Source organism: Mus caroli, unplaced genomic scaffold (genome assembly GCF_978045245.1).
Source record: "Mus caroli unplaced genomic scaffold, Mus_caroli_1 scaffold_6, whole genome shotgun sequence".
Classification (NCBI taxonomy): domain Eukaryota; kingdom Metazoa; phylum Chordata; class Mammalia; order Rodentia; family Muridae; genus Mus; species Mus caroli.
This window is the reverse complement of record NW_028227261.1, coordinates 27,981,846-28,090,000: the sequence shown is the minus strand read 5'-3', so window position 1 is coordinate 28,090,000 and position 108,155 is coordinate 27,981,846. Positions and strand designations below refer to the sequence as shown.

Sequence of the window (108,155 nt, the reverse complement as noted above, 5' to 3'; positions counted from 1 at the left end):
GCCAGGCAAGAGCTTTGTTATTGTGTCTTTATAAACAGACTGAAATTTGGGGTGGACAAACCACTCACCCAGACAGTGAATTCTTCCTGGGCCTTTCTCTGATGCTGAAAGTGTGTGTGTGTGTGTGTGTGTTTACACTATACCACACCTGGGCTCTTGCACCTTTGACTTTATTCTGAGGTCTCTGCCTCTGTGGTCCCGGAGAGCAGCACAGGGGGTGGGGAACCTTAGTTTTCTGTCCTAAGCACCTTCTAGAATGAACCTTGTTTAGGAAGCTTCTAGATTCCCTTGAAGGAAACTTCTCCCTCGTCTGGTCTCAACCCATTCTCTGACTTTGTCCTCTGGGCTCTTTTGAGAAGAGCCACCATCCTGAGCTCCAAGAACAAACAACCCTGTTGGATTCCTCTCCCAGTCAGCACAGGGCCAGCCTAGGGGACTGCAGTTCAAGGACAGATGAAACACCGGAAGAGCCAGTGTGTTTCCTGCCCCTGTAAGGAGGCCAGGTCTTGGAAGAGGCCGGCATATGCTGACAAGATGGAAAATCTGTGACATAAACATCTTCGGCGACGCAAGGGAAACCTGGACAGTCAGCGGAGGAAGAGAGACCGTCCTCCAGAGTTTAGAGTTAGACTGTGAACGAATAGCTAGTGACAAGATTCTGGGCCTCTACCCTTTAGGGTCTGAAGCAAGAATCATGAAGGCCAACATGGATACACAAATACAGCTGAGTTAAGACAGGATGGGGACAAGGGCAAAGGCAAGGACATCCTGTCCTGACACTTGGCAGGATAGGAGCCGTGACTTTCCAGAGGGAAGTTCAGAAGTTCTTGCCCTGCTCCAGCTGTACCCAGCCCGGGATAAAAATAGTCTTTTCTCTTCCCTTCTCCCATCTCGTTCACTACCAACTTCCCCAGGGAACACACATTCATTCTGGATAAATGCCCTACATATATCTATCTGCTTCCTTAGTGACTCTTTGTGGTTCAGGATGCTGGTTGCTAAGGCTGCCGTCGATTCTCATATGTCCACCTGGATCCCATGGGTTACTCTTCCATCTGTTTCTGCCACTCAGGTCTGCCTTAGGGACCAGGGGACTGATTCCTGGGGCCCTGCCCTCAGGACGGTCCATCTCATCACCCTGTATGCCACAGGCATAGGAGGAGCCCAGGTCAAGCCTACACCTCCTGCAAGGTCCTGCTTTGCCACGGACCATCGTGAGGAGGTATGGGTTAATGCAGGGTCATAGCCACCTTTGGACCTCAGAAACCTCATCCTCTGAGCTCAAGGAACTGGACGGGTGACTGCTGGTGGCCTTCTTAACACTTGACATCATGTGTTGGCTCTCCCAGGAGTGTGCTCCTCCTGAGGTGGGGAATGATGGACAGCGGATGGCAGAGGCAAGAGCCACCAGCTCAGACAACCTCCAGGAAGGCATTTCTGAAAGGTTTCTGTACACCTAGGGAGCCTAGCCCTCCACAGACGCAGTCTTCTGCTGTCTGGTTCCCATCATTGCCCCCCTCTACACTGTTGTTCCCAGTACCCCTTACCTGCCCAGCCTGGGAGCCTTCTGGCCTATTCACATGATGCTCCTAGCCTGGCTTGGCTGCCTGGACCCGGTGTCAGCTCCCCTCGCCGTCGTAGTCACCACCTGTCTCCTCGCGCCCACGTTCCACCCTGACTTCCTGTCTCCTGAGGGCTCTGCAGCCAACCCAGCCCCAGCAACCCAACCACAAGCCTCTAGCACCTCAGGCTTCCTGCTGCCATAGACCTAGACCCCCTCAGCCTCTTGGGTCCCATACATCTCTAGGCCAGCTTCTACTCATACTGAGGGAGGCACTTAGGGAGGATGGCTGTGTGTGATGGCATAGGTCCATATTCCCAGCGTTCTGGAGGTGAAGACAGGAGTGGCTACATACAGAGTTCCAGACCAGCCTAGACCCCTCAAGTCCAATCATCATCATCATCACCATCATCATCATCACCGTCATCGTCATCGTCGTGGTCGTCATCATCAACCAATGAGAGGATTTTTTTTTTTAAGGCAAGGACTAACCGTGTTGCCCTGACTGTTATGGAATTTGCTATGTTGCCTTGAACTCACAGAGATTCACTTGCCTCTTCCTCCCTGTACTGGAATTAAAGAAGCAGGTCACTAAACGTGGTAGGGAAGGCTGTTTGATGGAGCACTCCTCCTACCCTCCAAGATACTCCTGGGTAAGAGATCCAAAGAGAGCCTTTGCCCCTGTGAGCAGAAGACAACAGCTACAGTTCAGCTCACAGGGAAGGAAATGGCGCTGCAGTCAACTCCAGCCATACTGTGTAAGAACTGGGTGGCCTTTAATTTAGCCAGACAGCCAAAGGCATCTCTTGTTCAGAGTTGAAACCTGGACAGCCTCTATCTCTGTTAGATAGTTGGTGACAAGGTTATATGTACTATAGTCAAAACAGCAGCCACATTCACTGGCAGAGCCATATCCATGTCATCTTGTGCCTAAGGATCGACTGTTGACAGTCTGTTTCAGGAAGAAGACAAGAAAACCTCATGTCTTAAGGCTCTAGTGACAGGCTGGGGAATGGTGGCATAAAGGCTTTAATCCCAGCATTCCGGAGGCAGAGGCTGGCAGATCTCTGCAAGTTTCAGGCCAGACTAACTTATGCAGTGAGTTCCAGGACAGCCAGAGCTACATAAAGAGACCCTGTTTCGATAGATACATAGATAGATAGATAGATAGATAGATAGATAGATAGATAGATAGATAGATAGATGATAGATAGGTAGATAGAAAGGTAGATACATATATACATACACACATACATACAGAGATACATAGATACATAGATGATAGATAGAGATAGATAGTTAGATAAATAGATACATAGATACATAGGTAGATAAATACATACAAACATAGATACATACAGAGATAGATAGATACATACAGAGATACATAGATACATAGATGAGATAGATAGATAGATAGATAGATAGATAGATAGATAGATAGATAGAAAGAATAACAGGCAGGGGACAGGACAGCACAGCAGAATGGTAATTCAAGTAGAGGCAAGGCCACACCCCTAATGGAGCGCATAGCCATAACCACGAGTTGCCTCCGGTAGAGGACCAAGCAAGCATACTGCACAGGTATCTGTGGCAGGCAGAGACATTCTGACATCAGCAGGAGTTTAAGAACTCCACAACAAGCTGCCAGCAGGCAAAAATGAGGATTGTGTCCCTCACAGGCAGAGGGCCAGGCTACCAGTGATGTGAGGAACCCCAAATGGCCCCTACCAGGGCCAAGAATGGGTCCTGACCTCACTGGAAAGAAAGTGTAAATGTGTCACCTCCTGAGCTACGTTGAGTGAGCAGGCAGGGGGAGGGGAGCCCACAGAGCATTGTTGGGGTTTGTGAGGTAGGAGCTGAAGCTGTGTGCACCTCAGCTGCAGAGAGAAGGGGGAACAGGAAATGGGGGGGAGGAAGTCTGAGTTGGAAAGTCAGACAAAGAGAGAAACACAGAAACAAAGGCTGAGAGTCACACAGAAGGAAAAAAAAAAAAACAACAACCCAACCCTGAGAGTGACAGAGCCGACAGATGTGTCTCCAGACCTGATGTACGGTCCTGCTGTCCTCACTTAGAAACCTTAGCATTTTACAGCTCACCTCAGCTTCAGCACACGCCTGGGGGGCACGGTGCTAAGAAGCAGTGCATGAATTTATTGGGTGTGTTCTAAAGTAATGCATATCTAGCTGCCTGTGGAGCAAGAATTAGCAACTGGCTGGGTTTTTTTTTTTTTCCTTAATTTGTTTGTTTGCTTATTTTTGGATTTTTGGAGACAGGGTCCCTTTCTATGTAGTCCTGACTGACCTGGAACTTGCTCTGTAGAGCAGACTGGCGTCAAGCTCATAGAGATCTGCCTCATAGTGGCCTGATTTTCCCACTATGTGTCTAATAGAGATAAATAGGGGACGCCGGGCAGAGTGGTGCACACCTTTAACCCCAGCGCTCCGGAGGCAGAAGCAGGTGAATCTCTGTGAGTTCAAGGCCCGGCTGCACAGGTATGGGCTTCAAGACAGTCGGAGCTACCTAGTGAGACCCTGCATCAGGGAAAAAGAGAAAAAGAAAAGAAAAGAAAAAAAAAACAGAAAAAGACAGAAAAATAAAAATAAATAAATAGTGGAGATGACACAGAACTACCACTTTCTGTTTTCTCCAAGTCTTTGATTTACCTAAACCCCCTGTCATGAGAATGGCAGAAGATTTTAAGTGCAGGGGCTGGAGAAAAAAGCCCTTGCTGCTCACAGAGGACCTGAGTTCCGGCTGCAGCATCCACAGCGGGCAGCTTACAACAGCTTGTGCCTCCAGCTCCAGCTAATCCTTTTCTGGCCTCTCTGGTCACACACACAATCAAAAAACACAATGAGTCATCATTTAAAAAATTTTTTTTTTGTTGTTTCTCCTCACTTTTGATTTTGATAAAGTTAGAGAAATAGATCGGGAGCTGTTGGGGACATCTGGTGCCATCTTTTCTCCTGTTGTGGAATCAATCCCTAAAGTCCCAGTGACACAGGATGAACATACAACAACATTTAGGCTCCGTGACAGTCTACAGAAACCTTGATGGGATTCAATGCTTTTTTTATTAAGACATTTGGGGCCCAAGTTCCCCCACCCCCACCCCATCCTGTGCTTTTTAAATTCAGCTTTCGGAAACCTAAATGTGCCCACCTTCCCCAGCAGGTAGCCAGAGCCTCCGGGGTCCCTCTTCCTTCCTTCTTTCTCCCCAGATACTGCAAGAGACACACAAGTGCTGTCAGCAGAGGGTGAAGCGTCTGGCACTGATGTTCATGCGCGTGAGTCCCAGATGCCGCAGCGGTGGGGCCAGAGGCAAGCCAGTCCCAGACTCTAACTCCATCTCCAGCTCAGCCTCATCCAGAAGCTCCTGGTGCAGGTGACAGACTTGGTCCACTTTCAGTCTGTGCAGCCGGGCCCGCAGCCTCAGCAGTTGCCCTGCCAGCTGCCGGTCCTGAGCCCGCATCTCCTGCTGTGACCAAAAGGGGGCGTGAGTTTGCTAGATTAGCCTCCGGGCTCACCAGCCCAGCCGCCGGTCCATTTCTGGGAATACTCTTTGCATAGTCCAGCTCGCAAGCCCCTTCTCACCTACTTCATCCGCCTCGGTCTCGCAGATCTTTTTCCGGATGGGTGATTCTCAAACCAAGCCAAGGAACCATTAGTATGCAAATATAGACGTCTGGTACGCCATCACAAGTTAACTGTGATGACCCATTGAGCTGAACTGGACATCCTTATGTTTGCACATGGTGGGCTGACAGCTAATATTCAGCTCTCCCCTCCTCAGATTATAACTGACAGCAGGGTTGGTTTCTGTTTTTCACTTGACTGTCTCTTCTCTTTAGGGCAGTGGTTCTCAGCCTTCCTAATGCTGGGACCTGTTAATACAGCTCCTCTCCTCATGCTGTGATGACTCCCAAGCATAAAATTATTTTCGTTGCTACTTTGTAACCGTAATCTGGCCACTGCTATGATTTTAAATATAAATATCTGATATACCTGATATCTGATATGCAACCTGTCTAAAAAATGCCTTTGGATACCCAGAGGGATCGCGACCCACAGATTGAGAACCTGTGCTCTACGGTCTACTTCTCCAGATTTGGCTCTGCAAATAAGATAGCAGGCAACTGAATTCCTGGTTCCGTTGTCCTAGGGCACAGCACTGAGGAACTACTGTGGACATTGGTTCGTTCTCATCTCCTCCCAACCTCACAGATTTGGGCATTTAAAGGGACTGGCTCAAAGACCCCATGCAAGTCCATCTAACCCACCAGACTCACCAGCTCCCGTCTGAGCCACTCAAGCGCAGAATCCATGGAGTCAAAGCCACAGATGGCCCCAGGTCCGACTGGCTCAGGTCTAGCTTGGGCTCTGTACCAGGCCCGGCTCTGGACTCTGGCAGTCCACTCGAGGTATGAGGGCCGTCGGGTCTGCAGTTGAAGCTTGGCAGTCAGGGCCTTCAGAGAATCTAAGCTCTCTTCCTCACCCTCCTCATCCTCCTCTCCCACTGCCTGGAATTTCAGTGGCCCTAGGGACATGGTAGGTCTGTGGTGACCAATGGGTCGGTAAGGGAAAGACTGGCTATTTGGCCGTGTGAGAGGTGAAAGAAGATGAGGTTGAAAAGAATGTGCCAAGAGTGTGTGCTGAATTGAGAAGGTGGGTGAGGGACGCTAAGTGTGCCAGGCTGAGTGAGCAGACGGGTATGTGAGGCTAAGTGTGCAAGAGATGGAATTTTCCTGGTTTGCTAACTAGGGGCCACGTGATGCCCCATCCGGGTGGGGGCAGGAGGAGCCCTTCAGATGAATTTTATTGTCTTTGCCCAGATTCAGGTTCCTGGTTCCCAGAAAGGAAGTTGCAGCAGGATAAGGAAAGCATCGTCCACAGCCGGCTTGGCCCTCCTCCCAAGACCCAAGTCAGAGGAGTCAAGGGGAAGAGACGGCTGACCGACTGGTGCTCTTTCCTCTTTACAGAGCTAGCCCTTCTGCAAGGCAATTGGGTCCAGCTGCCTAGCCTGGGAGTCAGGAGCCCTGGGCCCTGGTGCTACTTTGAGGGGACTTTGGGTAGCTCAGTCACTTCTTTTTTGTTGTTGTTGTTGTTGTTTTTTGTTTTTTGGGGGGGGGTTTTGTTTTGTTTTGTTTTGTTTTGTTTTGAGACAGGGTTTCTCTGTGTAGTCCTGGCTATCCTGGAACTCACTTTGTAGACCAGGCTGTCCTTGAACTCAGAAATCTCAGAAATCTGCCTGCCTCTGCCTCCCAAGTGCTAGGATTAAAGGCGTGCGCCACCATGCTGGCACTGCTCAGTCACTTCTTGAGCCTCTGTTGTGACAGGTCGGTGACACCAAGCCCTATTCTAACGACCCTTAGATTCTGTTGGCAATCACTGAAAAAGCTCTAACTGAAGTTCATCTCATCTCTAATGATGGCTGGCCTAGAACAATATGCAGGCTTACTGTGTAGACCTATGTAGACCAGGATAACCTTCAACAGAAATTTGCCTCTGCTTCTTTCTCTCCCTCTCTCCTCTTTTCTTTTCTATTTTCTTTTTTTGAGAGAAGGTTTCTCTTTGTAGCTTTGGCTGGCTTGGAACTTGCTCTGTGGGCCAAGCTGGCTTCGAACTCACAGAGATCTGCCTGCCTCTGCTTCCCGAGTGCTGAGATTAAAGGTGTGTGCCACCACCACCCAGATGTTTCTCAGGTGTCTCTAAACCTCTGTATTGCTCTCAGCAACAAGAGCAGGGCTGGGATTCCGCTCAGTAGTAAAACCTTTCCTAGTATGCTCAAGGGTTAGGGTTTGCACCAGCAATTAGGAAGAGAGTGGAGGGGTTGGGAAAGAGAGACAGAGAGAGAGAGAGAGAGAGAGAGAGAGAGAGGGAGAAGGAGAGGGAGAGGGAGAGGGAGAGAGGGAGGAAGAAGAAGGAGAAGAGGGGGGAGGGTATAGGGGACTTTCAGGATAGCATTTGAAATGTAAATGAGGAAAATATCTAATAAAAAATTGAAAAAAAAGAAAGAAGGAGAAGAGGAGGAGGAGAAGGGGAAGGAGGGGGAGGAGAAGGAGGGGGAGGAGAAGGAGGGGGAGGGGGAGGGGGAGGAGGAGAGAAATAGAGCCAGCAGAGGAGCAGTGGCAGCCCAAGTGGAGTTTGCATTCTCTCCAGTGCTCCTTTGTACATTGCTCACAGGGGAGACAAAAAGCAACCAACCCAAAACCTAACGGGACACAAGTGTGGTGACACAGCTGAAGTTTCTTCCAGGCAAACTTGAAGTCAGCCTGGAATACAGGAGACCATGACTCAAAAACAAAACAAGCCAAGAAGGAGGAGGAGGGGGAGAAAGAGGAAAGGAAAGGGAAGAAGAGGAGGAAGGGGAGGAAGCAAAGGAGGAGACAAAAACAGAAACGTACACATCTAAATATGTAGTTTGGTAAATTCTCCTGAATAGCCAATGAAACAGCACTAAGGTCAAATGGTGCTTCTCCATAAGGGGTCGCGGCCTGGATTGCCTCCTCTGCGGGATAGCAGTCTTTTGTTTCCAAGTGTGTGTGTGCTTGAGATCACAATTCTTTTCTCTTTTTAGGCAGGGTCTCACCCTGAGCTGACCCGGAACTTATCCTGTAGCACAAACTGGCTTCAACTTCACCCGCCCCGCCTAGCACCACTTTCTACTTCCTGTCTTCCTCCCACCTAGGACATTGCAGGGGCAAACCCAGGGCAGAGCATGCTCAGAAGGGTCTTACTGACTGGCTCCCCCAGCCCTACTCTCTGTTCTGGCAGCATAAGCGAACTTTGCCATTTTGTCTATTTTCCAGTGCTCCTCCATCTCTGGCATATGTTCAGAGTCACCTGGAAAGCCTGCTAAAACAGATGGCTTCCCCTGCCACCAGTTTCAGATTCGGTATGAGTCTATGAGGAGGCGGAGGCTAATCTGCATGTCTGTCAAATCCCCATCTTGAAGGTTTCCCTAGTCTGGAATTTCATAGCCTGTTCTCTTTTCGGGTTTGCTTTTAGACAGGGTCTCCCTGTGCAGCCAAGGCTGGCCTCAAGCCCTCCAAGCCTCCTCAGGGTCGGACATGCAGGCGTGAGGCCCAAAACCCAGCTACAGAGTGTTCGGTTTCATGCTTGGCTGCTCTCAGAGAGCAGCTTCAGATTTATACCCGCCGGGCTGAGCCATCTTCCCGGCCCCCCATCACTCTTTCTTACCCTCTTCCCACCCTCCATTGAGTCCTCTCCCACCCTGACATGTCCTATATAGGTGTAGGACTTAATTCTGCAACATGAGACCCTATTGCGTATATTTACCACATTTCCTTCATCTGTTTGTCTCTTGAGGAACCTCTAGGATGGATCCATACCTTGACCAAGTGCAGCAATCAACATTAGCATAGACAGTGTGGATGTGACCGCTCCAGGGTGTGGTTGAGGGAAGGTTCTTATTGAGATACAAGGGAGAGGACAGCCAGGGACATCTGAAAAAGTCCAGAGCAGGGAAGGAAACACGGCCAGCAGAGTGGACCAGGCCATGGGGTGGTGGTGGGGGAGACAGGAGGTCCAAGAGAGGAAGACCAAAGACAACAAGACAGCATACAGCTGGAGAAATCTAAGATGCGGTGGGTGGGTGTGAGGAGAGCCAGGATGCCAGCGTGGACTCTGTAAGAGGCATTTTCTGTGCTGAGGGAGCCTAGAGGCTAGCATGCATTTTGGTGTGCTAATAGGCACTGAAGTTAGCCATCTCTTTAGGACCTGACAATTGTGCATCAGGAGGGATGGAAGTTCAGCTGTCTGTGTGGTCTGCTGACTTAGAATCTCAAGATAGCATAACTAGCTAACAATGGTGGTTGTTTTTAGGTTTTGTTTTGTTTTGTTGGTTTTTCGAGACAGGGTTTCTCTGTGCAGCCCTGGCTGTCCTGGAACTCACTTTGTAGACCAGGCTGGCCTCGAACTCAGAAATCCGCCTGCCTCTGCCTCCCTAGTGCTGGGATCAAAGGCGTGCGCCACCACGCCCAGCTTTAGTTTAAAAAAAAAAAGATTTATTTATTTATTTTATTTTATGTATATGAGTACATTGTAGCTGTACAGATGGTTGTGAGCCTTCCTGTGGTTGTTAGGAATTGACCCTTTAGGACCTCTGTTTGCTCTGGTCAACCCCGCTTGCTCAGTCCCTGCATGCTTCCTCAATAATTAAGCACACTGTAGCTGTCTTCAGACACACCAGAAGAGGGCGTCAGATCTCATTACAGATGGCAGTGAGCCTTAGATTCCTGGAAGCTGGAGTTACAGAAGGTAACTAAGTAGGCCCCATGTGATGATGGGAATCCAACCCAGGTAAGCTGCAATACATGCCCTTAACTGCTGAGCAGTCTCTTCAGCCCCCACTGCTATCTTCTTGATCTCCATTCTAGGAGAGATAGAATCTCAGTGGTGTACTGTGTGTGCATGTCTTCCTCAATGACTTGCCACCATTTTATGTAGACCACAGACCTCCCAGGAGTAGGAGACTATAATGTTCAAGCCAGAGACAGGAGGCATCCTGCCTTTCTTTTTGAGGCAGAATCTCAGTGAACTTGAAGATCAGTAACTGGCTGACTGCAGGGTTTGGCCTGTCTCTCCAGGCCCTTTAGTGCCTTATCTGGGGATCTGAACTCAAGTGGCCATGCTGCGTAGCAAGTGTCTTTACACATGGGGCCTCCTCTCTGAGTACACTCTCTGCATGTACACCTGCATACCAGGAGAGGACACCAAATCTCATTATGATGGTAATGAGCCACCATGTGGTTGCTGGGAATCGAACTCAGGACCTCTGGAAGAATAGACAGTGCTTTTAACCTCTGAGCCATGGCCCCAGTCCCTCTCAGTGTCTTTTTAATTTGCATTTCTCTAATGGTCAAAGATTTTGTACTGGCTGGTTTTGTGTGTCAACTTGACACAGGCTGAAGTTATCACAGAGAAAGGAGCTTCAGTTGGGGAAATGCCTCCATGAGATCTAACTGTAAGGCATTTCCTCAATTAGTGATCAAGGGTGGGAAGGCCCCTTGTAGGTGGGACCATCCCTGGGCTGGTGGTCTTGGGTTCTATAAGAAAGCAAGCTGAGCAAGCCAGGGGAGGCAAGCCAGTAAAGAACATCCCTCCATGGCCTCTGCATCAGCTCCTGATTTCTGACCTGCTTGAGTTCCAATCCTAACCCTGAACAGCAACATGGAAGTGTAAGCTGAATAAACCCTTTCCTCCCCAATTTGCTTCTTGATCATGATGTTTTGTGCATGGATAGAAACTCTGACTAAGGCCAGGCGTGGTGGCGCACGCCTTTAATCCCAGCATTCAGGAGGCAGAGGCAGGCGGATTTCTGAGTTCAAGGCCAGCCTGGTCTACAAAGTGAGTTCCAGGACAGCCAGGGATATACAAAGAAACCCTGTCTCGAAAAACCAAAACCAAAACAAAACCAAGAAACTCTGACTAAGACAGATGTTGAACGCCTTCTCAAACATTTAGGGGCCATTTGTACTTCTTCCTCTGAGAACTGTCTAAGGGATGCCTCAGCACGTCCAGTCATTCACTGGGTGACTTTGTGTGTTCTGTTATGATCCCTGTCATCTAGACTCAGCATCACAAAGATAACAGTAAGAATTTTAGGGCTGGAGAGATGGCTCAGCGGTTAAGAGCACTGACTGCTCTTCCAGAGGTCCGGAGTTCAATTCTCAGCAACCACATGGTGGCTCACAACCATCTGCAATGGGTTCTGATGCCCTCTTCTGGTGTGTCTGAAGATAGCTACGGTATACTCATATACATAAAATAAATAAATAAATCCTTAAAAATTTTTTTTGTTTTGTTTTTGGTTTTTTGAGACCGGGTTTCTCTGTGTAGTCCTGGATGTCCTGGAACTCACTCTGTAGACCAGGCTGGCCTCGAACTCAGAAATCTGCCTGCCTCTGCCTCCGGAGTGCTGGGATTAAAGGCGTGAGCCACCACGCCCGGCAAAAAAAAAAATAAATAAATAATAAATAAATAAAAAATATTAAAAGGAGCCCGGAGAGATGGCTCAATGGTTAGGAACAGTTGTCACCCTTGCACGGGACCCACTTGGTGGATCACAATCCCTCCTAACTCCAGTCCCAGCAGATGCAAGGACCCTCTATGGACACCAGGCACACATGTGGTGCATAGACACACATTTAGGCAAAACACTCATACACATTAAATCTAAAAATATATGTATATATATTAAAAGTAGGTGCATGGGTGAATGGTTGAATGAGCCCTCTAGCAAATCAGTTGAGTTTCCTATGGTTTGTCCTTGCCAACTGAAGCATATCTCTCGCTAGACTGAAACTCTGTGAGCATGGTGTCCTTTTGGGTCCCTCTACAAAAACCGTGGCCCAGTTTCATTGTGTAGGCAACTAACATTTAATGATAAAGATGGAGTTAAAGGGCTGGAGCCTTCAAGTCTGGACACTGCCTGAATAGGCCTGTGGATGTTGCCCAAGGGCAGGACTTATGGCTGTGGAGTGGGGGAGGGCCACTAGCTACACTTTTGCTTTTTAAGGTGGACCAAGGGATTTCCCCACCCCAAGCTTCAGATGTGTGGGGGAGAAAGAAGGCAGTTAACCCACCCACACTTTCCAGCCTACCCACTAGGGTACAGGGGAACAAATGGTTATTTTTCTTTCTTTTTATATCATTAAGGGGTGCCAGGACCCCAGAACTTTTTAAAAAAATTCCAGAACCTCCAGAGACCCAGCACAGAGGTAAGCTTTAGGCAAGATTGTTTAGGCACCATTGCACTGATCATGAAACTTAGACTTTGTGAATGCACTCTTGGCAGAGGTTCTAAGAAAACCTGAAAACCTGGGACTAGGAGAAAATGCGTATGGAACTGTGTGGCTCCTTCCGGAATGGCTTCGGTCAGTCAGTGTCTCCAGCTTCCCAGCCTATCCCTACCAGAGTTTGTAGGGCTGGGTCCCAGGGTTACACTAACAAAATGAAGTTCCGGGAGCTGATCTGCCCAAGGCTGAGCCCAAGCCAAACTCTGAGCTCTGTGGCACCACCTGCTGCTGTCGCCAGGGCCCCAGTCGATTTCGAATCTGTGGCTGCCACTGTTGCTGGTGTTGACTCTTTCCATGGAGAAACGGTGGCACACCCCAAGCTGAGATCCGAGAGAAGACGGCGAAAGGATGGCGCAGTCGGAGATCGTGCCCCCTCCTACACAGCCGGATCTGTGCAGCTGGATCGGTCCATCCGCAGCGTTCCGGTATCTCAAGTGACTCGGACACCACCACTCCATGCTGTAAGAAGCCCAGGATGCAGAGGCTGAACACCACAAGTGGAAGACATGCTGGATCTCTGGTTCTATCCCGGCGTCCAGGGGGCGCCCTTGAGCCGCGGATGCTAGCCCATGTGTATTTAAGTGAGTTTTTAAAAGGGGTACTGTGGAAAGTGTTCTCTCTGCAGGTAGTGTCATTCTGGGTCATAACCAAGTAGAGCGGCTGGCCGGGAAGGGGGAGGGGAGAGTGTCGGGGAAAGGGTGGCTTGAGATTCACGGAGTACCAGGAGCTTAGAAGAGGATGACAGAGAGACCATAGCGACTTTCCACAGCCCTATCCTCAGGCTCTGTCCTTTGATGAATCAGCCACCATTTCTGTTCTTATAAGGTCCTAAAAGCCTGAGACCCGCCGGGCAGTGGTGGCGCATGCCTTTAATCCCAGCACTTGGGAAGCAGAGGCCAGCCAGGGCTACACAGAGAAACCCTGTCTTGAAAAACCAAAAAACAACAAAACAAAACAAAACAAAAAAAACCAACAAAAAAACCAAACCAAAACAAAAAAACAACCCTGAGACCCAGCACTTCCACAAGCCTGAACCTTGTGACAAGTGATAGTAGCTCGCTAGGTGGGTGTGGTGGGGACCTCAGGAGAATAGGGGTATGAGGTCAGATTGCTCCATAGGGTGCCCTAGACCTAGCTTTTGCCTCTCAGGATGTGTTTCGGAGACAGCCGGTTAAATATATCTGTGTGGCTCATGTTACAGATATCGGAGCTCTGTCCTTAGCCACCACCAAACTCCCAGCACACCGTTCACCAGTCTCGGGGCCCTAGACATTTTTTTTTTTAAAGATTTATTTATTTATTATATGTAAGGACACTGTGGCTGTCTTCAGACACTCCAGAAGAGGGCATCGGATCTCATTACGGATGGTTGTGAGGGATTTGAACTCAGGACCTTTGGAAGAGAGGTCAGTGCTCTTAACTGATGAGCCATCTCTCTAGCCTCCTCTCGCCCCCAGAGATTTATCTATTTATCTATTTAGGTTTTTCAAGACTGGGTTTCTCTGTGTAGCCCTGGCTGTCCTGGAACTCACTCTGTAGACCAGGCTGGCCTTGAACTCAGAGATATGCCTGCCTCTGCCTCCCAAGTGCTGGGACTAAAGGCATGTGCCACCACTGCCTGGCCCTCCTAGACATTTATTATTGGCCTTTTTAAAAACATTACCTGGCCAATTCCTGCCTGATCTTGGTTCTGCCCCCCTTCACTTTGACCCCCTTCATTCCCTCCACACCCCTACTTGAAATGTTGTCCCACTGTCAAACCAGGGCGGATACTCTACTCACTTCGTCTTGTCCCAACCCCACCATAACCCTCCCATACATATACACCCTTTCTGACTGTGCCTGCTGGGTTTTGTCAGTTCCTGTGTGTAGACTAACCTAAGGCCTCTCTTGAGTCCTTGAAAACTAGATGAGGCCCTGTCCTCAGTTCTGCTAGACTCTAGTCAGCCAGCTTAGAGCTGTGCTGGTAGGAACACCTTGGAGCCTAGGGTTTCATCTGGGATACACGACCAGTCTAGGCACTCATTATTCATGCCTGAATAAACCAGTGTGGGTGCAGGCCAAGACTGCCTAGCCTGCCTGGAAGAAGCTGGACTGGTTTTTTTTTTTTGTTTTGTTTTTTTAGATTTATTTATTTATTATATGTAAGTACACTGTAACTGTCTTCAGACACTCCAAAAGAGGGAGTCAGATCTTGATAGAGATGGTTGTGAGCCACCATGTGGTTGCTGGGATTTGAACTCCGGACCTTCAGAAGAGCAGTCGGGTGCTCTTACCCACTGAGCCATCTCACCAGCCCTGGACTGGTTTTTTTATTGCAAGATCCTCTGGATTAATGAGGAGCAGGGATGAAGGTCTGCCAGGGAGTGCTTGTTCACTTCCAAACCCTGTGTTCCCCCACCTCAGCCTGAAGAGAAAAGGCAAGCACCTCTTTTTTCTTTCCTTTTTTTTCCTTTTCTTTTTCTTTTCTTTTTTTCCTTCTTTGTGACAGGGTTTCTCTGTATAGCCCTGGTTGTCCTGGAACTCACTCTGTAGACCAGGCTGGCCTTGAACTCAGAAATCCACCTGCCTCTGCCTTCCGAGTGCTGGCACTTTGGCTCTTTACACGCGACTGAAACTCCTCTATCACACGCCCTCTCTAGCTGCCAGGCCTGCCCAGATGTGTGCTTGTTCCCTGCCTCAGGCCATGTTAGTGCCAAGAAAAGGCCTGAGGGAGTTTTTGTACTTGGAAGAGAGTAGACTGCTTCCCCATAAACACACAGAACTCTCATCATTTCCTTATTGATCTGTCATTGAGCACAGAAGCTGCCCCGGTGGACAGCCCAGTATGGCAGAGGCTGAGGAGACAAAGCACACGCATGAGGCACCTTCTTGTAGTCAGCTGAGGGTTACCAGGGAGTGGGTGATTTCTCTTTTCTTTTTCCTTTGTAGGGGGTGGTTGTGAGGAAGAGGAGGGTAGTTTCCACACAGTTTCTCATTGTGGTAGGAGTACTAGCCCAGGCTGGAACTCACTCTGTAGACCAGACTGGCCACCCACCTGGCCTGCCTCTGCCTCCTGATTGCTGGGGTTAAAGGCTTGCACCACCACACCCTTCCTCAGGATGGGGTGATTTGCAAGGGCCAGTCCTAAAGGAAAAGGAGGTAGCTAGAAGGAGGATGAAGGATGCCATCAGGAGGAACAGCGGGGATCCTGGTCTTTTGTCCTGTTTGTAGATCTGTATATGGTTCTGGGTGGTGGATGCCGGTGAGGTTAAAGGGAGGAGGAGGAGGACAGAGCAAAGGTGTTGGAAGGTCTTCACTGTGAACTTAAGTTTTTTCCTAGACAGACTGAGGTCACCGGGGTGTCAAACAGGTTTGAAACATCTCTTAAAGGCCTTGGGAGGAAGTCACTGGTGACCTTGAATGGAGCAGTTCCTGGAAGGTAGGAAGAGATGAAGATCCCAAGAATACTGTTCCTCTTATCAGATTGGGTTTTTTTTAGGGCATTCCACGTCCTGTGAGAGCAATGTACCCCCCTCCAACAAAGCAGATCACTCCAAGGGTTGTGGGTGTTCCTCATTAGAATAAGAGGAATCCTCAAGGAAATAGAGTAATTTCCATCTGATTTGGTGGTTTGAATAGATATGGCCCCTACACACTAATGTGTTTAAATGCTTGGCCCATAGGGAGTTGCACTGTTAGGAGATGTTGCCTGGCTGGAGTAGGTGTGGCCTTTTTGGAGGTTGTGTGTCATTGTGGAGTCGGCCTTTGAATTCTCCTATGCTCAAGCTATGCCCAGTGTGGCTCACATTCTCTGTCTGCTACCTGCAGATCAGAATGTAGAACTCTCAGCTCCTCCAGCACCATGTCTGCCTGGACACTGCCATGCTTCCTGCCATGATGATAATGGACTGAACCTCTGAAACTGTAAGCCAGCCCCAATTAATTGTTGTCCTTCATAAGAGTTGCCTTGGTCATGGTGTCTCTTCATGGTATTGAAACCCTAAATAAGAGAAGTGGGCTCCATGTTCAATAGACTGGACTCCCCAAAGGGTGTGGGTTTTTTTTTTTTTTTTGGTTTTTTCGAGACAGGGTTTCTCTGTATAGCCCTGGCTGTCCTGGAACTCACTTTGTAGACCAGGCTGGCCTCGAACTCAGAAATCCGCCTGCCTCTGCCTCCCGAGTGCTGGGATTAAAGGCGTGCGCCACCATGCCCGGCTGGGTGTGGGGTTTTTGTTGTTGTTGTTTTATTTATCACATGGGATTCTAGGAGGGCTGTGTCTCTCTCCTTAGGATATATCACTTGCTCTGTCTGCTCCCAGGCTGGGCTCACCAAGAACCCGAGCCAGGTAAAAGGATAACCAGTTAGCTCTCATTTGACTAGGATGTATGGGATCTGACCCCTCCAGGAGAGCTTTGTATGCCGTGGAGACCAAAGAATAGCACATAGACACACAGAGAGACACCTTATTTGGCTAGAATGTGTGTAGGAGGTACAACGTACCATCTCCCTGGTAGCCCAGAGCATAGAGATTAAGGTCCTACCTTATGAGACTGAGGTTGGGTATAGCTTTCAACCTTGGCACAAAACCATGATGTGGAACATACACACACACACAGACACACACACACACACACACACACAGAACCTTGGCACAAAACCAACACACACACAGAACCTTGGCACAAAACCATGATGTGGAACTAATACACACATACACAACCCTGGCACAAAGCCATGATGTGGAACTAACACACACACACATATACAACCCTGGCACAAAACCATGATGTGGAACTAACACACACACACACACACACATACACACACACACACACACAGAGAGAGAGAGAGAGAGAGAGAGAGAGAGAGAGAGAGAGAGAGAGAGAGAGAGAATTTATTTATAAATACATAATCTAGAACCTGGCATATTTTATTTTTGACCTGGTCACCAGGACAGAGAAGACTCCAGCTGCCACTGTTGATAAGCCCTGGACCCACAGGGGAGGATCCTGTATCCTAGAAAACAGAGGTGAAGGCACAGACGGCATCCTGCTTGTGACTGGGCCCTTTGAGCCAGATTGTGACTAAGTTCTAAGAGTTGGGAGGGTGGAGAGAATCCAGGTCAGCGGTCAACCCATTCCTTCTACCCAGATACCCTGTTTCCTGGTGCCTACTTCTTCCCCCTGGCCCTAGACTGGCCACCTCTTCACAACAGCTGTGTTATGCCTACTTGGCTTCTCCTATGCCTGTGCCAACATGAGGCAATCAGCTTTCTCCTCTTCGTGCACTGCAAGGGGGCCATTAAGTTACTACTTCCTGCGGTTGGTACAATTGAGGGAGGTGCTGCTGATGCCACTGCTGGGACACACACACCTATTCCTCCTTCCTTGGCACTTTCCTCTGCAACAGTGAAGAGAGGTCAGCCTGTGGAAGGGGACCAGGGGCAAGCAGAAAAGGCAGATGCCCCTTGTATCAGGGACTCACGTGTCCTTTAAATTCCTCTTTTAGGAAAAATGAGTGTTCTTCCCTCAAGAATCACATTTGTCTTCAACTTCTGCGAACCTGGAAAGATGGTTCACAAGATACTGTACTCACGGCCAAGAGCAAATACAGTCCAGCCTCAGCAGTGATTAGAGATGGGGAGGTACCCCGGGGGCGTGGTGGTTTAAATCAGAACGGCCCCATAGGCTCAGAGATTTCAATACTTGCTCACAAGCACTTTGCGTTATTTAAAAGGACTAGGAGGTATAGCCTTGTTAGAGAAAGTGTATTGCAGGATATTTGATCACACTGTTAACCCCAAGATTGTGTGGTTACTGAAAAAAAACTGTTTCTAGTTATGGTGTGGCTCAGCCTTAACACACACCTTTTTATCTGTCTGTCTGGAATACAGTCACTTCCTTCCATCTCAAACAGTGAAGGTAAAGTTAAGTTTGTAGAAGGAAGCACCCATGTTTGAAAATGATGTCTAATTGAATGAATGGCAGGCAAAGTGGCAAATCAGAGGAAGGTTTGACAGAATACGATACAGCCTCAAGAGAAGAGAGAGGAAAAGAAGCTACCTAGGCGAGAGGAGAGACAGAGACAAGCTGCAGAGAGAACAAGGTGAAGACAGACTGAGCCAGAGAATAAGGAGCCAGATTAGAACAGATGGCCCACGTTAGTTTGAAGCCACGTAGAGCAATCCAGCCAGAAGCCAGGCTGAGTCCACTTGGGAGAGGAGTCTGAGCCAGAATAGCTGAGTTGAACCAGCCAGCCAAACTTCAGTCACAGTAAGAAAGGGTGAGCTTATTCAGCATTAAGTCTCAGAGGGCAAAAACATAGAAGGCCTAGATCTGATTGTACAGAGGCTAGAAGCTTCCAAGACTAGGCCTAGCTTAGCGGACAGAGGCAATATGCCTTGGAGATGACAATACAGGAGAATGTGTCAACTGTAGGTGGGCTTTGAACTTTCAAAACGTTATTCCAAGCCCAGTAGCTCTTTTCCTGCTGCCTGCTTCAAGTGCTTCTCCAGCATTGTGTCTCTGTGCCACCTCCATGCTCCCTGCCACTCTGAAAATGGACTCAATCTCTGAAACTGTAAGCCAGCCCCAATTAGATGCTTTGTAAGAATTGCTGTGTTCAGTCGGGTGTGGTGGCGCACGCCTTTAATCTTGGGAGGCAAAGGCAGGCAGATTTCTGAGTTCAAGGTCAGCCTGGTCTACAGAGTGAGTTCCAGGACAACAGCCAGGGCTATACAGAGAAACCCTGTCTCGAAAAACCAAAAAAAAAAAAAAAAAAAAAAAAAGAATTGCTGTGTTCATGGCATCTCTTCACAGCACAACACTAAGAGAGGTAGAGGGCTTGTTTAGCACACACAAGGCTCAGGCTCAATCCCCAATACCACAATAAAATAATTTTTAGTCACGTCGCAATGCACACTCCTCCTACTTGGGATGCAGAGGCAGGCAGATCTTTGTGAGTTTGAAGCTAGCCTGGTCTACAGTGAGTTCTAGGACAGCAGGAGCTACATAGAAAGACTGTCTCAAAACAAACACCCACCACCCAAAGAAACACTTAGGGGCTGTAAAGAGTCCAGTGGTTGAAGTCGGGCGGTGGTGGTGCACGCCTTTAATCCCAGGACTTGGGAGGCAGAGGTAGGCGGATTTCTGAGTTCAAGGCCAGCCTGGTCTACAGAGTGAGTTCCAGGACAGCCAGGGCTACACAGAGAAACCCTGTCTCTGAACAGAGAGTCCAGTGCCTAAGTACTTACTGTTCTTGCAGAAGACCTGGGCTTGGTTTCTAGCACCGGCATGGAACCCACAACTGTGCATAACTCCAGTTCCAGCGGATCTGATATCCTCTTCTGGCCTTCACAGGCACCAGGCAAAACCACAACACATAGGACAGTGTGTTGTATGTGCATGTGTACATGTTCTGGTACACAGGAGGGGCAGCAGACAGCCTTCAAATGCTGGGTTTTCCTTCAATAAGTGTGTTGGAGGATTAAACCAGGCTCCCAGGCTTGTGTGGTTACAGGCAGCTGTGAGCTGCCCAACAGAGGTGCTGGGAACAGAGCCACCTAGTCCACACTCTCAGTTCTTTAGCTGTGTGGCTTTCTGTGGAGCCCAGTGCCTACAGTGAGGTAATCCCCAGCTGGTTCCCTCACCTCTTCCTCCTCAGGCCCTTTCCTGTGCTGGCCACGCCCACCTGAGCCATCAAATGACAGAAGTGGAAGAGGGTAGGGGGAGGTCCTGAGCCCACCTTAGGCACTGGCTTCTTGAATGTGGTTGAGTGGTTCTAAGCCTCTTGGATGAAGGTGTCTACGACATAGGTTACCCCAGACCAGTGCAGAGTCTGGGCGCACAGAGACAAGGCCCGAATAATAAATGTATTCCTTATTATTGTTATCAGCCACCGGAGGGTCAGTGAAGAGGGAAAAACAGACAGGCTGCACAAAATGCCTAACAGGGAGCTATTTTTAACAAACTAATTTATTTCTCAGTCTAGAACCTTCTGTGAGCAGCTTCTCTGCTGTGGATGGAGACCCAGACCTTAGGCCTCAAACTCAAACTCAAAGTACTGTGGGTCGAAGTAGTGGATGCGGACGTAACCATCTTCGCCACCGCTGCTGTAGCTGGAAAGAGATGGACCGGGATGGTCAGCTGCTGTTGTGGGAGGGGAAGCCCGGGCAGCCACACATAGCAAATGGGAGGGGGACCCTCCGCCCCAAGCCGCCCCAGAGCTCAGTCTCTTCAATGCGGCCGTACCTCTTGCCATCAGGATGGAAGGCAACGCTGTTGATCGGTCCAAAGTGGCCCTTGACTCTTCCAAACTCTTCCTCAAAAGCCAAATGGAAGAACCTGGAGGAGGGGGGTGGGTAGAGGAGACCCTGTTATTTCAAACACATCTGAGGAGCATTCTACAAAATGAAGACTGTTGAGGTAGTATTTTATGTAACAGAATTAATGAAGTCCAGAAATCAGGATAAAGGAGAAATAAGATGAAGCTATAGGCAAACTACTCAAACGGGTGTTCAACATACAGCAGTCACCACCGCTGGGTAGTGCTAACAACTCATTTACTTAATATGCACATTTCTTGAGGTGAGCAACGCCCCATTAAACAGTCGAGCATCCTGGATACAGAAAGATGATGTCATCTAGGCCCCCTGAGTCCATGATCTCTGCTGTTGTTTACAAACAGGGTCCCACGTAGCCCAGGTGAGTTAGGAGTTGGGCAAGGCCAAGGATGACCTTGGAACCAAGGATCCCCACCTCTGGAGGGATTAGAACTGTATTGCAGGCTTGGGCCACTGCCCGGTACCAGAAACACAACTTGGTGTGCGAGCAGGCTCTTTAGTCAGCTGTATGTGCAGCTGAGTTCATGATCCCATCTGCTCCACTGGCCATCTGTCACATTCCCTATCGTCCTTAGGGGTCAGGAGCCTGTGTGTACTCTGAAAGGCCCGCTGTAGTCTCAGTGTGGGAGAGCCTCCGTCTCTTACCTGGCCTCAAACTTGCCAATCCTGGTGGAGGTTGTGGTCACATCCATGGCTTCCTGACCTCCTCCCAGCACCACCTACAGGGAAGAAAGCTTAGTGCCTCAGGACTTATCCACAGGCTTCTGTCCCTGCTCTTCTGTAACATCTTCCTCACAGAGTGGGAGCACCCTCAGGGAAGGGTGAGCAGCTGCGTCAAGGAGCTCCTGCCCCCAGTCAGTCAGCACTGTAACAATGCCACGAGTTCCCTCTCTACCTGACACCATTTCCCCCATCTTTACAGCCTGTTTGTGGGCAAACATCCAGATTCCAGAAGCTTTAGCCTGGGTGGGGCCTTCTTACATGGTCGTAGTTGGGAGAGAGAGCAGCCGAATTGACAGGACGCTCTGTTCGGAAAGTCTTCTGATGTTCAAGAGTCGTGGAGTCGAAGAGCTGGAGAGAGCAGGGAGGGGAGAATCTGTGATGGGCACCTTTTTGGGCAGGTCAGACAAGCTGGATGTGTGTCAGGAGGGCAGTGAGGCTCACGAGACCCCTCACCCAGGCTCACCTTAGCTGTGTTGTCCTTGGATGCAGTGACAAACATGGTCATGTCTCTAGACAACTGGATGTCATTGATCTGCCGAGAGTGTTCCTTTACGTTCACCAACACCTCTCCAGACTGGAGGAGGAGGAGGAGGAGTTAGAGCCACTTGCTCGAGTCCCAAGCCACCATTCATTCCCCAGAAGCCCAAGCCCAGCTGGACTTTTGACTTTCTGTGTCCCTTACCCTCAGTCTAATCTCTTACCCCATCCCCTCCCCCAAGCCTCATTTTTGGTCCTGGGATTGATTGACCCCAAGTACTCTATCACTGAGCTATAGCCCCAGCTCTTTTTAATTAAAAAATATTCTGTAAATGGGTGTGTGCCTGCGTGTGCATATACACGCATCTGTGCCTACAGCTGAGAGGAGAGCCTTGAATCTCCTTGGAAGTGGAGTCACAGGCAGCTGTGAACTGCCTGACGTGGGTGATAGGAACGGAACTTAGGTCCTCTGCCAGAGCAGCAAGTCCACTTAACCATCAAGCCATTTCGCCAGACCCAGATCTCACTTGCATTTTTTCAAACGTGAGACACAGCCCCACCATGCTGTCTAAGGTTGGTTTAGGCACAACTGGAAATTCCTTTCTTTTTTTTGAGACAAAGTTTTGCTTGGCATGCCTGGCTGGCCTGGAACTGGCTCTGTAGACCTGAGAACTGAGATTAAGGGTATCAGGGCCTTGGCTGGGCAAGCTCTTCTACTAGACCACATCTCCAATTCGTTGCTTCTGCTCTTCCTCTTGCCTATGGAAAACCATCCTTGCTGGAAACACTTTTTTTCTTTTAAAAAGATTTATCCATTTGTATGTGTTGTACATATTTTGCCTCCGTGTGTGTGTGTGCATATACACGTGTGTAAACATGTGTCTGCCACGTGCATGCCTGGTACTCAAGAGGCCAGAAGGGATGAAAGCCCTGGAACCGGAGTTAAGGACAGCTGCGGCTGCCATAGGGGGCTGGAACCTAGTTCTTCTGCAAGAGCAGCCTTGCTGGCCATCACTGAGCCATCCGGGGGTCTCTAACCCCCGGAAGCTGTACTCACTTCTCCATGTATACAGCACCTCCTTTGTGACAGAGTACACTCTGGATTTAGCTGAATCTCTACTGTGACATCAACCCATCCTGACTCATGAACGGGCCGTCCTTAAGCTGGTATCTAGTTGTTTTCCTAGAACCTCCCATAGGACTCCGCACTCTCTAGTGGCAGGAAAATGCTTCTCTGTGATCACTACTATGTGTCCTCAGTGTCATCTGCCGTCATGTGGCCCCTTACCTTGGCGCTATACTGGTTGAGCTCTCCACTCTCGTGGCCTGCGATGATGCACTCCCCCAGGGGGCCCCAGACGGCACTGGTGATCTTGGAATCATTACAGGGGATCTTCATGTAGGGCTCGTTGCTGTCTGTGCCGAGCAGCAGAGGTCAGGCCCTGGGATCTGAAACCACACCCCCACCTCAGCCCCTCAGTTCAGTCCTCACCGATCTGGCTTGGATCCCGCAGATCAAAGAAGCTCACAAAACACTGATACCCCATCTGCTTGTCTGTGGAGAACATGATGATGTTGCCCCCAAAGTCAAAGCCGCAGGTCCGGACAGCGGAGTTGGTCTTGAGTAGGGCCAGCTGCTTCCCTGGAGAGGCACAGTCTGGGTCACTCTGGTCTAATGCTATCACAGGGTGGACCTGTCACGCTCAGTCACCAAGTCTCACAGTGTTCCTTCTCTGGTGACTGCAGGTCAGCACTCTCCTGCCTGCTGCCACTCTCTGACTGTCCTCCCAGTCCTTCCAGGAGCGCTTGCTTCCCCACCAGTCCTGCTAATGAGGCTCTAAGCACAGTGGGTCCCATGCTAAGTCTCCCCTCAGACTCCATGCCTCCCGAGTGTCCCAGCACAGAAGCAGACATACAGCAATCATTGGGCAGCCAGAATGACATAAGCCCCTCCCCTTCTGTCCGCTCCTCTGCTCAGGTCTTGCTCAAACACACCAGCCCCTGCTTTTCCCTGCTCATCCAACTCCTCGGTGTGCCAAGCTTAACTAAGCAAGGTCGCTCTTCAGAACTTACTCCCAGATGGGTGTTGGTGTCCCACACCTCACTTGGGAGGTGGATCTGAGTTTGAGGCCAGCCTGGTCTACAGAGTGAGTTCCAGGACAGCCAGGGCTACACAGAGAAACCCTTTCTCTAAATAAATAAATAAATAACAACAACACAAAACAAAAATCTTAAGCCTAGACTGGAAAGATGGCTCAGTGACTAAGAGCATAGGCTGCTCTTACGGAGGATGCAGATTTAATCTGCTGTACCCACAGGTGGCTTACAGCTTTCTGCAACTCCAGTCAGATCTGATGCCATGGGCACTATACATACATGGTACACAAGATCCACATGTAGGCTAAACACACATATACATGTAAAAAAAAAATTTTTTTTTTTTTTTGGATTTTTTCGAGACAGGGTTTCTCTGTCCTGGATGTCCTGGAACTCACTCTGTAGACCAGGATGGCTTCGAACTCAGAAATTCACCTGCCTCTGCCTCCCAAGTGCTGAGGTTAAAGGTGTGTGCCACCATGCCTGGCATAAATGTAAAATTAAAAAAAAAAAAAAAAAAAGAGAGAGACCTTGTGCTGGAGAGACAGTGCAGCAGTTCACAGCGCTGGCTGCTCTTCTGGACATCCTGCATTCAATTCCCAGCCCCACAGACAGCTTACAGCTGTCTATAACTGTGGTCCTATGGGATCCAAAGCCCTCTTGTTGTCTGATCATGTATACACAAAACATCCATATACATAAAATATGCAAATCCTAAAATAACTTAATTCTAATTAATAAAAACTTAGTTGGTGTTTTTTGCTTTTATTTTATACATATATTTTTTGGATTTCCAGGGAGGGTTTCTCTGTGCAGATCTTCCTGCCTCGGCCTCTCTAGTGCTGGGATGAGGTGTGTGCTGTTACCCAGCTTGTCCTAGCTCCTGGACACTACTTGCTTTCCTCCCTGCTTGTGTTCTTTGTTGCCCAGGAAAGCTCCAGCTCAAGGGACAGTCACCTTGAGAAAGGCGACCCATCTCCACTCCAGGGTGTCCACTGCCCCTTCTGGCCTTCCTTGAACATGGCTTTTTATCATGGCCTCTTTCCCCCCCAGTTAAGTTCCTTGCTGTTCTGTTTGTTGAGTCTTACTCTCTAGACTGGAGACCATCTGTGAACTTATCTCTAGTTCTTTAGAATACATTTGCTTAGACAGGGACTTTTGCTAAGAAAGTGAGTGGTCCAGGCTTACCCGTTTCACAGTCCCAGAGACGGCAGCTGTTGTCAGCTGAGCCAGTAAGGACATGCTTGGTGTCCCCTGGGGAAGGTGTTAAGAAACATGACTAGGGCTGGAGAGACACTCAGTCGTTAGAGCACTGGCTGCTCTTCCAGGGGACTCGGGTTAGAATCCCAGCCCTCACATGGTGGTTCCCAACTCCAGTTCCAGGGGGATCCAATGCCCACTGGTGGCTTCCAAAGGCACTAGGCACACCTACATATACCAGGCAAATCACTCCTAGACACAGAATGACTAAGGCTGGGGAGACAGTCCAATGGGTAGAATGGTGTGTGCAAATCTGAGGATCTCAGTTCAGATCCCCGACACCCCCATAGAGACTCTGGTGTGGCTGTAATTCCAGTGCTGAGAGACAAAGACAGGAAGTTCAGTGACTGGCTGGCCAAGTCTAGCCAATCATTGAAAAGTTGTTTTGTTTTTGTTTCAAAAAACAAGTTGGAGGCAGCTGGAGAGATGGCTCAGGGGTTAAGGGCAACGACTGCTCTTCCAAAGGTCCTGAGTTCAATTCCCAGCAACCACATGGTGGCTCACAACCATCCATAATGAGATCTGACGCCCTCTTCTGGAGTGTCCGAAGACAGCTACAGTGTACTTACATATAATAATAATAATAAAACAATAACAACAACAACAAGTTGGAACCAGGCGGTGGTGATGCATGTCTTTGATCCCACGCTTGGGAAGCAGAGACAGGTGGATCTCTTAAGGCCTACCTGGTCTACAGAGAGTTCCAAGACAGCCAATGCTACCATAGTGAGACAATGTCTTGAAAACCAAAAAACAGGGGCTGGAGAGAAGGCTCAGTGGTTAAAAGCACTGACTGTTCTTCCAGAGGTCCTGAGTTCAAATCCTAGCAACCACATGGTGGCTCACAGCCATCTGTAATGAGATCTGATGCCCTCTTCTGGTGTGTCTGAAGATAGTTACTGTGCACTCACACATATAAAATAAATAAACCTTTAAAAAAAAATTAAAAAAAAGAGAAAAGAAAACCAAAAACCAGGCCGGGCGTGGTGGCGCACACCTTTAATCCCAGCACTCGGGAGGCAGAGGCAGGCGGATTTCTGAGTTCGAGGCCAGCCTGGTCTACAAAGTGAGCTCCAGGACAGCCAGAGCTATAAAGAGAAACCCTGTCTCGAAAAACCAAAAAACCAAAAACCAAACCTAAAACCCCCAAACAAACAAACAAAGCTGGAGAGATGGCTGAGTCGTTAGAGCAATGGCTGCTCTTCCAGAAGACCCAGGTTAGGTTCCTCGCACCCACATAGTAGCTCACAACCATTTATAACTCCAGTTCTAAGGGATTTGCTGCCCTCTGTCATTTAAAGGAAAATGGTAGCAATGTACACACAAGATACACAGACACATATGCAGGCAAAACACCCATACAAATAAAACTAATCTTTAAGCCGGGCGGTGGTGGCGCATGTCTCTAATCCCAGCACTCAGGAGGCAGAGGCAGGCTGGATTTCTGAGTTCAAGGCCAGCCTGGTCTACAGAGTGAGTTCCAGGACAGCCAGGGCTATAAAGAGAAACCCTGTCTTGAAAAACCAAAAAATAAAACCAAAAACCAAAAAAACCAACCAAACCAACCAAAAAAAAAAAAAAACCAAAAACCAAAAACAAAAAAAACCCCTAATCTTTAGGGAAAAGAAAAATGATAAAAAAAAAAAAAAAAAGGTTGAAGACTGACTTAAGACCTGATGCTGACTTAAGGGCCTCCATTTGTCCCTGCTCCTGTGCTCATAGATTCATCACACACACATATACAAATGAGAATACATAGTCCACCTAGCCCATATCTTCTTGGAAGCTATCAGAGCATCTTCCAGGTCAGTCTCAAAGAGCCTTTCTCACTTTTACCACTTTTACCTCAGAGTGTCCTGACCTCTGAATTCCCAAACTTGAACCTGTCCTTCTTTCCCACAGGATGAAGCAGCTGGGAGTAGGGAGTGTTATTCTCTAGACCGCCACAGCATGCCAAAGCCAGCATCTCCAAGGCTGGCTGACCCATGGCCAAAAGGATACAGTCGGCATCCACACACCACACAGCTCCAGTGTGGCCCGTGTAGGTGCCTAGCCTCTCCCCATTGACAGAGTACCACACGTTGACGATCTGGAAAGAGTAAAATGACAGGATGGTCACATCCCAGAATAATCAATAGCTTAGCTTGCACTACAAACCCTCTGCAGGCTCTAGCCAAGCCAAGTCTGCCTTCTGCTCATTTACCAGTGAAGAGCTGACAGAACCGGTCAGCTCCTGGGTTCTCCTCCTTTCCTAACATAAGCTGTAGAAGAGCCAGGCCTGCAATAACATCCTCACGTGTTTTTGTCTGGAGTCAGAAGAGTCAAAGGCCAAGCTCAGTTGCAGTGTGAAAAAAAACCTTTGGAGTCCTGTTCAATTGACTCCGGATGACAGTAAGGATGTATGGGCTCCACTGCTTTGTCACTAGCTCACTGTGTGATCTTAAATACAGAGTTCCCTTCCTTTAAATGGCTAGGAGAGCTGGAGAGAAGGCTCAGAGCTGAAAGAGTACTGGCTGCTCCTCCAGATGACTTGGGTTCGATTCCCAACACCCACATGATGGCTTACAACAATCTGTATCTGCAGTTCCAGGAGATTTGATATCCTCTTCTGGCCTTCACAGGCACCAGGCACTCACATGCTATGTAGACATACAATGCAGAAAAGCACCCATACACATAAAATAAACAAAATCATTACACACACATACATTAAAAAAGGACTGGGAGGGACTGTGTGTGGTAGCACACACTTGTATTCCCAAGACCAGGAGGCTGAGGCCAGAGGATGGAGAGGTGTGCTGGCCACCATGGACAGGTACCCCACTCCTGTCAACAGCTTTCTTCAAAGGGCAGCTGTGGCGCTCCAATAAAACCATGTCTATGAAACTTAAAATGTAAGTGACTAACATGCATCGGGTACAGTGCAAAACGATTTACATAAATGACCTCACTCTGCTGAGGGAGCTAATTAAAGTCTCCATGTTTTACTAAAAGGGAAAACTGTGGTTAATAGAAAGGGTAAATGTCATGTTCAAAGTCACACTGCTTAGTAGGAGCAGGAGTTAGGGCTCAGATCTCAAGCTCCGACTTCACTCTCCACTGTTAACTATTAGTTTACTGCCTCCAGTGCAAATGCCTCAAAAGACAATCTCCAAAGGAAATAAAGTGGGATTGAACAGACCACTTGACCCTGTCCTGTCCTGTCCCTGGGCTCCCTTCCACAGTCTCCTGATTCTCTTCTCCCTGGCTAGGTAGTACCCTTTCCTTTCACCCATCAACTTCTTCCAGATTTCCCTGTCGGAATGCTCTCGCTAACCGACCCCAGTATGGGTTGGTTTTCCCTACTTTTCAGAGAAATTTCCCTCCGGCAGGCAGCAAACCTTGTCCACCCGCAGTCCCGGCGGCGCGAACTCGACCCCTCCGGGCCCCCCCGCCCCGGCCCCCCGGCCGCCCGCCCTCACGCAGTTGCTCACAGGGTCTTTGGCCACGGTGAAGAGGAGGTCTCCTTCGCGGTTATACTTGATCTGCGTGATGGACCGCTCATGGCCCTGCAGCAGGATGGGTTTCTGTGGGGACAGAACCGAGGTGTCAGTGCCGGGAACCCCGTCCCACGCCTACTGAGGCCCCCAGACGGCAGCACGCCGCGCCTGGAACTCACCATCCTGGCGGTGACGCGAGGAGAGAGGCAATGTGAGTGGGACCGGAAAAAGACTAGGGACGACTTCCGGATGCAGGGGCTCCGCCCTCTCGCTCCCGGAAGTAGAAGGGCCCGGCGTTTCCATGGCGGCGTCCTGGGGTGGGTAGCCGGCCCCGCCCCTCCGCGGGCTCCGACTCTGACTAGGGGACTCTGTTCTCAGTCTCCTGGCATCCCCAAGCCTCAGGAATGCTGAGACACGTACCCTGGTCTCACTTCGGCCGCCCTCTGGGCGGGTCCTCCCGACCGATCGCAGCCCGGCGGGGAAGAGGGCGGGAGGTAGATGGAGCTGGGCAGCGGGATGCAGGAGGCCGGAGGAGGACCGGGGTGACTTTCTTTTTTTTTTTTTTTTTTAAAGATTTATTTATTTATTATATGTAAGTACACTGTAGCTGTCTTCAGACACTCCAGAAGAGGGCGCCAGATCTCGTTACGGATGGTTGTGAGCCACCATGTGGTTGCTGGGATTTGAACTCTGGACCTTCGGAAGAGCAGTCGGGTGCTCTTACCCACTGAGCCATCTCACCAGCCCCCGGGGTGACTTTCTGACCCTTTGCTTTTAGGGCAGGTGCTTGCTCTGGTGCTGGTGGCCGCACTGTGGGGTGGCACGCAGCCGCTGCTGAAGCGAGCCTCCTCCGGCCTGGAGCAAGTGCGTGAGCGGACGTGGGCCCGGCAGCTGTTGCAGGAGATGAAGACTCTCTTCGGGAATACTGAGGTGCGTCTAGCTCTCTCGGACGAACCCGGTAATACTGAGGTGCGTCTAGCTCTCTCAGACGAGCCCCCGAAAATTTCATCACTGGTCGGCCGTATTCCCAGCCCATCTCTTACTCACTAGAAGTTCCTGGAAGAGTCATTTATCCTCTGTGAGTCTCAGTTTCGTCATAAAATGGAAAATTTAGTGATAACCCTTGTATAGGGCAGATATAAGAAATTAACTAAGACACATAAAACACTTAGCATTGGACCTAGTACAGGGTACATGTTCAATCTATGACATTTTTGCTTTTTGTTTGTTTTTGGAGACAGGGTTTCTCTGTGTAACCCTGGCTATCCTGAACTTACTAGCCTCGAACTCAGAGATCAGCCTGCATCTGAATCCTGAGTGCTGGGATTAAAGGCGCCACCACTGCCGGGCCCCAGGACTACTCTTAATGTCATTGTCACCAAGTTGAGCTTTCTTTCGGCTCAACTTGCCCTGGGGTAGAACATAAGGAAAGCTGTCAAGAACTGCCTATGACCCACGGCTGCCTATGTAAGCTAGCTAGATATGCCTTACTCTGAGGGTTAGGGGGAAGGAGAGAGGTATATAGTACTGTGTGAATTCTGTGCAGAGAGATGGAGCTAGAGGACATGGAGTGGGCTACTTAGAAGGGGTAACACTGTCACTCAAGGCCTTATACCTGCAGGGACGATGGGAACTGGCCATGACGAGGGAGAGGGCATTTAAGGCAATAGAGTACATTGAATGCGTTTCTCTGTTTGCTCTAAGGGGTCCTCAAACACATGAGCATTCCCTGGGCATTTGTAACCATGCCAACTCCCGTGGGAAGGGTGTAAGCCAGAACAGGGGCTCTCAAACTGGGTAACAACTGGCAAGGGGTCTGACACCAGATATCCTGCATATCAGATACTTAGGTTACAGCCCATAACTGTAGTAAAATTACAGTTGTGAAGTGGCAACGAAAATAATTTTATGGTTGGGGGGGTCCCCACAACATGAGGAACTGGATTAAAGGGTCGCAGCATTAGGAAGGTTGAGAACCGGGAACACGCAGGCAGCCCCTGACAGGTCTCTCCTCTTTCTAGTACCTGATGCCCTTTCTCCTCAATCAGAATGGATCCCTTCTCTACTACTTGACTTTGGCATCAACAGGTGGGTCTCTGGCTCGGGTCTTCTCTGGGGTAGAGGCCATATTTTGCGAAGGGAACCTGAAAGACCTTGCACCTGTCAGTGAGGGAGAGCACCGGTTTCTAGTCCTTCTGTGGGTCACAGGGGCAGTGAGGGTAGTCAGTGTGCAGAGGCGGCAGCAGGAGGCTCACTGTGGTCTCCTAAATGGTGACGTCCTTTATCATCTGGGAGGAGGGGGTTTCCCTGATAGTTTGCTGTGTGTTTGATGATTGTTTTTATTTTCTATTAGAATTTATTTTGTGTGTGCACATGTGTCACAGTGTGTGTTTGGTCAGAGGACAGGTGTTAGGAGAAGGTTCTCCTTGTATCTTGTAGATTCTGGTAAGGAGCTGGGACCATCAGTCCTGATGGCGAGTGCCTCTCCCCACTGAGCGGACCACCTTGTTTGTTGTTTTTGGGAGAGTCTCACTATCTAACTGGGGCTGGCTTCCAAGTCCTCAGCCTCGTGCCCAAGTGCTAGGGTTGTAGGTGTTCCCCAAGCAGCCATGTAAGTGACGCGTTGATGATTTGACCCCTGTATACTCCCTGCCTGGCCTGGAGTAAGTCCTTTATTTGAGTTTTGACTGTATATAGTGGGATTCATAGCGTTATGAAGATTAATTCAGTCTATGGGAAGAATGTAGCCAAGTCCCTGACAATATCAGAGAGGCTCAATCAATATCAGTATCCTCTCTCCAAGTGTTTGTTGCCTGTTCCTATTAATGAGACTATATGTTTTATTTATATTGTGACCTTCTGAAACAGACATGCTTATATTCATGGAGATGATGGGCAGTTTATTATGCTTGCCTTTGTAAATGTATTTTTAATTTGCCTGATGTAATTGTCACTTGGAGGCTCACTGCTGAGTAAGCTCACCCTTTCTAGTTCTTTCTGAACTCTGGCTGGCTGGTTCAATCCCCTGCAACCACATGGTGGCTCACAACTATCTGTAATGAGATCTGATGTGCTCTTCTGGTATGCAGGCAGAATACTCATACATAAATAAGTTTAAAACAAACAAACAAACAAAACCTTTCCCGGTATAACTGCGCTCTCTCCCTCTCCCCCCACCCCATATTAACGGTTATAAGCTGGGTCTGGTGTCTCATACCTGTAACCCCAGCACTCAGAGGTTAAGGGTGAAGGCAGGAAGAGAGCCACAAGGTCCTCTTCCTCTCCCTCCCTCTCTCTCTCCTCCCTTCCCCCCAGATGCATATTAATGGTTATAAGCTGGGTCTGGTGTCTCATACCTGTAACCCCAGCACTCAGAGGTTAATGACAAAGGCAGGAAGAGAGCCACAAGGTCATGGACGTTCTGGGATATGTAATGTGTCCTGGGACACTTAGAAAAAACTTAACAAGGAACTCTACCCCACCCCTTAGATGTTTGCCCTTGAACTTTTGCAAAAGTCTCCTTGCTGCATTTTTTACTATCCTAGAGACAAGAGGCCCAAGAGGAGGAAAGAACCTGGTAAGATGGCCTCCAGCTCCGATACTTGAGAGTCCGCTGCAGAGAATCAGTCTCCATAAGACTGTAATTGCGCCGGGCGTGGTGGCGCACGCCTTTAATCCCAGCACTCGGGAGGCAGAGGCAGGCGGATTTCTGAGTTCGAGGCCAGCCTGGTCTACAAAGTGAGTTCCAGGATAGCCAGGGCTACACAGAGAAACCCTGTCTCGAAAAACCAAAAAAAAAAAAAAAAGACTGTAATTGCTAGGCTGGGATGCAGCTCCTTTGGTAGAGTGCTTACCCAGCATGCATGAAGCCCTGGGCTCCACCCCAGTGTCTGGAAAACTCTCATGCTGTTTAATGGCTGTCATCCTGGTCCTTAGAAGGTAGAGGCGGGACGATCACAAGCTTAGGGCCACCCTCAGCTAATAGCAAGTTTAGTCGAAGCAGCCTGGGATACTTGAGGGTCTGTCTTATAAAACTAAAGGGAGAGGGCTCCACAGGTAGCAGCACCTACCAGTGAGCCTGATGACCTCTGCCCGCCACATGGTGTTGGTTTTCCAAGTGAGCCTGATGACTAGACCTCTGCCCGCCACATGGTGTTGGTTTTCCAAGTTTCAAGCCTAGGGCCTAATGCAGTTCCTGCTGAGAAAGACTGCTGAACTAATCACGTGGTGGCATTGTTATTTATGACTCTTTTAATTTTTTTGGTTGTTTATTTATTTACTTACTTACTTACTTTTGGTATTTTGAAGCAGTTCCTCTGTGTAGCCCTGACTGTCCTGGAACTCATTTTATAGACCAGGCTGGTCTCAAACTCAGAGATCTGCCTGCCTCTGCCTCCCAAGATCTGGGATCAAAAACATGAACCACCACTGCCCAGCTTGTTTATGAAGCTTTTGTCTTTCAGTGTTAGGGATCAAATTTAGGGTGTTCATTAAAAGTGGAGCAGCCAGGCGTTGTAGTCATACCTGCAATCCTAGTACTCAGGAAGTGAAACCACAAGGGCCAGGAGCTCAGGTCAGCGGAGGTCAGCCTCAGCTACATAGAGTGTGAGGGCAGCCAGCGGTGTGACTCGCCATGTAGTGCTCATAATCTCTGCACCATCTCTCTGGATTCTCATGATTTTTAAATATTTATTACATGTGTATGTGTGTGAGTATGAGTATGTTAGCGTACCTGTGCCTGTTGAGGGTTTTTTTTTTTTTTTTTTTTTTTTTTGGTTTTTTGAGACAGGGTTTTTCTGTATAGCCCTGACTGTCCTGGAACTCACTCTATAGACCAGGCTGTCCTCGAACTCAGAAATCCACCTGCCTCTGCCTCCCAAGTGCTAGGATTAAAGGCATGCGCCACCACCGCCCGGGGCTGTTGAGGTTTTAAAACAGCATTTGGCCCTTCATGTGGCTCCTATAGAGCAAAGTCAGGTTGACAGCAGGCATCCTTACTCACTGAGCCATCTTACCATCCCTTGGCCAGCCTCTCTAAACAGAAACCTTAAGCTTTTGAGTATATGACTTTGTTCAGTCGCTGTTTCCCTTATAACAGTGGTAAGTGCTGTGGAAATGTGTCACAGTGCACAGAGCGCCCAGCAAGTGCTAACACTGGGAGCTGAGTGGTATGCTCGAACACTCATTCTGCTGTGCCTGAGTGCCTGTCTATCCTGTGGCCTTGAAATCTCCATTCTCTTTGAGGGTAAAGACCTCATCCTTGTATTGTTTTAAGGTTAGTTCTCTCTGTGCAGTCTTGGCTGTCCTAAGATCAGGCTGGCTTCAGATTCACAAAGATACACATCCTTTGCCTTCTGAGTGCTTGGACTAAGATGTGTACCAGCATGCCTGGCTGTTGGTTTTGAAATGATCCCACTCTGTAGCCCAGGCTGGAATTCAGGTATAGCCCAGGATGGCCTTGAACTCCTGGCTGTCTTCCGGTCTCAGCCTCCTAAGTGCTGGGAATGCAAATGTGAGCTCGGGACTTGTCAGGATCTTATTTTTATTATCTAAGCAGGAATGGGAGGTAGCTCGGTAGTTAAGAGAACTTCTTCCTCTTGAGGACCCCAGTTCAATTCCCAGCACTGAATGATGACACACACTGTTCCAGAAGGTTCTGACACTCTCTTCTGACCTCCACAGGCACAACACATGCATGAAAGCACAATACTCATACACACCTAAATCCTAAAGAGAGAAAGGAAGGGGCCTCCACAACTGGAGCGGGCTGACCCTAAAGCTCTCGCCTGCCTGTGGATCTCATTCCTTTAACTGGGCTGCCTTGTCTGGTCTCAGTGGGAGAGGATGCACCCAGCCTTACAAAGACTTGATGTGCCAGGGAGGGAGGATACCAAGGTGGGACTCCTCCTTCTTAGAGGAAAAGGGAAGGAGGAATTGGGGGTGGGGGGAGAGCAGCAATAAGGATGTAAAGTGAATAAATTAATTCATGGGGGAAAAAAAGGAAGCAAACAGCGAGGCTGGTGTCAGACCTCAGAGGTCAGGTGTTGATGCTGAGTTCTGATGAAGCATTGAACTTGGAGGCAGCCCTGAGCCTAACTCAAGTCACTTCTGTGGAAATGAGCCCTTTCTCTGTGTGGCTCAGCCATGTTAACTGGAAACGGCAAAAGTCACGAAGCCAGCACTGCTGTCTGACACAGCTCCAGCACAGCTGAGCCGAATGCTGCCATCGCTGTCTTTCTGTCTCTTTTGGTTTTGGTCTCTGTGTCTGTTGCCTTTTTGGGGACTTTCTGTATTATAATTCATCTTATGTCTTTTCCTGAGAAAATTATGTCTGAGTCTTTCAAGAAGTCTTTTTTTGTTTTTATTTTGTTTTTGTTTTTCGAGACAGGGTTTCTCTGTGTAGCCCTGACTGTCCTGGAACTCACTCTTAGACCAGGCTGTCCTCGAACCCAGAAATCTGCTTGCCTCTGCCTCCCAAGTGCTGGGATTAAAGGCATGCTCCAGCACTGCCTGGCAACTGTTTGTATTTTCTAGTTGTGACTGAACCTGTTACCCTGTACATGTAATGAAAAACTCAAACACATGATCCGTACTTCCTGGATAATCAGTGTCTGTCTGTGTTCTGTGAAGCCTGTGTGAAGAAAGGAGGCCCTAAGTCCGAGCTGAGACTCCCAAGGACCTCCTCTGACTCATTCTCTCCCCAAGACTCCTGATTTCCTCTGCAGACCACTGTCCAACCTTTCCCAACCTCCACACAAGTGCTGGGGTGACCCAGACACAGATCGCTGTGCTTAGCAGGCTCATTACTGACCAATATGTCCCCAGTATCCGTCCTCTCCTTTTTAATATTCCTGCTATGTGGCCCAGGCTGACCTCAAACTTGATCTTACTACCTCAGCCTCCTTGTGGCTGGGATTGCAGCTCTGTTTCTCAGCATCTGCTTCATGGGTCATAGTTTTATTTATTTTCCAGATAGAATGTTGCTATGTAGTCCAGCTGTCCTGGAACTCCTGAGGAAGACAGGCTGGCCCTGAACTCGGAGATCTGCCTGCTTCTGCTTCCAGAGTGATTGAATTAAAAAACATGTCACTGTAGCCGGGCGTGGTGGTGCACGCCTTTAATTCCAGTACTTGGGAGGCAGAGGCAGGCGGATTTCTGAGTTCGAGGCCAGCCTGGTCTACAAAGTGAGTTCCAGGACATCCAGGGCTACAGAGAAACCCTGTGACTATCTTGTGGTGACCGACGGTGATGAAGTGGAGAGGGAAGAGGGCATGTTGCAAATATTTTGTCCTGAGAAAGACATTCTAGGAATTTTTCTTGTCCTAATTGCTCAGATCTGACCTTAGCTGTGCCCATCTGCAACTCTCTGGCCATCGTCTTTACACTGATTGTTGGGAAGGTCCTTGGAGAAGATATTGGTGGTAAAGGTAAGTTGGGTGGCTGCCCGTCAGGGCATGGTTGCTTGGGCCTTGGCATACATGAACATTTTCCCGATTCTGTCTCCCATGGGTGGTGAGGAGAGGCCTTCCCTTGTGCTGCCCTTTGTTCTACCACAGCTCTCCTGCTTGCTTGTGGCCCGCAGTCTCCTTTCCCTGAGCAATCTGGGGGCAGGGGCTGGGATGAGAACCAGGACCAGGGGTCACCATCTTGTCTTCTTCCTTGGCCCCACTGACCCCAATCCCTTGATGGGTTCTCCGTCTCAGAAGCAGTGGCTGGCATGGTGCTCACCATCACTGGGATCACTGTGTGCATCACGAGCTCGGTGATCAAGACCCAGGGCCAACCCTCGCCCTCCTGAGTGGGCCTTCCCCGATCGTCAGCTCTGCTGTGCTCAGTGGATGCTGGGCACCAAGGTGTAGGCAGAATGATTGGCCAGCTTGCCTCTCTCATCTCTCAGATCACATCTATCTCAGGGATCACAATAAGAAACACACTCTCCAGAGTGCCAAGGCTACACAGAAACCCTGCCTCAAAAAAACAAACAAAGTGCTGGGAGGCAGAGGCAGGCAGATTTCTGAGTTCAAGGCCAGCCTGGTCTACAGAGTGAGTTCCAGGACAGCCAGGACTGCTCAGAGAAACCCTGTCTCGGAAAAAAACAAAAAAACAAAAACAAACAAACAAGACAAAGGGCAGCACTGGGAAGGTTTTGTAACCTTTAGTGGGTCCACGGTTGAGATTTCGCACTGGAGCCAGGCATGGTGGTATACTTCATTAATCACTCAGGAGGCAGAGGCAGGTGGATCTCTGTGAGTTTGAGGTCAGCCTGGTCTACAGAGCAAGTTCCAGGACAGCCAGGGCTACACGGAGAAGCCCTGTCTTGGAAAACCAAAAAGAAGAAAAGCATTAAAAGGATTTAGCACTGGAGACTGTACAGCCACCCTCAGCCGCCATCTTGTCTTCCTGCTGCCACCTCAGGCAGCTGTTACCCAGCCTCCGTTACCTGCTGTAGACTGTCAGCATCCTCACACAGCGCCTCCATTTCATGAAAGGGCTGGCTGCAGTCTCAACCAGGAATGGCCAGAAGCCTCTACAGCTCCATTACAGTGCTTTGGCTGACTGAAGGTGGGATTTGGGGACAGAAGTTACATCACAATGTCAGCTGGAAGAAAAACAAGCTGGCCCTGGGCAAAATGCTCAACTGTCAGCCCCTCAAGTAGACAGCTGTGTGCCGGACACCACCTAGCTGCAGCAAACATCTGGCCAGCAGCAGCTTTCAATAAATCTACAGCAAACAAAGTTGAGCAAATGTTTTATTTGTGTTGAGTCTGCAGTGTCTCTGGCAGGATCACATGAGGAAGTAGCCTCCCCAGAACCTGCGCATGAGCCTGTGACTGAGGAGGCCACACCTACTGTGAGCCCAGGAGGCATGGCTTCTCCAGAACAGGTTCCTGAGGGCTGGGGACAGAGGTGGCTGGGAGTGGTTGTCCCCCAGTTTGTATGTGGAGCTCCCAGCTCTTAAGATGGAGGAGCATGGGCGGAGGTTGGGGCTACAGCTTCAGGCCCAGGCTGGTGTTGCGCAGACAAGGCCTCTTCTACTGTCTCTGCTGCCCTCTGGTGGATGTGTGGAGACATACAGAGCTATGTGTGTGTCCAATTTGCATGGACTGCCAGAGGTCCCCAACCAGGAAAGGAGACTACTGGATATTTGAACGCCTCACAAGGGAAACAGGAAGCCAGGCTTTCAGATTTAGATCTGCTTAGCCATCAGGAAGATGTGCCTTGGAGACCAGACTTTAGCTCAGATCTCTGCCCATCATAAGGCTTCCTGGTGTCCGTGTGATGGGCTTACCTGATCCACAGGCTCCTCTGTGCGTGTGTTCTCATCCTCATTCACTTCCTGAGCCCCAGCTGTCTCCTTCCTCGGGTATGGAGCCCCATACACTCCTGTAACTCCTAATAAAGAGGCAACATTGACCGATGCCCAGGCTGTAAGGCCCTCAGGCTCCTGTGCCTTCACCTGCTACACCAGTTGGTCCCCCGCAGCTGTGTCCACATTCGCCAACGCCTCGGAGGGTGACTGCCCGTGTGACGGTGGAAGGAGGGAGCTGACTCCATAGAGTTGTTCTCTGACCTCTACACAGCCATGGCCTGCATGTGCCCATGTGCGTGTGTGCACACAACAGTGAATACAGACGGCCATGGCCTGCATGTGCCCATGTGCGTGTGTGCACACAATAGTGAATACAGACGGAAATAGAAGCAAGGGACATGCAGGTAGAGAGGTGGCACATAGTTCTGCTGACACATTCTGCTGCAGACATCTCCCAGCAGCAGCAAGGCCCATCCTCTCACATCAGATGTTAGAGCTTTCCTAGTGTGTGTAAGCACAGGTGTGCTGATACAAAGGGCCCCCTCACCTGATGCAGATGAGACAGCAGGGAGCTTGCTCCAGGGCTGCCAGGGCTGCTGGGGCCAGGCATAGAAAGTGGATGGTCCAGTTTCCCCTGCCTCCTTTGGAGAAGGCTGGGCTGCTGAGGCCTTGTAGCCCTGGACCTACATATGGGACACTGGGTTAGAGCTTCATATGTTTTCATCTTTCTCGCTTCCCAGTCTACGCTTCGGTGTGCCTTGCTGCCTGTGCAAGCTTGGGAGAGGCCATGTGCCTTCATAGCCTGCAGCCTGCCTGCCTGCCTTCATTCCTATCAGGCTGTCTATCCAGGATTAGTTGAGTTGACGCTGGCATTCAGAGATGCCCAGTGAAACCAGGCTGCTTTCTACTCTTGGGCCACATATGCACTGGCTCATCTGGAGGAATAGAGGCCTGAACAGGGCGGTGAGTGGAAGGTTGGGCCCTGCTCTGCCCAGTAACCAGTTCCAACACCCAGCCTCGTGAGGAGGCCTTTTTGCCTAGGCTTGAGAACTTCAGTTCCCACCCCCAAGGAACGGGGAGGGATGGAATCCTGGCTTTTCAGGCTTGCTGAGCAGGTGCATGGGGTGTGGTGTGCGGGTGTTCCGGTTGACACCTACCCTCTTCCTGTGGGCTTTGTACTTCAGGCCTGGAGGACACCTGCAGTGAAGGGGAGGTTAGAGGTGGGTCAGAGGGCACTCACTTCCTCTGATCCACCACCTCAGACAAACCTACCAGCAGCCCCTGGACAGAGAGGGGCTGGGCACCAGCAGCTCCATATAGGGGAGGGCCTTGAATTCTTCTTCTCCAACAGCCACGTAGTAATGGCCGTTCACCAGAGCAGTCCCTGTGGACAGTGGAAGCCCCTCGAGGGTGCAGAGTCTGCGAGGGGAGGTAACAAGAAAGAGCTGGTGGGTGAAAGGCTACTTCCTACCCAGTAGGCACTGTGCTCCAGCAGAGGACCTGAGTCTGGTCCTCCAGGCAACAGTCAACTTAGGCTCTGCCTTGACTAGAAGGGCTGGGTTAGGGAACACAGCTGTCCTGGGTCATGGGACTTGACATGGACATAGATGTCCTCGGGGGCACAGGAGGAAGGCCTGCTGGACAGCACACACCCTCCCCAGGAGCAGACACATACAGTGGTGCTCCTTAGGATGCATTCTCCCTTGTTCCATACTCATGTACAGCCTCCCCCCCCCCCGTGCTCACTGTGTACATCCCCCCCACCCCATGCTCACTTGTGTACAGCACCCCACCCCCGTGCTCACTGTGTACAGCCCCACCGTGTAACATAGCCCCTTGTCCTATACTCACTTGTGTACAGCCCCACTCTGTAACGTAACCTTCTCACTGAGCAGCTTCAACACTGTTTCCCAGTCCTGGATGGCAGTCTGGGACAGCTTCAGACTAAAGGGGGGACTTAGCAGGTCCCCATTCCTGAACACACTGAGACAGAGAACAGCCAAGTAAGGGGAAGGATCCCCGAGACTCCCTGTGTGAAAGGGGTGCAAGAACCAAATGGTCCGGCCGGGCGTGGTGGCGCACGCCTTTAATCCCAGCACTTGGGAGGCAGAGGCAGGCGGATTTCTGAGTTCGAGGCCAGCCTGGTCTACAAAATGAGTTCCAGGACAGCCACGACTACACAGAGAAACCCTGTCTCGAAAAACCAAAAAAAAAAAAAAAAAGAACCAAATGGTCCAAGAACCATTCTCATGTTGGGTTTTTAATCTTTCCATTGGAATTGGGGCTCCTGAAAAAAGAGCCTACTACTTTCTTGGCCTCAGGGAGGCACAAGTCTACACCTCCCTCCCCCACCCCTCCCCCGCTCCCTGAGGTTGGCACTCACTGGATGTAGCAGGGGGCGTCTGCTGGTAACCACTGTTCAAAGACCCCATCACATGGGCGCTGAGACACAAGAGGCTCCTGAAACCAAGTCAGCTCTTCAAGTCAGAAGTTCAGGACTTTGGTTGAGACTGGGTGGTTCTAAACATGGGGTGAGCAGGCAGGACCCAAACTTGTGCAGGAGAGTGAGTGAGCGGGGATGAGTCTGGTCACACCTCTCTGACAGGAGCATCTGTGCTTCCTGGGTCACATAACTCCTGTCTTCTGCCCTTGTGTGTTACCATTTACTTATTCCTTTGGGGACCATGGCCTGGAGATGATGTAAAAGACTGGGACTGAGCCAGGGATAGTGTCCTCAAGTCCCATGACCCAGGACAGCAGCAGATACTAGAGTGAGTGTGATGTGCCCCCTGAAATCACAACTCTTGCTGCTTCCAGAACCCTTTTCAAAATTCGAGCAGTCCCAGGAGAGATGGGACGAGAGAGGCTACAGACAGTGCCCCTCCCCACCCCAGGACTTACATGTTGTTGCCTAGTCTTTCCACCTGGGTGTTTCCTTCCAGGAGGCAAATAGCTGAAAGGACAGATAGGTCCTAGGTCACCTTAAGGAAGTGTAAACCTTTGCCATCCAGGTTTATGCCCACCAAAGCCAAGACTCTATCATCATCATGGCTGGTCTGAGGAGTCTATTCTGCAGGTTGACCTTTCCCTTGACAACTTTGCAATGGGTATGGTGGCATATGCCTTTAATTCTAGCACTCCTTTGGCTAGGCATTGGTGGCACACACCTTTTTTTTTTTTTTTTTTTTGGTTTTTTGAGACAGGGTTTCTCTGTATAGCCCGGGCTGTCCTGGCACTCACTTTGTAGACCAGGCTGGCCTCGAACTCAGAAATCCGCCTGCCTCTGCCTCCTGAGTGCTGGGATTAAAGGCGTGCGCCACCACGCCCGGCTGGCACACACCTTTTAACCTCAGATCTGGGAGGCAGAGGCAGGTGGATCTCTGTGTTCAAGGGCAGCCTGGTCTATGGAGTGAGATTTAGGACAGCCAAGGTTATATAGATAAAACCTGTCTCAAAACAAAAACAGTTCTAGCACTCCAGAGGCAGTGGCAGGGGGATCTCTGAGCTTGAGATCAGCCTGATCTACCTAGTGAGATCCAGGCTAGCCAGAGTTAGAAAGTGAGACTGAGATGGGAGGATGGGATTTCCCCAGGTTAGCCTCTCTCTGAGTGTAATGGAAGATGATCTTCAACTTCCGACCCTCCTACCTCTGTGTACCATGTGTGAGGATTATGGGCCTACAGTAGTTATTAGCCTGCCTCCAGATTCTTTCATTTGACCTCCTACCCACCCGCCACACCAAACAACCATCTCTTCATACTTTCTTCCTGATACAGCTAAGCATCTCAAACTCTCCCTTAGGCTGGGACCATCCTCCTCTGCAGGATGAGGCAATCTTCCAGTAGCTTCCCAGTATCCTAAGCATCCCTCCTCATCGGAGCACTCTCTTTTTGAACCAGGAATGTAGATATCTGAGCCTGACTTAGGGTCTCTGAGTACCGAGTAAGGCTGTAAATCCAGGTGGACTTTAGGTACACCACGGTTGGAGGCCAAAGGCAAGCATGAAGTATCTTACTTTAGTCCAGAAATTCCCCAGTCATGCATGAGGTGACTTTTTTTTTTTGTATGATAGTCGAAGAAGCAACTTTTCCAAAATTACACAGGAAGTGACTAAGTCCAGACACCTTGTTCCTTCCCTATAGTAAACTCCTCCACTGAGCTCTCAGAGCAGATGTGGAAGCTCGGTCTGAGTTGGAAGCTCTGATCTCACTGTTCTCCCGCTAAGGAAGACAGTCTCATCTTGCAGCAATGACCCTCATCTAACAGGAGTTTCAGATGCTAAGTGGTAGGCACATTTAGTGTCTGGTGATGGTGGGGTGCAGCAGCAGCTCAGGGCTGCAGAGACAAAGCTATTTTGTTGCCAAGCCTGACCACCTTAGGGCCTACTTGGAGGAAGAAAAGAACTGACTCTGGCAAGGTGTCCTGACCATGATGCATATTAGTGCGCATGCACACACACACACACACACACAAGGCTGGAGAGAGCTAAGCAGTTAAGAGCACTTACTGCTTGCTGTTCCAGAGGATGAGTTGATTCAGCACTTAGGAGGCAGAGGCAGGGGGTTGCCAGCTTGGTCTACAGAGGAAGTTCCAAGCCAACCAAGGCTAGACAGTGAGACCCTGCCTTAAAACAGATTTTGGGGGGAGGGGTTTATGAGAGAGTTTCTCTGTGTAGCCCTGGCTGTCTCGGAATGCACTCTATAGACCAGGATGGCCTCCAAATCAAAGATCCATCTACTTCTGCCTCCTGAATGCAGAGATAAAAAGGTATGTGCCACCTATTGCCTAGCTTTAAAAAATGTAATTACTAAACAAAAAAAACACCCTTCAGAAAGACTTCCAACTTGCAGAATTGTCCCCACAGGCTTGTCCTGGTCGTGATGGACTTACACCTTAGTCACAGAACTTAATCTGGGTTCTAGCTCAGTTTGTTTGTTTCCATAGCCTCTGGCTAGTTTCTCTATGTGATTCTGCACTCTGGTAGTGCAGTCTCTCCCCAGGCTTTGGAAGAACTAAGCCTGCTGACTTGAAGTACTAGATACACTATTATTCCCACCACCCTCCACAGGCACTTTAGCCAGCCCCAACCCACTCACTGGATCTTGTGGAATCGTTCAAAGCCAGCAGCCACATACTGTCCTCCGTTCTGGAGGTCAGCCAAGTTGGTGACAGGGTGGCCATCACTAAGTGTGTAGAGGGCACGTACAGCCAGCGGGGCTTGCACAGCTGATGTCACCTCATAAAGCAAAGCCTCCATGGTGGGGTAGCGGCGTTGGGTCACCACCAGCTGGTGGCCTGGGAAGAAGGCGTCCCCATTTCGATACACCAGTATCCTCTTGGCTGCCATTGTATATCCTCACTCATAGACACAGAGCTGTTGCCAAGCAACTAAGAGTGGGCTGGGAAGTTGTGCCAAAGGTAGAGTCCTGCCCTCTTATCCAGGAAGGCTGTGAGCACCTTACATGGGAGCATTTCCCTGACCTCAGGGCCTCTGGAGCACGTTGGCGTTGGCATGATCACTTTTTTGTTTTGCAGAGTTGGGATCAAACCCCAGCCCTGTCCAGCGCGGTCTGATCACATGATGAGAGGAAGACCTCGGGCTCTGTGAGAGGGAGATGTCCATCTTCTCCAGGGCTTGGGCTCCTTTGAACAGCTGAGACAAAGGGCAATCAGCCTGGAGCCTGTTACCCAAGGAGGATGGCTGACTTCTTGGCAGCGCTGCTCTGCTCGCTGGTTCTGGGGATGATGGTCCAGGTCAGATGGGAGGTGACCCAGACAGCCCAGAATCTGTCCTGGTCAGAGGCAGGAGATAAAAGAAGGGCTAAGAACTTTCCAAAAGCCTGGTCTGATATTCAGGTAACTGAGGAAAGCATCAAAGTATGGGGTGCGGATTGGGGTGGGGTCAGCACTAATAGCAGACACAGAGGCCTCAATGACAGTGGTTGGCAATTTACAGGTCAGCTCTGCTGATGGAACAAAACTTAATTATCTGGGGCTGGCAAGAATGCCCAGCATGAAACTCAGACCTCTTAAGAGGCTGGTCAGAAAGAAAAGATAGAAAGGTCATGCATACATACACATGCACACATACATACACACACAATCTGGCTGGGCCTGACCACCTGTTTCATCAATTTCACAAGTACACATGAATACTTATATACATACACATATGCATGTACATACATACACATATATTTATACATATTTGTTTATACATAATATATATTTATATTTGGTGAATGAAGCAGAGCCCCAGCAGCCACACTTATTTTTTTCTGTCTTTTTTTTTTAAAGATTTATTTATTTATTATATGTAAGTACACTGTAGCTGTCTTCAGACACTCCAGAAGAGGGCATCAGATTTCGTTATGGATGGTTGTGAGCCACCATGTGGTTGCTGGGATTTGAACTCCGGACCTTCGGAAGAGCAGTCGGCGCTCTTAACCACTGAGCCATCTCACCAGCCCTCTCTGTCTTTTCATACCTTCTTAGACAAAAGTTCTTTATAAAATTACCTCACAGATAAAAGTTTACACGGAATGGAGTCTCAGAAGATGTTGATAGTTCAAAGCAGTGTTTCATTCTACAAGCTCACTGTAAGTTCAAAGCAACAGTTTTCCATGGCCTTGCTTTATTGTAATACACACCTGTGACTTCATCCTTGGACCTGACCTAGGATGAACGTTTTTCCTTGATCACAAATCTGTCCAAGGCCCACTTCTCTTCTTCCTACCACCCCCAGGATTGCCAGGGCTACACAGAGAAACAAGACAGGGTTTCTCTGTGTAGCTCTGGCTGTCCTGCAGCTCACTCTGTAGACCAGGCTGGCCTGGAACTCAGAAATCCGCCTGCCTCTGCCTCCCGAGTGCTGGGATTAAAGGCGTGAAATGTTTTATTATGCAACCTTTATTTAATATTCTATGAGGAGGAGGTACACGCTATTCGCTAGTCTTGACTCTAACTTTATTTCGTCTTTCTGGCAAAACAACTAAAACCATCTCGTCAAACTTTCTTCCTAAAATTATTTGAATAATTTCTATAGTCATTAATTCATGTAAACAGCATTAATTTGTGAAAGTTCATCTTCATGTTGATCTGCAGGACATTTGCCCAGTGGGGTGGCTGTCGCTGGGAAGTGATCACAGCAGCTATAGGCAGTGAGGGTCTCCCGGTGTCCACTCACACCAAGTCACGTATGTGAGGAGTGTGGCAATGACAGACACGAGGAAGCACATCAGCAGCCAGAAGCAATCCTGGGACGAAGTCTGGGGCCGTGCCTCACCCGAGGACACCCATGGCAGCTGAGCAAGCAAGACGGTGAGCCAGCCATCTCCAGGGCTTACCCACACAGCTCCTCCTGCATGGCAGCCAAGAATCCAAGGCAAACTTTTATTCTCCAGGATCCTCCCACCCTACTTACCCCAAGAGGAGGTGAAATTTGGTTTAAGTCCCAGGCAGAAGGTAAAAAGGCGTGTCCTTCTTTCTCCTCATACCAGCTCAGCCCTCTAGCTTCTCTTAGCCTGAGATCTACTGATGGCCAGGGGCAAGGGCAGGATACAGGTGGTACCAGGGAGGCAGGACAAGGGCCTGCTTCCCTTGTCATTTTTCACAGCATCTCCTTTGGGAACCCTTCCTCTCCTGGATCCCCAGGTCTTTCCTGATGCTCCTGTTTTCCAATATCTGCCCTTCCCCTAGTCCTGTCTTGGGGGAAGACAAGTTCTCCAGTGGTCTTCATCTCCACTGCAGAGTCCCACGGTTTTCCCATCCTTCTGGACTAAGCTCACTGGTATTTCCATGGCCTGAAGAGCCAGCACTCGGGGGTTGGCTCTTGGGTGGTTTAGTCCTAATGAGATCCAGGCTACCTTGTTCCTGCCCTGCCAAGGTCTCATCCCAAATCATGTGGCCTTCTGAGATACTCAAATCACAGGGCCCGGCGCTTCGGCTGTCAGCCTCCTTGTAGCTTGGCTTTCTGGAATATCTGTCCTCAATATTTAGATTTTCAGAGAGAGTGGGCAGCTGTGTTTCAGCCTTTCTAGAACAAGGACTCCTAAACTTGAGGTCCCCAGGGATCTGATCCTCTAGGACTTTCAACTGCTGTAGGGAGGTTTCCTTAAAGGGCTGTCCTCCGTGGTCTGGCCCTTTGGTGACCCTGTCCCCTCCAGCCTGGCTCTCTAATGCTGCAGGCAGCTGTGATGCAGAGTTCCTATAGCAGAGCTCCCTGCCTTTAGACACAGCAGTGGTTTTGCCTGCACTGGTCACACTGTCTGGGTGTTTCCTGGGCTTCAATCTGCCCTTGTGGCTGAAGTCCTCTGCATGATGGGACTCTCCTATGATCCTGTCTCTATAGGATTGGTTGTCCAGAACGCAGCTTGAGTGCAACGAGGTCTTCTCATAGGCCTGTCCCCTGTGCTTCAGGCACGTGTTAGGAGGCTTGTCTCTGGTCTGGCTGGCTTCTGGGGATCTCAGTGTTTGCTTGAGAATTAGGTACTGTTAGGAAAGAACAGAGGCAAGCTTGCCCAGGCCCCTCCCCACCTCTCAGGTCACACCTACCCCAACAAGGCCATACCACCAAATGATGCCACTCCCCAGTCCAAGAATATACAAACCATGACACCACCCTTGAGTTTAGGGCTCTCAGTTAGTCCTACCTCCTTTCGGCTGTTGATGGCCTGCTGTAGCCACAGCAGCTCCATGGCTAAGTGGTTGCGCTGCTCCTGGAGCTCCTGTTGGCTCTGGGACAATCCTAGGTCTGTGATGTCAATGAATAAAGAAGAGAAGAATGCCTTGAGACATCCCTAGAACTGAGAACTAGGCTAGCACTAGATACTGGCAACCTTTCCCGCTCTCAGGCAGAGGGAAGGAGGTGGGGTTGCAGCTATATCCTTTCATGGTTCATGGGCGGCTGAGACCGGAGGAGGTCAGACTTGCCCCGATCTGGCCAGATAAGTACCTGCATTTTCCATCTTGGAGACAGAGGTATCTCGGCTGTTTCCCTGGCTGGCTTTCCTGCCCTGCTCAGCCTGCAGCCAGGCGCTGTCCTCTCTGCAAAGACTTCCTGGATTTGCTGGGCTCTTTTCTGTCTTCTTCAGCACCATCTCCTCCCAAATGAGCTCTTTTTCAGAGTCTTTATCTGGGGAAGGGCTCCATAGTTTCTGCTGTGGGTTTGATGTTTTCTCAGCTTTCCAGGAGTGAGGAGACTTTGCCTTATGAGAATTTGGAGAGGGGTGAGAATTGCAGGGCTGACTCTCTCTCCCCTCCCCATGTCTGGGAACCGTAGTCTAGTGGGCAAGTGGGTAGGATTAGGGATTCGGGTGAGGAAGTGAACCTGCTTTCTCTTCCAATGACTACTGAGGCTTTTGGCAGAAAAAACAAGTCCAGTCTAAGTGGTAGTATACATCTTTAATGCAAGCATCTGGGGAGGTTGAGGCAGGAAATCCATTGAGTTCAAGGCCAGCCCGGGCTACCTAGTAAGGCTCCGTGTCTACAGACTTTTGGAGCTTGCCGGCGAGATGGCTCAGCAGTTAAAGGAACTCGTTCTTTCAGAGGACCCAGGTTCAGTTCCCAGCACCCATACGGTGGTTCACAGTTGTTAACTCCAGTTCCAGAGGGTCTAATGTCCTCTTTGGATCTCTGGGGGTGCCAGGCTACATACAGTGTACAAACAACAGGCAAAACACCCTCACACATAAAATAAATCTTCAAAGAGGGAAGACCCACCATTCCCCTGAACCCGATAGCAGGTTCTCCTTTCCTTTCCGCTGCAGTGTGTCGTACCTCTGGGAGAAATACGGGCTTGGGGATCCAGCCCCCAGTCCACTGCAGAGTGCTGAGGTCACCCTCAATCTCCTGTACAATTGCCTCATACTCGGCTCGAAGGCTCTGGAATTGACGTCGGACCAAGAAGCCTCGGAAGCCGGCCTAATGTAGAGAACAAGTGGAAAAGCTAGCCCTTAACATTTTTGGAAAAGCGGTATTTTGGCAAGCACTCTTGATTTTGTCGCTGCCAAGCTCTTGCACATGGTGGGCAAGCACTCGACCTCTGAGCCCAAAAGAGAGAGATTTTTGCATGCTGGGGGCTGGCTGCCAGAGGGAACACGGTCATGGGGAAGGGTTAGGCGAGTGTGGTTTGGAGCTCTGGGAGCTGAAGAGAAGATGCTGACCCTCATTCTCTTCCCTAACCCGGCCACAGCTCCGCATTCTTCAGTGCAGTGCGGGGGCATGTGAGTAAGATGTTATGTGACAGCTTTTCGCCGGAAGGTCCAGCCCCTCACCCCAGGTGCACTCGCAATTCCATCCCGACCTGCAATGTAGACACCTTTCGAAGGAAAAGGTCGGGATCCATCTTGTTACCAACCGCCCTGCACTGTGCGTCACTGGCTTGCGTGCTCACTTGCGTGCGTTTGCGCAGTGAGTCTTCAGGCAGCGCCGCTCCTGGGCATGCGCAAATGTAGGGCCCCACCCGCCGTCTCCAGGGACACGCGCTGGGCTTCTCCATCCGAGTCGCGCACGCATCTGGGTGCGGGGGGGCCCCCCTTCCCAACCCTGAGTTTGGCATAGTGAGAGCAAGGAGAGCACAGAGGAGTCGCTTTTCTGTTTGTTTAATTCCAACCAGTGCCCCCGACCCCATAGCACCAAGGGGCTTCCGAATCCGTAAAATTCACAGTTTGAAGAGAAGGAGAGCAGCAAAAGAGTCTAGGCGACACCTACGCCGCTGGCTGGTCCTCAGGCTCAGCATTCTCTGCCAAGTGTAGCTTCTGTCTGTGTCAGTCAAGGACTGTGACACTTTGAACCTGTGTATCCACGTGTTTTCCCACACTGTATAGGTTGTGTGTCTGTGTGTGTGTGTGTTCAGGACCACCACACCAGGGTACAACCACCTAAATAAAGATTAAAATCTGAAAGCCAGATGTGGTGTCATATGCCTTTAATTCCAGCACTTGGGAGGCAGAGGCAGGTGGATCTCTGTATCTCTGTGAGTTCGAGGCCAGCCTACTTTACTCAGAACAGCCAGGGCTACACAGAGAAACCCTGTTTCGAACCCCCGAATTCCTCTTGCCCCCTAAAAGAAAAAGCGGAAAGGGCAGGAGAACAGCAGACAAGCTTTGCTATGTGTCAGTGTCTGCTTCAAAGATTTCCATCATGCTAGGGCTTACACAGTGAGACGGTCTCAAAAATGATATCACTGTTTGAAACATACTTCTTACGTGCATTTTTCTCTCCTCCGTGGCCCTGCTCTGTTTGTTTGTTTGTTTGTTTGTTTAATCCTAGCTGTCCTAGATCTCACTATGTAGATCTGGATGACCTCAAACCCAAGAGCTCCGCTTCCCCGTGCCTCTGCCTTCCAAGTGGTGGGAATAACATTTTGTGTCACCACATCTGATGCATTTTTCCCTTAGAATTTGGGAAATTCTATATTCCTCTTAAGTGGGGCCAGTTTGTTGCCAATTCTGAGTCAGTATGAGAACAGAAGATGGGAATATTTATTATGTGTGAATAGAGACAGGAATGAAGGAACTCATTTCTTGCCCCTCATTTCTCCCTCACCCTAGAGGCATGTGAATCCCTAAAGCCCCTTGGAAAGGATACATGGAATTGCTAAGATCTTCCAGCTGTCAACACAGAGAAAAAGGTTTATGTCAGGGGACCCAGAACAAACCTGGATGCTCTGGGGAAGGCCTACTGGTGGAGCTTGGGGAGGGGGCGGCTCACAACTCTTGGGTTCATGTACCCCCAACTTTTCATGGGAGACTTGGGAGCCTGTGCCCTCTCCACCCTTGGTGTCCCAGGATCCACAACAGCCAGCTCTATGACTCACATTGCTAAGCAGCTGGTCCAGGTTGCGGTCAGCCATTGTCTTCTTCTGCTCCTCAGGCAAGCCTTCTGTGACCCCATCCTCCTCTTCTTCCTCGTCCTCTTCCTCCCCACACACATCCAGGCTGAAGTGCAATCTGGCCAACTTCTCCTGCATCTCCCGAACATGCTCCAACTGCTCGAAGGAACATTCCTTCCCTGGATAACTCTTGAGTTTAGGAGGCAGCCTGGGACCCTAACCCCAGCCTGTCCCCAGACCAAGACCCCCAGCAGCACCCACACAGAACTGCCCTGCTCCCAGACTCACCAAAGGCCTGCAGGCGGCCTGAATGAAAATCATTGAGCAAGTTCAGCAGTCCTCCCTCCATCTCATAAACATCTGTCACCTCCGTCAGGAAGGAGTGCTGCAGGGGTGTGCCTGCAGAGCCGCCTCCACCTCCAGCCAGCACCGGTCGGCATTTCTCCTTGCCTACTCTGGGTAAAGTAGACATGACTGTGGTCATAGGTGTGTCTGCCCCACCCACTCACCAACACAAACTGGTGTTTGTTCTCTGGTCCTGTCCTGAGCAGCAGGATAGGTTAAGGGAAGGAGCATATGAAGGGGAGAAAGGAAGAGGGCAGAAAGACATCTGTTTCCATGGATGCTTGCAGCCAGAGGCCTACCTGCAAGGAGACTGACCGAGAGCCCATGAAGCCCATGTGACTCTGGATAGGTCACTTGTCCTTGAGGGAGTTTCTTCTTTTACTGCCAATGCAGCACCTCCCACCAAAAATCACCCTGCTCTTGTTCCTTTCCAGAAACTGTTCTGAATTTTCCATCTCCTTGAAGGTGTGGCTCTGGCTACAGCAGGGCAACACATCCTTCTCCCCAGAGTAACCCTGAACACAGCAGCCAGTTGGGCCTTCCTTCCTCTCCGACTGCATTTCCTACCATTCTCAAAGAGCCCTGAGCTCCGGATAAAATCTACTATGGCCATGCCAGTATATGCTGGCCAGGCAGATGGTATGGAGTCCCACAGAGGACACTGGTTTATTTAGAACAATGGGGAAAAGAACACATTGTATTTATGGGAACAAACCTGGACCTAGGGTAGGATCCAAATTATCTTTTGTTTTGTTATTTTTGAGACAAGGTCTAACTATTCAGCCTTGACTTGGCCCGGAACTCACTGTGTAGTCCAAGCTGTTCTCAGAGAGATACGCCAGCCTCTGCCACCCAATGCTAGGATTAAAGGCATGTGCCACCGCACCTGGCCACCAAAATTCTTAACAACACTGGTTTTGTTTTGTTTTGTTTTTTTTGAGGTAGGGTCTCCTCTGACCCAGGCTAACTTCAAACTCTCTATGTAGCCAATGATCTGTGAACTCCTGATCCTGCAACTCTGCCACCCAAGTGCTGGGATGATGGCCCTGCACTACCACTTGCAGCCAGACTTCCATTATTTAAAAAGAACTGAGCAGAGAACTTCAATGGGCGAGGGAGAAAAGCAGAGTGGGAGAGAGCACTTGCCCAGCATCTTGAGGTCAATCTCCCAGCGTGGTGACCAAAATACAATGAATTAAAAAGGAAGGAATCGTCCTCCCGGTGGGTGTTTATCCCTACACTCCTGGGGCCCTTCCATCAGTGTCTTGGTTTTCATGGCATTCGAGCTTCTCAGTCTTGAATATCACCTCCCCTCTTCAGTGTCCAGCAGCTTCCTCTCACAGTCACACTCACTCACTTCCTCCTCAAGAGCTAGAGCCTCAGTCTGCGTGGTCTCTATGTACCTGAGGACACATCCGGTCTGCATCCCCAGTGAATGGGTAAGGCATTGGTTGCTGTTCAGCAGTGATGTTTGCAGGTCCTCCTTACACAGTGCTCAGCTCACACCTAGGAGCCTCCAGTCTGGCCAAGCGCCCCTCCTTACTCACCTCTTGAACTTGGCTCGCTGCTTGGGTGATGGCAAATGAGGGAGTCCCAGAGCCAAGGAGCCACTGTGGCTGGTGGGCACAGGGACTCTGCGCAGTGTGCCTGGGGCCTGTGCTGGTTGGGTCAGGCAGGGCTTAGGACTCCGTTTCTTCTTTTTGTCTTCCATTGGGTGGTGTTGGACCTCGGGTCTGGGAAGGAAGGGGGCAAAATCATCCCTTCACTTAGCACCCTCTTTGGTCTGAGAGGAAGGGTCTTTAAATGTATCTTTGTCCAGCAGTCAGGAGCTCTGTCCTCTTGTCTGTACAGTGTAATATGCCAGCCTGCTGCTGGACTGTAGCTATGCATCTGAAGGACCTCCCAAGGCCAGCAAAGCCCCTTTCTTCCTGACAGCCCCATCTGCCTGCTGGAGAGGGCTGGCCCAGACCAGGGTCATCTTGCTGTTTTCCTGTCACTACAGCCCAGAGCCTGGGGCTGTAGAGGAAAATGCTCAGGAGACAGGGTGGATGTGACTAGGGGAGCCAGCTGAGGGTCAGGAGGCTATTCTCTAGGCAACAGTCTGTATATGGCAGCGGATACTGACTAACACTGCATGAGGCACAACCAAGGTAAGACAGGGACACCTGGAAATACCCTGGTGTCAATCATATGGACCAGGAAGAGCCGGCTCATCACTGGCCTCTCTTCCACTTCACTTCAACTACACAAGCCAGGGCTGCCCAGAAGTTCCCGGGACGGCTTCTAGTCTCTTCTTTTTCCAGTTAGAAAGTCTTTAGAGGCTAGACCTCCAACAATGTAACTGTGACTTGATTAGCTTAGCCTGACTCCCCTACAGCCCCATCACCTAGGTATCTGGTCTGCTGGGGTCCTCTCCAGGGGAGGTCTCAGCTCCCTCACTTTACTTCCGAGAGGGCAATGGTTGAATCAGAACATTAAGCGTTTAAGCTGGCATGGAACAGCTGGGTGGCATCAGTGGGGGTCGGGGGTGGGAGACAGCTCTCTCTTTCTCCATGTAGCAGCAGTGTGACCCAGTAAGAGACCTGATGGAAGCGGCAGCCAGAGCGACTGTGATCCGCCTGAGAAGATGTGCCGAAGGAAAGACTCCGTTCTCAATTCCAGCTTCAAAAAACAAGCATCAGGTGCGGCACCCCGCCCCTACCCTCCCCACTCCCTTCTCGCCCCCTTGGGGTTCTACTGACCTGAAAGTTTGGGGTCTGGAGTGTGAAACAGTGCTTCTTTGCAATCTCCCTTCACCCTGCTTTCTCTCTCCTCAGGGGAACTGGAGCTGGAGGGAGCTAAGCTGGCTGGAGATGATTTGCATTTAAAGAGAAAGTAGCCCTCTTTGGATTTCTCTGGGAGCGGAGCCGGAGCAGAGTCCTTCCGTTGATTGAACAGTTCCTCTTTCCTACCTCCCACAAGAACTAAAAGAGCACTGTTAGTTACGGGATATGGATGTAAAATAATTTCCTTTTCTTGTCACGCTTGGAGGGGATCCCTTACAAAATGGTGGAGGCTTTGTTTGCAGCAGGAGAGATAGGGAAATGATGGGACTACATGGATGTGTGGGCAGAGGCAATATATAAATCTATGGGAAAGATGAGGGGCGGACACCAGAAGGAACAAAGACAATCAGTACCCAGCACCCTGTTAAGCCTTTTATGTACATTCAATCCTTACAGTCCTGAGACATAACCGTTATCCCGATTTTACTGAAAATAATCATTTGTCACTCATTCCTGGGCATGGTCGCTGTCCTGTAACATCCAGATACTCCTAGCCTGTAAGCGCTGAAGAACTGACAGGGCCTCTCCCCACCTCCGAACCAGAGCAAATAGGAGACCGAGCAAGCTGGCAGGAGGTGGGGCATGCGAGCTCGGGAAGGAGGCTGGCCCAGAACTGTTGGCGGTAGTGCTGCTGGAGGAGGGAGGTCCCACCAATGAGGCAGCTATTTGAAGATCTGGCAGAGGAGTCTGGTTCAGATCTCCAGAGCAGCACCCGATGCCACAGGAGAGGGGTGTCCTTAGTCAGGCTGCCCAGCAGGCTCAAATTAAAGCGACCTAAGCAACAAAGCATCCATCTTCCCTTTTCCTTTAGCAACGACAGTAGGTTTCCCTGACCTGGGCCCTGGCTGTGGGCGCCCAGAGGTGTTGCTTCTGGGATCTTTTCCAGGTGCTGTTAACATGCAAACTGCTCTAGGAAGCAACACTAACCCAAGACTTCTAAACGACCGGAGGTCCCTTACCTCTGGGAATTGCTGCTGGAGCAGTGCCAGCTTCGTTCCTCAAAGTGACAGCCGGCCCAGGCGCACCCGGGGTTGCCACCTTCAGCTGCTTCCCTGAGGAGCCAGAAGCTTTTTGCAGAGCCACTGCGCTTGGAAGCTCCTGTTGTGGAGCAGAAAGGAATCCTCCCCCACCCTACTGGAGGACTTTTGGAATCAATTGTCTACAGCCTCTGGCTAGAAGGGATCAAGGGACAGCCCCTATAAAGTTGAGCAGTTACATATTTTCTGCCTAACCAACTGGTGCTGGCTGAGGCCACCTACAGTGTCCCTTAGAGAAAACCAGCTGAATTATGGAACTACTAAGGCCGCGAGCGCGCCTGTGTGTGTGTGTATATATGTGCGCGCACACATGAGCATTCCCCAGGAGGGCCAAGAGCACAGGCCCAGTAGCTTCCTACCCCTTACTCAGCTGTGTGAACACCTTCCTTCAGTAGGTCCTCAAGGGCCTCTAGGTCTGCTCGAAACTCCTAAGGAACACCTACACAAACCTGATGTCTCCTCACCCTCCTGGGCACCTGGCACAACTTGTAAGCCATCTTTCCTTTTGTAAAGGTCTCATAGTCTGCTTCTGCCTTTGGGATAAAGGCATGTTCTCCCACACCAGGTTCAACTGAGTACTGGATGAGGTCAGGACTTCTGCTTTAAAACATTTCCTCTCAGTAGTTACAATTTTTTTTTTTTTTTTTTTTTTTTTTTTTTTTTTTTTTTGGTTTTTGGAGACAGGGTTTCTCTGTATAGCCCTGGCTGTCCTGGAACTCACTTTGTAGACCAGGCTGGCCTCAGAAATCCACCTGCCTCTGCCTCCCGAGTGCTGGGATTAAAGGCGTGCGCCACCACGCCCAGCTTACAATTTTTTTTTTAATTACAGGTATTATATGAGCACCCATGCATGAGTGGCGGTGGGTGTCAAGCTGTATTTATGGAGAGCAAAAGGCAACTTGAAGGAGCAGATCCTCTCCACCATCTGGGGAGCCACCCCTCCTCCTCACCCCCTTTTTGAGACAGGGTCTCACTACAGCAAACTGGAACACTACATGTGCACCAGGTTGACCTCAGAGTGAGAGCTCCTTCAGAGTGCTGGGAACAAGGGCACACCCCACCTTGTCTGGAGGCCCTCAGCCCCACCCCCTTGAGATAGGGTTTCTGCTCATATAAGCCTAGCTGATGTTGCCCAAGGCAGTCCTGAATTCACAGCAACCATGCCTCAGCCTTTCCATGCTGGAATTGCAGCTGTACACACCTTATTGAAATGTCTAACATTTTTCTATGCCAAGAGCAAACATAGCTAAAGAATCTGTCATGGTCCTCAACGTGTGGCCAGGAGGATGTGGGACGATGACTGGCCACTGCCACCCTGCAGATCCAGAAAGGTCAAATAATTCGATTGGCTGAGATACAAGTAAGGCAACAGACTATTTAATGTGGTGTAAAACTCATCAATAGCAAGTCCCTGGCTGCTGCGAATTCCAAACGCAGACTGGGAACAGGAAAGGGGTACAAAAAAAAAAAAAAAAAAAAACAGCTGTCAGCACAACTTCAAACAAGTATGGGTGGCAAAGGAAAGCAGTCATGGGGGCAGAGGCAGCCCTCCTACCCGAGGCTGGTCAAGGGCAGTCAGATGCCTGGTGGTCCACACATGCTACTACAGTGGAGGGGGGCTGGAGCAGTTCTTTGCAGGCTGCAGCCCCTCTTTGGATACCTGGGCAGCTCCACTGGCCTCTGGGTTAGCGCTTTGGAGGACTAACATGATGGGGACTAGGAAGCGTTAAATAACCATCTTTACAGAAACAACATTCTTACAGAAAGTGCCTAAGCTCCGCCCACGGTCCAAAAAGCCTCATGGAAAACAACAAAAAGTGGGGCTGACATGGCATACACGAAGTTCTCCCCTGGACAAGGACCTAAATATTGTTTGTATAGCCAAGGGCCCTGGACTCCAAGCCATACCCACTGTGGTCCTCTAGAGAAAAAGCTAACAATCTAAGAAACCAACACAGCTCTTGGTCCTAAAATGAGGTCATGCGCAGGGGACTTGCCCAAGTGAGGAAGGCGCTGGCCCTCTCACAGACAGGCCACCTCCCTGCAGCTGGCCCAGCCTCCTGGGCTGACTTTGGAAAGCAGAGCAGCTGTACTGACTGTAGATTTGGTCAGTGGGGAGAAGGTAGAAGGGAGAGATTACTATCTATGCATTGCCCTGGGTGCCTACAAGTGGATGGAGGGAACAGCCAAGGTTTTCCGGCCTGCCACAGTGTAGCCTCCCAGCCTGCCACACTGAGACCCAGCAGCTGTCACCCTGCACAAGCTTTAAGAGGTAGCTGAAGTGAGGCAAGCCAATGTAGTGGGCAACACAAGGTCCTTCCATCTTCAAGGAGGCAGGAAGATGCCTCACCCTTACATCTCTGTGGCCTAAGGAGCCCCATGGGTTAACAGGTCAGATCTCAGCCTGGAGTGTGGGCTGAGAAGCCTCACTGGAACAGGAAGAATACTATGATTTCCAAGATATAAGACCTTGGGAGAAATTCCACAGGACAACAGATCCCAGCTGGAGATGGCAAAGCCTCAACACTCACACAGCTGCTGGGCACCCTGAGTGAATAAATATACCAGGGTAGCAAGTATTTGAAATGGTAGAGCCTGTGACATGGGAAAGGGGTCATTAATTTGTAATTTCTGGATTTAAACACATGATCATCAGCACGAGATGTTTTCTTCCAGCCTTTTACTTTTTGGTTTCCTGACAAGGGGTCCTGCTTCCTAGCTTTGCTGAGATCTGGGATTGCAGGAATATATCACACACCCAGCTCAATGTTTAATTTGAGTATGTGGGGTCTTAAAGGCTAGTTATGAAAGATAAAGAAACTTGCAATAGTTGAAATACAAGAAGCAAAATTCCATCCAATCTCAGTGTATGGTCCACTCAGCTAATGGAAGAAGCCTCAGCTTCCCAGACAGTTACTCCAGAAAAGCTGCTGTGCAAACGGACTTACCACCCTGGCACGTGTGCAGTCACAAGAGCTTCAGCAGAGCCCCAGAGAACACAGTAACACTGAGGAGGGTGGGGAGGGACGGCAAAGACAACTCCCCACAGCTATTTTGGTTCCTGGGATGTCTGTTCTTGACCTACCAGCCAGCTTAGGCAGGAAGAAGTGAAATCCCAAGGACTCACTTTTTGGCCAAGAGGGTTCGAGGAAATGGCACAAGAGCAGTCCTCAAAATCCACACCTCTGAGCTGGAGGTGAGGGGCAGGAGCCAAGAAATGACCATGTGCCAAGGGGCACATGGGCCTGCGGTCCAGCAAAGGCTGCATGGAGAAGTGATGGGAACCAGTGGTTGCCTCCTAGGATGAAGCCCATAGGCAAGCTTGTGGCAAAGCCATTAGAAGCCTCTTCCCTTCTCTGAAATATTTCATCTTCCCAAGCAGGATACCTTGGCACCCACATGGCAAAGGACCCTGACAGGGTGGTTCCAAGTGGGGCACTGGAGGCCAGGCACCTGAGGACCACTTGTAGAGTATCCCTGTTCCTTCCTTTGACGTTCTTTAATACAAACTCTTATGCAAAACAAGCGAACAAAAACCCTCCCAAAAGAATCCTTTGGGTGACATTTGTCAATTATTTGTGCAGGCTAGAGGCACCTGTGAATGATAAGGCTACTGAGAACTGAGAAGCGACACTGGCCTGGACCTGGCACTACCGGAGGGGAAGTGGGCCTGAGGGATTCCCTCCCACACAGGCACACCTCTACTTCTGTCCCACAAAGACTCTGCCAGGGACACCATTCCCAGGTTAAGAGAAGCAATGGAACCTCCAGGGCAGGGAGGGAAGGGCGAGAGCCCAAACTGCCCAAGTTCTGCTCACAAAAAGGAGTCCAGGCCTGGGTGTTTTCACTTGTCACAAGCTCTGAAAAGGCCAAGAGGGGTCTGAGCCTTAGAGCTGGGTAGGAAAATATTGGAGTCATCTGACCTGCCACCTTACTGTGACGGCAGCTTCAGATGACATCTTCTATGACTCTTCAGTTTTCAGAGTCTCCAACTTCATCTGCACACTGTCCGAGGTGAAAGCCCAGTGCACCTACAGGTGTTAACTATAGAACCGCATGAGGGTCTGCACGCCTGCCCATCCATGTAAGACTAACCCACAAAATTCACAATTGCCAAGTGTCCGACGGCCTCAGCCCTGGGCTGCTCCGTGTGGAAGCCTTGCATGGATGAGGCCTGACAGGGCTGCTGCTCCTGTCCCAGCATGCCCAAGCCCCGTGATCTCTACGCAGTGGCAGGGGTGGGCTCTCCGGGCCCCATCTGGCCTGTTGTTCCTGTGCTCGGGGCTCCTGAGCAGCAAGGAGCGTCTGTGGCCCTTGGAGAGCTGGCCGGTTGAGCCCCAGGACTTTCAACCCCTTGTTCCTTGGAGGCAGTGGTGGCCTCTGGCCTCCGCTCAGAGCCAATGTCAGTGATGCCCCCTGCAGTCAGGTCCTGTACCCTCTTGTTGAGGTCATTGCGCTCGGTCTGCAGCGCTCGGCACAGCTTCTCCAGCCGCTGGATCTTCACCTGCAGGCCCTCTAGCTCTTTGTCCCGGAGGGTTTTCTAGGTAGAGAAATGAAGCATTCAGTGAGACGTTCACATCCTCAAGTCTGGGCAGCTTAAACCCAAAAGCTGGCCCATGTAGTAAACAGCCCTAGCCGAGGGTCAGATGATGTATTCTACTTGTCTACCAGATACCTTGACACATCACAGGCATCTTCAAACTGTCAACTGTTAAACAGGACCACAGACCAATTTCAGATCTCAAAAAAATGTGCAGATATAAAAAAGGTCCCCAAAAGGGTTCACCTGGATGAGTGCTCCTGGAAACGCAGCCCCAGTTCACGTGTAGTGTCAGTGACTGAGTGACAGCAGAGGAAAAGGCCCACAGACCAGTCCTCAGCCCTCCACCCACCTCTTCAGCCATCTCCAGGAGAGCCTTGTTGCTGCTTTCCCACCGGGACCGATACATAGTGGTTTCTTTCTCCAGCTTCTTGATCTTCTTTGTCATCTGTTACACCACAGATGACAGGAAAGGGTCAGAGATGGGCTATCTGCAGATCTGTGCCAACCGGGAGCCTCAAGTTAAGCTGACCACTGAGGGGCTGACACGACGGCTTAGGAAATAAGGAGGTACTTGCTGCCGAGATTAACGATGAGCTCCATGCCCCAAACCCACAGATTCAACTCCTGTAAATGGTCCATATGCATAACCCATACACATACACACCTATTCACAATATTGTTTAAAAATATGCAGGGTGCCTTTATCCCAGCACTCTTGAGGTAGAGGCAAGGTGGGTATTCATTGAGTTCAAGACCAGCATGGTCTACACTAAGAGTTCCTGGGAAACCAGGACTACATAGAGAGACTACATCTCTAAAGAAAAAAAGCTACCATTGAAGCCTAGTAGAATGCATATTCTCTATTTAAAATTCCAGCATAAATAAAGAAATCAAACCAAATAATAATAGAAAAACAAACAGAAACTGTCCCCTCTGGGAGGAGAGGGAGCTATGGCCCCTTCTAACCACCTCTTGTTGATATACAAAGAGTGCCTGTGAGGCTGCCAGGGCAGCTCAGGTCTGAAGGAAGTGGCCAGAGCGCCGGCTGTCCTGGCCAGGCTGAGGGCCTCCCTGTGTTACCTTTTCCATCTCCTGTTTGAACGTGGTGAACACTTCACTGCTTTTGGAAAGTGTGTTCTGGAACTCCTCGAACTTCTCCGTGTACAGGGCGAGCTGCATAAGAAGCACAGGAGCACGATGAGGTAGCACGCACACGGACAGAGCCACTCTACTGAGACACCATTTCCTAATACACAAGCAAAGTCGTGCACAGCAAGGATATGTTCCAACACGACAATCCTGCAAAGTCAGCCTTGGGAAGACGTCAGCATGTGGAGACACTGGTCTCATACAAAAACAAAAAAAAATGAAGCATGCACTGATAGGGCTGAAGGGATGGCCAGAAGTTAAGATCACTGGCTGATCTTCCAAAGGACCGGGGTTCAATTCCCAGCACCTACATGGACACCACAACTGTCTGTAACTATTCTAACCTCTAAAGGTACCAGGAACACAAGTGGGGAAAAATATACATCCATGCGAAACACTCATATACACATCAATACAGCAAAATAAAAGTAAACAGAATTGAGCTAGACCTGGTAGCTAACGCCTCATGCATCTGGGAGTCAGAGGACTGTCACAAGTTCAAGGCCACCCGAGAGCCTGGTCTACAAGGTAAGTTCTGGGTTAGCTATAGCCACAGCTAAACTCAGAGACCTGTTCTTCAAACAACAACAAAAATGCCTGGCATGGTGGCACATGCCTACATTTAATCCCATTGCTTAGGAGGCTGAGACAGGCAAATGTCTGTGTCCCAGGCCAGCCTCGTGTACAAAGCAAGTTTCAGGACAGCCAGGGCTACACAGAGAAACTTTGTCTTGGGGGAAACAAAACACACATAAATAAAAAACTTGGCCGACACCAATAGGCCAGCTGGCACAAAGCCAGGCTATGACAGTCCTGTCTCCACTGCCCTGCAGATGGGCCCTTATGAAAGCATCCTGGAAACTGCAGGTCAGGTTCCCGTCTCACCTGCTGCTTTAGGTGGGTCTCCTGCTGCTTCATCAGCTCGCACATCCTCTGGGACTCCACCGCTTCCTTCAGGAGCTATTTCCAAGACAGGACCCCAGAACCTGTCAGAAGCCCCTGAGGGTATGTTTGACCTTCTTTAGCCACAAGCACTGGACCCACTGAGGCTACCTGCTCTCAGACTGCTGTCTGGACAGGCAATTAGTGGATTGGGCAGGCAAAACCTCTCCCATCCATAAGAAATGGATTGAACTAAGCCAGAACCCAGCCCACTTCCTTCCAGCCCCACCATAGCCCTGGGGCCTGAGCCTCACAAACTCCTTCTCCCGCTGGTGCCGCTCCTCTGCCTCCTTCAGCATCTCCTGGGCCTGCTGGAGCTTGGCGTCCACTAGCTGCTGCTGCAGGTCCTTATGTTTGAAGACTTTGTCGATATGCTGCAATAAAGGTAATTTATGGAGTCAGGAGTTCCCTTTCAAGAAAGCCCCAACTCCAGGAAACAAGGCACTTCATCCAGTCTCCTGCTGACCCAGGCATGTCCTTGGGAATTCTCCTTCCTAACCTCCACAGGTCTGATGCGGAGCTAGGACAAGGACATACCTCCACTCTAGCACTGAATACTCTACAGACGTCCCGTTCAGACACCAGGGATAAGCACTGGTGTGTGTGTGTAATCTCTTCTTTCCATTTATTTCAGCTCCTTATCTACGGGTTACATCTTTTGAAGGAAGAGCAAGCCCAGGCGGGCAGCTGCTGCCCCAGGCCCTGGCACTCACTAGACTCACAAGCTGCTGGCCTCTATTGCCTTCAGCTCACCTCCTCACGAAGCTCGTATTGCTCAATCAACTTCTTGAGCCTCTCGGCTAGCTCCATATTCTCCTGGCGCAGCTTGGAGTTTCGCTCATTGTGCTGTTCCATCTGCAGCTGAATGTCATTCAGTGTCACCTGAAAGTGTGAAGTCACTTCTTTGCGCTTCTCCTCCTCCTCACGGGCTCGCTGCACGCCTTCTTCCTGAAGAAAGAATTGTCCATAGTTGCCAGCCTTGCACAAAGCTCCCCTAACTAGTTCCACAGTCCAGTCTTTGCCTGCCAACAGCGCTCTGGGCCCTGGGGAGCACCTAGGCTGTAGGACGTCATACAGTGGGGTTTCCTAACATGCCCCTCTGTAAACCAGGTGTTATCAAGCGACTCTACCAAGAATACTCAGCATCCATGTAAGTGCCATTCTGAAACCGCAGGCAGCCTGAATTCTTGTTCCCAGACTCTAAATTAAGTATCTCTGTTTGTTTCAATTTGTGTCCATTTTAATGTCCTTTAGTCCCTCCTGTTCCCCACAGAGAACAAGATAACAAAATGTAGTCATATTCAGGACTAGCAGAGTTGTAAGAAATGAGGCAACATTCCCACTTTGGAGAAGACAACCTAGACAATTCGATCAATTAGTCACTTAGTGCTGTGCCCACTGACCCAGCCATTTCACTTCTGAAATTTAGTCTGTAGCTGAAATTCCTCAGCACACAATTGGTAAAGGACATGGACACACATACTCTTACCTATTTTTGGTTTTTTTTTTTTTAACAAGGTTTTTTTTTTTTTTTTAAAGATTTATTTATTTATTATATGTAAGTACACTGTAGCTGTCTTCAGACACTCCAGAAGAGGGAGTCAGATCTCATTACGGATGGTTGTGAGCCACCATGTGGTTGCTGGGATTTGAACTCTGGACCTTCGAAAGAGCAGTCGGGTGCTCTTACCCACTGAGCCATCTCACCAGCCCTATTTTTGGTTTTTAAGGCTTTTTTTTTTGTTGTTTTTTTTTTAAAGATTATAGCCGGGTGAGACACATAGATATACAGAAATTTTAAAGCGCTTAAAGTGGGCGGGGTGGCGCATGCCTTTGATCCCAGCACTCGGGAGGCAGAGGCAGGCGGATTTCTGAGTTCGAGGCCAGCCTGGTCTACAAAGTAATTCCCGTACAGCCAGAGAAACCCTGTCTCAAGAAACAAAAACAAAAACCAAAAAAGAGATTTATTTATTGTTATGGGTAAGTACACTGTAGCTGTTTTCAGACACCCCAGAAGAGGGCATCATATCTTGTTACAGATTACAGATGGCTGTGAGCCAGCATGTGGTTGCTGGGATTTGAACTCAGGACCTTCAGAAAAGCAGTCATTGCTCTTACCCACTGAGCCATCTCGCCAGCCCCAGTTTTTAAGTTTGTTAAAGATTTATTTTATGTATGAGTATCTTGGCCCTATGTATGTCTGTACACCACAGTGTTTTTTTAGAAGATGTATTCACCTTATGTATGTATATTTATTTTATGTATATGAGTACACTGTCTTCCTGCATACTAGAAGGGCCACCATGTGATTGTTGGGAATTGAACTCAGGACCTCTGGAAGAACAGCTAGGCCACGTCTCTAGCTGAGGAAGCTTGTTAAGAGTACTGCACATGCCAGGCAGTGGTAGAGCATGCCTTTAATCCCAGCACTTGGGAAGCACAGGCAGGCGGATTTCTGAGTTCGAGGCCAGCCTGGTCTACAGAGTGAGTTCCAGTACAGCCAGGGCTACACAGAGAAACCCTGTCTCGAAAAACCAAAATAAATAGATAGATAGATAGATAAATAAATAGTACTGCTCATGTGTGCACAGAGAGGCCAGAGGTCAGGTGCCATCACCAAGCTTTCTTTACCTTAGTATGTATGTATGTATGTATGTATGTATTTTGGTTTTTCGAGCCTGGCTGTCCTGGAATTCACGAGAAGTTTTTACTTTTTAAAGAGAGTCATGGACCTCCTGCCACTGGAGTTAGACAGTTGTGACCTACCATGTGTGAGGTGGGCACTGAAGCGGCTCCTCTAGAAAAGCGGCCTCTGCTCTAACCACTGGGTTATCTGTCTGCCTGACACCCACTTCTTGTTGGTTTTGTTTTAAGCTTATTTATTTATTTATTTATTTAGAGACAGGGTTTCTCTGTGTAGTCCTGGCTGTCCTAGAACTCACTCTGTAGACCAGGCTGGCCTCGAATTCAGAAATCCGCCTGCCTCTGCCTCCCGAGTGCTGAGATTAAAGGCATGCGCCACCCCGCCCAGTTTAAGCTCTTTAAAATTTCTGTATATCTATGTGTCTCTGTGAATGTATGTCACACGTATGCAGGTGTCCAGAAGTCAGATTAGAGTATCAGAGCCCCTCAAGATGGCTTGCGGACAGCCGAACAGTAATGGAGTCCTCTGGAAGACTACTGGGTTACTAGTCAGCCGTCTCTTAGTCCTCCATGCTTCACTGAGGTGCACTACTTAGCCCAGCTCTGTCACCGGGTGATGGGGATCCAGATTCCAGGTCTTATGCTGGCAGTGGGAAGCATGCTCTTGGTTGATCCATCTCCCCACCTTGCATCCTGAGGTCCCATAAAGGTTTACTTGGCAGGGGACTCTGGAGCCTACTGTGATGCCCAAGGTCTGCTGAAAAGGCTTAGGACTCAGGGGTGTGCTCTTGAGCAGCTCTGCTGTCCCACACCCTCCTGCCACACCCTGCTACTGCCCCCCTCAGCGCAGATCTGAAAAGCCATCAGGTCCCCCTACTCATGGATGAGAGCTTCTACACTGGGAGTCAGGACAAACAATCTCTGTGGTTTTAGGAAGCTGAAGTTTGCAGAGGGAGCTGACCCTGGCTGGCGTATCTGGTGCTTCCTGCACGCCAGGCAAGGTAGGCACAGCTGTTCTTTGGTGGACCTGGGACTGAGCTAAACCTAAGCTGCTGCTGTTGCTTCCTCTATAGTAAATCTTCCTATGTAATCCAAGCTGGCCCAGAACTCACTGTATAGCATAGCCGCAGCTGCCCACAAGTCCCAATGGATACTGACGGGCCTACCTTCAGGGACCGGTTGTGCCGCTGCAGCTCCCGGCACAGACTCTCAAGCTTGCTTCGGGCCAGGACAGCCTTGCTGTGTTCCCCTCGAAGATGGTCCTTCTCCTGCACGAGCTGGCTCTGCTTCTTCTGCAGGAGCTTCATCTGCTTCTGCGAGTTCCGATGCTCTTCCAGCTGAGAACAGGAGGTGTAAGTGTCTGCAGGGCACCGTTACACAGCTCTAGAGATTCCTAAGCTAACCACTATTCACGCCCACTCCAGTCACAACAGCTCCAACAAGAGCCTGCTCACATACCAAAAGCACTGGACCTTCTCATGCTCCTCCCAGAAACTGCGCAGGCTAACCAAAGGTTTCTTGGGGAAATAATAATGAATAATGACCAAGACTAATGAAGTCCGCCATCAGATCCCAGCCCCTATCCCAGTTGACTCCACTGGATGAGCCCATGGTCCAGTCAGTCTGTTGGATACCTACATCCTATCAGACAACTAATGTATATGCTACCAATTCAGAGCCTGTCAGCACCACACTCCTTTCTCAAGACACTGCTTTTCCCAACAACTGCTACTCTTTGATTTGGGGGTGGGAGGGAGGTGTTGAAGACGAGGTTTCTTTGTGTAGCCCTCACTATCCTTGAACTCACAGAAATCCTGTTGTGCCTCTCCTCCCGAGAGCTGGGATTAAAGGTGTGTCACCACTACCTGGCTACAACTACTACTTTTTTTTTTTTTAAGTTTTTTCAAGACAGGGTTTCACTGTATAGCCCCAGCTGCCCTGGAACTCACTCTGTAGACCAGGCTGGCCTTGAACTCAGAAATCTGCCTGCCTCTGCCTCCCAAGTGCTGGGATTAAAGGCATGTGCCACCACTGCCCAGCATATTTTACATTTTAATCTTAGGTCTTTAAAGGCTGATGCAGTTCTTATAGCTTAGCAGATCCAAATCAGACTAGCCATATATCAGCTAAGGTGAAGCTGCTGTCCTGAGCAGCAGTGGCCTATCACTCCACGCCAGGACCGTCACCACTTCTTTAAATGCCTATCAGTATTTATGGTTCTCCATCTCTCATCCTACTAGACTTGCAACTACTGAGCCTTCATTCTTTTCTCCTGACTTACCTTCTACCCTGGCTTATCCTTTTATCCCAGTAAAGCCCCTTCCTCTTCTGCTGCACAAGTACCGAAGCAGCCCCGTTTAAAGAAGTCTTCCTTATACCAATCCTTGGAAGACTCCCTTCTGCCCAGAAACAAAGGCCACCACTTTCTCCAACCATACACACCCCTTCTGAGACAACCGCTCATCTCCTCTTTATATCTTCCCACCCCAGATCTTGTTATTAGTCTCGTTTCCCTGGAAACCCAGAAGAAACCAGGGGACTACCAGCACAAGCTCCCACCCATCTTCTGACTGTACTTGTCTTCTTCACTTACAGACAGGTACAGACTGGTGGAGCCTCCCTCCTTGTACATTAGGCCTTAGCCCCCTCCTATATTCAGAATGTTACCCCAGGAGCTCAATTCCTCCTTCCTTGTAGCATCAGCATTCTCCTAGTTAAAGCCTTCCAAAATGGACTTTATCTTTTGTTTTTCTTTCTGGAACTCACTATGTCAATTCACTCTGTAGACCAGACTGGCCTTCAACTCAAAAGATCCACCTGCCTCTGCCTCCCAAGTGCGGGGATCGAAGGTGTATACCTCTCTACTAGGCTCTGTATTTCTTTTAATTTTACTTAATGTTTCTTTGTGGTTTGCCTGCATCTATGTCTACATTATACTTGTGGGCCTGATACTTGCAGAGTCTAGAAGAGGACTTCAGAGTGCTCGGAACTATAGTTAAAGATGGTTGTGAGCTACCATGTGGATGCTTAGAATCAAACCCAGGGCCTCTGGAAGAGCAGTCACTGTTTGTAAACACTGAGCCACCTGACCAGCCCCTCCTCTACTCCTGTTCATTTCCAAGACAAGACCCTGTAGTCCGGGCTGGCCTTGAATTCCTGATCCTCCAGGAATTAATGGACACACCATGCCTTGGTATTTCCCATGATCCAACATGGAGGTCATTACCTCGTCTCAAGATCAGCTCCTAGAGCTAACTTTCACTTCACTCAGGACTGAGAGCTAAGGAGGTAAAGGAACAAGAGCCACCCCAAAGACGGCAAATCAGGAGGCAGAGCATCCTGGGGAGATGCAAGTACGAACACATCAAGATATAACTACACAATATCTGGGACCAATGCCAGAATTCTACTACCTGAAATCATTGGGAAATTTACTAATAAAGTTTCTCTTCTTACTGACTGGAAACTAATTTCTCATTTAACAGATAGCAGTGGGAGAATTAAAAAAAAAAGTTAACAGAAATTAAGCCAATATGTGTTCCTGCACCCTAGCTCCTACCCCAGGTAGCCTGCTGACTTTCCAAAGGGAGGGAGGGTATGAAAGGAGGAAAGGGGAGGGACTGACCAGCTCAGCATACTTCTTGCACAGTGCAGCCAGCTTCTCCTCTGGAGTACTCAGCGTGTTCAGTGTCTGCATCAGGAGAGTGATCTCCTTCCCTGAAAAGCACAGGGGGTAAAGCACACACCCTTCCTGAGGGTTCCCTCTACGCCCAAGCCTACACTTCTGAGTGCTAAGGCGGTTTTCCTGTGACACTAGTACTTCATAAAGAATTGTGGCCAATCCTGCCGCTTCAATGCACATTCCCACTGCAGCCTAAGTGGTATCTGCAGTGTTACTACTAACAAATGCTCATGAAATGAACAGAGCAGTCTCTTTGGTAAGCACTGCCAGGGAGAGGAGAACCTGTTTGAAGACATTATAAACAGGAGAAATGTAAGCCCAGGGCTACTGTCTGATGTCCCTTGAGAAATTAGCCAAACTCCTGTCACGAGACATAGCTACACAGTTATGTTTAAAGATTTATTTAGCCAGACAGTGGTGGCGCATGCCTTTAATCCCAGCACTAGGAAGGCAGAGGCAGGCGGATTTCTGAGTTCGAGGCCAGCATAGTCTACAGAGTGAGTTCCAGGAAAGCCAGGGCTACACAGAGATACCCTGTCTTGAAAAACCAAAAATAAAAAAGATTTATTTTATTTGAGTACACTGTCACTTTTTCCAGACACAGCAGAAGAGGCCATCAGATCCCATTACAGATGGTTGTGAGCCACCATGTGGTTGCTGGGAATTGAACTCAGGACCTCTGGCAGAGCAGTCAGTGCTCTTAGCCATCTCTCCAGCCCCACCCACAGTTATGCTTAAGATGCATCTCTTTCACATGTGACCCCGTGACTTGGGAAAAAAAAGGGCAAGAAATCCGTCTTTAAGACAGATGACAAAATGAGGAAGAAGGACCAGTGACGTGTTGACAGTACTAGAGAGAGATGAGAGAGAGGGTCTTGCTATGTAGTCCAAGTTGCCTTTGAACTCAGCCTTCCTGCCTTTGTCGTTAGAGGCATACACTACCACATTGGTTCCCATTAGATTCTAAGTTCATATTTTCATATTATCCCACCACCCCTGTCAAAGGACTGCCATTACTCTGTTTTTATTCGTTTGAGATAAGGTTTCATTATGCAGCTGGCTGATCCGGCACTCAAGAGATCTACTTGCCCCTGCTTCTCAAGTGCTGTGATTAAAGGTGTACGCCGTCACGCCTGATTGCCCCTACCTCAGCCAGGAAGCCTTACAATTGTCTCCCTTGGGTTCCACTGTACTCAGTCAGCACAGAGCAGGTTCCTGAACTGTCAGTCCTGGAGGCCCATGAGATTGGCATGGAGATGGCAAACCTCACCAGTGAATGACTTTGCTTGGTTTCTATTATTTTGGCTGCCAATTATTCAGCTGGTCAGATGAGAGTGGGGACTAACCAGGTAGGAGTCAATTTTTCCGATCAAGAAGGCCCCTTCTTGATGATTCTGAAGAGGTCTGTGGCTTACCTGGTTCATGCTGATATTTGATATCTCAACCTTGGTGTAGCCTAATTCTATTGCTATAGAAACAGGGAAACTAAGACTCAGGAGTGGAGAATAAACATGCCCAAAGTCAAGCAGCGGCTAAAAGTGGTGCTTACAAGCACTCAGGCCTCCACTTCCCAAGGCCAGGAGTCTTTGCACAAGTAGTGATCTAACAGCTCAATGCTAGGACCCCATCTTTGAGTAAACCCGGGCGGGGGGCAAGGGGGGATGACACACATACTGTCTTGAAAAGCAGATTCTTTTGAGTTCTGACAGAGCAAGTTAGCCCATGAGATGACAGGTGTTAACTCCCTCCCCTCACCAATAGCTCCCCCCTCACCTAGGCCCTTGGCTTTCTTCTTCTCCTGTGACCTCCGATGGTCTCGGTCTCCAACCTCATCACTCGCTCGGATCTCCTCTGTTCCAGGCTCCCCCTTAGAGGTTTCCTTCTCGCCGTTGACAACTGGAATGCCTGGTTCAGGCTCCCCATTCCTGGCTGCATAGGTTCGGGACTTCTCTGTGTCTTCTGGCTCAGTGGGCTCACCCTGTGCTCCCTCCTCAGCTGGGCCTCCCTGATTGTTGTCCACACAGTATGTACTCAGGATGTCTTCCAACTGCCGGCTCAGCTCCTCAGAGACGTCACAGAGGGCCCCAGGCTGAGCTGCTTTAGCTCGAGCCCCTACAGCAGGAAAGATGAAGACATAGGATTAAAGTTCAGTGGTCATACCACTCGCTTGGATCTTCTTTAAGCCCAGATAAACGCACTAGTGTGGGTTAAATGATGTTTTATTTATTTATTCGGTTGAGTTAGGCTCTCTCTAGCTGTCTTGGAACTCAGTATGCAGGCTGATCACAAACTCAGAGATCTGTCTGCCTCTGCCTCCTGAGTTCTGTGGACAAAGGTGAGGGACACTATGCCTGGCCTCAATTTAAAAATTTTTAAACCCTAAGTTTGTTTAGTTATAAAACAAGTATTTCTAACACCCAAACATACTTGTTATAAAAGCCAACTGTGTAAAGCACCCCTGCGTGAGGGGCAGTTGGCATGTGGCAGAAGCTGCACTTCGTGAAGGACAATTACCCACCCCTGACAAGTGTTCTCTGGGAATATGACTTTGCTCACGGGGTGCTTCATTTGACTGTCTTGGTTTAAACCAGTCAGAGCATGCTCCCAAGGTTGCGTCCCAGGGCTAAGAGTGGGAAGGTTCACCTTCTCCCCAGGAAACAAAAGGATCACACAGAATGGGCATTCATTCTGTTTCATTCTATAGTTCCTTCTTCTTGGTTAAACACTGGCCTCAGAAGACAGACCAATACCACAAACTCCTCCCTCTGCCCACTGGAAAAGCAGAGCTGGCACACACCCTCGGTCTTCCCAGGAGCCTGGCTTGTGGAACCTTCGGCTTCCGCCCCAGGAGCTGTCTGTCTGGGTCGTCCATGGGCTCCCTCCGGTCCTGCTTCCCGTTGCCCCGGGCTGCCCTTCGAGTTGGAGTGTTTGGCAGGCCCATTCTTTTTGTCTTGGTTCTTCATTGTGATCTGCAAGGCCAGAAACGGGGCAGATCCTTTAAGGACCCAGTTGCTTTTTTTTTTTTTTTTTTTCTAGACTTCAAAATTCTTCTTCACAACCTAGATAAGAAATCCCCAAATCTGACGCTCGAAGCTTCAAACAGACCAGTCGGCCTTCGCCCGGGATCTCACGGTCCCATGCAAGGTTTCCGAGAAGCTGCCCCTGAGTGAGTGAGGGAAGGAAGAGGCCTCCTTTCTCCCGAATGCCACTTCTCGGCACCACACGGCTCCCTCTCGGCAGCCGGAGCGCGGGATTGGCTCAGAGCCGCAGACTGACGTGGCGGGATGCTCCAGTCCCGATCGGCTCCCCGCCCCACCAGGTCCCACGTGGGACCCCTGCGCGCGCGCGCACAGAAGCCACCCACACCCCACGCGCCCTCTAGACCCAGAGTACGCACGCGCAACACTGGGGCAGGCCGCCGTCCCCCCCGACCTCCCGAATTAGTTGTTCCTCCTCGGCCAACGCGTCCTGGGCCACAGACCCTCTGAAGAGCTCGTCCCACGTACAGCCCATAGACATACTTCACTTACCACGAACGTCCGGCGGCGTCCTCCTCTCCGGCCGAGCACCGGAAACCTAGGTAACTGCTGCCAGCAGGACCGCCCTCTCCTGCCGCAGCCAATCAACAGCAAACGCGGGCGCGGAGCTTGCTGGGAAAAAAGAAGTCAAGGCGGCTTTGGAGGCGGGAGTGGAAAAACTACGAGCCCCTTCATGCCTCGCGGCGCGGCACAACTCGCGAGATGCAACTGAAAAGCGTAGGAGCCAAATACCCTAAGGGTCCGAAATTATGTCATTGGTCTAGAGATTTTTGTCAGCCTCTTTTCTGGTGCTGAAGCTATGATTGGCCCTTAAACTTTGGCATTCTGGTCTTTTTTTTCTTTTTTCTTTTTTTCATACACTCGTTCATTAGTCCTTTATAAACATGTATGACTTTCTAGGATCTCTGAGGACTCGGAAGAGGGATAGAAAGGTAAACTAATTTGTTATGTTGCCTGGCATTCTTTTCCCCTCTATTACAATAGAAGGTTTATAATAATTCAAACGTGTTCTTGCCTCGTATCCAGTAGCTTGATTCTCATAATTACTCGGATTAAGTACAAAATACTCAGTGATCTGTGAAATATACTATAGTACAGAAAAGCCTAGTTAAAGTAAAACAAACTGTTTACTATATGTTTGTTAGAGACAACATTTCGTTATATGTGGCTTTGGCAGGCCTGGAACTCCCTATGTAGATTAAATTGGCTTTGAACTCAAGTCTGTCTTTGCTTCCCCAGGGCTTGAACTAACGGCAAAGGCCACTAGGTAAAGGGTAAATAGTTTAAGGCTCCATCAATATTGTGTGGTTATAGCAGATTCAAAGCTGGAAGCCTGACACCAGCACCCATCTTTTTAAAATATTTCTTTGCCCCCTGAGTCAGGGTTTCTCTGTGTAGCCTAGTGTGTCCTAGAACTTAATCTTTGACTATGCTGGCTTCTAACTCAGAGCTGCCTACCAAAACCGGTTGGAACCATTCTCCACCACCACAGCTGTTCTCTGAGGCAATTTATGCCCCGTCTTCTAACCCCACCAGCTTGGCAATTACTCCCTCAGGAAGGGATTGTAGCTAGGGAGTTTGACTTTAGGCAGGTTGGAAAACTCCCACCCTACCACCCCTGCCCCACTTTCTGCAAAGTATCACGTGTTAATGCTTTAAAAAGATTTTTCTCGTCTTTGTTCTTCATTATGATTTGCAGTGCCAGTGTAGGCTCAGAACATTAAAAAACAAACACAATTGTGATTTCAATTCTTTTGTTGTGTGGAGTTTGTTTTGTTTGATAAGGTCTTGCTTTATAGAGCTGGCTGGCTTGGAACTCTCTATGTAGATCAGGCTGTCCTAGAAACTCACGTGTTGAAATTACTGTTGGCTAAATGCTGCAGCCTCAAGAGGCTAGGGTCAGGCTGTGGGGTAGAGCATGTTGCAAATTGTGCTAAGTGGACTTTGTTTTAGGGTTCTTAAATGATGTCTATTTTTCTGTAATAGGTCTGCCAAACAGACTCCGAGTAGTGTTCTGTCTGTTCACACGTAACTTTGAGAGACAATACTGTATAATAAACTCAGTGACAGAGTACTTACCTGGAGTGATCAAAGCTGACACAAGAAAGCATTAGCACTTGACCAGTTTACGGAGGGAACTGAATCTCAGAAAGGTTTGCATTAAAGGTTCCTGGAAGCCACTGCCCTGATGGCTTCTCAGTTAACACTTGGAAATCTCTGAAGAGGTAGCATCTACATCAGGTCTTTACCAAATTCCATACAAAGAGGAAAGATATTCGGAGCAGTGGTTCTAAACCTTCCCAGTGCTGCAGCCCTTTAATACAGTTCCTCATGTTGTGGTGACCTCCAACCATAGAATTATTTCTCTTGCTACTTTATAATTTTGCTACTGTTTTGAATAAAAAATGTCTGTTTTCTGATGGTCTTAGGCAATACTTATGAACACCCAGGTTACAAAAAACTAGGTTGCATCAGGGCGAGACTGTAATCCCAGCACTGAACAGAGTACAGTAGAGTTCTGTCTCTAACAGGCTCACTGCCTCTGGCCTTCAAATGCCTTTCCATGCATGTTGGCTGTTAGGTCGCTCAGCTCCTTTAAACTGGAGCAGTTCTGCCTCAACCCTGGCTGGAGAAACACACACACACCCTGCTTCAGCATCGCTGTCATTCCCACTGCTAGGTACAAACTCATAACTTCCTCCCTCCACCCCCTTTATGGCAGGGTCTATATAGCTCTGTCTGGGAACTATGTAGACCAGGCAGACCTTGAACTCTAACAGATCTGCCTGCCTCTGCCTAGTGTATGCTGGGATTAAAACCCCACCAACTGCTTGGCAGCTCCCACCTCCTCCACCTCCGCCTTGAGATAGGAACTTATGTAGCCAAAGCTGGTCTTAAACTCACTAGGTGTTTTTGTTTTTTGGGGCAGCCAATAATATTGAGCTCCTGACATTCCTGGCTCTGCCTCCCCCAGCAAGTGCTGGGGTCCTAGGCATGTCTTACCATGTTGGCCAAAACTCAGTCTCACACAGCCAAAGCTTGCTTACTATTTGACAGCAGCACTGATAGGATACTGGCTTCCACATTGTGTAGATGATTGTGTATTTTTCTTTACGGGAGTGGTGGATTTCAAATTCACATAGCAAAAGTTGATGTGAGAATGAATGCCTGTTGGGGACTGGGTGTGCTCCAGCACTTTATGATCGGGAAACCTTAAAGTTTACTACATACAAAGAAATGACTAACCCCCAACAGCTGATACAGCTGTCATTCTACAGACATGCTAATGCCTTGACCAGCAGAGATAACCACTTTGTTTTTCAGATAGGGTTTCATACAGACAGGCTGACCCTGAATTTCTGGACCCCCTCCCTCTACAAGCAGTGTCTGGCTTCTGTGATACCCAGGGTTGGATCCAGGGCGTCAGGCATGCCAATCAAGTACTTTACCATCTATAGCCCAGGTCTCATGTGTACTTCCCAGTCCAGGGTCACTCCAAACCAAAGAAGACAATTTACAACTTTGCAACAGGTTTTTATTTTTGCTTTGTATCTATTACAGTGTTTGAAACCTAAAGAAATACATTTTCTCTTCAAATTTGGACGTGTATATAAATATCATTTGTCTGGACTCAGCACACGCAACGCCATGGTTTCTTGGCCTATTTCTGCTCTGAAATCAAGCTTTGTTTGTCTACCCAGGGGCCCTGAGAACATGAAAAAATAGAGTTTACAGTTCTTAGAAAAATAAAAGCAAATGAATTTGGAAAACAAAACCTGTGAGGATTAAGTCCACCTTTCTAGGGTTCTTACCTGGAAACCCCAAGCTGTCCCTAGGCGATGCTCCATCTGCTGGGTAGCTGAGACCTCATACCCACTTCATTTATATAACAGGTCAAAAAAAACATTTCCCAAAAAAGCCGGCTAACAAAGCCAGCACCCTTGCCCAGCTTCTGAGAGTTCATGGTGTGAGCCCTGACAGTTTCCAGGTAGTCTCAGTCCTCCTTCACAGCTCCCTGCACACGCTACACAGTTCTTTTCTCTAAACAGAAACCTTAACGTCAGAGCCACAGGAGTGCAGGGCGAGTGGGCATCATCAGCTTTGTGTGCTAGTGTGAGCATCAGAAGTCAGGCTGGCCTACAAGCAGGTAGGTAAGCCCAAGCCCTTGAAGACACGGTCACAAGAGCACTCCCCTCTGGTAATAGGGCGCCCTGGTTTGTGGCTGCTTTTCTCACAGCCAGCTTTGGTCCTGCACATAGTTCAGGCTTCAGACAAGATGCTCTCTCAGAAGGAAAACAAGTTTTCACTCAGATTTGTTGGCGTTGACCTTAGCTTCTTCCCTTGCTGTGCATCCTGGGGTGGGACTAGGGGATAGACTGGGAGATTGAGTCAGCTATGAAGGCCTTTGGCCAAAGAGCAGCTAGTATCTATCACATGGATCCTTACAGGGGCAAATTCTCAGTTTGTTGGCTTAACAAAAGAATACAAAAGATAAAACAGAAAAAAAAAATACTGGACGAAACTGGTATAGAATGTGCCAGGAAGCCTGTCTCTTACCACCTCTCAGGGAAGTGCGGCTTGAAGCTGCCACTGCTCAGAATCTATGGTTCAGTGCACCTAGCCTTGCACACTTCCCCAGCCTGCTAGGGAAGCTTGTCACTATCCTGTCTCCTTCCTGGGTCTGCAGGGTCCTGGAGAAGTTCCGTTTTTTTTGCCTTTGAGAAGTTAGAATCTATGCCTGAAAAATACCCAAGAGGATGGATACCAAAATGAGTGAGCCTGGAAGAGAAGAGCTGGGGTCTAGATAAAGAGAGCAGAGGCCTCCAGGGCATGTAGAACTGTGAGCTGCTAGCTTTGCAGGCAGACAGAAACACACTTCCTCCGTGTGGGAAGTGTGTCTTTGTACCGGCTTGGTTTCAGAGAAAGAAACTCCATGCGGAAGCACCGTCTTTTCCTCTCCCTCAGCTATAATCCCACTGCAGCTCTAACCCACGGTTAGTTTCAGAACATAGGCTTCTGGGGATGACTCCCAGGGGCAGCAGGAAGGAGAAGCGGTAGATACAAGGTCCCGGGTAAAGGGGACACCAAAAGGTCTCCCAAACCAGGCTACCAATACTTGCTCCTCGGAAGCACTTGTGTGCACAGACCCAGGTAACAATGGTGCCAAGCAAGCTGGAACTCATACAGTAATACCAAAAGGCTACAACCAACATCCAGGGCCTTAGTCACTGGGGAGGGCTGGAAACTGAAGCCAGTCGGCCAGGAGCAGACTGTGAGGGACACCTAGATAACCAACCTCTTCCATGTGGTACAGGATCTGCTCTGAAGCCAGAGATATTGGAAACGGGCCGAGGAAAGCAGGACATTTGTGTCTCATGCTGAGGATCCGGCTCCAGGGCCAGGTTCCTGTCACTTGAGAGGTTCAGGGGTTCTACTCTTCAGATAAGGACGATGATGGCTTCACAGAGGACTTTTCTTTGAACTAGGAGCAGTTTCAGTCAGGTTAAAAACAAAAGGGCCAGCCCCTTGCCTTCCCGGAAGGCACTCGCCATCGTGGTCCAATGTTGGTTGAACTTTTCAGTATCAACTGCCTGCCCTGAACTACCTTTCTTAGAGGAATCTGAAGCAGCAACTAAAAACTAAAGGAGAGACGGCAGATGGAAAGGCAGAGGCCAGCAGCAAGAACCTCAACTTTAGATCTGCAAATGTGGAGCACAGAGAGATCTGTTGGAACAGGAGTAAGAACAGTGCTGTTCTAGAGAGCAGCTAAGGGTGTGGGGGATCACCACAACAGGGCACTGTGCTGCCACCTCCACAGGTGGTCGGCCTGGCTGACACTGTACCCAGCTCCCAGCTCTCAGAGCTCAGTTTTAGTGTACTGTGTAACCCCTTAAAACAGGTCAGCCTCTGAGGTACTGAACTGTCTTTATTCAAGGAGGAGGGAGGGAGGGAGGGGGAGAGAGAGGGAGGGAAGAGAGGAGAAGGGGGGAGAGAGGTGGGAGGGTGAAAGAGGGAGAAAGGGAAATGCAAGCCAGGTACAAGGATCTTTAGAAGGGAGATGCCAACAGGGTTCATTGTGGGTAACAGTGAGTTAGAGAAAGCAGGATGCTTTTGGCTTGGGAGCAAGGAACAGAGCAGCAGACTACATCAGGCCTTGCTCCCTTCAGGCTGGGAACAATCAGACCCAGCTGATTTACTTCATAAAGGTTCTAGAAGTGGGAGTTGGTCCCAAGTGGTGGCCCAGAATACAGGCAGAGAAAATAAGGACTGAGTTCAGTCCTGTGAGCAGAAACTTGTTTGTCTTTCTGGTCTTCCTCACAGTATCCCACTCGCATCCAGTTTGTCCTCCTAAAACCAATTAAGACTGACCTACTAATACAGACTGTTAAAAACAACAGGGCTTTCTGCCATTCTCTCCATTGGAAGTGAAATATACATGATCCAGCTATGGCAGAAGGAAGAAGAAAGGCCAAAGGCAGGGATTCATGACTATCCCAATACACGACACTAACTCCAACCTCCTCTGCAACTTAGGGGTCATCAGAGCAAGGACTTTCTCCTCAGGAGAAGGAAGGACCACAGCCCCCCATCTCAAGCTCAGGAGAAAACACAGCCACCTCAGAGGTTCATTCAACTCTGAGGTGAATTTTCAAGTAAACAAATGAAGTTGGGTCGCACCATTTAGGAGGTGGGTAGGAAAGAGGGTCAGTAGCTACACAGGAGAAGCCCTGTGCCCCTCCCTTCCACTCCACTGGTATACTTGCTCCAGGAGAGTGAGGGGGGAATCCTCCCAAACTAAAGAGGTCTTAGGCATAGGGTTAGAGGGAGGGAGGGACCTTTGTCTCATGGGGGCCTCCCCATTAGCCTCTATTTCCAGACGATGCTGGTGGCTGGGTTACTAAATCCAGCTTTTTGGGAAGAACAACCTTAATACAAGAAAAATGTGCAAAAGAAAAAATTAAATAATCCAAGCATACAAGATTAATATTGGGTCAGAGCAAGAACACTTTGTTTGGGACTTCTCCCCTCCCCTCCCACCTCCCACCTCTGGAATATTCCATCTGCTCAAGTACCCAAGAGTTACACACGTCAGGGCAGAGGACTGGGATGGATGAAGAAAGATAATTGGGAAGGAAGTCACCACTAAAGAAAATAAAAGAAAAAAATTTTAAAGGTGCAAATTGATTACCTCAGTCCTCCTTTGTCTACCCCTGGGCTCCTGGGTTAAAGACATGTGTGCAGCCAAAATAGTGTAAGGAAGAGAAACCCACACGTCCCCTTCTTGTCTCAAAACCCAATGTGAGCCTCAGATGGTTCTGTCTGTCCAGAGGGCGCTCGCTCCCTCCAGGGAAGGGGATGAACAGGTCGAGAGCACAGTCTCGGGGCAGCAGGTGTGCGGGGCTGCTGGTGGGGTGGCTGCTCTCCTGCCCACCAGAAGGCTGCTCCTCTCTGCTGGCTGCTGGTGCTCCCCGTGCCCCCCCCTCCCCGGAGGCAGACATTATAGCTGGAAGCCCTCCATGGGGGCCTCAGGCTGCTGGAAGATGAACTGCTGTTGCGTCTCATCCACCTGAGGAGCCAGGCTGCTGTCGTCATCCTCTACACCAAAGTAGTGCTCAATGAGATCAAAGGCCTTCTGGTAGATTTCCTGGTTCTCGTGGCTCTGAAGAAACTCAATTTTATCCAAGCCTACGGTGTAAGAAGAAAACAGGTCTGTACCTCTCCTTTCCTGAAGTACAAGTTCCCAAACAAAAGCAGTGGGAACATATCCACCCCTGGCTTGTGTAAAGTGCTTGCCCTGAAAACCTGAGTTCACTCCCCAGGACACAAGGCAAGGAATGGGGCCTGTAACCCTAGCAGGGGGTTGGGGGGAGAGGATATAGTCGGGATAAACCAGCTGGGGTTTGTTTTCTGGTTGGCTTGTTAACCTAGCTTACTGTGAGGAGTGATAGCTCAGGCTGACCTCTGGTCTACACACACATACACAATGTGATTGTCTAGAGGGTCTAGACCAAATTCTGTTGCAAGCTAACTCTGAGCTAATCATGGTGAGCTAATTAACATCTGAGCTAATCATCTGAGATGGGTTGGTCAAGGCAATCAGGGTTTTTTCCAGGAGAGACTGTTGGAATGCAGCTTCTAGCTCCTGGTAGTAGAACCAAATTTTACCCTGTTCCTCCTTGCATACATTTTGAGGTAGGTGGTGCCTATAAGAACAGCACTGACCTATGGCTCCTCAGAGGGAGGAGGAGATGGTGGGACAGGGAAACTCGGTAGTGATAATAACCATTACTTCTATCTACCCAGCTAGTCAGTACGAGTCAGCTACTCCCAAGGGAAAGTCTGAAACCCTGTGCTTGGGCTAGCTTGGCTGCAACAGGAACTCATCACTGGTTTTAGAAGCAGAGACTCAAGGGCTAGTGAGATGACTCAGCAGGTTAAGGTGATTTCTGCCAAATCAGACAACCTGAGTTCAATCCTAGGAACCAACATGGTGAAGGGAGAGAACTGACTTCTTCAGGTTGTCCTCTGACCTTCATTCCACATGTGCCATATCATGTACACTCACACTCATACATGCATATGCACACAAATGAATGGATGAATGTAGTCCCAAGTTTCACAGAACAATTGAATGTGCTCCAACATCTTCCCCATTAACAGACAGGTGAGGTCAGGGAGAGGACCTACCATAGGCTTCCTCGATGAGGCCACAGTAGGGATTGACCCCTGAGCCACTACGCTTGCTTTCTTGCTCTCCAAGCCGAAGAATGTTCTCTAGTCCATTGAGGGCCACTTGCACAATTTTTGAATCCATTACAGTCAGCAAGTCACACAGGGGCTTAATGCAGCCCAGTGATACCAGGTACCTGGGGACCAGAGAGGACATGCGCTCTACATTAATGCAGAACACAAAGTGTACCAGGTGCTTTGACCTGTGCGTCTCCCTCATGCACACCAATTCTCCCAACAAGGCACTCTTCCTGTTAACCACCTAGGCTTTACCTTCTTCACTTTACCCCGTCTCTGCCACTGATCTATTCCCTAATGAACCCAGAGTCCTATTGTCGTCACCTTGGCTACACACATTGAGAAATTCCTCAGGTTCTCATTTCTTCTGAGTACAGCTTCAATGTGGTGCAGACTGTCTGCCATCTGGACCCTTCCTCAGAATATTCCATACTGAGGTTATTAATTTGCGGTTAAATTTCAGATCTTCAGATTTCTGATTCTTGGGCCTTTATATATTGTTCTTTTATCTAAAAAGGCCTACTATATAATGCTATATTTACTCCTCCTCCCTACCCCTGGCACCCTTTTAAACATGATTTCTCTTTGTAGCCCTAGCTTGCCTGGGATTCACTACATAGTTGGCTGACTTTGAATTCAGAGATCTGCCTGTCTCTGCCTCTAGTGTTCCCAGACTTAAGTGGTACACCATCATGTTCATCTTATGTTTTCCCTTTAATGTCTAAGTCAATAGCTCTTCCTTTCTCCCGAGACATCAGTACGTACAGACTTTATTCCCTTTCGTAGGTTATAACAAGGGGAAAGACGCATCCAACTTGCTTGGTTCCTCTTAATGTTCAGATGATGAACCCCAGAATAAAGGGGCATAAATACAAACTGGAGGCTGAGACATGTTCTCAGCCCCTGAGAGGCTAAAGCAAGAGGACCACAAACTCAAAGAGAACTTAGTATACACAGAGAGCCCTAATCTTATCAAAACAAAACACAAACAAAAATCCCCAAGACTTGCCAGGCGTGGTGGCGCACACCTTTAATCCCAGCATTTGGGGGGCAGAGTTAGGTGGATTTCTGAGTTCGAGGCCAGCCTGGTCTACGGAGTGAGTTCCAGGACAGCCAGGGCTATACAGAGAAAAACCAAAAAAGAAAAAGAAAAAAAAAAATCCAAGACTTAGCTGGGTATAGACATCATCTATACTCAGCACTTGGGAGGCAGAGGTCGGATAGGTCAGCCCATCTTGATTCTGTCTCAAGAAAAAAATCACCATAAAAAACACAGCAATTTATTCCAGAGTCCAAGATCACTTAGCAGCTTACTAATTAAACCTTAATATGGTTAGACTTGGAAAGACTTTTCCCATCAAAAGCCTTTTAGAGTCACATGAAAACCACGAACACAGGAGAGCGAGCACACATTCTCATTTAAGACGCTAGGAAAGGATCCCACCTGATTTGCTCAGGGGTTCCTCCTGATGTGGCATTGGTGATGGCCCATGCTGCTTCTTTCCTTGTACGGAACTCTGCTTTCTGAAGGATTTCAATCAATACAGGGAAGATATTTGCATCTATGACAGCCTGAAAGAGAAATGAGGAAGGAGGATGGAAGCAGTTTAAGGAGAAAAAGCAGAGGGATCAGGCAGTATGAAATATGCTTGTGTAATTCCAATACTTGGAAGGTGGATACTGAAAGATCATGAATTCAAGGTCATTTGAGGTTAGCCTGGACTACATGAAACATTGTCTCAGAGCAAAAGATGAAGATCAAACCTAGTATAAGAATCACAACTGGGCTGGCGAGATGGCTCAGTGGTTAAGAGCACTGATTGCTCTTCCGTAGGTCCTGAGTTCAAATCCCAGCAACCACATGGTGGCTCACAACCATCCATAATGAAATCTGACTCCCTCTTCTGGAGTGTCTAAAGACAACTACATTGTACTTACATATAATAAATAAATAAATAAATCTTAAAAAAAAAATCATAACTTGTGTCAGGCATGGTAGTGCACGCCTTTAATCCCAGCACTTGGGAAGCAGAGGCAGGCGGATTTCTGAAGCCAGCCTGGTCTACAAAGTGAGTTCCAGGACAGCCAGGGCTATACACAGAGAAACCCTGTCTTGAAAAAAACCAAAAGAATCACAACTCAGGCTTTTTTCCGTTAACCTGCCTGCAGGTTCTTTGCCCTTACTAGAGAAGGTGTGGAGCACCTCGCTGTCACTATGACAAATTGTTTTGGTGGTGTTGGGCCCTGAATCCAGGCAATTCAATTAGGCAAACATCCTACTACTGAGCTATGCAGCTTGCCCTTTGCCTCGCCCCTAGTTTCTAATGGGAAAGATGCCTTTTTTGGAAGCAAATCTACCTGTATTTGAGCCCTGTTGCCAGCAGTGATGTTTGAAATGGTCCAGCAAGCTTCCTTCCGGATTGATTCCTTAGAGCTGCTCAGCAGGTGGAGGAGGCAAGGGAGGGCTGAACAATTAAGAATGACCTAAAACACAAAAGCATAAGAAATGTATCAAAATTAGATATTTAGTGTTAATTCATTTAAAATTAGATATGCATCAAGACACCATAAACAGTGCAAAGCAAACCTGCAGAATATTAGAAAATACTTGCAAAACATGTATTGTTAAGAGTTAAAATCCAGGGCTAGAGAGATGGCTCAGCAGTTAAGGGCACTGATTGCTCTTCCTAAGGTCCTGAGTTCAATTCCCAGCAACTACATGGTGGTTCACAGCCACCTATAATGGGATCCAATGCCCTCTTTTGGTGTTTCTACATGAAATAAATAAATAGCCTTTAAAAAAAGGGTTATGCCGGGCGTAGTGGCGCACGCCTTTAATCCCAGCACTCGGGAGGCAGAGGCAGGCGGATTTCTGAGTTCGAGGCCAGCCTGGTCTACAAAGTGAGTTCCAGGACAGCCAGAGCTATACAGAGAAACCCTGTCTCGAAAAAAACAAAAAAAGAAACAAACAAAGAAAGGGTTATTATCCAGAGTATGTAAAGAACTTTTTAAAAAAAGAACTTATTTTATTTATATGGCATACTGTAACAGTCTTCAGACACACTAGAAGAGAGCATCAGATCCCATTACAGATGGTTGTGAGCCATCGTGTGGTTGCTGGGAACTGAACTCAGGACCTCTGGAAGAGCAGCCAGTGCTCTTAACCTCTGAGCTATCTCTCCAGCCTTATGAAGAACTCGTATCCTAAGCAATCAAACTAAAAATGAGTGAAGGGCTTGAAAAGACATTTCTCCAAAAAGAGATACAGCGATTATGTATTAGCACACATAATAGGCTCAAGATCATTTATCAGATAAATAGAGAAACAAAAATCAAACCAGGAGACAGCACTTTACACTCACTAGAATGGCTGATATAAAAACAGAAAATGAGATGTCTTAGAAAGAGGGAGAAACTGGAACATGGAACAGAGCTGATAGAGACATAAAATAACACAGAAGCCTACTTATAAATTAGCATAAATTACCATGTTATCTAATCTCTTTTGCATATACATGACCAAAGAACAGAGACTTTGTAGCTGCATACCAGGGTCCAAAACAGCATTATTCACAATAGCTAAGAAGTAGAAACATAAATGTTTGCAAGATGGATGAAGGAATTTAAAAAAATAGTATACACAGACACTGGAGTATCCTTCAATCTTAGTATACACAGACACTGGAATATCCTTCAATCTTAGTATGAGAATTCTGACACATGAACGTCACAGATGAAGCTTGAAGACATTATGCTAACTAAGGCAGCTATGAGGGACTAATATGGTTTAACTCCACTCACAAGGACGGGTCTACAGTAGTAAACTACATATCAACCACAAGAGGGACTGGAGTACACACTAACTCATGGAGACTATTGGCTGACAAAGTCAGACAGGAAATCAGCAGAGTTCTAACTTTTGAACAAGAGAAATTTCTGGTGCCCTCCCTGTGGGATCATTCCTACTGTATCTTACATCTCCATGTTCACGTGTGTGCAGGGTCTTCTGAGACAGGACCTTGTTGTACTGCGCAGGCTGGTCTCCAAGCCCTGGGCTCCTTCCTTCCCACCTCAGCCTCCCCAGCAGATACACACCCACTCTGCTACTGGTTTGTAGGAAATATTTTTCCTATTTTTGGGTTTTTGAGATAGGGTTTCATATAGTCAATAATGGCCCTGAACTAGCTGAGCCTTCTGCCTCTAACTCACAAGTGCTCGGATTACAGTGTGTGCCACACGGCTGAAAAGGCTAACATGAGTTTAGCATGAGGTGAAGGCCTAGAAGCATTGGTGACCCCACAGCTTTTAGTGTCTCAAAAGGATCATGGACCTTCATTCCAAACAAATCCAGTCATTCCATTTAGCTTTCTTTGCTCAAGTAGCAATGGTATGATTTGTTTCTAATTTGTTTAAGAAGAGAAGAAGGAAGTATGAAAATACAGAGACTGCCAGTGCTAAAACTACTTTTTTTTTTTTTTTAGATTTATTTATTTATTTATTATATGTAAGTACACTGTAGCTGACTTCAGACACACCAGAAGAGGGAGTCAGATCTCATTATGGGTGGTTGTGAGCCACCATGTGGTTGCTGGGATGTGAACTCTGGACCTTCAGAAGAGCAGTCGGTGCTCTTAACCACTGAGCCATCTCACCAGCCCCCGTGCTAAAACTACTTAAAGTCACGCTTTCTCTGCTAGACCATGCAGTTACCCAGGAAGACTTTGGTCCACAGCACTCTCTCTGTTCTCCCACAGCTGACCTAAGCTAAGATCCCACCCCTTCTTCCTCACCTGGGTCTGGATGTCATCCCCAGTGACAATATTACCCACAGCTCTCAAGGCAGGAGATGCCACTTTGTAATCGTTGTGCCTACAGAGGAAGAACAGCTATCAGTGGAGAGACAGCACATCACATTCAGTCCTGCCGACTGCCGAAAACCAACACTGCCCATATTCCTTGCAGCTCCAGACCTTTGGGTAGGTCAGCAATCTGCTGTTTGTAGTTTTGGGTTTTTGGTTTTTTGCTTTGTTTTGTGAGACAGTCTTTATACTGCAGCCCACCCTGTCCTTGAATTTGTTATTCTCCTGTCTCCCAAAGGCTGGGATTACAGCCACACCACCATGTCTTTGGCTAGAGGTCTTTGACCTTGGTAAAGCTAAGGAAACTTTCACCCTCTTGAACTCAAACCACTCACATCAGAAGCTCTACCAATCTCCGGCAGACTCCAGAGTCTATGACTGCCTGGATCTTCTCATTGGGGCCATCAGACAGGTAGGAGAGGGCCCAGCAAGCATCTGCCAGCAAGTCTGAGTCACTGCTGAAGAGCAATCGGGACAATACAGGCAAACAAGGAGAGACCTGTTGGAAGCAGAGGAGGACTGATCATAGGGCTACATCAGCTCTCTCACCAAGCCTATCATGGCTACCTCTTCCCAACATGGAATTCTACACCCTGGGAATGCCATCAAACCTGCAGGACCACCTTTTCACTCTCCTACCCTGGCACACAAAATCGCCCTCTACACTGATGATTGCCTTGTCTTTCACAGGATTTGAGACTCTAATGGGTCTTCCCAAAACTTAAAAAGAAATCCTATGATGGAATCTGGTATCACTTATAGCTAGTAGGTGGCTCTCACCTTTGCAAACTCTGGAGGAGGATTCTTGCCTCGGCAGAGGTTTGACAGGGCCCAGACTGCATTCCGTGTCATTGTCAGTCGTGTGGACTTAGTAAGGAGTCTGTAAACAAGGAAGCCATAATCTGAGCACTGACACTCTAGCACAGGGCTGTGACCACAGACCCTAGAGTATAACCCAGGCCCTAGGACTATCTTGTTCGTGAAAATGGGAGGTTGTTCAGTCCTGGATAGTCTGAAACTTGCTAATGTAGACTGGGCTGGCCTCCCAAGGGCTAGGATTAAAAGGCCCGTGCCACTATGCTGGGCCTCATTACTTGTTTTTGTCTTGTGACAGGCTTTTCTCTGTCTAACTATGGCTCTCCTGGAACTCATTCTGTAGATCAAGGTGGCATTGAACTCAGAAATCTGCCTGCCTATGCCTCCCGAATGCTGGGACCAAAGGTTTGTGCCACCATCCAAGGTTTTATTATCCCCCACATATACTGCCACGTAGCCACCCTGCAGATCCCCGGGTGCAAATGCTGTTAGTTACTCACGTTAACAAAGGGTTAAGGATGGAACAATTCAAGACATAATCTCTGCAAACCGAACTATCTCCAGCTATGTTTCCAAGAGCCCATACTGCCTGAAAAGGGAGGAGAGAACTGTCACCCAGAGCCTGGCAGCTTCTGTGACTACTGATAATCAGTGCTACAAAGCGGCCCAACAGGGTGAGGACCACTTTGTAGACTGTGTCTAGGATGACTCTTGCTGAGCACTTGCTCTTTTAGAGCTTCTCCCCCGGAAGCCCTGGTTCAGTGGGAAAGGCAGGCTGCCACATGAACTGAAGCCAGAGACACCAAACTACAGACTTCATCATCCCTTCATTAGGAAGGGAGAAAGAAAAAGTCTTGACTCTACCTTGGCACAGACCCACATGAGGTAAAGAGAAAGATTCCATCACTGCATTCCATTTCTGTGTAAGTACCACAGGCTAACCCATTTTCATACAAGGAGCAGCAAGCCTTGTTCAATTCTCCATATCTCTCCAAATATGCGTTAATATTTATTTTTTACTGTACTGTAAGTACGGCAAAACATGAACCAAATCCTGAGCGTTACCTGTTCTTGTACATCTTCAAAGTCTGAGTTAAGCAACTCGATAAAAATGGGGACAGCTCCTGCTTCAATGACAATTTTGGTCTGCTGAGAGGTTCCAGAGGCAATGTTTGTTAGAGCCCAGGCAGCTTCAAACTGAAAGGGAGATCACAACACAACTGAGAGGTCACTGCAGACTGAGCAGCCCTACCTACCCACCTGCCTCACAACAGCCAATCTCTAGTAGCAACAGAAGCCAAACTAAACGTGTCTTTCCCCGCCATCCTTTAGCAGAGAGGGGACTTGCATGCCGCTGGTATCAACCCTGTGGCAATCCTCATGTCCCAGCCTCCTGCATGCTGAAAGTATTAATATATGCTGGCTAAAAGTATTAGTGTGGCTTAAAGCTTCCCCGCTCCCCCTCTGTATATATATATATACTGTGGAAACTCAGCCAGGTTCACGAAATTATTGCCATCCAAAACCCTTTTCTTTATTTTTTGTGTCTGTGTTCATCTATGTGCCATACCATGCTTGTGGAGGTCAGAGGACAACCTGCAGACTGCAGGAGTCAGTTCATTCATTCTATCATGCATGTGTCCTGGGTCACACTGTCAGGCCCAATGGGAACCTTCATCTGATGAGTCTCCCCCCACCACCACTCTGTGTGTGTGTGTGTGTGTGTGTGTGTCTCATTTAAAAAGACACTCACTGTGGAGAACAGGCTGTACTACCACGCCCAGCCCTGAAGCTATTTTTAAGGAAGGTAATTTCCCCATATTACTTTCCCATTTCCTTAAGGGATGCCACAAAGACAGTCCACTGTCATGTGAGGAACTCTCATCTGGCCATTCCACCTCAGAGCCATTACCTGCAATGTACAATTCTCATTCCTCTTCAGAAACTCCACAAACCGATCAACTACTCCTGGAGTGTTAATAACTTCATCTATTGGAGGACTCGGCTCTAGAGGAAGACAGGAAAGACAGAAAAAGTCAGGAGAAGCTTGGACTGACCCATTCACAACCCGAGATGCTCTGACCAATTTTGTAGACATTCTAAAATAGTCCTTTGCTCATCTATAGCTTAGAATACCGTTGGCATGTTACAAATATAAAGGCAACCTAATCTAGGTATGCTCACCTCTGGCTTCCTATATGTAAGCACGTCAGAAAAGGAGAGAGAGAGAGAGAGAGAGAGGGAGAGGGAGAGGGAGAAGGAGAGGGAGAGAGAGAGAGAGAGAGAGAGAGAGAGAGGGAAAGAGAGAGGGAGAGAGAGCACGCTCCAAGGAATGAGCAACCTCAGCCTATACATTTCCCTTCTAACAAAGACCTGCTAGGTAGTGGTGGAGCACACCTATAATCCCAGTGCTTGGGAGGCAAAGGCAGATGGATCTCTGTGAATTCAAAGCCAGCCTAGTCTACAGAGTGAGTTCCAGGACAGCCAGAGTTACACAGAGAAACCCTGTCTTGAAAAACAAAAAAAAAAAAAACAAAAAAATGAAAAAAGGTAGCTGAAGGAAGTGCTGAACATTTTTTTGGGAAAAGGATTATTAGAAGAGGGAATGCCAAATATAAAAGTGGGAATACACCCACTTGACATATTCAAAGAAAACCTGGCCAGCAAGGTAGGATGAGCAATGGGCAGTAAAGAGACAGAAGGCTGGGGGGAGGGTATAGGGGACTTTCGGGATAGCATTTGAAATGTAAATGAAGAAAATACCTAATAAAAAATTGGAGGGCAGTGGTGGCGCACACCTTTAATTCCAGCACTTGGGAGGCAAAGGCAGGCAGATTTCTGAGTTCGAGGCCAGCCTGGTCTACAAAGTGAGTTCCAGGACAGCCAGGGCTACACAGAGAAACCCTGTCTCAAAAAAACAAAACAAAACAGAACAAACCATCAAAAAAGAGACAGAAGGCTAAATCCCATGGCCCCTTTCTGCGAAGGACCAGGTCCTGTACCTTTGGACAGGAGTTTCCGGAATTTCTGTGTGGTTGCTAACTGCAAGTCAGAGTCGTCCGAGAAGAGCATCTCCACCATCTCTCTCGTGATCACACTCTCCTAGAACAGAAAACGGGTTCACGGCCTTGCGGTCAATAATACAGCCATTAGGGAACACACAACCTTGCATGGCTTCTGCTTCCTAAGATCCTCAAGTGAGAGGAGGGCTTAGCCAACCACGTCTGCTTCAAGGTACAAAATTTAAAGGGATTCCCAGCTGTGGTGCAGCTTCCCTAAATGTTTCCTCAGGGTCTGCATCAGTGGATCCCTTGAGGATTGTCCACAGAAGGCACGGAAGAGCTTCCCATCTGACTTCTGTGCCCACAGGAGCTGTGACCAGGCCTTGAAGGGCTTACCCCAGTTGTAGAGCTCACATAGGAATCCATCAGCAGACTATCAAACATGGCAGCTTCTTCATTAATCAGCTCTACATTTCTCCGTTTAAAAAGCTGAAAAGCGAAGAGGGGAGACAGGGTAACATCACTCACAAACTGAGGGCAGATTATGACATAATGACAAGAAACTATGAGCATGAGGAAAATGAGGCCAACATTTAATTTAAGCAGACATGAAACGTGTTCAAAAGCTTTGTTTTCTATGATACATCTATTCACATTCTTTTAAAAAACTTATTTGAAAAAAACTTTCACTTTGTGTAATGGTGAGGAGAATGAAAAAAACATTAGGGCTGGTGAGATGGCTCAGTGGTTAAGCACACTGACCGCTCTTCCTAAGGTCCTGAGTTCAAATCCCAGCAACCACATGGTGGCTCACAACCATCTGTAATGAGATCTGACACCCTCTTCTGGAGAGTCTGAAGACAGCTACAGTGTACTTACATATAATAAATAAATTTAAAAAAAAAACATTAAAGAAGAAAGAAAGGGGGCTGGAGTGATGGCTCAGAGGTTAAAAACACTGGCTGCTCTTCCAGAAGTCCTGAGTTCAATTCCCAGTAACATGGTAGTGGCTTACAACCATTTTTGGTGAGATCTGGTGCCCTCTTCTGTCCTGCAGGCATTCATGCAAGAGACTCCTGCATACATAATCAATCAATCTTAAAGAAATAGGAAGGAAGGAAGGAAGGAAGGAAGGAAGGAAGGAAGGAAGGAAGGAAGGACAGAAGGAAGATAGGTAGGTAGGTGGTGGTCATCCATGTTTGAATTCCAGCACTCAGGAGAAACAGTCAGGCATATCACTGAGGCCAGCCTGGTCTACATAAGTTCCCAGAAGACAAATAAATGTGACAAAAGCAAGTTCCATGACTGAATCTAGAGCTGAGTAATTACATCTAGTCGTACATGGTGGTGCAACTGTAAGATTAATCAGTTTCTGGCCTGGGCAAATTTTTTTTTCTTTTTTTTTCTTTTTCTTTTTGGAGACAGTTCCATCTGTGTAACCCTGGCTGCCCTGGAACTTGCTCTGTAAACCAGGCTGGCCTCAAACTCAAAGATCCACCTGCTTCTGCCCCGTGAGTCCTGGGATTAGGAGCACGTATCCCCACTGCTGAGCTTGTCCTAAGTACATTTAATACAGAAGACTCTTAAAAGAACAGAAGGCCAGAGACATGGCTCTCTGTTGCTGTCAAGGGGACTTGGGTTCGGTTCCCAGTTCCAGGATATCCAGTGCTCTCTTCTGACCTCTGCAGACACCAGGTACACATATATACACAAAGCATACACATGAAATCAAAGTGCTTCTTTGTTTTGCTTTGTTTGTTTAGCAGACAGGGTCTTTCTATACAGCTCTGGTTGTACTGAGACTCTAGTTCTTCATAACAGAAGGCAGCCCAGAATGACTGCTAAGTCTCTATGGCCAGGCCAAACCCTGACTACACTGTGTGCAGTATGAAGACAGAAGGCACAAGGAAGCTGGCAGAGGAGGTGTCATTTTCTTCAGTGGTATAGCCACTGGTAAAGTGTCTAGTTGTCATTAAGACCTCCACTTATGCTCCTATAAACAACTCTCATTAAACTCCGAAGGGCACAGGAATGAGAGCCATGGGAGTGGGAGGAGTTACTGGGAGGAGGGGATTCAGCAGGAGAGGAATAAGACAAGGAAACCGAGGAGAACTGTGACTAACACAACTTACACACAGAGATGGAATTATCAGAATATTCTTATTCATTTACTTATATGGTTTTATGAGACGGATTTCTCTGTGAAGCCTTGGCTATACTCACTCTGTAGACTACCCTGGCCTTGAACTCACAGAAAACCACCTGCCTCTGCTTCCTAAGTGCTGGGCTTAAAGGCATGCACCACCACTGCCTGATCAAAATAATTTTTCTCAAGTTTTTAAATAAAAAAAAAAATTTTTTTTTACATGTATGCGTGTGTGCCTGAGTGAGTTCAGGTAGCATGAGGGAGCCCACAGAGGGCAATAGAGCGCGTCTCTTAGAAGCAGAGTCATGCATGGCTGCAAACCCCTCTGGAGGTGCTAAAACCTGAACCTAGGTCCTGTTCAAGAGCAGTAAGCACCATTAACAGCTCAGTCACCTCTCCAGCCCCAACAAAAAACAGGGCAAAGAGATGGCTCTGTGTGTGAGGACCTGAGTCTGAGGTCCCAGCACAGGACGTATGAAGAGTATCTGTCATGCAGTCAGATGGAGGGAGACAGGCTGGCACACACAGCAGTCATCATCACACCACACACAAAGGAGACCCAGGCTCAGCCAAGGCGCAAGGTGAGGACTGACACTGAGCGGCTATCCTGATTCCCACTTGCACACCACGCCACGCCCAAACACATCTCAAGCAACCAAGCCAGGAAAACCACAGGGAACAGGAGCTACATCTCCAGTGCAGGATAAAAACAACACGAGTTGGTTTAATTTTTAGAAAAGGATTAAGAAATTGGTTTTTTTTCCTATCTCAAAGTTTCCAATATTTGCTTAGAAAAGGAACCCAGAAGTCTGGGGAGATGGATTAATGAGTAAAATGCTTATAAAGCAAGCATGAGGACCTGAGTTCAAATCCCCAATATGTAAGTGAGGTGCACAGCTATAATCCCAGCACTTAGGAGCCAGGCTCTCTAGAGCACGCTGGCCAGTCAAGCCAGTCAGTGGGTTCAGGTTCAGTGATGGAAGTTAAGGTGGACAGAAACTGGAAGAGATGGTAATATCAATGTCTGGTCACACACACAGAACTTGCATACGTGCAAACCCACCTACAAAACAAACAAGTGAACAAATTTGATGACTAGCCTGCTATATTGATAAACCACATTTCCCTGTGCCAGGGTTTCTCAACATATGGGTTGAGATCCCTTTGCAGGCAGGGGTTGCCTAAGACCATCGGAAAACATAGATATTTACATTATGATATAAGTTATGAAGTAGCAACAAAATAATTTTGTGGTTGGGGTCACCACGACATGAGGGACTGTATTATAGGGTCTCAGCGTCAGAGAGATGAGAACCGCACTGCCCTAGGCAGAAGGATGAAGGCATGGGTGCACCTGAGAATGCTGCAGGTAGGCTGGAGAGATGGCTCAGTGGTTAAGAGCACCAACTGCTCTTCCGAAGGTCCTGAGTTCAAATCCCAGCAACCACATGGTGGCTCACAACCATCCGTAATGAGATCTGATGCCCTCTTCTGGTGCATCTGAAGTCAGCTACAGTGTACTTATGGATAATAATAAATAAATCTAAAAAAATGAAAGAGAGAGGATGCAGATGACTTACTTGTTGTTCCCGCTTCTGTTTCCGAAGCTGAATGCCCTCTTCCTCCCTCCTTCGTCTCATTTCCTCAGGGTTTAAGGCATTGTTCTTATAGCTCTTCATTCGATAATTGTCCTTCCCGGGGCTTGCCATGGTCTCTAGAAGGGAGCAGATCGTCAGAGTTGTGAGTGTAGCATTTCTTTTTTCCCACGTGATCAAAATGAGAATATCAATGAGGAGAAAGCACAGGAAGATGGCAAACAAGTTCTGGCCCTGAAAAGAAATGGAACGAAGAAGCAGAGAAGCACCTCTGGCCAGTCTCTCTAGGACTGCTTTGGAAGTTCACTTGGCAAAGTCCATAAAGATTTATTATCTTGAGGGTTGGGGCAGGGCTGCTGAAGAGATGCTCGGTGGTTAAAAGCATTTGCTGCTCTTGCAGAGAACCCAGGTGCAATCGCAGAACCCATATGGTGGCTGACAACCATCTGTAAACTCTAGCTCCATGGGATCCGGTGCCATTTTCTAACATCTGAATGTGCCAAGCACATAGGTAGGCAAAACCCTCATAAAGTAAAACTAAATAAGCAGAGAAGCTAGAGGAATGATTGCTGAAGTAGCTGAGAGCATGAGCTGCTCCTGAGGAGGATCCAGGGTCAGGTCCCAGCAGCCACAGCACAGCTCCTAACCATCTATAGTTCCAGTTCCAGGGCATCTGATGCCTCTTCTGATCGCCCCAGATTCTGCACACATATGGGGCATCAGGTATATAAAAACACATGTACATTACAAATAAAAATGCAAACAAGAAAGCAAGCCATCAAATGAAATGGCTCAGTAGGTTTGACGGTCCTTGCCACCAAGTCTCAAGATCCAGTTCTATTACCAGGATCCACACAGTTGAAGGAGAATTCGCTCCTGCAAACTGTCCTCTGACTTCCACAGGCACACAACGACATGTGTGCACACGTTCACTCACACACACACACACAAAGGGTCTACAGTGGCCTCTCCTATGGGTACCTAAACAGGCAGAGGCGAGACTACTAAAGGCAAGCCCCTGTGGAATGCTGTCCTTTACTACCTGCCACATAGTTTTTCATGATTGAGCCTGTGCTGTCCCAGAGGCTGTCCTCTCCTTTGAGCACAGTTGACAGTTAAACTGAAATAGAAACCACATTGCTTCTTTAGTTACCATGGTGACAAGTAACTATCACAAACATCTACTTATGACTTCAGTGGAGAAGCAGGCGACAAAGAATAGAAGGATGAACATCTGCAGAAGCACCCAAGGAAGCCCTGGTACCACAGACCCTCCCACCCCAGAGACCATGCTTTGATCCCTCTGGCTTAAGAGTGCCCCCCTTCACCAGTCACACCTGATTTTTAGGAACTCATTTTTACAATACATAATTTTCTCTTACAGTAAATTCTCAGTATAGACTAAAGTACAAGCAACAACAAATCTAAACTTAATGGGGAGACAACACCTACAAAATTAGAATAATCAAATAAAAAAATCTCCAGAGTACAAAGTCAGCTACAGTGTTGACTCTTGAAGGGTGGGATGCTAACACAACACAGGAGACATGAATAAACACAAACTTTCAGAGACGCTCTTCTAAACCGTACGTCACTTACTGTCTTACCAAAGACAACCAGACTGGCCCAAATTCTGTGTCTACCTAGTTATTACTATGAACATACACGGTTGTCAGTAAAAATTTGGTATTATAGCCAGGCAGATCTTTTCGAGGCCTTGTCTCAAAAAGAAAGGAATAAAGATTAAAAGGTGAGAGAGGGAGAAAAGGAGGAGCTACAAATGCAAAGAGGGGGAGATAGAACAGTTAAAGCTTATGCAACATAAAGATAATTACAATTGCCAGGCATTGTATGGCGCAAGTCTTCAATTTCAGCACACAGGAGGCAGAGGCAGGTGAATCTCTGTGTTTCAGGACAGCCTAGGCTACACAGAAAAGCCCTTTTTTAAAAAAAAAATTACATACACACATTGATAAAAATATTAGCCAAGTATGGTGGCTCATGCTGCCTCTAATTCCAGAATTTAGGAACTGGGCAATAGCGATGCCAAAGCTCAAGACCAGCTTGAGCTGCACAATGAATTCCAGGATAGACTGAGCGACAGTTTAGAAATAAACAACTGGCGAGCAAACAAAACCAATGAACAAAACCATCCATGTTTGTGGGTCAGAAGAATTAAGTTACAATGTCCCTACTACACACTCAATGCAATTGCCATGAACTCTTGCCCCGATCTTTACAAGTGTTCAGAGATCTGAACTCAAGCTCTTCACCTCCTGAGCTGTCTCCAGCCTCCCTTTCACTTCCTTGCTGTGTGTATGTTGTTGCTGTGTGACTGTTGTCTCCTGTGTCTGACTTATGCTAACACAGCACCTGGACATCCAGTGCCATCCATTTCCCTGACTGGAGATACACAGCATCTCATATGTAGCTTGTGCAAGCTTGAAACTCACCACCTAGCACTGAGGAGACAGAGATAGGTGGGTCTCTGTGATTTTGAGGCCAACCTGGTCTGCACATCAAGTTCTAGGACAGCTTGGGCTACATAAGAAGACTATCTCAAGGAACTCAAAAACAAAACAAAACAAACTTGCTACTCTCCTGCCTCAGCCTCCCAAGAGCTGCAATTACAGGTATACATATACCAGCAAGCTGGCCACACAAGTCCTTTTTAAACAAATTTATCTTTACTGATATGCCTTCGATGTTGATGATCCTGTAATTACAAGACCAATTAGCCTGAAGTATATAACAAGTTCCTTTCCTGTTTTCTTAGGGTTTTCATTGCTGTGCACAGACACCATGACCAAGAACTCTTCTATAAAGACAACATTTAACTGGGGCTGGCTTACAGGTTCAGAGGTTCAGTCCATTATCATAAAGGCAGGAGCATGGCAGCATCCAGGCAGGCATGGTACAAACAGGCAGAGCTGAGAGTTCTATATCTTCATCTGAAGGCTGCTAGCAGAATACTGACTTCCAGGCAGCTAGGGTGAGGGTCTTAAACCCATATCCACAGTGACACACCTACTCCAACAAGGCCACATTTCCTCACAGTGCCACTCCCTGGGCCGAGCATAAACAAACCATCACACTTGTGCTGAGTCACTTTTTTTTTTTAAAGATTTATTTATTTATTATATGTAAGTACATTGTAGCGTAGTTGTAGTGTCTTCAGACACTCCAGAAGAGGGAGTCAGATCTCGTCATGGATGGTTGTGAGCCACCATGTGGTTGCTGGGATTTGAACTCTGGATCTTCGGAAGAGCAGTCGGGTGCTCTTACCAACTGAGCCATCTCACCAGCCCGCTGAGTCACTTTTTAAGTCTTATCAAGATGGTATAAGTTCAATCTTATACAGTCAAATTTTATTCTTTTTTTAATTTTAATTTTTTCAGTTTTCTGAGACAGGGTTTCTCTGTGTAGCCCTGGCTGGCCTCAAACCCCAAGCCCCATCTGCTCTGCTGCCCCAGTGCTAGGACTGTGCCACTACCGCCAGGCTCTGTCACTCACACTTCATCTTCAGTTCTTCAGCTTTCTTGCATTTTGGTAATTATTATTAACAAGGAAGGTGGGGGACCTGTTGCTTACACACACACTAAATAAATACTCAGGGACTGGAGAGATGGCATAGTGTTTAAGAGCACTGGGTGTTCTAACATAGAACCCAGGTCCTATTCCCAGTACCACTGACACTGGCTCACAACCTTTTGTGCTTCAGTCATAGGGAATTTGACACTCTTCTGATTTCCATAGGAACCTGGCATGGTGCATAGACAAACATGTAGGCAAAACACTTTTGTACATTAAAACAAAAAAACAACAAAAAACTCAAAAACTTAAAAAAAAAAAACTTAAAACAAAAAAACCCAAACAACTACTTGCCAGGTGTGGCAACAGCAGACACCTTTATTTCAGAAGTGATATGTCCGAGGCAGGCAGATCTCTGTGAGTTCCAGGCCTGCCAAGGCCATGTAATGAGCATTTGATGGGCATACTGGTTCATGACTTTAATCCCAGCAACTGGGGAGACAAAGGAGGCAGGTGGAGGTCCAATTGCTAACAATTGCTGAATGAAAGGTGTGCTCCACCACCACCTGGCTCCTCTACCTGAGTTAAAAGACTGCAGGGGGGGGGGGGGGGGGCTGGTGAGATGGCTCAGTGGGTAAGAGCACCCGACTGCTCTTCCGAAGGTCCAGAGTTCAAATCCCAGCAACCACATGGTGGCTCACAACCATCCGTAACAAGATCTGGCGCCCTCTTCTGGAGTGTCTGAAGTATAGCTACAGTGTACTTACATATAATAAATAAATAAATCTTTAAAAAAAAAAAAAAAAGACTGCACGGCCACTCTCTCCTCCCATACTCTTTTTAGCCTAATATCTGCACATTTTGTGGTTTGAGTTGATTCTATAGTTTCAAGATATGTAGAGACAACCACAGAGATAATGAAAGCTCATTCCCAGACCTCACCCCTTTACTTCTATATTCACTTGTCTTTTGGATGCCTTCCCTCAGGAAACAGACGTATTCTAAATTGTCCACATTTAGACACATTTCAGTATTACCATCCACTCTGCTGCTCAAGTCAACAGGCACAGGAGGCGATCCTCACCCCATTCCGCTTAGCCACCGCATGACACCAAAACCCAACCCCAGAACTCAAGACTCTCTTTCTCTCTCTTTTTTTATTTTTTTGGTTTTTTGAGCGAGACAGGGTTTCTCTGAATAGCCCTGGCTGTCCTGGAACTCACTTTGTAGACCAGGCTGGCCTTGAACTCAGAAATCTGCTTGTCTCTGCCTCCCAAGTGTTGGGTTTGCCACCATGCCCGGCTCAGAACTCAGACTCTTGGGGCTGGAGAGATGGCTCAGCGGGTAAGAGCACTGACTGTTCTTTCAGAGGTCCTGAGTTCAATTCCCAGCACCACATGGTGGGATCTGATTCCCTCTTCTGGTGTGTCTGAAGACAGCTACAGTGTATTTACATAAAATAAATAAATAAATCTTTAAAAAAAATAAAGTAAAAAAGAAAAACCTACACACAGAGCAGCTCAGGAGAGACTGAAGTGACAGTATCACACAGTGTCCAACCACATTACAGAACAGGGTAAAAAAAAAAAAAAAAAAGAGTCCAAGATGGGCAAGGTTTTGTGCCGATGTGTACCAGGCCAGGAGAGGCTTGATACTAATGGGACACTCAGGTGAAGAGTGTTTAGTGTCTCCTCTCAGGTGGCTGAATAAACCTAGAGGGGCACAAATAAATACATTAAATAAATAAATTTTTTATAGGGGGTGTTCTGGCTTACCTGGCTAGAAGTACTACCAGTTTAAAAGATTCCATTATTTGTAGCCAAAAACAAATTAGAAAACTTCATTATCCTATCTTAGCACCAATATAAGACATCTGGGGACTGGAAAAATGAATGACTCAGTAGCTAAGCGTGCCAGCTGTATTTCCAAAGGCACTGGACTCACTCTGCAGCACCTACATGACAGCTCACACCTGTAATTCCAATCACGACAGCTCACACCTGTAATTCCAATCACGACAGCTCACACCTGTAATTCCAATCACGACAGCTCACACCTGTGATTCCAATCATGACAGCTCACACCTGTGATTCCAATCATGACAGCTCACACCTGTGATTCCAATCATGACAGCTCACACCTGTGATTCCAATCACGACAGCTCACACCTGTAATTCCAATCACGACAGCTCACACCTGTGATTCCAATCACGACAGCTCACACCTGTGATTCCAATCACGACAGCTCACACCTGTAATTCCAATCACGACAGCTCACACCTGTAATTCCAATCACGACAGCTCACACCTGTAATTCCAATCACGACAGCTCACACCTGTGATTCCAATCATGACAGCTCACACCTGTGATTCCAATCATGACAGCTCACACCTGTGATTCCAATCATGACAGCTCACACCTGTGATTCCAATCACGACAGCTCACACCTGTCGACAGCTCACACCTGTGATTCCAATCACGACAGCTCACACCTGTAATTCCAATCACGACAGCTCACACCTGTAATTCCAATCACGACAGCTCACACCTGTGATTCCAATCATGACAGCTCACACCTGTGATTCCAATCATGACAGCTCACACCTGTGATTCCAATCACGACAGCTCACACCTGTCGACAGCTCACACCTGTAATTCCAATCACGACAGCTCACACCTGTAATTCCAATCACGACAGCTCACACCTGTAATTCCAATCACGACAGCTCACACCTGTGATTCCAATCACGACAGCTCACACCTGTGATTCCAATCATGACAGCTCACACCTGTGATTCCAATCATGACAGCTCACACCTGTGATTCCAATCATGACAGCTCACACCTGTGATTCCAATCATGACAGCTCACACCTGTGATTCCAATCATGATAGCTCACACCTGTAATTCCAATCATGACAGCTCACACCTGTAATTCCAATCATGATAGCTAAAACCTGTAATTTTAATCCCAGGGAATCTGATGCTATCTTCTGGCCTCTGCAGATATCAGGCACACAAGGGATTTTTTTTTTTTTTTTTTTGAGAGTTTCTCTGTGTAGTTCTGACTGACCTAAAACTCACTTTGCAGAGATCTGTGAGATATGCCTCTATTTCCTGAGTGCTGATATTAAAGGCATGACTGTTTACTCAAAATATTTTAAAAATATTTTACGGCAGCTCAAAGCATAGAGAAAGCTTTTTCTACATCTGTCCTCTGTAGCTAACTCCTGGTCTTATTTAGTCTAGGCTAGCCCTGAACTTGCTTGTAGCTGAGGATGGCCTTGAGGTTCTGATCTTCAGACCTCTACCTACACACAGTGCTGGCATTACAGGTATTTGCCAGCATGCATGGTTTATGAAGTTCTGGGGATCGCTTCAGTTCTTTGTACATTCAAGACAAAAATTCTGCCAACTATAACCCTAGCTCTTCACTCAATAAAAAAAAATTACATCTATTTTGCGTGTATATTGGCTTGGGTGTTTGTGTAGAGGTCCAACACAACATCTAAGACTTTGTCATCTCCATCCTCCATATGTGATTTTAGGTTCGGCAGCAAGCACCACCTTGCTGGATCTACCCACACTTTTAAACTACCTATTATTTACAATTTATGCCTCATAATCTTGGCATTGCTAGTGGCAACTTCAGAGTCAGAAAAGAGCTTTTTGCAAGGGCAGAACACTGCCCTTAATAGCCTATATTCTGGTAACAACTATATAGAGGCTATTAATAGACTATCATAGCAATGAGATATATTCTGAGAAATCTTTTTTTTTCTTGGTTTTTTGAGACAGGGTTTCTTTTTTTTTTTTAAGATTTATTTATTATTATTATATCTAAGTACACTGTAGCTGTCTTCAGATGCACCAGAAGAGAGCATCAGATCTCATTACGGATGGTTGTGAGTCACATGTGGTTGCTGGGATTTGAACTCAGGACCTTCAGAAGAGCAGTCAGTGCTCTTAACCACGGAGTCATTTCTCCAGCCCGAGACGGGGTTTCTCTGTAAAGCCCTGGCTGTCCTGGAGCTCACTCTGTAGACCAGGCTGGCCTCGAACTCAGAGATCCACCTGCCTCTGCCTCATAAGTGCTGGCATTAAAGGCGTCCGCCACCACACCCAGCTCTGAGAAATCATTCTTTTTTTTTTTTTAAGATTTATTTATTTATTATATGTAAGTACACTGTAGCTGTCTTCTGACACACCAGAAGAGGGCGTCAGATCTCATTACGGATGGTTGTGAGCCACCATGTGGTTGCTGGGATTTGAACTCAGGACCTTCCAAAGAGCAGCTGATGCTCTTAGCCACTGAGCCATCTCTCCAGCCCTGAGAAATCATTCTTAACAGATTTCATCGCTGTGTAAACATGATCCTACTAAGATGGTGTATTTTATTATACACCTAGATTATATAGTATAGCCTATTGCTCATAGGATTAAAAGCATGTTATGATACTGAATATTACAGGAAAGACAAAATGTATTTTATGCATCTAAAAATAAAAACAGCACGAGAAGCTGGGCTTGGTGGCGCACGCCTTTAATCTCAGCACTTGGGAGGCAGAGGCAGGCGGATTTCTGAGTTTGAGGCCAGCCTGGTCTACAGAGTGAGTTCCAGGATAGCCAGGGCTACACAGTACGAGAAAAAATAATGCAGTACGGAAAAGGCACACTGTATAGGATACCTAGCCTGACTGGAGTGCAGTGCTAGTCACTTCAGGAGAATTAATAGTGAGCAGGGCATCACTGTTGCTCCCTCCACAGGTAATTAACACTGCCCCTAAACTTACAACTTTTTCTTCCCCTGGGCTGTAGAGACTTCTGGTAGTTAAGAGCACTTGCTGCTCTTATAGAAGATCCATATCTGACTCCCTGGATCTGTACATACTTGGTGGCTCACAAAGCCTGTAACTCCAGTTCCAGGGGGTCTTCTCTGATCTCTACAGGTATCTGCAATCACAGGCACATACCCACACAGAAACATATATAAGTACATATAAGAAAATAATTAAAAAAAAATCTTTTATTTTTATGTGCATGAGTATTTTGCCTGCATATAAGGGAACTACATATATGCCTGGTGCCCTTGGGGGTCAGAAGAAGGTGTTGGATCCACTGGAACTGAAATTATGGGTGGCTGTGAGTTGAATCTGGGTCCTCTGCAGAAACAAGTGCTCTAAACCACAGCCAGAGCCATCTCTTCAGACTGAAAAAAAAAAAAAAAAAAAAATCAGGCTGGAGAGATGGCTCAGCAGTTAAGAGCACTGATTGTTCTTCCAGAGGTCCTGAGTTCAAATCCCAGAAATCACATGGTGGCTCACAACCATCTGTAATGAGATCTGATGCCCTCTTCTGGGGTATATGAAGACAGCAACAGTGTACTTATATATAATAAATAAATAAGTAAATCTTTTTTCAATGACTTTTTTATTTTCACATTATAAACTTTTAACAACGTTTTGACTGTTCTGTAATAATAGGTTAAAATACAAACACATTTTTATACAGTATTCAACTGTATAAAAATGTCTTTATTTATTATTAGATATTGTCCTTATTTACCTTTCAAGTGTTATCCCCTTTCCTAGTTTCCCCTCTGAAAATCCTCTATCCTCTCCCCCCTCCTCCTGCTCCCCAACCCACCCACTCCTGCTTCCTGGGCCTGGCATTCCCCTATACTGGGGCATAGAAACTTCATAGGACCAAGGGCCTCTCCTCCGATTGATAACCGACTAGGCCATCCTCTGCTACATATATAGCTAGACGTCTTCTTTCTTTATAACCTCACTTTCTGTTTTGAGACAGAGCATCATTGTATAATCCAGGCCAGCTTTGAACTCATGACAATCTTTCCTTAGTCTTTAAATACTGGATTGTGAAAAATAAAACCTTTATCACCATGGCCCACCTCATTTTTTTAAACAAACAAAACAAAACCTCTAAAACTTTTTTATTTGTATGTGTCTGTACCTATACGTGCATGTGTGTGTGATCACAGATGCCTACAGATGTAATGTAGTTACAGGCTGCTGTAACTGCTTGATGTGGACGCTGGGAACTGAACTTAGATCCTGTACAGTAATAAATGCTCTTAACTACTGAGCCTTCTCTTTAGCCCCCAAAATGTCTTTGTTTTTCAGCCAAGTATGGTAGAGCTTGCCTGTAATTCTACCACAGTGGAGCTGAGGTAGAAAGTTCCAGGTCACTGGTGCTACAGAGTAAGGTCCTGCTTTTAAAAAAGCCCAAGACACCTGGGGGGGGGGGGGAAGAGTGGAGGGGAGAGAGAGAGAGAAGAAAAACAGTATCTTTTCTGACTTTTTCAGCTGGAGAGATAGTTCAGTGCTTATAGCATTTGCAAAGCAGCTAGTTCAGTTCCCAACAACTATCTCATCTCCAATTCCAGAGGATCTGATACCTTCTTCAGGCTTCCGTGGACAGCAAGCACACATGTGCTACATAGACATATATCCAGGCACTCTTACATGTACATAAAACAAATAAATCTTGTAGCTGTTGCAGAGATGGCTTAGTGGTTTAGAATAACTTTGAAAAAGACCTGGGTTTGCTTCCAAATCCTCACAAGGCTGCTTAGAACTCTCCATACTTCAGGTCTGGGGGATCTGGAGCCCCCTGCTGACCTCTGCAGGCATCAGCCACACACACAGTGTGCACACATGTACACAAAGGCAAAGCACTCAGTTTTTAAAAAAGGCTTTTTGTTTCTTTTTCAAGACAGCGTTTCTCTTTGTAGTCTTAGCTGTTCTGAATGAAACTCACTTTGTAGACCAGGCTGGCCTTGAACTCAGGCCAGTCTGAGTTCAAGTTCTGCCTGTGCCTCTGAGTCCTGGGATTAAAGGTGTCAGACACCCTAGGTCTGCAGTTACACACAGTTGTGAATCAAACCCCAGTTTAAAGAGCAGCTGGTGTCTTAACTACTAAGCATATCTCCAGTTCAATTTATTAAGTGTATGTTCATGAAGAGGGAGTGCATGCATGGCAGTAAGAGACAATTGTGGCTTCTAGGGATTAAAGGCAAGACATCAGGCTTGACAGCAATCACCTTTGACCTCTGAGCCATTTCAGCCACCCCAGCTCAAATTTCTTTGAGACAAGGTCTTGTTATGTTGCCTAGAGTCTCTGCTTCAGCTTTCTAAGTCGTAGGGATAAATGGTGTAAGCCACCATGCTGGGCTTATAATAACTTCAAACCGATCAAGAACTCACTAAGAAGCCGAGTGTGGTGGCGCATGCCTTTAAGCCCAGCACTTAAAGGCAGAGTCATTTCTGAGTTCGAGGCCAGCCTGGTCTACAGAGTGAGTTCCAGGACAGCCAGGGTTACACAGAGAAACCCTGTCTCAAAAAAACAAAAACAACAACAACAACAACAACAACAACAAACCTCACTAAGAGCTTCTTCAGCTACACGTTCTCTAGACAAGTGGAAGGTTCCGGCTTTATAATCCTATGCATTTCATCATAACTGCAATGTACTCTTCACAGAAAAGTTGTTATGTGGTACATGACTATTCAAGACCATTCTATGATTTTGCCTGGGTTCAATACCCAGACTACTAAAAAACAACAACAAGAAAACAAAAGGGCTGGAGAGATGGCTCAGCGGTTAAGAGCACCAACTGCTCTTCCAGAGGTCCTGAGTTCAATTCCCAGCAACCACATGGTGGCTCACAACCATCTGAATAGGATCTGATGCCCTCTTCTGGTGTGTCTAAAGGCAGCTACAGTGTACTCATATATACATAAAATAAATCTTCATAAATAAATAAATAAATAAATAACTCTTCCAGAAGCTCCAGAACCTTCAGATCTAGATCTAAGTAGCCTAAAATCCACATTGCCTAGGACAATGGATTACAACAAGGACTGGTTTGAAGTTTCACTAACCAAGACTCCCTGGATTTGGAGAGAGAGTAGAAATTTTAAGACAGCCAGTACCCACTAGAATTTATCGGGTCGAGGTCTTTGCTAGAGATGGTCAAGAATAGTTGCATCAGCCGGGCAGTGGTGGCACACACCTTTAATCCCAGCACTTGGGAGGCAGAGGCAGGTGGATTTCTGAGTTCCAGGCCAGCCTGGTCTACAGAGTGAGTTCCAGGACAGCCAGGGCTACACAGAGAAACCCTGTCTCGAAACCCCCCCCCCCAAAAAAAAAAGTTGCATGGCCAACACAGGCAAACAGTATAAAGGATAGGTCCTGGGAGGGAACACAGGAGAGGCAGTGACATACACGGGCCTCTGAGAGGGAAGGCTGGCTGTATTATAACCAGTACCCAACGGGCCTGGATTGCTAGCCTTGCACTAGTTACCTATCTTCTCAAAGCATCAATTTACCGTTGCTAAGGGGATTCCTCATCTACCGAGGACCGTACACTATGATTAAAATATATCCTTATATTAGACTGGTCACTGAAGTTGAGCTGAAAGCCACCTACCTCTACATACTAAAAATTCTTTCATGTCTCATTCTTGCACTGAAGAACTTTTTTGTTTGTTTGGTTTGGTTTTTTGATACAGGGTTTCTCTGTGTTGTAGTCATCTCTGTAGACCAGGCTGGCCTCAAACTCAGAAATCCACCTGCCTCTGCTTCCCAAGTGCTGGGATTAAAGGCGTTCACCACCACTGCTTGGCCACACTGAAGAACTTTTACATTCTAATAGAAAACAAAGCAAAACAAAAAACCTACTACTAACGTCACATAACACCTTAAACCCTTTTTTTTTTTTTTTTTTTTTTGGAGACAGGTTTCTCTGTGTAGCCCTGGCTATCCTGGAACTCACTCTGTAGACCAGGTTGATCTGAAACTCGAGATCCGCCTGCCTCTGCTTCCTGAGTGCTGGGACTAAAAGCGTACACCACCACCCATCTAATACCTTAAATCTTAGAGGCTGCTGTGAAGTAAAATGTGGAAGAATGTCGTTCCTGGCTGATTCTGATCAGCTATGTTAGCTCCTTCAAGCCTGTTTCTCAATCTGTAAAAAACGTCTCACTGACGCCGCCTTTCCCTCTAGGGCTCCAGTTACCTCCCAGAATCAATCTATACTTTCCAGAGGACCTGGAAATGTAGAGTGCTTTTGGGAAAAGAACCGCTCGCTCGCGGTATGCAGGGTGGGAAGAATGCTGCGTTGTCTGCAGAGCTCTTGCTAGGTTACACATACTCCCTTCCTACAGACGTGAAGGCTCAGAAACGGAGGAATATAGGGCTTGTTGCAGTGTGTTAGACACCTTCTCTATGCACAATTTTGTTTGAAAACGAAGTAACTGGATGAGAGGTGGAAAGTGGCAGGCCAGATCTGATTCTGAAATCACTGGCAGAGAAAGTCTTTTCTGTTCCCTCAGAATTAAGAGATTATAGCAAACTTTAGAAATGCACTACTCTTTACAATAGGCGGAGGTCAGCAATTCTCTCTGAACTTTTCCACTTTCATTCGGACTAAAGATTTCAAACTGGACCCATAACAACACACAATTTCCCAACTTTATGCAGGGTTAAAACTGTCCCCCCTCTCTCGTCCCACCACTAGAGGGCCAGCCCATAAAAGGCACCAGTTAATTCCTAGGGCTCTGGAGTGATCACCCTGGTTTGATCACCGCGTGACCTTGGATAAGTTACTTTACCACTCTAAGCCTCAGTTTCCCCATCTGCAAAACAGGAATAACAGCAGCACCTATCCCACGAGGTAGCAATTAGGTTACACAAGACACGTTAAGCACTGACAATCACGTCTGCACGTACAGATTGGCAAATTTAAAGTTTTTCACTTTTACTGATGCCAACAAATTACCAAGACTGGTTTCATTTCTGAATTCAAAGACCATCATCGTATTCTTCTGAGCAACGGCCTTCGTATCCAGAATGCTCTTTAAAAAAGATCAACAGGTCTCTCTTTTTCTCCTAACCAGAGTTGGCCCAGAAATCGTAAGTCCCTGACCTGTCTGGGCCAAGAAGTCTTGGCTTTGGTCTCTCTACCCCTGTGAAGGCTGTCACTGAGTCTAGCCGAACCACCCCATTCCTGCGCCGACTGGGACATTTTCCTGGCCTTCAAAGGCCCAAGCTCTGCTGGACCCGGCCGGCCCTTGGTTACCGGGCCGGAGCTGGCCTGCCCTAGGTCTCCTCTCCAGAGGACTCTACCCTCTACATATACAGCTAGGACTTCACTTGGTTCAGAAGCCCGGCGTCCAAAAGCCCGAGGAAGCAGGCTCTCCGCGGCCAGGCCTGCCGCCCGGAGCCCGGAGCCCGGCCCCCGGATCCACGGCAGGCGCAGGGCGAGAGGGCAGGGCTCTGCTTACCCCGGGAAGCGCGAGCTCCGACCCGAGGCCACCACGTGGGGACAGCCCGGGACGCTAGCAGTGCGGAACCAGCCCCCAGGGCTGCTCCCCGTGCGAGCGGCCCTACCCCAGCCCTAAACTGGCCCGAGGGGCGCTCCGGATCTGCCTTCTCCTCCCTTGCCTCTCTGGATGCTTCCGACATCTGCTTCGGACGAGAGACAGGCCCTCGCCAGACCCCGCTCCCCGACACCTCGGCCCGAACACCCATCTCCTGAGCCGCTTCACTCACCCATCGCGGCTCCGCTCGCTCGGACTTGGCGGCGGCCGCAGCGGTAGCTTCAGCGGCAGCCTCGGCAGACAATATGGCGGACCTGCAGGACGGCGGCCTGACGGGGACAAACGTTTTATACAGTGCTAAAACGCGTTCTTAACCCTCACGCCCCCTTCCCTCCAAGGGATATCAGGATAGGGGCGGGCTTAAAGAGAACGCAGCCACTAAAGATGGCAATTAGGGACGGAATAGACAGCCGAGGCTGAAGGAAGACTAGAAGGAATATGTACAAAGCAAAGTGTGCCAAACTCTCTGCCTCTGCTTCTGTCTCCCAAGTGCTGGGATAAAAGGCGTGCGCCACCAACGCCCGGCTGCTACAAGCACTTTCAACCACTAGGCCATCTCTGTGGTCCTTGCTGTCTGTGGTTTTAAAGGCAGATGGGGCAGAACAATTGGGCCTGGAGATCCAATCTTTCTGTTTTTATTTCTTCTTTATGGTGAGGCCTTTTTTCCCAAAAATTCTTTATAATTAAGCCTGTATAGACCCTGAACTAAATAAAGAATTATTTTGAGAGAGGAAGTGATTCGTTCAAGGCTCCGGAGATAAGGAAAAGGAGTGGAGATTAAGCTGGGGTTTGATTCTTGTTTTTGTTCATTTGAGACAGGATCTTAACTATGTATCTCTGGCTGGCCTGGACCTCTATAAATCAGAAAGACTTCAAACTCACGGCGATCCACCTATCTGCCTCCCAAGTGCTGAGGTGAAAGGCTCCCAGACAAGTTGTTTGTTTATGGGAGGCAGGGTTTCAGATATCCTAGACTTGAACTCTAGATTCTCCTTCTTCCACCTCCCCTCTGCTGAGGTTACAGGTGTGCACTATCACACCAGGGGGAGTTTGTTTCTCCAGCAAAAGGGTGTGGTGGGGTAGGGGCAGAGCCCAGTAACCTTTTAATGACAGGGTCAGTTCTATATTGCTGACTAGTATGACCACCACCTTCCAGTGTCTGACTTATAGCTATTGAATGAATAAATGAACAAATAAACAAGCAAACAAATAACAACAGGTCAGTGAGCTCCCTTTTTTAGTGATGAGGACCTTGAAGCACGTGCCTTTTGAATCAAGGAATTTGGGGCTGGTGCTTATTAACCTCCTTATTTTGCATGATAGCATTCCAGTCTTCCACATCAACACACAGAGCCGGGGTTAACGTCCAATCTTGCCAATTCTAACCAAATGCCTGGCCGATAAAGCGAAACAACTCAAAAGTCATATTCTATGACTTGAGGAAAAGGAATACTGTTTAACTTCCTCTGTTATCACAACAATCTACCTCCTTATCTCACCTAGCTCCAAAATCGTTCTGCCCCATCTGTCTTGAAATCCACAGACAGCGGGGCTGGTGAGATGGCTCAGAGGGTAAAGAACACTAACGACTCTTCAGGAGGTCCTGAGTTCAAATCCCAGCAACCACATGGTGGCTCACAACCATTCGTAGTAACTCTCTTCTGGTGTCTAAAGACAGCTACAATGTACTTACATATAATAAATAAATTCTTAAAAAAAACAATCCAACCACAGATAGCAAGGACCAGAGATGGCCCAGTGGTTGAAAGTGCTTGTGGCAGCTAGGCGGAGCAGAGGCAGGCGGATGTCTGAGTTGGAGGCCAGCCTGGTCTACAGAGTGAGTTCCAGGACAGCCAGAGCTACCCAGAGAAACCTTGTCTCGAAAAACAAAAACAAAAACCAACCCTCCCCCCAAGAAACAACAAAAAGAAAGAAAAGAAAAAGAAGAAAAGAGAAAGTGCCTGGAATCTGGTGTACAGAGATCTCAAGCTTCTCAAGTTGCTATCTTCGCTCACGTGCTCTTAACCAAATGTACTCTACACACAAAATAAACAAGCAAACAAACTAGAGTTAGGGATGGTGGCTCACAACCATCGGAAATGAGATCTGATGCCCTCTTCTGGTGTGTCTTACAAATAATAAATTAAATAACACAAGGCCCTGGATTTAGTCCTGAGCTCTGGAAAGAAAAAAAATATGAAAAAGGTAACATTGCATCGCTCTTCTTGTAGCAATTTCCCACGGCCTGCTCTTCACTGCCTTTTCTTCACTTTCAAGGGTCAGAAGCACATTCTGCTAGCCGGCTTCTGAGTTAAGCAACTCCGGCGGCTTTCCTCCTCACGCCCACCTAGTGACCCCAGCAACCATAACTGTCATCTCAGAAGCACCGAGAGCTCCAACACGGTCCCTATTGTGCTTTTTTTTAAAGAAATAAAAATGTAAAAATTACCTTTTGGGGGCTCGCTCAGCGATTCAGAGCACCTGCTGCTCTTTCAGAGGACCAGGTTTGATTCCCAACATGGCTCAGCGATTCAGAGCACCTGCTGTTCTTTCAGAGGAGCAGGTTTGATTCGCAACAGATGGGAATCACAAACCCTTTGCAATGCCAATCTTCAATACCCTCCTCTAACTTCCAAGGGCACCAGGCACACATATGGAGCATATACATAAATAGGCAAAGCGCTCATACACATAAATCTAAAGGAATGTAAAGTTACATTTATTTAATATATGTGTATAGAGAGGCTAAAGGACAACTTATAGCAGTCAGTTCTTCCCTTCCACCGTGTTGGTCCCAGGGATGGAACTTGGGTTGTCAGGATTGGTACAAAGTTCCTTGACCCTCTGACCCATCTTGCCAGCATTCCCTTCCCAGTGTAGCAATATCCTGGCCTGGCACCAACATCCGGGACAGGGCGGGGTGGCAGTGACTACATGCTGGGAGAATCAAGTCATATTCTTC

At 48.2% G+C, this 108,155-nt stretch overlaps 9 protein-coding genes across 19 annotated transcripts in view; 1 reads left to right on the top strand and 8 right to left on the bottom strand.

Moving 5' to 3' along the window:
* Lck (LCK proto-oncogene, Src family tyrosine kinase) overlaps positions 1–1,634 on the bottom strand; it is a 23,461-nt gene extending 21,827 nt beyond the window's left edge. Inside the window, exon 1 of the mRNA XM_021159293.3 lies at positions 1,548–1,634. The gene's annotated coding sequence lies outside the window, so the exon portion shown is untranslated. The remainder of the gene's footprint in view (positions 1–1,547) is intronic.
* Positions 1,635–4,598: 2,964 nt separating this feature from the next.
* On the bottom strand, positions 4,599–6,343 carry Fam167b (family with sequence similarity 167 member B). The gene is made up of 2 exons (XM_021161374.3): positions 5,855–6,343; positions 4,599–5,043 (listed from the first exon to the last, which is right to left on the bottom strand). Exons 1-2 carry the CDS (start codon positions 6,110–6,112, stop codon positions 4,813–4,815), a joined length of 489 nt encoding a protein of 162 aa, XP_021017033.1. The 5' UTR covers positions 6,113–6,343; the 3' UTR covers positions 4,599–4,812.
* A 13,980-nt stretch (positions 6,344–20,323) lies between these two features.
* Eif3i (eukaryotic translation initiation factor 3 subunit I) lies at positions 20,324–29,038 on the bottom strand. Its single transcript, XM_021160124.3, has 11 exons — positions 28,925–29,038; positions 28,740–28,832; positions 27,268–27,355; positions 25,195–25,260; positions 23,402–23,551; positions 23,198–23,325; positions 21,896–22,006; positions 21,691–21,780; positions 21,355–21,428; positions 20,618–20,710; positions 20,324–20,484 (listed from the first exon to the last, which is right to left on the bottom strand). Exons 1-11 carry the CDS (start codon positions 28,925–28,927, stop codon positions 20,403–20,405), a joined length of 978 nt encoding a protein of 325 aa, XP_021015783.1. The 5' UTR covers positions 28,928–29,038; the 3' UTR covers positions 20,324–20,402.
* Positions 28,995–37,491, top strand: Tmem234 (transmembrane protein 234). Of its 5 annotated transcripts, none has more exons than XM_021161111.3 (5): positions 28,995–29,062; positions 29,524–29,714; positions 30,767–30,833; positions 36,080–36,172; positions 36,452–37,491. In XM_021161111.3, exons 1-5 carry the CDS (start codon positions 29,047–29,049, stop codon positions 36,541–36,543), a joined length of 459 nt encoding a protein of 152 aa, XP_021016770.1. In that variant the 5' UTR covers positions 28,995–29,046; the 3' UTR covers positions 36,544–37,491. The 5 variants fall into 5 exon arrangements, with proteins under 5 accessions (XP_021016770.1, XP_021016769.1, XP_029332527.1 ...); XM_021161110.3 differs by having other exon boundaries at positions 28,998–29,062; positions 36,449–37,491; XM_029476667.2 differs by having other exon boundaries at positions 29,005–29,062; positions 29,524–29,675.
* A 34-nt stretch (positions 37,492–37,525) lies between these two features.
* Positions 37,526–43,516, bottom strand: Dcdc2b (doublecortin domain containing 2B). Of its 3 annotated transcripts, none has more exons than XM_085838927.1 (9): positions 43,152–43,516; positions 40,957–41,008; positions 40,439–40,515; positions 39,907–40,038; positions 39,360–39,474; positions 39,213–39,252; positions 38,603–38,738; positions 38,035–38,138; positions 37,526–37,796 (listed from the first exon to the last, which is right to left on the bottom strand). In XM_085838927.1, the coding sequence occupies exons 1-8, from the start codon at positions 43,400–43,402 to the stop codon at positions 38,072–38,074; spliced, it is 870 nt and encodes a 289-aa protein (XP_085695053.1). In that variant the 5' UTR covers positions 43,403–43,516; the 3' UTR covers positions 37,526–37,796; positions 38,035–38,071. The 3 variants fall into 3 exon arrangements, 2 of the variants coding, with proteins under 2 accessions (XP_085695053.1, XP_085695052.1); XM_085838926.1 differs by having other exon boundaries at positions 37,529–37,796; positions 39,328–39,474; XR_015047306.1 differs by having other exon boundaries at positions 38,035–38,738; positions 39,328–39,474.
* Positions 43,517–43,969: 453 nt separating this feature from the next.
* Iqcc (IQ motif containing C) lies at positions 43,970–48,685 on the bottom strand. Of its 4 annotated transcripts, none has more exons than XM_029476604.2 (5): positions 48,359–48,685; positions 47,776–47,976; positions 47,009–47,261; positions 46,707–46,807; positions 43,970–46,545 (listed from the first exon to the last, which is right to left on the bottom strand). In XM_029476604.2, exons 1-5 carry the CDS (start codon positions 48,683–48,685, stop codon positions 45,790–45,792), a joined length of 1,638 nt encoding a protein of 545 aa, XP_029332464.1. In that variant the 3' UTR covers positions 43,970–45,789. The 4 variants fall into 4 exon arrangements, with proteins under 4 accessions (XP_029332464.1, XP_021016282.2, XP_029332463.1 ...); XM_021160623.3 differs by having other exon boundaries at positions 47,833–47,976; XM_029476603.2 differs by having other exon boundaries at positions 48,219–48,447.
* On the bottom strand, positions 48,641–53,158 carry Ccdc28b (coiled-coil domain containing 28B). The gene is made up of 6 exons (XM_021160838.3): positions 52,975–53,158; positions 51,781–51,966; positions 50,177–50,343; positions 49,874–50,067; positions 49,645–49,667; positions 48,641–48,816 (listed from the first exon to the last, which is right to left on the bottom strand). The coding sequence occupies exons 2-6, from the start codon at positions 51,942–51,944 to the stop codon at positions 48,762–48,764; spliced, it is 603 nt and encodes a 200-aa protein (XP_021016497.1). The 5' UTR covers positions 51,945–51,966; positions 52,975–53,158; the 3' UTR covers positions 48,641–48,761.
* Positions 53,159–55,456: 2,298 nt separating this feature from the next.
* Positions 55,457–70,882, bottom strand: Txlna (taxilin alpha). Its single transcript, XM_021160243.2, has 11 exons — positions 70,585–70,882; positions 69,852–70,023; positions 68,828–69,166; positions 66,998–67,089; positions 64,539–64,709; positions 61,483–61,677; positions 60,984–61,103; positions 60,673–60,747; positions 59,719–59,811; positions 58,988–59,083; positions 55,457–58,635 (listed from the first exon to the last, which is right to left on the bottom strand). Exons 2-11 carry the CDS (start codon positions 70,015–70,017, stop codon positions 58,318–58,320), a joined length of 1,665 nt encoding a protein of 554 aa, XP_021015902.1. The 5' UTR covers positions 70,018–70,023; positions 70,585–70,882; the 3' UTR covers positions 55,457–58,317.
* Positions 70,883–73,605: 2,723 nt separating this feature from the next.
* On the bottom strand, positions 73,606–105,559 carry Kpna6 (karyopherin subunit alpha 6). Of its 2 annotated transcripts, none has more exons than XM_021160246.3 (14): positions 105,366–105,559; positions 91,244–91,377; positions 87,914–88,006; positions 87,518–87,617; positions 86,428–86,522; positions 85,581–85,712; positions 85,016–85,104; positions 84,480–84,579; positions 84,035–84,198; positions 83,631–83,709; positions 81,199–81,324; positions 80,285–80,412; positions 78,781–78,959; positions 73,606–77,778 (listed from the first exon to the last, which is right to left on the bottom strand). In XM_021160246.3, exons 1-14 carry the CDS (start codon positions 105,367–105,369, stop codon positions 77,591–77,593), a joined length of 1,611 nt encoding a protein of 536 aa, XP_021015905.1. In that variant the 5' UTR covers positions 105,370–105,559; the 3' UTR covers positions 73,606–77,590. The 2 variants fall into 2 exon arrangements, with proteins under 2 accessions (XP_021015905.1, XP_021015903.1); XM_021160244.3 differs by lacking the exon at positions 105,366–105,559 and adding an exon at positions 92,301–92,382.
* Between the last annotated feature and the right edge of the window lie 2,596 nt (positions 105,560–108,155).

Coding starts and splice junctions, on each gene's coding strand:
- Fam167b (XM_021161374.3), bottom strand. CDS start 6,112: ATGTCCCTAGGGCCACTGAAATTCCAGGCAGTGGGAGAGGAGGATGAG. Junction 5,044..5,854: donor AGTGGCTCAGACGGGAGCTG/GTGAGTCTGGTG, acceptor TTTTGGTCACAG/CAGGAGATGCGGGCTCAGGA.
- Eif3i (XM_021160124.3), bottom strand. Junction 27,356..28,739: donor TCACCGTGGCCAAAGACCCT/GTGAGCAACTGC, acceptor TACTCTTTCCAG/ATCGTCAACGTGTGGTACTC. Junction 25,261..27,267: donor GTGGTGTGTGGATGCCGACT/GTATCCTTTTGG, acceptor CACCTTCCCCAG/GGGACACCAAGCATGTCCTT.
- Tmem234 (XM_021161110.3), top strand. Junction 30,834..36,079: donor CTTGACTTTGGCATCAACAG/GTGGGTCTCTGG, acceptor CTAATTGCTCAG/ATCTGACCTTAGCTGTGCCC. Junction 36,173..36,448: donor AGAAGATATTGGTGGTAAAG/GTAAGTTGGGTG, acceptor TCTCCGTCTCAG/AAGCAGTGGCTGGCATGGTG.
- Dcdc2b (XM_085838926.1), bottom strand. CDS start 43,402: ATGGCAGCCAAGAGGATACTGGTGTATCGAAATGGGGACGCCTTCTTC. Junction 40,039..40,438: donor GACGCCCCCTGCTACATCCA/GTGAGTGCCAAC, acceptor TCTCTGTCTCAG/TGTGTTCAGGAATGGGGACC. Junction 38,739..39,212: donor ACAAAGCCCACAGGAAGAGG/GTAGGTGTCAAC, acceptor TCCCATATGTAG/GTCCAGGGCTACAAGGCCTC.
- Iqcc (XM_029476604.2), bottom strand. CDS start 48,685: ATGGGGTCGGGGGCACTGGTTGGAATTAAACAAACAGAAAAGCGACTC. Junction 47,977..48,358: donor GAAAGGTGTCTACATTGCAG/GTCGGGATGGAA, acceptor TCTCTACATTAG/GCCGGCTTCCGAGGCTTCTT. Junction 46,546..46,706: donor CCATCAACAGCCGAAAGGAG/GTAGGACTAACT, acceptor CTTTCCTAACAG/TACCTAATTCTCAAGCAAAC.
- Ccdc28b (XM_021160838.3), bottom strand. CDS start 51,944: ATGGAAGACAAAAAGAAGAAACGGAGTCCTAAGCCCTGCCTGACCCAA. Junction 50,344..51,780: donor CAGCGAGCCAAGTTCAAGAG/GTGAGTAAGGAG, acceptor TACTTTACCCAG/AGTAGGCAAGGAGAAATGCC. Junction 49,668..49,873: donor TGGACCAGCTGCTTAGCAAT/GTGAGTCATAGA, acceptor CTGTGTTGACAG/CTGGAAGATCTTAGCAATTC.
- Txlna (XM_021160243.2), bottom strand. CDS start 70,017: ATGAAGAACCAAGACAAAAAGAATGGGCCTGCCAAACACTCCAACTCG. Junction 60,748..60,983: donor ACCAGCGGGAGAAGGAGTTT/GTGAGGCTCAGG, acceptor TCTTGGAAATAG/CTCCTGAAGGAAGCGGTGGA. Junction 58,636..58,987: donor TCCTGGAGATGGCTGAAGAG/GTGGGTGGAGGG, acceptor TTCTCTACCTAG/AAAACCCTCCGGGACAAAGA.
- Kpna6 (XM_021160244.3), bottom strand. Junction 84,580..85,015: donor ATCCTTAACCCTTTGTTAAC/GTGAGTAACTAA, acceptor CCTTGTTTACAG/ACTCCTTACTAAGTCCACAC. Junction 83,710..84,034: donor AGATTGGTAGAGCTTCTGAT/GTGAGTGGTTTG, acceptor CTTCCTCTGTAG/GCACAACGATTACAAAGTGG.